Source organism: Aulostomus chinensis, chromosome 7 (genome assembly GCF_037954235.1).
Source record: "Aulostomus chinensis isolate RoL2024-O1b breed Wild chromosome 7, RoL_Achi_v1.0, whole genome shotgun sequence".
NCBI lineage: Eukaryota > Metazoa > Chordata > Actinopteri > Syngnathiformes > Aulostomidae > Aulostomus > Aulostomus chinensis.
In genome coordinates, this window is record NC_141326.1 from 5,560,044 (window position 1) to 5,704,222 (window position 144,179).

A 144,179-nucleotide genomic window follows, 5' to 3' on the forward strand; every position below is an offset into this window, starting at 1 on the left:
CTGATCTCTCAGTTTTTTTTTTTCTTCGTCCTTTTCCGTCCTAAACCCGAGTGGTGGATCGGACTTTTCTACAGGTGCCGATAGAGAAAAAACAAACAAAACAGCCGACTAGCGAGGAGTTAACCCTATAAATGCCAAACACTTTTTAGTGAGTGGGTTACACATCCTTTTTCTTCCGTTTATCCTGTTAAGGGTCGTGGGGGCTGGAGCCTATCCCAGCAGCTTTCGAGCATGAGGCGGGGTTCACCCTGGACAGGTCACCAGTCCATCGCAGGCCCAACACATATAGACAGAGAACCATTCACACTCACAGTCACACCTACGGTCAATTTAGAGTATTCAATTAGGACAGGTGGTGCTACGGGTAGCCGCTTGAGCCTCTTCAGGTCTGTAGCCTCCTCAGCCTTGCAGTTGCAGCTCTCAACAGCTGCCTTGACAATGGCAGAGCGAAACAGCGGTCGAAGCTCTGCTGGAGGTGGGAATTGAAGATCGTCTTGGCAGGTCATTCCACCAGGTGTTTCCAGCAAACCCTCACTACTCTGGGCCTACGAGGTCTTCGCGGAGTCTTTCCCTGCCACCTGATCCAACTCACCACCAGATGATGATCAGTTGACAGATCAGCTCCTCTCTTCACCGGAGTGTCCAGAACCGACAGCCGCAGATCAGATGATATGACTACAAAGTTGATCATAGACCTAAGACCTAGGATGTCCTGGTGCCACGTGCACCGATGGACATCCTTATGTTCGACCATGGTGTTAGTTATGGACAAACTGCGACTCGCACAGAAGTCCAATAACTGAACACCACTTTGAAAAAATGTTTATTAGTTCACAAGCCACTTGCATGCCAAAGTGGATTAACTCATTTTCTCAATAAAAGTCAACTTTTGTTTTTTATGATGAAAAAATAGCTGGACCTATGTACAAACAAAAACAAATAAAGACATAGATGCAGACAGACAGACCGACAGAGAGGGAAAGAAATACAGACAGATACATGAAAAATGATAGAGGAAAGACATAGATAGATACAGACAGGAAGATAGATGCAGGTCGTCATATGGGAAGTTGACCGTAGGTATGAATGTGAGTGTGAATGGTTGTCTGTCTCTATGTGTTGGCCCTGCGATGGACTGCCGACCTGTCCAGGGTGAACCCCATAGCTGCTGGGATAGGCTCCAGGCCCCCCGCAACCCTTAACAGGAATAAGCAGAAGAAAATGGATGGATGGATGGAAATCTGATTTGAATTCCTAAACATTCATTCATTCATCTGTCCATCCATACACTCCATCCTAACCCACATCTGTCCATGCATGCATTCATTCATCCCCCAGCCAACCCAGTCAATCTCACCATCTTAGCCATTAAACCAGTGATTGTATCTTAAAAGTAGAAGCTTTTCAAACAAGGTCAGAGAGCTTGTTCCCAGAGCTTCCCCAGGCTAAACCATGAAGAGAGTCCATCCCTTGTGCTCCTGATTTGAAGTAATCTGTGCCTTGACTTTCTGCAGTAGCAGAAGTGTCCTCCTCGTCATCAAAGGCAAAGAACTCATCCTCTATTGTTGAGTCGGTATGTCTTGGTGTGCTGGTGGTACCTGTTTGCTGGTCTACACCTTTTTTTTAACGGTATTCTGCCCGCAGACTTGCCTTGGCCTTGTCCTTTTTGTCCTGTGCCTGCAGCCAACGCAGAGTCACAGCAGCCAACATAGCGTTCTCGCTTTCCAGCACCTCTGCAAATCTTGAAGACTAGGTTAATCGGATGCAATGGACTGGCGACCCGTCCAAGGTGAACCTTGACTCTCGTCCGAAGGCAGCTGGGATAGCCTCCAGCCCCCCACCCCCTTAACAGGATAAGCGGTAGATGATGGATGGAGGGATGGATTATATTGAAGCTTAGAATTAAGAATGAATGTGTGATTGTGTATGAGTGTACACATGCATGTCTCTAACTCATCCAGGATGACAACAGGCCCTTCTGACTTGAGCAAGGCAATGACTGCAGCTCTCTTCTCATCCCAGAACTCCTTTATAGTGTCCACACAGTAGGAGTCCTGGATTCTGAAGAATGTCGACATCTCTACCATCACCATCTTCATAAACTTGAACAGTAGTGAGATCTTGGCATTGTTGTCTGACAGCAAGATGTTACTGGAATGCATGAAGTCTCAAACTAGCATCCCATATTACAACATGGGCTGGGAAGCCCTCTTTCAAACAGTGTGACCACGGGGACACATTTGGAAAAGAAGCAGGCAGAGAAAGAGAGCACATTACAGTAACTACAGTGATGAATACTACACATTATTTTAACATGAGATAAGGTATTCCTTTATTTGTCCCACAATGGGGAAATTCACATTGTTCCAGCAGTAAGTGGACAGTAAACAGAGTAACAGAAATAAAAGAATATGAACAAGAAAGAATAAATACTTATAGGAGAATGAGAGTTAAGTCACTTTAATCAGAAGTGAGTATGTGACCTGTACCGATGCCCAACATGTTAGCCTCCTGAACAAAAACAGGATATATCGAGGAAATGAGCCAGGAACACCGCATATACACACAGTGCAGAGACATCCTGATACAGATGGCCAAGGTCCATGATAAACATAACAAGGAATGTTCCTTTCCTTTCTGTTACTTGAAGATAGCTTAAAAATCTGATGAACAGGGTGAGGTCATCGCGCCACACAATCACATACACACAAAAGGTATGTCACACACAGTAACGTTGGAAGATATCGCTGACTACGTTGTTAGTAGGGTTGTTGTGAATTCCCCATTCAACACCTGATCCTCTGATTCCTCTTATCCACCTCTTTCTGCCACAGCATAGTTGGTGACCCCGGCATGATAGAGTTTGGATCCTGGGCTGAGAGGGAGGCTGGTGCGTCGAACAAAGCTGCAGCACAAGGTAGGTAGGTTAAAATTGAACATACAATCAGTGCACTCGCTGCAGGGGGTAACAGTTGAGTGATTCATAATTGTATCAACTTGTGTATAATAATCATGTATTGTTTTTTTTTTGTCTTCCAGAACAAGACATAGACGAAGAGGCATTTCTTCTTTTAGATGAAGATTCAATCAAAACCAACAAGTGGTTTATGAGATAGGGACCAGAGCCAAGCCGGTCAAATTTTTCAAAAGTGCATTGCTGAATTGGAGACTTACGTAACTGTGTAAAGCACCACTGTTCAGAAAATGTTTGATATACTGTAAGTCAGATCCTGTTACGGAATCTTCTCTAATGTTTGAGAATGCTTTGTGTTTTTATTTCCAGTAAAGTTACCCAATTTCTGTCAAATGTTTGACAGTTGTGTTTTTTAAATTAAGTACATATTATTGTTTAAAAAAAAAATCATTCTCATTTTTTGCTTTCAGTGATTTTTAAGTATATTTTTAATGGAATAAAAATAATATATAAGTAGTTGGGAAGGAGTAGGATGAACCAGCAGTAAAATGTATTTATTAATCCATCGTCCATCGTCGTCTTCTGCTTATTCCTTACTAGTAAGGGTCGCGGGGGGCTGGAGCCTATCCCAGCATCTACGGGCGAGAGGCAGGGTTCACCCTGGACAGGTCGCCAGTCCATCGCAGGGCCAACATACAGAGACAAACAACCATTCACACCTACGGTCATTTTAGAGAATCCAATCAGCCCAGTCCCCTATAAAACCTGGAACCTTCTTGCTGTGAGGCCACAGTGCTAATCACTGCACCACCGTGCAGCCCTTTATTTATTAATTATTATTATTTTTTTTATTTTTTTATTTTTTAGCCCAACTATTGGGTCAAGGAGTGCTAAACTGCGCAACCCAATAGTTGGGTTAAGAATAACCCAACATTGTAGTTAGCATAACCTATTTTTTGGGTTAAATAATTCAACCCAAAAATTGGGTCGAAAAAAATAACCCAACCTGTTGGGATAAAATAACCCCAAAAAAAGGTGTTTGTCCTTTTCTGAACTAGCAGTTGGGTTAAAACTGGGTTGTTGTTTTTACCCCAACTGTTTTTAGTGTGTATCATCTTTTTGACTTTGAAGATGACCACTATTTTCATAGGCCATTTTCTCACTTCCATCTCTCCTGCACAATGTTTGATTTGATTATTTGCATTTTTTTGGTAGGAGTTTAATTGTAGGTTGTCAAAAAAAATCCTACTAAGATTAAAATAACATCACATCTTTAAAAAAAAAAACAATTATGGGTGAAAATCTCAAACTATTAACATAGAATTTAGTTGACAAAAACTGCCCACATTACCTAACAAAAAAACCACAGTGTTCTTCCTGCTTTCCCTGCGGGACACAAATTCTCTGGCAATTGCCTTCCTGTCTATTACTGTATGTCCAGTTTTTCTTTATGAAACACTGTTCAGCTGTGTTTGTGTCATGGTGCTCCTGAGCCATGTCTTGTCCTGTGAACAGTTTGGAAACACTCTGGGGTTCTTTTTCCTTTCATTTTTAATTTTTTTTTTTTGCAAAGGTGTCTTTCACACAGGCAACAGCAGAAAGCATGCCATATATAGTCTGTGTTCTGTGCTGGAGAGAAACATTTGGGTATCAAGTGTTTGTTATAAAGTAAAGCTGTCCAACCACAGAAGGGATGCATACTGTTGAAATAGGAGTGGGTTTTTTTCTCCCAAAATCCATTTTTAAGCACAGGGTACAGCACAGTTCACTGTCGCAGTGGCCACTGAAGCACCAAGGTCTTCTCTTTGGTCTTGTGACATCCATCGTTCAACTGACGAGTGATGGAATAAACCCCATTTTGGTTTAGAACTGTATCGTCATGCTGATCTCACAACAACGCAAGCTCATCTTGCGGGTTTTTCCAGTGTAATGATGACCTCGCATGTGATTGGAGGAGGCCAATGAGCCTCCTAGCCCTCGTCCAATCACATGCAGGGTCATTGTCAACTTATATGAGAGAACTCACAGGATGAAGATATAAACCAGGGGTCTCAAAGTGATCCAGTAAAGGGCCGTGTGGCTGCAGGTTTTCATTCCAACTGAGGAAAAGCAACACCTGATCCAAACAATGAGATGTGTGGACACAGCTTGATTGATTTAAATAGATTCAGGTGTTGCTTTTCCTCAGTTGGAATGAAAACCTGCAGCCACACGGCCCTTTACTGGATCAGTTTGACACCTGTGATATAAACAGACATGTTTGAATCTTGGTATTTTCCACATTCTTTTGCGCTTTTGGTGCTCTGCAATGCTGGGCGGCATCTCAGTTTAGACTCCCCTTCAACTCATCTGCACGGATGCGACCAACCTCCTTTAGCAAGTTCGCAGACCAACAAGAAGAAACTTCTGAATGCCATGCGGCTCTCGTCAGTTTACCCAAAATAGAGAAGAAGGGTGCACAGTCCCCAAATTGCAGTAAGAATATGTTTGGTGCCTAGATAAACTAAGAAATGTTTGGTGCCTAGCTAAACTATGAAATGTTTGGTGCCTAGCTAAACTAAGAAATGTTTGGTGACTAGCTAAACTAAGAAATGTTTGACTAGCTACGCTAAAAGGTTAGGCTAAAAACTCTTTTCGGTGGCTCGTTCAGCTAAAGTAGCCATAATGTAAGCTAAAGTTAGCCTAGTGGCCATGGAAAGAAAAAGTGTGCAGAACCAGTGTAAGGGACTGTATTAAATTGTGTTTTTTGGTCTTGTAATTTACAGGAAGTAGTATGTCTGCTACACAACTCGGAGAGTCGTAGGCACTACGAATAGGAGCAAAGGTAAGATTTATGCTTTCATTCTGCTGTATAATGACATGAGTATGTTAATAGATGCCAATCTTAACCCTGTGCTTTGTTTTCACGGACTGAGCTCCCTTCATAATGAAGCAGTGACTTTATTTGCTAGGAGCGCTGTCTGCAAGTCCAGATTTACATGATACTGAGACTGACCACATTATGTATTGGTAGCTTTTACTGTTTTCTCATTTCTTGTTTAATTTTATTGTGGCTTTTATGTTTTATTCACGCCACCTCCATTATTTGATTTCCAGCTGCCTGTAAGACCTACTATGAGACTGTCCGTGGGAGTTTCAGGTTCAGTAAGCCAGAAATGGCAGCACAGGTGGAAGCAGTGAGGAGTTCAGCTCAGAGTCGTTCGAGAAAACAGAGGTCAAGACTTATCAGATTAGATTGGTTGTTGGTCGCTGTGACTATTATTCTGGTGAACTGGTATGTGTTGTGTCTACACGCAGTGCATTGTGTAGTACTGATTATCTTTCCAGCTGCTGGAAGCGAGACGGAGTGTGCTGACACATGATGAGGTGGAGCTCTGGAAGTGCATCACCATGGACTTAATGTCGGATGAGGAAAATGGCATTGTTGGCAGTTTGCCTGAATGGATTGTGCAACCTCCATCCTCTTGGATGGAGCAAAGAGCTATCTGAACTCTGGTCAAGGCTGCAGTCCAGATTGGAAGTGAACCCAAAATACAACGCAACACACCGCAAATGACTGAGTGCAGACACAGACGAGTCATTCAAGGCTGCAAGCCAAGAGTTTACAGTGATGTAAAATTGTAGGCTTCTTGAGCAGGAGGTTGTGTGGGTTTTTATGTAAATAGTTGTGCATTTGTGACAAACCTTTTTTTTTTAATGGCTTGCCTCCTCAAACTCCTTCATGGTAATTATAGTGTAGTCCTCAGGATAACAATTCCATGATCATACAACACAATAGCATATAAGAATATGAATAAATATTATCATTCATATTTTATTAGTGAGGGAGGGTTTTACATTTGTAATGACCCCAGGGTAGCTAATAGAGACAGATCTCTCAACCAATCGCTCGTGTTTTTTCTTGTTTAAAATTAGCGGTTTCATCCAATAGTGAGTCATGAGCAGCGCCATGCACCACTAACACTGATGATTTTTTACCCTCTTGTCTATCGTATACACATATTTTAAAAAGAACACTGCAGCAACGCGATAGAAGAAGAAGAAGCAAAACAATCATTTCTAAATGCAGGAAGACGAGGTCAAACAAGTAACAACGCTCATTCATCAAACATCACTTGTGTGGACTTATTTTGGCTTCCCATGTAAAAGAAAAGGCAACGATTGTAGATAAAACAAAATGTGCGCAAACTATGCCGGTACACAACACCGTACACTGCAACGAGCACTTTTCATCTGCTGTTGACAGATTTTGATGTTACATAAAGAAGAATATGCACCGTTGAAGGCTAAATATTTCAGTTCGCTGAGGTCGGACATTTATAGATCTAGATGAGACTGCAGCCCTGAGGATTAGTGAATACCGTAAATTCTGGACTATAAACCGCGACTTTTTTTCGACGCTTCATGCCCTGCGGCTTATACTCCGGTGCGTCTTATACGAGGATTTTACCTTCACCCTGGGGTGTGGCGGGCAGCGGGCAGTAATTCCCTATTGTTCCTGATGGTAGCTCGAAGTACCGTACTTAGGGAAATTCCTGGCCAAATGTTATGGTAATTTCTCTAAGTACTGTACTTGGAGCGTCTAGTCCATGCCGCGGTGCAGTGTAAAAAGAGCATCACACGATATTTTCAGTCATTTGTACTCACCCTCAAGATGGAGAGCAGAAGAAGGAATGCTTATGATGCAGCTTTCAAGTTAAAGGCAATCAATCTGGCGGTGGCAGATGGAAATAGAGCTGCAGCACGTAAGTTTGGCATAAATGAATCGATGGTGAGACGCTGCAGGCGGCAACATGACTAACTGACCAAATGCAAAAAGACGACAAAAGCTTTCAGAGGTCATAATAGCAGATGGCCTGGACTTGAAAACGCTCTGGAAGACTGGAAAAAAAACAACAACAAAAAACCTAAATTGTTGTCTTTGAATGAAACACATTTTTCACATGGAAAAATCTGACCCATTTTCTCAAGTTACAATTCATCATTTCATGGGGAAAAATATTTTGGGTGTTTTTCTGAATTACAGTTTCTCTCACTTTAATAATCCCATTTTAAGTGTAACGTTCAGGTACATGTTCACCGCCTGCATCATTTACAAAACTTGTGCACATTATGCATGTAACTGATCTGAACCCACTACAATTCTTTGACATAGTAATGATTATGCCCAGTTGTCTGACTGTTGAGATGCATCTCATGAACCAATCAACTGGTATGCTGAAACTTTAAAGACAAAGCAATAGAAATTACCTGAAAAGGTGCACGATAGGGGGAATTGGACTCAGTACCTGTCGACGGACTCAGCAGACGGTATACACAGGGGTGAAAGTGAGCTGGAACGCAGTTCCGGTAAAATATTCATGGCCGAAACGGAGTTCCGTCAAAAAAAGGAGGAGAAGGGAGCTGTCAAAATCCCATATTAAATAAAGAAAACGACATCTGAAGGCAGTTTCACTCTGAACGCAGCAGACGCCCCACCCCGCGCAGCACTACCAAGTTCCTGGGCTTGTTTGCGCTCATGTGACGTCACAGCGCGCCCACATACACAATGAATGGACTTCCCCCGCGCAACCTGCGTCTTGTGCGTTCAGTGTGAAACCACCTTGACACAGAGTTGTGCCCAGGAGCGCATCTCCACATGCGAGGCGTTTCTGGTTGGCTGACAGACGGACACGTGGATCACGTTACCAGCATCGTTAGTTTTGATTGGTTAAAACCACACGCGTTCTGCTTTCAAAGAACAAAAAAAAGATGAAGAAAACAAAACAGGACAAAATCAAAGACCTAGGCTGCTGGCTACCTGCTTTGGCACAATGCAACGTAAAATAAGTGACATTTTTAAGCGAAAATGTGACAGAGTTGAAGAAGCAAGAGAAAAAGTTAGCAAAATGAGACCCACAGAAGATTCAGACTCAGAGGCACTCAGAGTTCCAGGGAGTGACTGTCTCTGTGGAGTCTGCCAGTGAGAACCTACAGGAAGATTAAATCATTGAGTGATACTGATGATCTGTTTTTTCATGTATGCATGTCTGCCTGTTCCCTGTTGTTAGCACTGTAGTGGGCAATTACTGTAAAAAGCAGTTTTCAAAGCACTTCCAGGGGTCGCGTGGGAAGGGTGGGGCTATGGGGGCTGCAGTTGTGTGGGGAACAGACACCCGAAAACTGTAATAAAAGTCACCCAAAACCGATTAAAAACCATAAAACTTCGTCGGCGGCGCTTTTTTTTTAAACGCGTGCTGCAAATGGGAGAGGGCAGAGGTGACAAATACAAACCTCTTGCGTTAGGTGATGTGCAATCAATCGTTGATAAAATGCCTCCACCAGCAGAGGGAGGCGGACTCTGGTTGACTAAATTAGATATGTTAACTGCCGGACAGAAACTAGCACTTGGTGATTTCAGAGCTGTAGCATCCCGCTGCATGTCCCGACATGACTTGAAAGACATTGAACTAGATGCTGACACTAGTGAAGACCCTGATGACATGCCACTAACAATAGTCATAGACCCCTTAGGGCAAGCTATTAGGAGCAAATTTCCACTCCCTAACACGACCGTCATTCCTAAACTAACCTGGACCTCGTCCCAGCATCCTCGACAATAAATAACTCAGTCTAAAGATGAGTGGACCACACACACCGGGCGCCACCCGGGAAGACTGGGGTTCAACAGGAATGGTTTCGCAAAGCTGTGTTGGATGGAGTGCCTGAATCGGTAAGAGAAAACATGATGAGTAACCCTGACTTACCAGGAAGTGATTCTAACATATGGGAAAAGCATCTTGTGCACCACCTGCAGAAAGCCAAAGATGAGGTGAACAAAGAAGAAAATTCAGTAAGAGATCTTCAAACACAATTACTGAAGCTGCAGCTGGGAGAGGCGAGACAAAAGGTAAATGACAAAAAGAAAAAAGAAACTATGATGCATAAACAAATGATGTCTAGCAGTTTGCAGAAAATGGCTGGGGAACTGTGTCCTGGCTCCCCCCCTGAACCAGAGACACCAGATCTGTTCCCAGTACCCCTGTGGACCCCCCAACTGAGACAGCATGGTCCACCAAGGGGACCAGCTGCCCAATGGCGAGCTCAGAACTCGTGGGGAGGATACAGGGGAGGAGCTCGAGGTGGAAGGGGCTGGGCGAGAGGTGGAGGAGGCCGTGGGAGACTGCCTCGGGGACAGCAGGCGGGAGGTGAGTGCTACATGTGTGGACAACTTGGACACTGGGCAAGAGAATGTCACATGCAGGGACCCGCACCACGTGGGCATGGCGGACCACCCAGAGGAATGAGGACCCCTGATCCTCAGGCTGCACCGGTCCAGGATGGACAATACCCCCTGATAGGAGGGGACGAGTGGGAGGAGCCCGGCACCTATCAACAACAGTGACAAACCCCACAGAGAAACCCAGATGACATAGGTAAGGCAGATCCTATGTTGTCTCTAAGAGTGTTGGGTAACGACCTGTCATTTTTGGTCGACACGGGAGCCACACTCTCAACTCTAAACTCTGAACCACCACAAGAGACTATCTCCTCGAGAACAGTGAACATCGTGGGCTTCTCTGGGGTTGGACAGAAACTGCCGGTCACAATACCACTGAAAACCCAATTAGGTAAACAGACTCTTTTGCATCCATTCGTTGTCTCTCCGGGTGTACCTGTTAACCTGTTGGGGCGAGATCTTCTCATCAAACGAGGAGCCTCCATCCTGTGCAGTCCGGATGGACTCACTGTGACTCTACCAGATGGAACATGCCTCCGATGTAATTCTAACACCCACGGAGCAGGACAGTACCTTTTTAAGCCACTGGAGGACGAGCTGGTGGACATCTATTGGGGTATGTTACAGCCTGAAACCCCCCTATGTAATAGCCTCCTGTCTGCCTACCTGCAGTGGAAACCCTGGATCTCCCTACTCGAGCCCTACGTCCCTCCGCCCGACCCACCTCATGTTACCCTCTTCTACGACCGAATGAGTAATGAGTGGTATCAGGAAGAATTTGAAGCACACCTGGAAGGTAAACAATGGCAAATCACATCACAAAATATTTATGTTGGTCCAGAGGGTGTAGCCGCGGCCACAGTCCTCTCCAAGGAACAGATGGTATGGTATCGTATGCAGGACGAAGCAGTTCCACATGTTTCCCTCGCACTACATCCTAACCATCAAGCTAAAGATCTTGGCCCGATGGTCAAAAGAGCCACAGCAGCCACCGATTGGATAACGACTCAGATACCTGCTGTCTCGTTCTCACCCACCTGCAAAACCTACTGCATTAACCTAAAAGTAACAGACACAGTTGCACTACAACATGATCATGTTCCCAGAAACCATGGTAGGGAAAAGATGGACCACCCCTCAGTGGAAGAGATGCTAACTACCCTCCCTGAGGAATTATGGTCCCAAGGGCCCACGGATGTCGGGCTCACTGATTGTCAATCTGTTACATTTTCTGTGGTAGACACCACGCCCTTATGGATCAGACAATATCCCCACAAACCAGAAGCAGAAGCAGGTATAGCTGACACGATTGCAGGTCTCATCAAATCCGGGGTATTAGTCATCCACCTCCGCGTGGAACACTCCCATACTCCCGGTCAAAAAACAAGAGTCAGGTAAATATTGCATGGCACATGATCTAAGAGCTATAAATGAAATTCTGACCACAGCCACCATTCCTGTGCCCAACCCCTATGTGGCACTCACTAATTTGGGACCGCACCAACCATGGTTCACATGCATTGATTTGGCTAACGCTTTTTTCTGCTTACCACTAGCAGACGAATGCAGAGACATTTTCTCCTTTACCTACAGAGGACAACAGTGGCGATACACCAGGGTACCACAAGGATTTGCACTGTCACCAGGACTATTCAATCAGGTACTAAAACAAGCCCTGGATGGTTGTCCGCTTCCTCCGGACACCACTCTAATCCAGTATGTAGATGATCTTCTCATTGCAGCACCGACACCAGCAGCGTGCCTGGCCGCAACAAAGGCTGTCCTCACCCGATTGGCTGGACGCGGTTTTAAGGTCAGTAAAAACAAACTCCAAGCGGTCAGGACACAAGTTACCTTTTTGGGCAGAGTACTCTCGCAAAAAGGAGCTGGCATGTCGCCTGCACATAGATCTACCATACTGCATCACCCGAAGCCCATGACTGTAAAGGAAATGTTATCGTTTCTCGGTCTGACTGGGTACAGTCGCAATTACATTCCTGAATATACGGGCACGACACAGGCTCTCCGTAACTTGATTAAAGAGCATGGCATGCGTAACCTCAATACTAAACTAAATTGGACCAAAGACACCGAGTCAGTCTTCATACAACTCAAACAGAAACTAGCACAGGCCGCAGACCTGGCCCGACCCGACTACGTCTCCATATTTTCTCGACGTTTCTGAAACATAAGGAGTGACTAACGGTGTTCTGTTTCAGAAAAAAGGGGGAAAAAGGAGCATACTCATGTACATCAGCATAATGTTAGACTCGATGGAAAAACGACACCCAAAATGCACACAACATGCAGCAGGGGTAGCAAAACTGATTCAAAAAACAGCACACATAGTGATGGGACACCCCCTAAGGGTACTCACGTCACATAGCATTATAGCATATGTCAACTCCCAGACATTCACCCTGATATCACTAAGGCAACAGAGACTCAGTAAAATACTGGAAGCACCAAACATCACATTCACCCATGAAGGAATCAACATGGCGGATTGGATGGGAACCGGACCACCGCATGAGTGTGAACACGAAGCACAAAAGGATGAAAAGGTACGACCAGATCTGAAAGCTCAACCATTAACAGATGCTGAAGAAATGTTCACAGACGGATGTTGCTACAAAGATGAAAAAGGTGGACTGAAAGCAGGCTATGCGGTGGTGAAGAAGGAAGGACCCAACTGGGTGACAATAGAGGCCCAGCAACTAGAAGGACAGCAATCTGCACAAAAAGCAGAGGTAATGGCTCTCATTGCAGCTCTCAAACTAGGAGCAGGAAAACGAATAAACATCTATACAGACTCTGCCTATGCTGCCGGAGCAGCACATGTGGAACTGGGACAATGGATCAGAGCAGGATACCTCACGGCAGGTAACAAACCCATGAAACACGAGCGGGAAATGAGAGAATTAGCAGAAGCTCTGCAACTTCCCCAGGAGGTGGCTATCATAAAGTGCAAAGGTCATGACAATGCCATTACAGAAGTAGCAACAGGGAACCGAGAAGCAGATGCGGCAGCAAAAAGAGCGACAGGTTATCTGCCCCAACTACAAATGGTGAGTATGGAAGAAGAACTACAAATCTCTCCACAGGTCACACTGATTGACATCAGCCGATGTCAAAAGGGGGCCTCACCACATGAAAAGACAACATGGAAACAGAGAGGAGAACTTGAAACGGAAGGGCTCTGGCGAGGGCCCGATGGACGGCTAATACTGCCCCCTGGAATCAGAGAGCGGGCACTGGAAGAAGCACACGGAATCGGTCATGTGGGAGCGGCTCAGATGACTCAAAATCTGAAAGAATGGTGGCATCCGTTTTTATCAGACATAATAAAGAATTGGGTAAAAAGCTGTTCCATATGTTCCCTGTACAACTCTAAGCCAACCATTAAACCCGAGACAGGTATGTTTCCTCTGGAGACCAGGCCAGGCAGGGAGATTGTGATAGACTACACGGACATGGGGACGACGGTCAGAGGGTACAGGTATGTGTTGATGTGTGTGGATGTGTTTTCAGGATGGCCAGAGGCGTGGCCAACAAAGAAGGAGGATAGCAAGTCAGTGGTGAAGTTTTTGATTAATCAATACATTCCTCGGCATGGGTTCCCACAGAAAATTAGATCAGATAATGGGACACATTTCAAAAACCAACATCTACAACAGGTGGAAGCAATGTTGGGGTTGAAGCACTCGTTTGGCACCGTGTATCACCCTCAATCACAAGGTAAGGTGGAAAGAATGAACCAAACCATCAAACAAAGATTGGCTAAAATCTGTGCACAGACAAAATTAAATGGGTTGGATGCTCTACCGTTGGCTCTAATGACAGTTCGATGCTGTGTTAATCAGGGAACAGGTTTCACCCCATTTGAACTCTCCACAGGAAGGCACTTCCCAGGACCAGGAGCAGGCCTGCCACCAGTGGAGCTGGAATTCGAAAGAGGGCACAAAGCATATTTTACTGAACTCCAAGCTCTCATTTCAGATTTCTCCAAACAAGTCCAGGACAAAAGACAGGCGAAGGTCGAGGGCATCCTCCCACTGCTGACTGGGTCCTGCTGGTCATCAAGCGGAAGTTGGCTTAACCCAGGTGGACTGGTCCATTCCAGGTGACTGAGAGGACGTCCCACGCGGTGCGGCTCAGGGGGAAAGGAGACACGTGGTACCATTGGAGCCAGTGCGCAGCGGCAGAGGAACCAGGCAGATCGGTCCAGGAGATCCACACAGACCTTCAAAGACGGTGCACTGACTCGGCTGAGTCAGAATCAAACCCTGACCTCAACAAAAGGGCAAAATAATCCCCGGTCAGTGGCAAGGTCACAGGGTAGTCGACCCCTGTGACTGAAGAAAGAAGAAAGAAGATACCACCCAGAATGGCTGACAACATAGATGATGGACAATTGATTCTGCTCATCATCCTCTGGCTGGTCGTATGTTTTACTTTTCTTGCAGCTATGCTCAAGTTAGCCCTCACAGGCAGCACTGTGTTTTAACTGCTTAAAGCTGAATCAAGTGTATTAAAAGTTGTTTTGCATTCATTTATTCTAGTGAAATAAAGAAGTAAAATGGGGATGTGGGAGAACCGCAGGGTGTTGGTTGGATTAGGAGTTTTAAGTGTCATGATCGCCGCACTAATTGTTATTCTCATAGAACTGCCTGAGAGAAGGGGGAGGCTAATGGTAAAACGGGGAGAACCACCCGTGACCCCAACTGACAAGTGTCTGAGAAGATACGGGGGAGTTGAACTAAAATACATTAGTGGGACTACCACCTCATTCCAGTTTGACCTGTGTGCAGTAATCAACTGCAAGGGAAGAAACAGCTCGTGGAGAGGATCTGACCTATATGTGTGTTTTGACTACTCTGTCCATAAAAAGTGCCTCACCGGGGGCAAGGCAAGGGGGGAGTGGTCTAACACGTGGAACAAAGTGGTGGCCTACAGCGGAGTATGGCAACCCCCCATCGGGGCCTCAGAGCGGGACTTATGGGAGCAGTTCAATTTTCAGCGTGATTATAGTCCCATTCAAAATCCGGTAACCTTGTCCTTGAATTGGCCTCGATTACCTACCTCCAACAGTAACAAGCATTCAAACCCCCCCACCCCTGTATTTGATATTAGGGGTGGAACATCTGGGCACTGACACCATGGGATTGATCAAAATTACTATGCTACCCTCACCTCCCAAGGATAAGACCTCCACACAGCCATCAGCCCCTACACCGCCCCCAGGCCCAAAATCAGATAAAGAAATACTCACGGTAGATTATATCCGACTCAAACCTGTCAACATCATCGCCCGCGCAACTGGCTACAAAGATAGCAATTTATGGTTAAGTTGGATTGCCTCCACCGCTCGTGAACAAGAAGTAGGAGATTGTGTGGCTTGTGCCGCTGCAAGACCTGCACTCTATACCGAGCCGGCTCCCCTATACCCCTCAGACCAATGGGGATACAGTTGTCTATTGGGACTAACTCATGCCGCGACCCCCACTAACTGTACTACCATGGCTGGCCTTTTCCCGCCAATTCCTAATGACACCGCCACGGGACACTTCACACCACACCCGGGTAATAAAACTTACACCTGTTTTAATCTGACATCTCCAGAGCCCACTACAAATTATGGTCAAATCCCCCTCGACTGGTGTAACTTTACTCACAACAATCGCAGCCTGATTGGGACATGGGCTAGAGCTGGCCTCTATTTTTACTGTGGTGAAAACCGATTGTTTGTCCGAGTACCAGACCATACAATAGGTCTATGTGCTATGGCTAGATTGGCTGCCCCTTTAGTAATGATTGGGAACCAGACTGTCCATCCAACTCCATCCTCCACAGCAGCCCTCACCCGCCGTCGCAGACGTCACATCCTCTCTAAACGCTCGACCACTAATTTTGATCCTACCTTCAACTCGCCTACATATATTGATGCCATAGGGGTTCCACGGGGTGTTCCGAGGGAATATAAGTTAGCTGACCAAGTCGCCACAGGTTTCGAAAACATTCCCATTCTGGCTGGTCTGTTTCCAATAACCCCCAACAAGAATGTGGATAGAATAAACTATGTACATTATAACATTTTGCGACTCTCCAACCTCACTCGAGATGCTGTTGAAGGATTGGCAGAGCAATTAGGCCCCACTTCCTTGATGGCTGTGCAAAACCGAATGGCCTTAGAAATGTTATTAGCTGAAAAAGGGGGCGTGTGTTCTATGTTCGGTGAAATGTGTTGCACCTTCATCCCCAACAATACTGCACCTGATGGGTCGGTTACCAGAGCTCTTGAGGGTCTCAGAACCCTGTCAAAAACTATGCATGAACATTCTGGAGTGGGCAATTCCTTAGAAGAGTGGATGACACAGGTTTTTGGGAAATGGAAAGGTTTAATCATGTCTATTCTGATGTCCATGGCCACATTTGCAGGAATCATTGTTACTTGTGGATGTTGTTGCATACCGTGTATTAGAGCCCTGTCAGTCAGGCTGATTACTGCTATCATCGAAAAACAAGATCTGGGACAATACCCTAGACAACAGATGATGCCTCTGCTAATTGATGAGTCCGAAGGTCGTGAGGAGGAAACTGATTTTCAACGGTATTAATTACGGTAGAGTGATCTCCTAAAGGAGATCAAAAGGGGGAATTGTGAGAAAATGAGCTTTTGATCATGTTCTGTTCATATGTCACCATTATATCAGGAGTTGATTATGTATAAGTACATGACATGATTGTTTGTATTAAGTTGTGCAGGCTGCTAGTTGCCCCCGAACTGTCAAGGCTGAATGACGAAAACAACAGGACAAGACGATCTGACTGTGCAGGAGGCTGGAGTACTAATCAAGAAGTGTGATATGCATGAGTGTAAAATTACGTATGCAAAAAAGGTGTGGCTTCAAGCATATATTCACTGTTTGTTAATATCTTATTCAGACTCTCTGCTGCACTCTCAAGGTGCATGTAGTGGGGTCTCCAGATATATCTGTGTCTGCTTTGTTGTGTGAAATAAAGTGTTGATTTGTCAAAAGCAGACAACTCCGGTTGATCTCTTCTCATCAACGGACCCGGTGAAGTCGGCGAACTTCAACAGCGTACAGTTCCTGCAAGACTTTTAAGCCACTTTCACCCCTGGGTATACGTTACAGTGTTCTGCCAAGGACCCAAGCAGGAATGCCTTCAGCTCCTCCTTGTTCCTTACCTGAAGGCTGTCTTTTCCTTCTTGTCATCCTCCATCCCACAGTAGCTATGTAACTATGTTAACTATGTTATGAGCATTTTAATTTGTATATGTTAAATTGTTTGTGTGTGTGTGTGTGAATATATATATATATATATATATATATATACACACACACACACACACAACAATTTAACATATACAAATTAAAATGCTGAAATTCCTGCTTCTCTAATTCCTGAAATGATAAATTGTATCTTCGAAAATGGGTCAGATCTTTCCATGTTAAAATGTGTTTCATTTAAAGGCAACAATTTTGGTTTTGTTTTGGGTTTTTTTTTTGTCAGTTGACTTTCATACTTTCTTTCTGCACCACACAATGGATGACCCACATTCTTTTTTTTTTTAGATAAAATAACAAGCTCCTTAGTAAAAGGAGTTGCATAAACCAAAACATGGGATGTACGTGCTCACGTTTGCACTCTTGCACAACTCACCAACGTGAGTGACACCAGTCATCGTATATGGTCATAGACATATATATGGTCATATATAGATATGGAGGTCACGTTTTTCAAGTGTTACTGGGGCATGCAGAGAAGACTGGTGCCTTCAGCTACTCGACATTTCATGATGGAGGAAGGTTAGGTTGGTGGTGTTGGTGTGCAAATGCTTGACAGGCTAAAAGCACAAGGCTGACCTGCTTTTAAAACATGCCTCATTATTCTTGTCAGTAATCCCAATTATTTATCAACACATTTTTGACTCAACTCATCCAGTGGCAAAGTCGTAGTATCATCTGAGTTCTTTTGAACAAGACTATACTGAAAGAAGCAGCCATGGAACAAGGCTTGTCTAAATATTCCAAAATACAGTGCAGGCCACAGAGCAGGGCAACTTTTTGTTCTTATTTTTGGATCTGGTGATGTACTGCTGATCCCTAAAACCATCAGGGGGCACAGAGTCCAAAAAAAAGAAGGGTGTCCCTTTCTGCTACCAATAGCACCTGCAACATACAATTTCTACATTACCACAGTGCCAACATTCTATAAATGTGAAAATAACAGTTATACAAGGAAAACTACTTACTTCAAAGTGATTATCTTTTGACTTTAAACCAAATGAGTGCAGGGTACAGCAACATGAATATGCTCATGATGGAACCCATGTACAGTGGCGCCTGCAGAGGTTTTCATAGGGATGGCCTGGTGGGGCCGCTTAAAATCTTGGGGGTGCACACCACAGCTAAAAAGCCATAATTTCAGGAATTTTATTAAACTAGTACTATTATCAGTATTATTTTATTATACTGTCGTATATAGGCTGACAGGACCAGGCTCAGACACAGGACACAGATGCAGGGTTCACAGCAAGGGATTTTATTGTATGATGCTGTGAAATCAAAGGGCTTTGAAAATTAAACTCATCTACTCAGAGCTATGAAACAGATACAAAATGAAAATCGCTCCAATCAAGGAGGGAAACACAAAAGCTATCAAATATTATCAACAAATGAAAATCACTCCAACTGTGGAGGAAAAAAAGACAATGAAGGAAACTCAAAAGCACTCCTGAAAACTGGAGGCCCAGGACTATGAAAGTGAACCAACGAAAAATCACGCCAAGCAGAGGAAAGAAAAAGGGCTGTAAACAAAACTACTAACCCTGGACTAAGGTATAAAACTTACAACCAAAAACTCTCTCAGGGGGATGCAAACAGAAAACAACAGGCACGGCTGCGTAACTTGATCAAGGCTGTGGCAGGGCTTTGAATCTCTGGCTGGGGTGAACGCAAGAGGACGAAACACACTGGCAGTGGACAAAGGGAGACAAAGACTATCTAAACACAAGGTAAGGGGACACAGGTGGAAACAATCAGGGCGGGACAGACAATCAGACTGGCACAGGAGGAAGGGCAAGTGACCTGAAACGAGAGGAGAGTCAATATTTCACAATAAGACAGGAAGTGACAAGACAAAGAACCACCACCTCACCGCGGTGTGACATAGGCTAATAGAAAACTATGGGAAAGGCTTGAAGAAGCACCTGCTCATATACTTCCTGTGTTGTTTTACATTTAAAGGTACTAATGATCGAATGTGCATAGACTAACAACAGTTCAGATAACATTTTGAGTCCCACAGCAATACAGCAATCCTATTTTATTGCACTATGTATAAGTTTTTGGTGATTCATTGTTTTTAAAATGGGCTAGTTATCCTTTTCCTTAAAAAGACAAATGTACGGCTTCATTCAAAGGCCTACATTTATTGTAATCAAAGCAGAAAAAGCAGGTACTTGCAGATACAAACAGAAACACTTAATGCTGATAATACATGTTTCAGAAACAGTCACAGCTTTGCTATTTGCAACAGTAAAAATTTCCCAGCAGGGATCAGTCTCCTTTCTGATTACCAGGCTCACATTTCAGAACAACTTTATTCTTTATTCTATACTTTGTTGCTGTGTTTTTTGGCAAACATCCACAAACTCATCAAGATTTATGGCCTTCGCCCTTCTTGATTCCACACTTAGCACCCTCAAGTTGCTTAAGAGCTCATCAGTCATGGTACTTCTCAAGGCAGTTTGGATTAACTTCAGCATAGAAAAGCTGCGCTAACAAGATGCAGTGCTCACAGGCAAGGCAAGTGCGATTTTGCACAGTTTAAACATCTCATGGAAGACCTCTCTATAGGGATCCAGAAAGACAGTGACTTCCATGACACTTTTTGGTGTAACCAAACCAGACCAGACTGCCAGTTCGCTTCCTCTCAAGGATGTGCTTAAGCTGGGGATCTCATATTGTAGATCCTCAGTGCTGCAGTTGTATTGTGAGGCAAACGGAAACACCACATCTTTCTCACAAAATGTGGGACTGCAAAGATTCAGGACTTGTTTCCCTTTCATTATGACACAGTTGTCTTCAGAAAATCTTCTCCTCACCGCAGAGAGAAGCGCATCAATAACTGGAATAAATGAACCTGTCCGAAATGACTCCTCTGTGTTGACTTGTCTTTGAACTATTGGATTGAGCATGCAAGGCCCTTAAGCCTCCAGCTCGGCCTGACCTGAAGGCCGAGAGGACATGTCCCACTGATGTTGCATCGCTCTGTAAGAGTCCGAGTACTGTCCTCAGACAGAGCCCTCTCTGTAACTCTCTAATGTGTCAACAAGAGAGTCAACAAGTGTGACAGTTGTGCCCAAATCGAGTTGCAGGGACTGTAAAATATCTGACAGATATTTTATCTCAGCAAGAACACTGGTCAATGTTACAAGGAGGGCAACAAACTTGCTCTGTCACCATTTTGGTCTTCTGCTTTTTCTTTGAGCAGACGTATGATGGCTGGCAGTCTGTCTTTCACCTTACCTACATGCCCACCATGTGTCCAGCCTTTGTAACTCTCTTGGGGGCCCCTGAAACATCTCCCTCTGTATCTCAAGCCACCTTTGATGCACATATGAGCCTGACACAAAGACATACAGTTTCTGCAAAAGCGAAAAGAAGCAATTAGCTTCAGGGATGCATTTCACTCCGTCAACTAACACTAAATTTATACAATGTGCATTGCAGTGTACATAAAAATCTAATGGGGCCTCTGATTTACGGCAATGCGTGCTTGCACACCTGTGTTCTTTCCAGTCATGACAGAGGCTCGTCATATGCTTGCCCTACAAGGTGGTGTCTGAAGTCAACACTGTGCTTCTGCAAGATGTGCACTATTTTCTGTGAAAGTGCTGCAGCATCCAGGCGCTGTGCTGCCTCAAAGGTGAGAAAGCTTTCACATACTGACCCATTGTCATAGTCTCTAATGACAAAGGACATCTGTTCCTTCTTGCTGTCTGTGTAGGTTCTCATTCATCCAGGTCATCGTAGATCGAAGCGAAGTAAAATCTGGTCAACTGGATGTAAGTTTATCTTGAAGACGTTTCACCTCTCATCCGAGAGGCTTCTTCAGTTCTAGTGAAGAGTGTGGAAACTCCAGCTTATAAACCTATGTGGGAGTGGTCAGTGCTATTGTGGTGGAAACGACCCTCCCGAGACACTTCCTTCTTGCTCAAGTCTTTAGTCTCATCAACCAAAATGCAGAAAGCCTCACTTTGGGCAACTTCATTAGACAGACAGACAGATTACTTTATTAATCCCTTTTGGACGTTCCGCCAGGGAAGGTTATTGAGGTGTGGACCATTTCAGCGAGACAATCAAGTATTCATTTTGTGTATCATGCCCAAGGTACATCACATTTCTTTTGACTTGTCATTTTTTTTGACTATGGGATTGTGTTTGGCCCGTAGTTCTGTAATTGAGAGAAAACTTCCTCTATTCTCACCTTCTGACTCTTTATTTGCAGTGTTCTGTGTGGCTGTGAGGAGCAGGGTTTAGTGATTTTTGTGTATTCTCTGTTTTCCCTCACTTACTTGTTATATTCTGCATTAAAGTGGACTATTCTTACTCTGCCCATGCAAACATCGCATTAGTATGTGCTTCAGATTTGGCATGGTCTAAAAGTCCCCCATCTTCAAAGGTTGCCTTTTTCCAATTTTTGAACCCCACTTTGGATGTAAATACTGAATCACCTGAGTTGGGGAGGCTGAAGCGTCGACAGGCGTAACAGTAGGAGGAGTATTTACTCAGAGAGTATTCCAGCCATTCATGTGTGGTGTACCAGTCTTTAGAGAAGCACCGTCTTCTGTCCCCTTGGTAGGTTTGGGGGAAGTTTCTGAGTTGTGGCTGCTTATCTGATCTTGACTGGAGGTATCTATAATGACACAAGAGGCAAAATCAGTCATTCTGACATAAAAATAATAATAATAATGATAGTAAAAATAATAATTACTATTATCATAAGCCCCTCTCTATAGTTAAACACGCACACACACTCGCACATATATAAAACATAGCAATAGTAGGCATTTCTATTCAGACAAACCAAACTCAACCACCAATAAACATTAATCAAAAGCTCCACGTGATCATATCATGGTTTGTAACTTAATGAACACACACTATAAACACAGTAATATTAGGGCCACACAGTAATAATTTTACCTGTTGGTCCAGGAGCAGGTTGAACACCTGCTTTTGCTGACTCCTGCCTACCTGTGTAACCTGTCATTATCATGCAGCTCTGTCTGCTCCCCCCCCCCCCCCTCCATCCTCCTCCTCATCAATAAGCCTCTGCTGCTCCCCTGTCAGCTCTCTCTCTCCGACTGCGCTAATTTTCTTCTTAAAATAAGAAGAGATGTCTGTGGACTTTCTCTTCATTGTCTACAAATTGACATACCAGTACAAGCAGCGGGCTGCACGGTGGTGCAGTGGTCACCACAGCAGCCTCCCAGCCCGGAACCTTCTTGCTGAGAGGCTCGAACCGAACCGGGTTCGAGTCCCGGCTCGGGCACGGGCTCTTTCTGTGTGGAGTCTCCATGTTCTCCCCGTGCCTGCGTGGGTTCTCTCTGGTACTCCAGCTTCCTCCCACAGTCCAAAGACATGCAATTGGGGACTAGGCTGATTGGATACTCTAAATTGACTGTAGGTATGAATGTGAACCCCGCCTCTCGCCCGTAGCCGCTAGGATAGGCTCCAGCCCCCCCGCGACCCTTAACAGAAACAAGCGGAAGAAAATGGATGGATGGCGTACAAGCAGCAGCTCCCGTTAGCTACGTAACTCAACAACAGCACCTTTGTCACTTAAAAAGCACACGTCACCACGCATTTTACATTTTACTAAAGAATGAGAAATAATGACTTACTTATTCATAGTCTTCTCTTTTGAGATCGATGCGGATCGGATGCGTACAAACTACTCAGTAACAAATAGAGCGAGGTTATCCTCACATCACTGTTGGCCAATAAGCCAATTTGACAAAGCAGAGTATCTTTGGTTAAATCAGGCGGGAGCTCCTGCTTCGCTGCTATGACCGTACTGTGACATCAGCAATAGGTGCACCATCTGCACCTTGCGGTTGTCTTATTCAGTGTGAAAGGGACTTAACCAACTTGCTATAGAAGAATATCATCAATATCAATATCAATGTGTGTGACTGGCAAGTGGGGTGGCCAGTAGGGTGGCCAGCAGATTCATAGGGGTGGCCGTGGCCACCCCCTGGTGGCGCTATTCTCCATGCCCCGACCTAATCCTAAAGACCAGAATTCTTCCCAGGTCAAAGTGACAGCAACTGGTGCCGTTGAAACATCAAGAAAAAGGCGAATGTCTTGTGAATTCCTGTAAACAAAAGTCCTGGATTAAAATATTGAATACCTTTACATGTCCAGCAGGAGAAAAAAAAAATCAGTTGGTTACAAATCTGGATTTTCAAGCTTTTGTAGTTATGTTTTGTAGCAGCTTTTTCCTGCTTATTTTACTTTTCCTCTAATATTTTGACATAATATCTGATGTCGCTATGATAATTAGCAAAGAATTTTATTTATAACATGATCATTTCTGCATATTACAACAAAACTTTTTAGTTGCTGAATTTGTTTTGGGCTGCACGGTGGTGCAGTGGTCAGCACTGTGGCCTCACAGCAAGAAGATTCCAGGTTCAAGTCCCGGCTCTGGCATTAGATCTCTCTGTGTCGAGTCTCCATGTTCTCCCTGTTCCTGCGTGGGTTCTCTCTGGTACTCCGGCTTCCTCCCACAGTCCAAAGACATGCAATTGGGGACAAGGCTGATTGATACTCTAAATTGACTGTGACTGTGAGTGTGAATGTTTTTTTTTCTCTATGTGTTGGCCCTGTGATGGACTGGCGACCTGTCCAGGATGAACCCCGCCTCTCGCCCGTAGATGCTGGGATAGGCTCCAGCCCCCCCAAGACCCTTAACAGGAATAAGCGGAAGACAATGGATGGATGGATGGATGGATGGAATTTGTTTGGACCAAGTTATAGGAGGAACTATCTATACCAATTTACTATTACTTTAACAACAATTTGCTTGCAACACATCATGTTAGAGAAAGCATTATTTGTTTGTCAACAAAACATATATGAAACAGTTCACATTATTAGCTGTAAATATTGTTTACTGTTTCAAGTGTGAAAAATTGAAATAATATGAACGGAATGACGTTAATTATCTAAAAAATGCCATGCTAAGTACTAACATGACAGGTAGTCCATGCAAGGCTGCACAAAATACAAATAAGGTCAATTTTCTGGTAATTGGCTCATAAGATTTCTGTACACACAAAACTGCATAGCTTGTAACACTTTTTTTCCAGTATTGTTGTTATGCATCATTTCTCCACAAGCAAATCACAAAGCTCAAAAGTCAACCGGTCAAAACCTTGCCCACGATGTTCAAGGGTTGCACAGTTACTGTAGAGTCCTTTTGAGGAACTCCACCAGAAGGTGATGGGGGAAACCAAAATCCATCTGAATGATCACATAGCCCTGCAGTATGGACAGGAAGGGAGGTTGAATACAAGGTCATACAGAAAAATTGTCATGTTGCGAAAACACGTAACACTCACATCTTGAGGAAGAACCTCTGGGTTAAATATATCAAATAAATTGGTTCCCTGTTTGTCCAACAGCCTGGTTAGCTCAGTCTCAAGTACTGGAACACAATATTAAAATCACTTCAGAAAATTTGACTTAACTTTTATTCAAGTAAAAAAAAAAAAAAGGGGACATCACAATAACGTTTCCACGCAGGCCATTACAGAGTATTTTCCCATGTGTGCTTCATACCTGACAGAACCTTGGGAATGCCGATCTTATTCACAGATTCTTTTACAAACTCCTGATAGGCCACATCCAGCTCCTAGAGAAAGATGGTTCTTGAAGTGAGTCCAATCAAAAGATTCAAAAACACTGTATGTTTTCAGGATCAGCTTGATATCAGCAAGAGATGGAAAAAAACTTGACGTGAAGGAGGATGACTTTGCAGTGAGGGGCTCGCTCATCTGAGAGGCTGCTCAGCGATCACATTGCTTACAAAGCCAAAAATGCCATCTTGCATCATCAACAAGAAACTGCTGTCCTGTCTGGAGACACTTTGCCCACTGCTGGTACTTCAGTTAACAAAACCCTTCACTAATCTGTTCAGAGTTACACATCGCTCTTTGTTCTCAGAAGACTGACACACATGAAGAATTATCGATCACAAAGGGTCACTTTAGATTCACGTTAACGCCAGGTCATAACTACAAAGCTTTTTTTTTTTGCCACAGTTCAACAGCATTCGTCTTGGTAGCTCTACTATTATATGAATGAAGCACATTGTCTGTGGATTGCGTATAGAAAAGATTCTTACCTGGGGATTTTGGAGGGGCTGCTCAACTCGTTTAATAGTAATCCTGGAGAAAAGGAGTACGATCATCACACAACATGGAGAAAAGGGTTTGTTAAGGTACTGCAGGAAAACAATTGTGAATGTATTTTGTGCAGGACAGTGCCACACCCTTTTAAACACTGGGTAATGGGCTGCGAGCAGCTTCATGGTCAAGCCCCCTAACCTGAACTGATGTAAGCAGTGTAGTTTCTGATGAAAAAAGTTTGTGAAGGACAAGATGTGTCTTCATGTGTAGGTTGTATGCAATAATTAAAACAGAACATTTATTTTATGTAATACTATAAACATGCAAGTCTGCTCTTTAAGCGGCTGTGGCATTGACTGGGAGACTATTTTACAGGCCCAGTGTGAAGAATCTGGTGACATCTAACTGTGCTTTTGCAGATTTCAACCTGTTGCCTCATCCCTCTGTAATGAGAGGCTATGGTGGCCAGTAGGATCCTAAGCTTGCTAGTATTTGGCTGATCAGCTGTTTCCGCACGAATTCCAAATCTCTAGCTCTCTGCATCAAATTTATGTAAAAAACCAGGACTTTGCAACGTGATACCACTCTTGTGCTTCTGGAACTGAAATGGACATTGGATAAATTAGCATGTCTAAAACAGCTGCTTTAAAGGGTTCCTACATCATTGTTTGAAGGATACAACCATTGACTATGGGGGGTGGGGGTTCTGGAGATGGAAGCAATGGATTTCTGGCTGATTATTGCAGACATACTGGGTGCTTTCAAGAGATCAATATTTAGTAAATTTCTCCCATTTAGGTACAGTATGTAAGCTGAATTTACCTGCAACAAAATGTAAACTGGTGTCACCATGACATGTTTCTTGTGAAAATTAAGGAGACAGATCTTACTCTGAGGGTTTGCCCTGCAGAGAGAGGCACTTGTCAGCATAGGAAGCTGTGACATCTATGACAATGTCCTAGAAATAACAACAATTAAACAAACAAACAAACATAGAACATCAGTTAAACACACTCAAATCTTCATAGAAGAACCTACCCTGAGCACTGTCAGAAATGGAGTTATTTTCAACATTGGTCCCAGCCAGTTGACAATAGGCATCCTAAAATTGTATCATGTCTCATAGTTTTATATAAAAGAGAAAATTTGAGGCAGAACAGGAAGGAGAAAAGATAAACGTGTTCCACAATAAGGGTCACATTAATAAATGGTTAATGGCGCTTCAGTTATGCTTCTTCAGCACTCATATATAACAAAGCATTAACCAATAGCTATTAGGATACTTTTTTAGGACGTGTTACAACAATAGGAATCAATAATCTATGCTTGGACAGTCAACTAGTTTGATTGTCCATTTTTCTTCCATATATTTTAGTGTGGGCCAAAATGATTTAGCAATTACTTGAAGTGCTGTCCAGTTAGCATCTTACATTACCTTATCTAGTTACACATATTTGTATATCTAAAGTTCTTATGAATCCCCCTCAAACCCATCATCTCACCGTCTGGAAGAAGAGGGTGGATGTGGCTTGACTCCCACACCAGAGCTGCCCAGAGGCCTGCGCCCAGACAGTGGTTCCCTTGGTTGAGGTGTTAAGGTAGGGAACAGATGAGCTCCACACTTGTAGCTCAGAAGATCCTGATTCAAATAGACACTGGACACGTAAAGGCAAAGCAAGATTATGCAACACATTGTTGTGTTCTTGAACTGTCTGTATACAGAAAGTGTGTACTGGGGAATTTGTGTTGAGACTTTTCACATTACCTTTTTTAAAAGCTCCGGCATGGCAATGGAGACATCTCGCTGGAAAAGTTCCTAGGATCACGTTCATTAGAATAACATGAGAACCAGCAGAAGATATGAAACTTTGTCAATTTCATCATCTTTGTTTCCACATCTTCTACTTAACAAGAAAAGATGCGCAGGCTGAGCATATTTTTGGTACATGCAGAATCAATAGGAATATAAGGCCTGTATGTTTACTGCACAATATTCAGGGAGATGTACGTACAGCGAGTTCTGCTCCAGAGATGTTGAGTTGAAAGCGGCCATCGAGGTGGGCAGCGCTCAGCATGGGGTTAAAAACCTGATCTGGTAAAAAAAACAAACAATTTATAGCCACAACAGAGAGCTGTATGTTAAAAAACAAACCAAAAAAAAAAACCATTTAAATGACAATAAGAGATCCTCATCAGACCAAATGTGGTGTTGTTCAGCCAGGCTGGGAGAGGAAGTGGGATGGGTGGAAGAGGGACATTGCTTCTCTGTAGTCAGGAGTGTGGTGACAGGGATGGCTCACTTTTTCCTGTCCTTAACTGGTGATACAGGTACCAAATCAATAGTACTTTTTCCTCTCCAAGACAAACAAGGAGTTAATAATATGCAATATTTGTACAGCTACACTTTGCTTCACCTGTGATGTAACAACATGCAAATGTGAAACAAATATTCCACTATGTTCCCCACTTTCATAAAGAAAGTCATGCAAACATGCAGCCTGACTCAGCTTTGTAATATTTGACACATACAGCTAATACAGTTCTTTGTTACCTTGACTCCTCCCCCTTTACAGCATGTAGACTGGAGTGCCTATGTCAGGGGTCCCCAAACCTTTTACTGTGAGGGCCACATAACTTTTCCGTTCTCTGATGGGGGGCCGGGGTCAGTTTGTAACAGAAAAAGATCGCAGGGGTGCCTAAACGTAAAAATGTATTGTTTTCCAGAAAGCCACTCTACCAAATAACTCTCTCTGGGTTCTTCAGAGAAAAAAAGTCAGGAAATCTATAATGACACCTCCAAATAACCCTCTCTGGGTTCTTCAGAGAAAAAAAGTCAGAAAATATATAATGACACCACCAAATAACCCTCTCTGGGTTCTTCAGAGAAAAAAAAGTCAGGAAATCTATAATGTCACTACCAAATAACCCTCTCTGGGTTCTTCAGAGAAAAAAAAGTCAGAAAATATATAATGACACCACCAAATAACCCTCTCTGGGTTCTTCAGAGAAAAAAAGTCAGGAAATCTATAATGACTCTACCGAATAACCCTCCCTGGGTTCGGGTCTAGGATTTTTTTCTGGGGGTTCCCAGATAGGGGCACGGACTGCAGAAAGGTGGAATAAAATGTCACGTTCTATGCGTGTATGAAATAATTACTGACTGTGTTCACAACAAATGGCAATGAAAATTTTCACGTTGCTTTATTCGCACGAATAAAGCAACGTGAAAATTCGCGTTGCGTTTGGTGTGAACACACAGTCAGTAACTATTTCTATTCTATTCCTGTGTGTTCACACCAAACGCAACGTGAAAATTCGCGTTGCGTTTGGTGTGAACACACAGTCAGTAACTATGTCTATTCTATTCCTGTGTGTTCACACCAAACGCGAATGCGAGTTTCGCGTCGCATATTCATGCGAATTTGACGCCGGATCATTTTTGTGTCCATTAGTGTCATTCACGCCAATACGCAAATTCGCCCACCTACCCGAGTAGCGAGTATTTCCAGCAATGTTTCATTCTGCCTTTTCACCATGGATATTCAAAGAACTGTTGCGTTGTACGTGCCATGGAAGGCCGAAATACGTCGGAAAACTAAACGCCATCGTATGTGGGTTAACAAAACCATCCAGAGGCGAGCACAGCTCGGTGAATTTCACCGCTCGGTGAACCAAGCTCCTCCAGGGGCTGTATAACTGTCACTTCCAGCGGTATTTTCGGATGACGACTGGCCAGTTTAACGACCTGCTAGCTAGGATCGGTGACATAATTTCACGAATGGACACCAATTTATTCACCCGGTTCTTGTAATTTTGACACGTCGTGTCATATAGAACCGGGTTCCCACACATAGTCACAATCAACTTGTCCTCCATCTTGCAACAGTCAGCCGTGAGGTCGGCATATCCTCAACGCTGATTGGCTGTCTTGACGCAAATTTTTCGGCAAAGCTGAATATTTTCAACTTGCGTGAATGGCGAAACTTCACCTCACAAATTCACAGCGCTAAATTTCGCAGCGTGAATGAGGCGAATGTGCGAATTCGTGTTTGGTGTGAACACAGTAATAGTTCATAATCAAAATAGTTCATAGCTAGCTATCACTTTTATTATCAAGTACAAATACACATATATGGACAAAAAAAAACAAAATGCGTCTCTGGTATTGTTCAGGGGGCCGGGCCAAATGTGGAGGCGGGCCATATCCGGCCCGCGGCCGTAGTTTGGGGACCACTGGCCTATGTGGTAATGTGGTCTAATGAATCATGTTAAATAATATTTGTATATGTATTTTCAATATGCTACGTAGTGATTTGGGCCAGTATCGAGCTGATACAGATCCACATGTATCCTGAGGACTAATGCAAACAAAACTGTTGAGGTTTGTAGATTGAACCCAATAGCACGACACAAGACAACAGGTTAGGTTGCCAACTGGCGAGGCTTTAATAGCAATAATCTCAAAGGAATAAGGCTTCAACTGAAAGCACTGTCACAGGAGCTTCCGTGGGCCAACGGAGGCCTGAATAACTTCACTTCCGGGTAGTGCCTTTAAGGTGACGAAAAACGCAAAGTGTTCCTTTAAGGCAGAGTTGGGGAACCATGTGACATGGAGGGTCGTGTGTATGCAGGTTTTTCTTCCAACCAAATACTTTAACAGGTGATTCCACTGATTAACACACCTTCAGCCACAGAGGAGTGTTAATCAGTGGAATCACCTGTTAAAGTGTTTGGTTCGACGGAAAACCTGCATACACACGACCCTCCTTGGCACATGATTCCCCACCCCTGCTTTAAGGTCCGAAATCCCAGAGGATAATAGGCTCCAGGGAATACACTGAGAATGAGGAACAGGAATTCCAAAAAACGGAAGTGATCAGAAAGTCACGATGGGAACATCCAAAGGAATGCGCAGAGAGAACTCTTCATGGGGCAAACTCTCCAGGAAACCGACGCAAGGGAACAATATTACGAGCAGAGAAGACTGAAAAAAACTTATCTGCACTCTTCAGGACAAACTCGCAACGAGGACTGGGAGGCAAACAAACTTATACTAGCCAGAGGGAGCTGATTAGATGCAGGTGAGTAACGAGCGGATGAGCTGCAGGTGCATCATGACGCGCGCCTCACCCGCCTTCGTTGCAGGTTACGCAACTCCCCAGCAGCGCGCTCAGATGTCTCGGGGAAAGCAGCGCGTTCACGTAGGGAAGGTTGAATGGCAGGCCGAGCCGCAACAAAAACAAAGTATTAGCACTGACTATAGTGACCACTGACCTGAGATCCAAAAGTAGAGCATCCTGTTCTCAGTCAGCTGACTGGGGTGGAAAACAGAGTCATTGATCACTGCAGTCGTATTTTTGTACTTGGTCAGCCCCTGAAAGATTTTTAAGAAGGGTTAGGGTTGCAATGATGATAATTCCTTTGCTTGTGTATGTGACTGTATTTCCTGGTATGGTTTACCTTGTGGTATGACTCTATATAGTTTGTGGCGATGACAGGAGGACCAGTTACTCCAATGTCCATTCTGATGTCTCCATCACTGAGGAACTGCTCTGTGAACACATACAGGAGTTCAGTCTTATGGGGGATGAGATCGTTTAAACAGTGGGATTCTATGGTGGGGGGGGGGGGGGGGGGTGGGTTGACCTGAATGAACTATTGGTTGAAATGCTGTATTTTTATTAGCGTCTAATTACTGGAAACAGAGGATGTATTCCTTAGCTTGGAACAGAGTGGTGCAGGAATACTTGCTTAAACCTGGTTTTTAATTAAATGCCTGCGACAAAAACTGTCACAACTTTGTTAGTCCTTTTAATATTTATGAATATACAAAGCAGGGCTTCTTCCGCAGAGCCAGCTATTGTGCAGCACTATAATCAAAGGCTAACAGTGGCCCAGGCTTTGAGAGTCACAGAACTAAATTGTGGTACAGTACAATGAGTGCCAAGACTGAGAGTAAGAACATACGAGCAGCAGCAGGCTAATTCTGGAGGAGCACAGAGGAGGGTGCTGTTGACTAACAGAATACTGGGGCCAGTGGTTCTAATAACTTTCAGTTTTAGATTTAGATTTATTGCCAGATATACTATGAAGACTTTACATGAAATTAGGAGTCTCTCTCTCTCTCACACACACACACATATGAACCAACCTGCTGTGTCTTGTATAAAGTCAGCCAATATATTTGCCACTTTGTTGATCTCCTTACAAATCTGCATTTAAGAACGGACAAGAATATATCAACATGCTAAATTATCAACATGAAGTCTTGCAGATTGAGACATGAGGGTATTTTTGGGGTAACCTGTCCTTTGATGACTAATTTGACAGTGAAAGTGATGAAGTCGGTGAAGAGCTTCTTCAGCCAATTTGGTCTGAACAACAAAAAAACACACCAACAGGATCAAACAGTGAAACATACAGATGGTCATTCTGTTCTGATAGTCTTTCAGGGTTCACGTGTTACTCACTCTCTGTCTCCCTGCAGGAGCAGACGGAGCTTATCAAAGTTCAGGGAACACTTGGATGTGTCTGCAGCAACTTTCCCCTCACCACAGTCTGATAAATCAGGCAATAGATTTGAGACATACAATGTAGGATGTTATGTCTATATTATTTCAGGTTACTTCGGAACAATCTGGACTGTATGATGATCCATGTAGCACAATGGTACCAAAAAACAAGTATTTGTTGGTTGAAGAATTTCTGACTCAGCAACACCACCCCAAAGAATTATTTCCACAGCAACAAGGAGAACGTAATGGGATAATGTGAATGAGTCAATCAGCAATGCAGGATGAGGCAATCAATGATTAAATGATTTGAACACAATGGTTTTCTTCCGTTCATAATAAAATGAGCAGAATCTATTTCAATAAGCAAATTATTCAGTTTTTTTAAATAGGCGTGCCTATACTCATCAACAGAAAACAGTATGTTGTTTAATCACTCACATCATCAATCAGTCAAGCTCAGTTCATGCACTGTTTTTATAAAGGCAGAACACACACACACACACACACACACACACACACACACACACACACACACACACACACACACACACACACAGATATAGATATAGATATACTCACAAAGTTTGGGGTTGATTCCAAGATCAATCTGTGACTCTATCTCAAAATTTATTGAATTTGAAATATTGGCACTAGATGAAAAAGATGGAAGAAAAAAATTACAGATGATAATAAAAAAGTGAATTTGGTAATTTCCTTAGAAATGATAATAGCAATGCAATAAATCAAACATTTGTTACTAATCCTCATGCTTTTGTAATTGCCAAAGCAATTTTTTTTGCCAAAGCTTTTTTTTTGTTGTTGCTTGAACTCCCTATGATGTTTTGTCTCCAGTTTATTATGTTTACTGAAAAACTTAAGAAAAATTACTTAGGTGATTATTTTAAGAAGGTTATGATCCATCCATCCATTTTCTTCCCCTTATTCCTCCTATTCGTTGGAGCCTATCCCAGCATCTACAGGCGAGAGGCGGGGTTCACCCTGGACAGGTCGCCAGTCCATCGCAGGGCCAAAACATAGAGACAGACAACCATTCACACTCACATTCGTATCTCCGGTCAATTTAGAGTATCAATCAGCCTGGTCCTCAATTGCATGTCTTTGGACAGTGGGAGAAAGCTGGAGTACCAGAGAGAACCCACTCAGGAACATGGAGACTCCACACAGAAAGATCCCACGCCCGAGCCGGGACTCAAAAACCCGGAACCTTCTTGCTATGAGGCAACAGTGCTAACCACTGCACCACTGTGCCGCCCTGAATGTGATGATATGACAAATTATTCATACAAACATTATTTGGTGTCAAAACACTTGGAGTAATTTACAAAAGTAGACTCTTGTTCAATGCGGCGTGGTGGTGCAGTGGTTAGCACTGTCACCTCACAGCAAGAAGGTTACGGCTTCGAGTCCCGGCTCAGGAGTGGGAGTGGAGTCTCCATGTTCTCCCTGTGCCTTCGTGGGTTCTCTCTGGTACTCCAGCTTCCTCCCACTGTCCAAAGACATGCAATTGGGGACTAGGCTGATTGATACTCTAAATTGACAGTAGGTGTGAATGTGAGTGTGAATGGTTGTCTGATGGACTGGCAACCTGTCCAGGGTGAACCCCATCTCTCGCCAGTAGCCGCTGGGATAGGCTCCAGCCCCCCCGCCACTCTTTAACAGGAATAAGCGGACGAAAATGGATGGATGGATGGATGGACTCTTGTTCTTCAGATGGTATTACTTAATTCAAAGAGGTAATGTTACATTGTGTCCATGTGGTGTTCAGTTGGGGATACCACCCCCCCCCCCGAAACTCCCACCTCCCACCCCATCACCATGAGACATTGAAGGCTAGAATGCAGTCTCACAGATCACCACTGCCTAGATAAACACTCGGTAGGTGTAATTTTAAATTTTTTAGGAGGGACAAAAACCAAGGTTCACACCAGAATTTCAAATTCAATTGTGATGAAATCAGTTACATTCAGTTCTTTGGCCCTGACATGTAGACAATGGTCCTGACATGTAGACAATGGCCCTGACATGTAGACAATGGCCCCGACATGTAGACAATGGTACCGACATGTAGACAATGGTCCTGACATGTAGACAATGGTCCTGACATGTAGGCAATGGCCCTGACATGTAGACAATGGCACTGACATGTAGACAATGGCCCGACATGTAGACAATGGTACTGACATGTAGACAATGGCCCTGACATGTAGACAATGGCCCTGACATGTAGACAATGGTACCGACATGTAGACAATGGCCCCGACATGTAGACAATGGTACTGACATGTAGACAATGGCCCCGACATGTAGACAATGGCCCCGTCATGTAGACAATGGCCCCGACATGTAGACATTGGCCCTGACATGCTCCAGTTTACAAATATTCCACCATCCCCAAACAGTTGATGCATACATGAATACAGCCAGAGTCAGATGTCAGTAGAATATTGCACACCCTAATCCCTCTTCACATTATTTATTCTTCTTTCATTCTTCTTTCATTCTTCTTCTTCTTCTTCTTCTTCTTCTTCTTCTCCTGTCATCCATTTTCTAGACCGCTTATCTGTTGGGGGAGGGGGCAGCTGACATAGGGCAAGAGGCGGCATTCACCCTTGACGGGTCGCCAGTCAGTTGCAGGGCCATCAGGAGCAATCAAATGGGGGCTCAGTATCCTCCTCAAGGATACTTCAACATGGTCACCGAGGGAAGTGAGGATTGAACCAGAGACCCTTCGTTTGCTAGAAGGCCACGCTACACTCTAACTCTGACTTATGCCGCCACTTATTATTATTATTATCATTATTATTATCATTATTATTATTATTATTAATGTTGTTGTTGTTGTTATATTTGATCCCACTAAAGGATAAGCTTTGATTAAGGATAAGCACTGATTTGTTTGTCCATTTGTTTGTTTACTTATTTTGTTTTTTACAAACACTATTATGTCTCCTTCATATTTTACAAAGATGTGCAGATGACTTTCAGCTTTGACCCCTGAGTGGCACATTGATACACATGACTAACATTGTAATAAGGAGTAATATTAATGATGTTTTACTGTACACAAATATTACAGAAACATGAATGGTTTTACATAATAGACCTCCAATGTTTATCTACCACTGGTCTTATTCTAAGAATAAGTAAACACACACACACACACACACACACACACTCACAGCCAGCTTCTGTATCCATACTGGATGGTCCCTCTGAAAACTGCAGATACATTGTGTATCTCCATGGCGATGCCTTCACCTGGATGAAGTTCAAATTTACTTTGACCAATCGTCAGGTTGTGAATCTCCAAACTGGGTGGGGCAAAGGAGAAATCCTCCATGACTTGATGACTTTGTAAGCGTACACTACTGATTCTATGTGTGTGTCTACTCACTTGTCAAGACCATATGCGACTGTGCCTATGAAGTTCAGCGACTTCTGTGCCTTCACACTCGGGTATCTGGCATGTTGGAACGCTGCCTCGATCACTTTAGTAGTTTTCTCGTTCACTGCACAAACAAAAACATGGTGGCAAAGACACATGAACACAGAGGCACCTGGCAGTTTGACTGCCGGGAAAGTAATGACGTACAGGGTCAGAATTAATTGTGGAAGGTCTTCCTGACTTACAGCATATATGCAAAATATTTCCTTACCATGTTGCAAAAGAATAGGGCAAAAACAAAAACCTCAAGGTGTGAAGGAGCCCCATTCATCGAATAGAGAACTCAGTTAATTGAGTTAATTGATTCAAACTGGTGTGATCCAGAATGTATTCAAAATTGAACCGACTGTTTAGTAGAAAGGATTGTGTGAACGTTGCCACCTAAGGACCGTTGTTGGTGCAGAAATATAGAAGAAGCCTGATGTTCAGACCCATTGCACACTGTTATTTTTGGTTCTGGCTGGACTGTAGGACCATCCCTATAAACATGAATGTGGGTTGGTGACCACACATATAGTCAATGAGCAATCATTAGAGCAGCCATGGTCACAGTTACACTTACATGTAGTTCATATCTGGATTCTTGTTTAATTAGCCCCGCCTAGTTAGACTGAGAGAGACTGTTGGTTTGCTGGATGCATGCAGCACCATGCAGGCTCAGGGATAAAGAGTATCTAAGGCTAAGATGGAAGTATTAACTGAACCTGAATGCTGTGTTTCATGCAAAAAGAAGAGGCGTTAGAACAATTTCATCATGTCAATACGATTTAAAAACATATTTTCAGAACATTTCAAGATTTTATACAAAGTATTGTTATCAAATTATGAAAAGTTCCACCAGGCTGAGGTTTACATATTGGATTGAAAAGGAATTGCACATCACTTGGATCCATGTCTTGTCCAGTGTAAATAAGGACAGGTGATGGATCCATTCATTATTGATCGCTGGCTACATTTGTTTGTTAACAAGCACTGAATTACACTGGACATGGCTTGAAATCACATAACTGAGCACTCATTCCCATCATCACAAAGGAGGCTACAACAGATGACAAAACCTCAAGGACTGTGTGGGGTTGTCGGAGTTGAGGTGATATTACAATACTTCTAGTGTCTACATACTAGGAATGACACCAAAATTATAATTACACCATCAGAAAATTCCAACCAATTTTAGAACACTCGTGAAAAATAAATAAGTCTAAATTTCCCTCATTCTAGTTTTAAATATGATTGAAAAAATACTTAAGACAAACACCAGTGACATATTCATGGATTATAATCCCTGTGTTTACATATTACCTCTAACAAGACAAAATCCCACTTACACACGACAGCAGCTGGGTATGTGAGGCGGCAGACAGCTCCACTCATTTTGTAAGCAGAGGCAGGGTCCTGCAGGCAGCCCTGAGATGTCCCAAATGTAGACAGCAGGAGGAGTAGCAGGAGCCGTGGTGGGAAACCATGAAGAGGCATTGTGCTGTGGGATAGTTCACGCTGGGACAGTTTATGTCTACGAGTGTTCCCTCCGTTCCTACTGACTCTATACAACAGAGTCCTGTTGCAAAACTTGCATTAGAGTGATATGTGTTTGTCCTGGACTGGGATCGATATCCCAACCGCTCTCTCCTCCACAGAAATGATTGTTTCCACCTTTTTTAAGCTCCCTTTTTTTAACCAATCAACTTGATTTTAACAAGTCTGGCTATTGGTGAGAGAACCCAACAGCCAACACACTCATTCCACCGTCAGGGAAAACAAGCAGCTTTCTAGTAAGAAACCAGAAAACCATTCCATTAATCAGACTGTGAACTTCTAATCAACTTGAAGAAAAACACAACACTGATCAGATTCACCTGTTTAAGGGAACTGACCACAGAGTGATGTACAAAAACCTCAGGTCAAAGTGCAAATTATTATTATTCTAATTCCAAATTATTGATATTACTCCAAATTCTATGTTCTGATACTAGGACCAGTATACAAAATGACCGGAAAAATTAAATCCCCTCACAGAACGACCTGGGCTTCCCACTGGAGAGGAGCACGTCTGGAGTACAAATCTGCTCTCTCCTCAGTGTATTTTAAATTTAGAGCACTTTTGCCTCTTTCAACAGGTTAGCTAAAACTGTGCTCTGATCCAAATTTCTCCGAATAAATTTCAACAACTGTTGGAATAAAGTGCTGCTAGATTATCCAGACTAACTAGATGGAGAGTCTAACTGTAAAATGAACAAGCTGCTACCTGCTAGTCCCTGAGAATCCACCGAGTAAATCTGGTCTGGTCCACTCCTGTCAGAGTGAGTGAGTTTACAATGTAAACAATGCAGGGGGAGGAACACAGAGGGACAGATAACAACGACGGGGATAAGTGACAGATAAGAGATCTAAGAGCAGCTTTTTTGGTTTTGCAGCGTGTATGTGAGTGTGTTTGTGGTATAGCTGAGAGTGCTGCGATACTCCATGAAACTTTATGATACCACATCAAGTTTATACCATAATCTTTTAAATTTACCTTTGCACGTGTAAGAATGAAATTGTAAGTTTTTTTTTTATACTGCAACTCTGGAAGTCAATTTTTGATGCTCTTCAGTCATTTTTTGTGTTCCTTGGGGACAATTTTGCATCGAAAGCATATTTCAAAGTTAAATAAGAGAACGATGATAATTTTGCATGAATGAATTATGTACACAGTATTAATTGTACAACTGTGTAACCACAATTTTGCTCAAACATTGCACACATACATAACTACCATTGCTTTGAATTTTCACTTGCACGTTTCTGCAGTGTTTAAAGCAACCACTGCATCTTGTGTGGGAGCATTTCCTGTGTGTACTGTGTATGTACTGAGAGTGTACTCTCATCAAAAGTGATTCCAGCAGAGGGACCAGCTTTCTGCTTGGACGCTGATTTCATATACTTCAGTATAGCTGTCTGTGCCAGATGTTGGTTGCGATGTGACATATTTAATCTGAGACTTGGACATGAACAGCATGAGACGAGACGATAAACCGCTACGACTGCCAGAAAGCAGTTGTCCTAAAATAGGAGTTTAGGTCAGAGTAAGAAGTGATGAAATAGATACGAAGAATCTGTAAACAAAACTTCAAACTTCATACCACAATTGTTGAGAAAGGTACATTGTGTACTTGCCAACAAAAAAAAAAAGAATCTGATACATGAAGTTTTGAGGCTGAGTTTGGCCATGTTGAAACTCCAACTGCTTACATCCAAATAGACTGTCAAATGAACAAATAGACGCTGGTGAGAACATAACCCTCTTGGAGGCAGTAACAAATACATTCAGCATTCTTCCCAGATGGGCAGGTCAGTGAACTGCTTTGCTACAGCAAACAGAAAACAGAGTGGGTGAGAGTGGGATATCTGAAGGTCATGAGGAGTCTGGACTGGACTGATGATAACAGCAGGACTGCAGTGGGCAGCAGACTAGCAAACAGATACCTGACAAGTATCTTTGACTCGTTTCCACTGGGTCAGCTGTGATTTACCATGGAAACTAGTTCATGGGCTCCACAGCAAAAAGCTTTCCCCAACTAACATGAAAGTTTCTGCACTCTAGTACCAGGACATAAAAACTATTTAATGTTCAGGTACTACTGCCATGAAATGCAAGTTTTGCTTTTGCTTTTTTACAGTGGCCTCTGCTGTCACAAGTGGTAACTACAGGACTCTGGTGACCTCGAGGGGTACCGCTCTACCTACAACAGGAAAGACACAGGAGAGGCAGGGAACCATACTTTGTGTTACTTTGTGTGTTTTATTGTTAATTGTCCAAATTATGCTAATTATTTCAAAAAACACATTTTGACCGTTTGAACTGGGGACAAAAAGAGAAAACCAATCACAAAACCTGTATCACATATTTTAGTAAAATACTCTGTTCAAACACCCGTCCAGGGTGAACCCCACCTCTCGCCTGTAGATGCTGGGATAGGCTCCAGCCCCCCCGCTACCCTTACTAGTAAGGAATAAGCGGAAGATGACGATGACTCTGTTCAAACACATGCTGCAATATTTTATCTAGACTGAATATAAAACATTTGCTCACTTCATCTTTCTGCAGAATCTTACTGACTTGGAGTTCATGAATCCATGCCAGTAGGAACAGTTGTGACACAGCCAGAGAAAGATGGTGTGCACTTTAATTCTGACCTGACAGCGTTCCAAAAGGAACATTTGTGACACCTGCGAATGTCACATTACCATCATCCTCTGCTGTCTTTGTTGACTAAGGCCAACAGATGTGGGACCGAACGCACAGAATCATGTGAAAGCACTATAGTGTATGTAACAAAGGTTATGTGTTTGCAGAGGGGCCACTGAATCCACAGAGTTTACTCTCTGTCAGAGAAGTTCTCGTGCTTGCACTGAAGCGATCAATACTCATCACATCTGCAATCAAGAAGGAGCCAGTTACGTTAAGAATATTTATTGCATTTCATTCTTGCAGATATCCTCAACACACACATTGTGGATCATTCATCAAAAAGCTCTTCTGCCAGGAAGACAACTCAAATAAAGAAAAGTTTGATCATTAAAATGTCCAATGACAATCATACCTCTTAACCATTAACATTCCCCAAGAAAATAAGGGCATCATATTTCCTGGAGGGACACAGAACACATTCAAGGTAGGAAGCACAGAATGATTTTTTTTTCAACTTAAAATGTGAAACAAAAAGTGAGAACGGGTAAATCTTACTGAAGCACAACAAACAGGTGCACACGTATCCACACCCTTGACAGAAAAACCCAACTCGACAGCGTGATGGTGATGAGGGAAATGAACAGAGTTAATCAGCTGTCCTGCTGTTAATGACACGTTGACATCAAGTTTGACATCAATCAGGTTCAATTTTGAATCAAGAAGACGTTAACCTGGTGTGGAGAGAGACTGAACAGAGTAAAGAGGAAGTGATTTGATTCCACCAACACTCCAAAGATAATCACTGACATTTATAATTCAGTGTCTTCATCAAATAGCAATAATTTGACATTAACCCTGCATTGGGGTTTTCGACTTCATCCCATTTCAGAATAAAACAAGGTGTTAAATATGTCTAATAATAAAAACAAATCATAACTCCTTTATACTTTAAAGAAACTTGCATTTGATACATATTGTAAAGTGCTTTGAGTACATGCAATATATTTGCTAAGACCTTTTTATTTCTTTTAGCCAACAACACGATCCAACTGAAGATGTTACCAACAATTTGGCAGAAGGAAGAATTCCCATTTGTGTTTGGTTCTAAATGCCTGAACACAACCCACCCACCAGAGAACATGCAACTGGCCTCAGAGAAACCATCCATGTCAACAGAACCCTGATGAAGTGGCGGTGTTTTGTATGGAGTTCCAGTCAAAGTCAGTGTTTACTGAAACCAAGGCTGGTCAATGTTCTCTGTCCCTCTCACTCCCACTCACGCTCTCTCTCTCTCACACACACACACACACACACACACACGCACACACACACAAACAGAAAACAAAGGCAAGAATTATTAGAATATTATTTCATCCCCACCTTATTACAATCTGTTGATGAACAGCCATAAATTAAGCAACTTCAAAATGAGTGTTAAAATGTGAATACCTATGAACTGATAGCATGGACAGATTGTGTGTTTGAGTGTGCACGTGTTCCCTGCTGTGCTTTAAGGCCATTCTTTTTCAATTTCAAAATTTGTGTTCCCAAGGTTTTCCCTTGTTCATCTGATAATCTGACTGAGAGAATTTCACTAAGATGTAATTGGGTCTATTCAGGCTGAGTCACTTTTCTTCAGACATGAAGATATTCATTTCTTAATATTTCATTAGTTATTTGAATGATTGTATTTTTGTTGTACATTCGACAATTTTCCAGTAAATCTTTTGAAACCTAGAACTGCCACAAGGAGACTTCAAACCACACATATTAACATACATTTATCAAATAAATATCTGTTGTGATCATAATTTGCATTGCTCAAATATTCAAATCTTTACAGTCTTTGCTTCCCGGCCCGTCTATTCAAGAAAACCTAAGGTTGTAAGAGGTGAAAGTAGCCATCTTAATTGGATGAGGTCATAAAGAAAGTATATGATGGTGCAGACACAGCATGACGATGCATCCATCACGTCATCATTCCAGCAGATCGTGGTTCAACTCTTTCCAATATGGGGGCGAGGCCATCAACCTCACTTTGCAGCTACACAGTAAACCACGAGGGGCTTCGTGAACACATTCAGACGTGAAATGGCCACAGACTCTTTCTCTCTTATCTTAGCATTACTTAGTTAAACTATCACAATCCTCATTAGCATGGAGGTTATGCTACACACAGTCACCTTACTGATTGGTTTACATGGTTTCCATACAAAAAGTTGGGCCCAACAACTTCCCAGCCATCCCTGGATTCAGCGTGGCTGCAGCTTCAGAAGGAAGCCTGTTTGGTTGGATGGGTCAAATAAACACAAGTGTGGTGCGGTGTGGTCGACCAGCTCAAGCTCCATTATCGCCTCTGAGGTGGAAGTGAGCCTCAACCAAAGAGTTGAATTGAACCCAAACCATCATCTCTCACACATGTTGAGACATGATACACAAAATAACCAGAATCATGCAACATTATTATTAGTCATCTCTGATTGGGGCAAAATGGAAACAACCTTTTATGTTCTACCAGGGTGTTGAAATTGACAACTTAAATAGTCACTGATCTGTCCGTCACTGACGTTTTGATGCTGAAATTGAACACTAGCGCCATTTCTGTACAGACAGAATGTGCTTATCTCAGGACAAATGCTATTTTGATTCTTAAAACAGAAACATACCTTACTTAGTTAATTCCACCCTCAGTTGTTAAATCCTTGTTGTTGTAGCTGTGCTTGTCTTACAATCCCTTGTTAAATCAAAAACCCCGCAACACCCTTTTCCACTCAACAATTTGATGCTGTCTGATGTTTATGCCATGTCATTTATCCACTCTCCAAATTTTTGGCAATTCAATTATGTACCTCTCTTGAATCTCGCTGGTATTGTTCTGTCTGTTTTCAAGACAGAGCAAAGTTGTACTGATGTAGAAAGACCACTGGTCAATGGGCTCTTCCAGTTTACTGCCTGAATGAACAATATGTCCTTGTTTCTGTTCATTCTTCAACTGGCATATCCATCGCTCCCCCTGGAATAATTAAAAAAAAAGGAGTCTGCTGTTTCTCTCTGTTGTCCGGCTGAGTTGGTCAGTTGGCCAAACCCTGAGGAGCTTCTGGTATCAGGGAGGAGAAGAATGTTTTGAAGAAAACCCAGGTGGACCAAATGACTGACACCCTGTGGGGAGGCACTAAAATTGCTGCCATTGGTCCATGTCCATCTGATCCATCACCTGCAGCAGCAGCTTCCTCCCTTTCAGCCTGAGGATAAAAGATGAAAAGGCAACATTAAAGTAGGATCTGTAAGTGTTTGTGTTTAACAAGTATAAAAACTTCAAGGGATGAACCCTGCCAAGCCTGGTGAGCATACAATTGGATTCTTGAATGTAAAATTTTTCATATTTCATCAACAATCTGTTAGGTAAAGCATTTCTCACAGGATTTGGGTCCCTGTTCTCATTCTCCTGGTTGTTCTGGACCTCTGGGGGCTGCCGGTTGTTGGGTTCCTGGCCCTGCACTCGCCTTCTGAAGGGAAACCAGCCTGCAGTGTGTCTGCACAAAAGAAAACAATCGAGTGTGTTGAGGTAAATGTTTCTTTATTCTGTCAAAACTCAGTAGCAAAGCTCCAGACTGTAAGATTACTCAGCTGACCATGAAGAGTTTAGATTAAAGTCAACTCCCATCAACTCATTCCTAAGCGCTAAAAATTGTATCACTTCTTGTTAGAAAAATATGGTTATAATGAAGTGTGATTTTTCTTCCTTTTTAATAGACTCATAGGTAATTTGAATAAAAAGCTTTTAAGGAAGGAAGTAACTACATCTGACAAACTGCCGTGACTTCCAATAACCAGCTAAGACTGCTGATAGAAAAATAGTATTTCAAGTAAACTAAGTTCGACTACTAAGGAAGCTTGCATAACAACAACAACAATAACAAAAACAATAATACTAATATCATCCAGCACCATATACATTGTTGTTTTTCAATTCATCAAAGTTTGGTTTGTTTGTTGTTTTTTCTTGAGAAACACATGATGGAAAAATAATGAATGAGCATATTCAATTCTATAATGCATAAAATAGCGCCTTTAACTTACATCTGGTAATATCAGTCACATATATATATATATATATATATATATATATATGATATAAATAGGGCAAAAGTCATGTGTAGTGCATTGATTTTATCAGCTCACAGACTAATTATCCAAAGCAGGAATTTGCACATAAAACAAACAACAGTGTCCCCAAGTGACAATGCATCGTTGCAAGGTGCCAGTCTGTTCTGTTAGTTGTCTGTACTTAAGTTTCATACAGATGTCTTGCATTGAACTGAACATTCTGGGTGTGAATTATTCTGATTAAACAACTGTAACCTCAAAGTACACAGTGTCCTTTTTTTAATTAAAAAAGGAAGAAGACATTTCCATTTGCAGAAGTAAATTCTGAGCTGAGAGTGAATTCATCGTGTGAGGACAGAGATGGCCAGTCATATCCAACATCCGTACATAGATGTACTATCATCAGTGCCTGTGGGCTGCATCAGTGAGTAAATGAAACTGACAGATCCCTCAAACAAAGAAAAATGTCTCAGGTGACCAAAATAACTTGGCCAGAGTTGAAGTGAAATCACTTCCTGGATCAAATTCTGACTCAAGTGTAGTGTTGTCTGCATGTTAGCTTCTTTCACAAAGCAAGCCTGCCTGTCCTGGATAGACAAGAATTTCCAAAGACCAAACCAATTAGAATTAAACACTGTAAGATTATAGTTATCACAGCAGAGGGAGAGACTAGACTTACAGGTACATGAGGAGGAGGGTACTCATCACCAGCAGAAATCGACTGAGGCTGGAATTAAAATATACAATCATGAGCAGAACACTGAATCTTGCGGCCGAGTACAACCAGTCCAGCCAGTCTCGCTCCATGTCCTCCTCGTTCTCCATTACAGGACCCCCCTGTGCATTCATCCGCATGTTCTGATTGGCTGCGCCTGGGTCAATGAAAGCACCATCTTCCGCTGGGTTCTGATTAGCCGGGAGGTTGTCAATGGGGTTCTGATTGGGCAAGGCAGCAGGGACAGGTACTTGGTGGGCGGGAACAGGAGGGTACTGGCCAGCAGTCGCAGCAGCTGCTGAGGGAATGGTGCCTGCTGCTGCCAGAGCTGCATGACTGTTGGTAGAACAGAGGCTAGACATCAGGAAAGAATCTCAGATAAAGACATACATGTCCAGACTTACAAAACAATAAGATTTTAAAGAAATAAGACGACAGGAAAATAAAAAAGTGTATAGTTTACGAATTTAAACTCACTATTGCATGTAGTACTGTCTAGCATAGACATGCTGAAGCCACAGCAGTTGTTGGGGGCTGTACAGAGAATAAGTGGGAAAGGCTGGCTGGGTCATCTGTGGTGCTCCAGGCCTGCAGGCAAAGACAAGACATTGCTCTTTTAAAAATGGATAAAATACATTTTGTAATGCAACTTGCAGTTGCTAGGCTTCTCCCCCCGAAAGACACTCTGACCCTCATTTACCGAAGACAAGACCATTACAATGAATGATGTCCTCATACAACCCCACTTGAGGAAATGCAACCTGTCTCTTTATGCATTTCTTAGTCATCTCTTCTTGATATTTGAGTGAAGGCAAGGACAATGAATCCAAACACTATGTATGATTGCTCAAACACTTCAGCAGACTAGATGCTCCTGCATATTGAATCTCTAATTCAGTACCACACATGCACAGCTGAATGCACAGGCTTCACCATTTTTGGGGGTGGTAAATCCTACCAGCATACTTCAATTTCAAAATCCTTGCATGTGATCCAAAATGTGTACAGGCTAGCAGGTACACAATTTGGTTGAATGCCATTAGATCTCATTGCATCAAGCACATTTCATGAAACTGAATAAACTGCAAGTGTACTGTTATCAGTCTTGATTCAAATGACATCATGAAGTAAATTTTAGGCCACACAGCCCATACCTAAGCCTGCAGCCTTGTTTCATTCATTCATTTTCACAACTGATTATGAAAGGGTAACCTAAAATACTATGTGAGACTTCAAATTCTGGAAAAAAAAGTGACGATGGAACCTAACCAAAAAAATTTGGTACATTTGACGTCATGCTCTCTCTGAAGCTTATACACCTCCTCTCTTAGTTGAACAGACAATTCATTTCTTTCAGTTTGGCTCTTGGCTTACATTGTGGTAGGAGGCCATGCAGCAGCACCAGGGGTGGATACTGGGGTCGATGTGTGTCCCGGAGTAGCAGCTGAGGTTGAAGACATCTGCCTCCTCTGCCTCATCACTGGAGTGCTGGAAGTCCCTCCAGTGGAGGAGCTTCTATGATTGGGTGAAGCAGGGGTTGACATGGGCCTGGGACTGGTGGAGTTTGGTTGTTCTGTGTCTACTGTCTGATTAAATAAATAACACAGAAGGGTTTAAATTATTTGAAAATTCAGCAACATTAAAAGCTGTACACGACCACAAAACCATGAGAATTAGTCAAGTATATAGTTATGTGTTTTATTGCTAAGGATGCAAAACCACAAGGAACTGTTGGTTAACATGGTGGAGCAAGTTACATGCAAATTCTGTCTGATATGTGTAACTGAGTTCGGAAAGAGCGAAAAAAGAAAGAAGAAGTGAAAGCTTTCACATGATGATGGACTACTAATGAGGGGGAGGTGAAGAAGTGCACCTGTCAAGCTCGTCACAAAAAAGTAATTCTTGTCCAAATTGCTTTTCTTCAAATGCACTTGTTGACTATTTCAGGAAGAGTACAAGCCCATTTGATCTAATAGCTGAAGCAGATGAGAGTGGGTAAAACACTGCTACGGTAGCCTCGTCGACACCGACGGTGTAATGAATGTATATGGTAAAGTACTTGACTTTCCTTTGGAAACAGATAAACTATGTATGTGTCAGGCACATATGTGTAAACATAACTACTTCTCACCCCTGGTCTGGCTGGATTCCTAGTAGCAAACACCAGGTGCAGTGTGGGAATGGACGCTGTCTGAGAAAGGGGAGATAAAGGTCTGATTAGACAAAGCTCGGTGCTAAAACGCAATGATACAACAAGTCCACATGTCACAGGAGACATCATTAAACACACTGAAATTTCAGTATTCAGTTCAAAAAATTTGGATAAAAACTAAAACTTTGTGACAATAATTCTAAATCAGTCTGACTCCAATTATTTTGGCAACTCTTGATTCTGAAAATAGCAAACAAAAAGAAACTTCATGATCTATCAACATACTGTTTGTGTTATACTCTATAGAATGACTTCAAAAAGGAGCCAGATATATCAGATAGTTTGGTGGACCTCCTTTCTTTGGATTTAGATGTTTTTCAGAGCAGGAATAGTCTTACACATCAGTACTGTATTGCATCTGATCGGATGAAATATGAGCCTCTCCCAGGAATCACAAATAAAAACCATGAAATATTATACTACGCTGGTTTTCTACAGCTTTCTTTCTTTTCATTGGATGCTGGAAAACTTTTGTGGCCATTTATTAACAGACAAATGTTCATGAGAGAAAGCAGTGAGTTCGACACCAGGGTCCAGCTTGAAACATTCACCAATTTAAGGTTTAGTGGTTTAGGGTATAATGCTGATAACAGGAACAAAAACTCACCTGTCTGAAGAGATCTCTAATGTGCAGATGGTCAGGAAGAAGTTTACCACAATAGATGAGCCTTTGGTCACTCTCAGCCTGAAATCAAAAACAAGCAGGAGGAGGACATCTTGATGTCAGGTTCATTAATGTATACACAAATCTAATCTGGACAGTGGCTTGATGACACCTGAGGAAAAGGACCTCAGATGAGGAAGGAGGATGACACAGTGTGGACATTTTCCCACAGGTTAATAGACATGTTACAACACTGGTGTTCCCAGTCAGGACAGATGTATAAGAACACGGATTGATATGTGTCATAAGTGTGATTTGCAATTGCGATGTAGCAAACAAATGTTATCATGAATCTCCTTGATTTGTTGGCCACAAAAATGCACACAAATTACTGATCATTTTGAAATGTCTATTTCTCTACTTAATCCAACATATACATTCCTGCAATGCTGTTTTCAGAAATAATAATACTTCACTAACTTAAATGAATACAAAAATATACATTTTTTGCAACATTTAACTGCACAGGCTGGTACTGTGACTTTGATTTGACAGAAACCTTCAGTCTGGAAGCATTAATAAGTCCTCAGTTGTTGACTCAAACTAATTACCCAAAAGTATGTGATTAACTAAACAGGTTTACTTCTTGGGATGTGGTGGCTACATGATTGTCTATTTTTACTCTGCAAATGCTTAGACATAGTGTAATACCAGGTATATATAGAGGCCGTAGTGTGTGGTGTCTCTTATGTGCAAAAAAAAACAAAACAAAAAACAACAGAATAGGATTTAATGCTGGATGACTTAGCATGCTTTAACTACCTGTTAAGAAGAATATTATGCTCGAAATTTATATTTGATGGATAAGATATATGTTTATACTGCAATATATCAACGTGTATACATAAACCAAGGTTGTTCTCAATTGATCAGATAGTTTTACTCAATAAAATCTTTGCTGACATTGTTATTCTATTATTTAGGCACCCCAATACAATTGGACTGCATTCAGGCATGACTGACCATCTGTTTCCTGTCCACAAAAGTTGCACCTGCAAACCTCTATTTATCTATCAATAGTCTATAATAAGAAATCTATAAACTGTGTCATCTCAGCTGGAGCTGAATGGTGCTTGTAAACGTTGGTCCCAGTGGCTCAGGTGATTCACTTTGACCAAATATAGAACAGAAATTTCAAATATTAATTGAGAGTGTGGCTAAATGTTTCCACAGACGAGACACCAAGATGATATTTTAAGGATTAGGGGGAAGCGTGGATAAAAAGTACATGGACGCATTGTTGTAAGTTTTAAGAAAAGAAATGGGACCTCGTTTCACGCATTTAAACCCATCATTAGTTTAGTGTCAGTGGCCACTCAGACAGACAACAACCGGGACCGTGTTAACAAACAGCTGTTAAATGGCTGCACGCTCAGGTTCTGACATTCCAGGACAAAGCCCAAGGCTGCCCGTCACACCACCAAGTTCCGCTAGCATTAGCTAAACTAAATTAACTCACCGGTTTGCTTGGATAGACAGCGGAGATATGTGTTTTCAGCTCCTTCACAGTCCAGGTCAGTTGGACGCCTTCTACTGTTTGGTCCTCCTGCGCCTGGTTGGGTGTTTTTATGAGAAGAGAGATCGTTTTTGGTTGAAAATTTTCCTCCTCCATTTTCACTCACTTTCTCTCGTTTGGTCTCGCGCTTTCGGTGATACCGCTCACTCGGTACAAATGTATTTAAACAAAACTATAGTATCTTATTTAAACAATGTTCAACTACCAACATCGAAAGCGATGCGAATAGTCCACTCAAAAAAAGAAATTTAGGACACGATTGATGTCTGGAGGCGTCTTTTCTGCCCTGTCTTGCTGTCATATACGAGGAATGTTGTTTCCAAACACACTGTGGCCGCTCCTGATTGGTTACACCCAGCTCGTGCACCGACGTGGAGGCTTGGGGACTAGTTGTCCTGCGCGCATGCGCATAGATCGACAATATTTACAAAGATTGTCTATTTCCAGTTTTATACACGTTCGTGTACTCACTCTGGTGATATTTTGCCTGATATTTACCTGTAAACTTAAGAGTCGATGATGACATTAATTTAGAAAGTAGAGAAAGGTATCTGAGGCGGTTCATTATTAAGCTGAAGCAGAGCTGATAAAAGAAGAATCACTTTTGCTAACATTCGCCGTACGAAACACCGAAACTCCGTTTGCACGGTGCTTGAGAGTGAGCGTTCTTTTTTCAAACCATATCATTGCCCACGCCTTACTGACTGTCCAAACACGTTACATCAGTCGGGTTACATCAACTGGAAGTGAAGTTTAAGTCTGACTAAGGGAAGTCGTCAGCTTCAGTTCAGTGTCCAACATTTGTGACGCAAATGTAAAATAATCCAGGCTCTCAAGGACTGATATGTCGCCACACTGCAATTACTTGGTGAAGCTACTTGGATGAGTAGAAAGAAAGACAGAAAAGAAGCATACGCATTCATATTAGATTTATTATTCATTTCCTGAAAAGATTAGAACAGACATTGAACTGAATCAGCAAAGAGATTGGGAACTGCAAGCTCTTTCTCTCACACTCACACTCACACACACAAAAACAAAACACACACAGTTTCTCTATATAACAGGCAGTACACAGTCTTACAGTTGTCTTTCATGATGTAAAACATCCCCCAGTGATTTTTCATATAAAATGTATACGATAAGGAAATAAAATCCATGCATCATTTTAAATGCATTCATTTTGTGACAAAACATTTAGGATTATGGAAGTGTGGATTCATTATCTGTATATTAAACTAAAGAAGGCACTTCATTGGCAGTAGAAAGTGAGGACATTTTCCTGGTTTCCTCTGACCAATAGGACCGGAGGCCTCAAATCACGTGACAAGAAGTCCAGCCATGCCATGTAGAGGACACTGGGACACACTCCCCTCCTCCCCACCGGCATGGTGCTGCATGTACAAAGTCAGATCAAAGCATATTTAATAAGGGAACTAAATTGTGTTTATCTTCGTACAAACAATCATCTACTCACATGACAATAAGCGCAGCGTCTCTGGAGTAGTCCTGCAGAACCTCGTTGAGACGAATCTGACGGAGGGACTAAATTACACAAAGAAATGAACAATTTTCATGGAGAACAACGCAGAGGAGGAGTTGAGGATCCCCCCCCCCCCCCTCAATTCCAAATGTGCTGTCTATTAATGTATGTGATTCAGGAGGAGCAGTGTGTGTGTCAGACCTTAGCCCTATTCCTCTCCAGATCCTGGTCGGTAATGCTCCAGGGCTCCTCCTGCGCTCTTTGCGGACCTGAATCACATTTGTTCTCTGGGTTTGCCTCCACCCTGTAGCAACCCACCATATTCTCAAACTGATGAACACTGGAAAACACAAAGACATAAAAGTGTTGCAATCCCTATGTTGATTTACATTGTAAGGATGTTTCCTGTATTTTCCAGATAGCATCTGGCAATATTTCAGTCCAACAGCCTTACTTTTCAGGCTGAGGTTTGTGAAGGAGGTCAGGAAGAACTTCAACATCATGGAAACCAAGACGGAACTTCTTAATCAGTGCCAACATCCTGAAATAAGATTTGTAACATGTCACTCAAGATAAATTCACTTACTGTTGTTTATATGCCCTCATCCACGTAACCTCACCACGTTACATGATCCACTCTACTATTTTGACACAGACTGGACACTAGAACACAGGTGAGGCTGGTCAAGTGCCATTTTTGTATGTTGTAATATATTTATTGTCTAACAAAGTAATTTCCCCGCATGCTCAATAAGGTTTATCCAATTCAGGCCAGCATAGGTTCCAACACTTGCTTATAAAAGAGGCGATAAGACAAGAGGTTGCACATTAAATCCTACACAACAGTTCATTCACTGTTATTCCTATTTTACATTTTCATTTCTAACTCGTACCAAAAGAACAGAACACATCACACCAGTTTTGAAGACTTTACGCTGGCTTCCAGTGAGCCAAAGAATAGACTTCAAAGCATTAGTTAGTATACAAATCACTAAAGGGGTTAGTTCCCGATTACCTATGTGACATGTTTAGAACATATAAACCTTGTAGAAATCTTAGACATGTGAACTCAGGAAAACTGGTGCTTAGCAGAGTGACAAATAAACACAGAGAAGCTGCATTTAGTTACGATGCTACCAATGGAGGTAAAACTTTCACCAAGCGTGGGTATCTTCAAAACCAGGCTGAAAGCTTTCCTTTTCTCATGTGCCTATTCACAGTCTGCACTGACTGTCTCTCTTTTCTCTTTTCTTCTTTTCATTTGAGTTTGCACGAATGCTTTTATTTTTCCTTCCTGTATTTTGATCTATTCATGTAAAGCACATTGAATTGCCCTGTGTATGAAATGCGCAATACAAATACGTTTGCCTTGCCTTTTATGCTGTTTATATAAACTTATTCAAGTTAATTGTATATTTCTATACCATTGTAAAGCACACTCTACTCTTTCTGCAATTTAATCTTTTTATTCCACTGTATACAGTTAGCAGCCAGTGGAGACCAAAACAGAGATAACGGAGGGAATATTGCAACTGCTTTATTTTTGTTGCATTGCCTAAAACATGACTCTGAATGAATACTAATATTGTGTTTGTAGTGTTGGGCTTGTTACTCAAAATTATAGATCACCACTGAATGAAACCAGTATTGAGAAACAAGTCATGACTCTTTTCAAAAGTAATATTATTATTTTACTTATTAGTAATGCCCTCCGGTCTTTCTGTCTCATCTATGGTAATGAAATATTGATCATGACCAAACAACTTGATTGCATATACGAGCAACTGAAAATGGTTTCATCAGGAGGGTCACTGACACCCTCCATGAGGGAATAGAGCCACTGCTCCTTTGTACAGGAGCAAGCTGAGGTGGTTCAGATGCCACCAGGAACATCTCTCAGGTCCAGCTAGGAGGAGGCAGATGGAGGACCTGAATGGACAGATGGGTGGATGGGGGATTGCTCCCTAGTACTCTACCTACTCTTCCTGCACGTGTCAGGAAACCTTCTTAATTTTTAATTTAATTTTCAATCAACATATGTTACGATCAATATGAAAACACACCTGGCTCAGCCATCCTTGGCCCCTACATACGGGCTAACTTTGTTGGGGTACATTTATACAAGCTCCACATTTTCATCCCATCGTAGGCATTTCCTTGGAGTGGAATATGGTATGTATGTTGTACAGTATGTTAGTGGTAAACAACTACCTGCACAGTATTGACATTTGACTATAATCTTGTTATTATTCATCCTGACAGAATCAAGGTATTGGGACGATGTTATGAAGACAGACTGAATGTGTTATATCTTCTATGTTAGTTTGATGCCTGGTGCTGTGCATGTTTAATTATTATGAAAGGCAATTCAATGTTATAAGATTGTTGTACTTCAAACAGTTAATAATGCAGACTGGAATCATTATCAGTTCGAACACTGATGCATCACTTGCTATTCCAGATGTGTTCTGCTATATTCTAAGCAGTTGTCGGATGTCTGGAAAACTTTATTGACATCCAGAAACCGTATTTTTTTTATTCTGACATCTTCTTTTGCAAATGTGGAAAATAAAAATAAATGAGCAATACTTTGAATAATCTGAATAATCCAAGATCTTACTCTTCTCTCTGCTCTTCCTTCTTTTCATGCTCTCCTCCCACAAAGACTCGAACTTTACATCTGGCCCAGCGCTTCCTTCGAGTCAGCAGGTAGGGCAGCAGCAAGGTCAGACCTAGTAAAACACACACATTTAAGGAAGGCCACTACTCCTGAGGGGAGTAAATGGTGAGCTGATAGATGGATTCACAGCCAGAGAGATGACCAGACCTCCATCATCAGATAGCCAGTACACATCGATTGTTTTCTTCCCTTGCTTTTTTTGGAACAATCTACTGGGCTGAATCTCTGCTTCAATCGACACAGCAGCTGCAAATAAGAATGTGGATACAGAAAATTTGATCTTTACAGGGCTGTACGTTTGTGCAGTTTTCGGACATGACACAAGAATTCTGGTGATCAGAGTTGTTAATGATGTGACATCACAATTTAGAGTTGAATTTTCAGCAAAAATTCAGATTTTGAAAGAGTGCAATAATCCCGACAATGAACAAAAGAGACACAAGCATACATTTAGTGATGGTTTGAAGTCCAGAGGGAGCAGATATGGTGTTTATACTCTCCGGTCCTCCATCAAAGCCTGGATTGACTGAAACATGAACAGAAGCCTTTATTTGATACGTGGATTTACTTTTAATCAGTAAATTACAGGAAGTGTGTGGAGACCACTTCCCATGATACTTCTTGTTAATTAAGAAAAAAAAACTGCTGTAGGAGTCACTTTATCAGTGCAGAAGTTATGGTACTCTGTGTGTAGCAGAATTCTTTTTCCATCAAAGTTCTTACCATGTGATTGATGTGGATGAGAAACATCCAGCCCCTCCCATGTTCTTAGCACACACACACCGTACTGCAGGTCAAATGCATCACTGAAATGGAAATATGCAGGCATATAAACATATATTTTGAACTAGCCTTTTGAGTTGAATGTGGATGTTGCTGAATTTTAGTTTTCTTTCCTTTTTCTATGATATTTCTCTCATTTCCACCACAAAGAACTCAAATACATGTGAACATGAATAATAATACAGTAATTTAATGCCTCATACTCAAGTGTAGTGACTGTAAGAATGTACATTGAAAACTCTCTACCATTGCTTAACACTATTTGACGTTTTTTTGGGATCATGACGAAAAAATCAATTTATAGTTGATTTTTTTACATATCTTTTATGCGGTGCAGAAAAGGAATAAACTTTCATGAAGATGTTTTCATTTGTGATCTATTTCAACTTCTCTAAAATATTCAAGTATTTTCATGAACTCTTTCCATTACATTGTCATCTTTCACACTTCGTGCAGGATTTTTACATCCCATCTATTTTATCCATTTTCTTCTGCTTATCCTGTTAAGGGTTGTGGGTGGGGTGGTCTGGTGCCTGTCCCAGTGGCTTGGGGGCTAGAGTTCACCCCGCACAGGTTGCCAGTCCATCACAGGGCCAACACAACCATTCACACTCACAGCCACACCTACGGTCAATTTAGAGTATCCAATCAGCCTAGTCCCCATTTGCATGTCTTTGGACGGTGGGAAGAAGCTGGAGTACCAGAGAGAACCCACGCAGGCACAGGGAGAACATGGAGACTCCACACAGAAAGATCCAGAGCCTGAGCCGGGACATGAACCCGGAACCTTCTTGCTGTGAGGCCACAGTGCTAACCACTGCACCACCATGCCGCCTTTTACAATTGCATTTCCAAAAATTAAAAGTACTCCAATTATCTTGAGTCAAACTATTAACCACATAGATTGAAGCAAAGTAAAATCTGGTCAACTGCTTCAATCTACGATCTACGATGACCTGGATGAATGAGAACCTACACAGACATATTAACCACATAGTCATGAATGTATGCAGAAAACACTTTGAAAATATAAGATAACAGCTTACAACCCAGCAGCACTGAAAATTATCCAGCTTTGTTGCAGAAACATGGTCTTTGGTGTTCATAATTTTATTTCAGTTATCACACATGATACTCACTGCAATATTCCAATGTAATTGTGTGTAGCCTGAGGGGAGTCATTGCGCCAGTCCTTCTTGAAGCCCATCAGCAGAACATTAGGTCTGATTCGCCCTAAACCTGCCCCCTGATGGTAACAAGTAGGCATTACAACAAGAAGAGAAAAGAAACTTATTTAGATCCCGATGGAGGAAAATTCTGCTCAAAAGAATTCAACAGCTTTTTTCCATCTATCCATCCATCCATATTCTACTGCTTATCCTGCTAAGGGTCATGGAGGGGGGGCGTGGGTGGTTTTGGAGCCTGTGCCAGCCTTCAGGTGAGAGGTGGGGTTCACCCTGGACAGATCATTGAAACCTCAATGCTAAAATGGTTTGTGTAGATCGCATATACACCAGTCTGCCCCATGTGAAGGAGTAAACAAAAAGTTTCTTCAGTTCACAAGAGACTGGGTTGAAGATGTTCCCCTCACAAGTCTGTCCCTGTCCCATTACCTCGAAAAAAATGTGCTGGTGCTCGTGTTGTTCTGACCTGTAGCAGCATGTTGACCCCTGACCGTAGGTCTGTAGCCACCACATCTTGGTAGAAAGACTTCACCCCTCGGTGGTTCAACCATGTAACGTGACTGTTGCTTCTAGGCTCCACGACTGATGGGGATGACTCAACCTGAAGAATACATGAACATTTCTTGATGCCGCACCCAGATAGTTGCAAAAAATCCTATTCTTTAATGCTGAGTGTGAACTCACAGTGACCACATGGCCACACATCATGAGACTCAGACTCTTGGTAAAACAGTAGCTGAGATCCACAAGAGCTGGACGATTGCTGGGAGGACCTGTTAGCACCAAACACTGAGGTCTAAAGGGGAAGCAAAACCACATAATTTTAGGTATCAGAAATACATAATTTCATATATTCAATTTCACTACCTGAAAAACTTTTTGTGTGACACACCCATAGTTTCCTTCTCTGGATTGGAATTGATCTTGACTCTGACATTGACATGCTGTTAATGCTTTCATGTGCATGTTCATGGAAGCTCATTCTTGTGAGATAAAAGGTCTGCAACAAAATATCTGATGTTGAGAAAAATTGGTTTATTATTTTTCCTGTTTCTTCCTTACCCTTAGCTCAACCCTCACAACTAAATACCTGACCACAACTCTGACCTTAAAACAAAGTTCACACCTACAAACAGCCCTAGACGTTATGAGGACAAGAATGTCCTCACTTTCCAAAAATGTCCAGGTTGTTGGTTACACACACACACACACACACACACACACACACACACACACACACACACACACACACACACACACACACACACACACACACACACGTCTAAGTCCATTTCAAGTCAGCACAAACTCCAAAGTAAACATTAGCAGGGTAAGAGTGCAGCACTTGACCACTTCCTAAAACTGACCTGTAGTTCTTGATGTGGTCCTCCACCTGGTTTAGGGCAACACACTGGTTCAGAGCAATGTTGTAGGAGCTGGCCTGCACTGATGATCCCCAGTTCACCGCTGAACATTAAGTTTGGTGCATTAAGAATTATGCAGCAGAGAATTTTGTATGTGTGTGTGTGTATGTGTGTGTGTGTGTGAGATACATTACCGGGCCTTTTGGAGAGTGTGTATCCCAAAAGGAATAAGATGATACCAAAGGCTATGAGAGCTGCCCACCAGTTGAGCAGGAACATGATTACCAGACAACACACAGCACACAGCAATGACAGCCACTTACTGTAGAACCTGAAGGACGGACGCCAACCTTTACATACACACATACAACACACGTATTTAGACACCATACACAATCCAATTCACAAACTTTAAATTAGGAAATTTGCTTTCTCAGAATAATGTCTGTCAATATCAATTTGCTAAATATTTGGAATGGTTATCTCCTCTCACCTACCTGGTGAGTTGGTGATTGAGGCATGGAAACAGCTGAAGTTGATCAGACAGTAGGAGCAGAGAAAGAAATTAGAAATGATTGGAGCGATGGTGTTCAACTCAGCTGCAGGGGAAAAAGAACAAAAAAAATTAGCCGTTCAAAAACCAAAGTGTGTCTTTGTTGGCATAACAGTAACTGTGCTATGTGGAAACCAGATGTTTACATTGACTGTACAGAATAAGATTTTAATTTGCCTTTTTATGGAGAATAATCTAGAATATGAACATTAATACATATACAGTATATACAGTCTGCTGTGAACATCAATTTTATATTCATCAACTTTGTTTTTGAGAAACCCTGGTTTGTGTGCACTTCCACGCTTATGAGCCTCAGCCACAACCTTCTAGTTTGGAAAGAGTCGTCAGTCAGAGTTGCAGCAAATTAAAAGACTCCTGTATTCAGTGGCAGCTGTTGCTTAAAATAAAATCTGAAGCAGAAAGTTGTGGACCCAAGACATGTAGACGGGTCCAGGCCATTTTGATGAACAAAGTAATTGAACTGACTTTCAAAAGACTCATTGGAAAGATTCCAAATATCATGTTCCTACTGAGAATAATCAAATGACTATAAGAAAATGGGATTTATGTAAGTCAGTCACCTTTGAACAGCATGGAAGTTTATTTTGATCTCTCACACTGTGTGAATGCATGAAGAAGCCTAATATAACTGAGGCACTGACAGAGCTCCGGATGTTGTGATGCTATTGAGATTTCTCATTAATGTAGCTCAGAGGTTATAAGTAACTTTTGCTTTTCAATTATGCAGGAGAATATTTTCTTATTCCAGCCAGATGCCAAAGGATGAGGGACATACTGTAGCACTGTCAATAAGACACCAAAATCCCACTTTAAATCTGTAAGGGTTAGAGAATCCTCGCCACGACCCACCAATGAGGATAAAGCAGGCAGCAATGATGTAGGTCAGAAGGTAGCCTCGTAGCGGCTCATCATTCTTGCCGTAACCTTTTCCAAAGAAGCCAATAAGAGGGTACAGTTTGTCCTTACAGAGACACTACAAAAAGAAAATGAAAAGAGAGGGGAAAATTGTCACCAACAGAAACACAGAAAAGAATGTGTGATTTGTGTGTGTGTGTGTGTGTGTGTGTGTGTGTGTGTGTGTGTGTGTGTGTGTGTGTGTGTGTGTGTGTGTGTGTGTGTGTGTGTGTTTACCTGGAATACTTTGGGGGCAGACACCAGGCAGGCCAATGCAGAGGAGAGGGTTGCACCAAATATGCCAGCAGTGATCAGAGGGGCAAATGCTGACACCATGCTCATTGACTGCAGACATAAATGTTCTGTTTACTCTTAAGGCTGACATCTCTTTTTGTGTATCTTTACAGGCCCTTGATAAAATACATAAAACATTCACAAATCTGACCAATCCATATCTTAATTACAACTGAAGACAGACAACATATCCTATGTTCAAATTAAGAATTTTTACAGATTCATGAAATATATTAGCTCCTTTTGGATTTGATAGGGGCAACAGCTCTCAAAAAATTAGGACAGGCACTGCAAAAGAATGGAAAAAGTAGTGATAACAAAAATAAACATCTGTAGCAGCATTTTACAACTTATCAGATGAACCTTGAGGGACCCAAGCTGATTTTGGGGTAATTTTACATCCTTGGCTTTTGAGCTATTATCTTGGTCATTATAAGGTCAATCTCTACATGCTATATCTTGTTTTTTTTTTTTTTATTTCAAGACAGCCTATGCTATCCAGATATGCCATCAGTTGACTTGGTACTACTTACATATATTTAATAAAAAATGTTAAAAAAAATTGTATTAAGGGTTAAACAGAAACATGTTAATAATATGATTGGTTATAAAAGAGCATTTTTGAGAGACAGTCTTTCAGAGGTAGAAATGGGCAGAAATTTACCAATCTGTGAAAGACTGGATCAAAAAGTTGTGGAAAAATTTTAGTAAGATGTTTTTCACTGTGAAATTGCATAGACTTGGAATGTTCCATCATCTACAATTCATGATATCGTCAAGATATTCAGAGAATCTGGAGACATCTCTGTTCTTAAAGGACAAGGGCAAAAAAACAGCGTTGGATGCTCAGGATCTTCCTCTGGAGGCACTGTATTCAAATTAAGCATGATCCTCTACAGACAGTAACAGCATGGGCTCAGGGACACACTTCCAGTCTGTGAATACACGCCATCCACAAACAGGTTAAAGCTCTATCATGCAAAAAAGAAGCAATAGGTGAATATGATTTGGGACTGAGGCAAAAACGAATTTCAAACTTTGAATCCTCAGTCCATTTTAAAAGGACTTTGGCCAATAGGAGATGCCAAAATTTCTTCTTCACCATTTCTGATTAATACAGTTTTTAATGAGGATCCAATATTTTCAAGACAATGCCAACATCCATCCATGCAGCCAGCCATCCATTATCTATACCACTGTGGCCGGCATGGCTCAGGGGTAGAGTGGCTGTCTAGCAACCAAAGGGTCGCTGGTTCGATCCCCGACCCCGGCGACTATGTCAAAGTGTCCTTGAGCAAGATACTGAACCCATAATTGCTCTTGATCAGTAGGTTGGTGCCTTGCATGGTAGCCTCCACCATTTGTGTGTGTGTGAATGAGATGACACTGTAAAGCACTTTGAGTACTGCTAAGGTAGAAAAGTGCTATATAAAAATGAGTCCCAGCTGACATTGGGTGAGAGGCAAGAAACACCCAAGATGGGTCAATAGTCCATCGCAGGGCCAACCAATTAGGGGTTCAGTATCTTGCTCAAAGATACTTTGACATGTTCACCAGGGGAACCACCTTTGGTTGTTAGATGGCCATGCTAGACAATTCTAACATCACTTTAAAAATGTCCGCATCCACATCCTGTCCTCTATCTCTATCTCTATCATCCTCTATCTCTATGTGTTGGTCTTAATTTCCCTCATATTCAAAAGTTCAGAAGCCTTCTTTCACATTTCACAGCATTCCATTAAATATATCTTTCCTAATGAAATTTGAATAATTCATTTATTTGAAATCTTGTCTAGGCAATGTTGAGATGATGTCTTCTGTTTTCTTATTTCTTTTTCAATTACTTTTGTTCCAGACTTTCAAATGATTCCTCTAGTTTTCTGATGAATATTATTGTCTTGTGTGTGTTAATTTTCAGTTAAGCACACAGTTGTTCAAACAAATATTCAGTTCCTTCTCCACAAAGATTACTGACAGGATAATAATGTCCAGATAAAAATCAAAATAAACCCCAATTCCCCCCAAAAGTTGGGACATTATATAAAAGGTAAAGAATGGGAAATGTGTATGTGTATACCTGATAGTAGTTGCTAATGCCGAAGGTGCATGTTTTATTGCTGATACACTGACTGAAGTCCCATCCATACTGACAGGCTAAACCAACACAAGCTTCACTGGACGGGGAGGACAGGGTGTCGTTCAACAGGCCAGATGCATCGCGCACTACGCAAGATCCTGGAGGGAAAAACACATACACACACGCACGCACGAGCAAATATCAATGCATCAAGAAAAATGAATAAATAATAGATAAAATATGTGAGGCCTATATTCGATCCCCCAAAATATGGCATTCATTAATCGTTCACTCCTGACCTTATATTATATAAGTATCTGCCGGTTTGTTTGGTGAGACATCTTTATCTTGTAAACTCACAAGTTGAGCTCTGCAGTTATGTGTCTGGATGCAACCAATCAGAACTGCATTCTAACTGCCCCGGATCAGCCTGAAAAGTTTATATGGACTCATCCCCCTGTGGACCCAATCTCTGGGGCTGAAGTTGGTGAGGCAGTTAAACAACTCCATGGTGGCAGAGCTCTGGGAGTATCTCAAGGCTCTGGATGTTGTCGGGCTGTCTTGGTTGTCACATCTCTGCAACATTGCGTGGATATCAGGGGCAGTGCCTTTGGAATGGCAGACCAGGGTGGTGGTCCCCATCTTTAAGAAAGGGGACCAGAGGGTGTATTTCAACTATCGAGGGATCACACTCCTCAGCCTCCCTAGACAGGTCTATGCCAGGGTATTGGAGAGGAAGGTCAGGGCGAAAGTCAAACCTCAGATCGAGGAAGAGCAAGGTGGTTTTCGTCCAAGCCATGGAACCGTGGATCAGTTCTTTACTCTTGCTAGGGTGCTGGAAGTGGTATGGAAGTTTACCCAACCAGTCCATGACCATGTTCCCTGGAGCACCCTGTGGGGGGTACTCCGGGAGTACGGGGTGGATGGCCTCTTACAGAGGGCCATTAAGTCTTTCTACTGGAGGAGTGAAGTTCTGGTTCGTGTTGCCAGCAGTAAATTGGCCTTGCTGGACTCTGCCAAGGCTGCCCTTTGTCACCAGTTCTGCTCATAACTTTTATGGACAGAATTTCTAAGTGCAGCTCGGTGGTGGAGGGGGTTGAGTTTGGTGGCTGGAGGATGTTGTCTCTCCTTTTTGTGGATGACATGGTCCTCTTAGCTCTGTCACACCACGACCTCCAGCAGTTCTCAGCCGAATGTGAAGTGGCAGGGATGAGAATCAGCACCTCCAAGTCTGAGGCCATGGTCCTCAGCCGGAAAAGGGTGGCCTGATCACTCCAGGTTGGGGGAAGGAGGTCCTGCCCCAGGTGGAGGAGTTTAAGTATCTCGGGATGTTGTTCATGAGTGAGGGTAGACTGGAGCGGGAGGTTGACAGGCAGATTGGGGTGGTGTCCGCAGTGATGCGGGCATTAAATCGGTCCATTGTGGTAAAGAAGGGGCTTAGCCAAAAAGAATGCTCTTGATTTACCAGTCAGTCTACGTTCCAACCCTCACCTATGGTCATGAGCTTTGGGTAATGACCGAAAGAACAAGATCGTGGATACAAGCGGCTGAAATGAGTTTCCTTCGCATGCTGGCTGGGCGCTCCCTTAGAGACAGGGTGAGAAGCTTGGTTATTCAGGAGGGACTCCATGTCGAGAGGAGTCAGTTGAGGTAGTTCAGGCATCTGGTGAGGATACCTCTTGGACGCCTCCCTCGGGAGGTTTTCCAGGCATGTCCTACCGGGAGGAGGCCTCGGGACACACCCTGCACGCACTGGAGGGATTATATCTCTCGGCTGGCCTGAGAACACCTCGTGATTACCCTGGAAGAGCTGGTGGAAGTGGCTGCGGAGAGGACAGTCTGGGCTTCCTTGCTGAGGCTGCTGCCACCGCGACCCATACCCGGATAAGCGGAGGACAGACGGATGTACGGACATGTAAACTTCACTTAGTTAGGGTTGTAATCAAATTTGGATGATCTTTACTACCTTTACACCTACATTCAGCTATTTCTTAACTCATATAGACATAACTTGATCACCAGCAGACATATCAAACATTAACATCCTTATTTTTTGTAATTCTGAAAGTATACAGTGCAAAAGCGGTACTATGGTGTAGTGGTTAGCACTGTTGCCTCCGAGCAAGAGTGTTCCACGTTAGAGCCCCAGCTCAGACGGGGTCTTTCTGTGTGGAGTTTGAATGTTCATCCAATGCCTCCATGGGTTCTCTCCAGGTACTCCGGCTTCCTCCCACAGTCCGAAAACATGCAATCAGGGACTAGGTTAATCGGATAATCTAAAATTGACCATGGGTGTGTCTGTGAGAGATAAGATAAGATAAACCTTTCTTCGTCCCTCAGTGGGGAAATTGGCAAGCAAGCAAATGTTGTCTTTCTATATGTGTTGGCCCTGTGATGGACTGGCAACCCAGTTTGCCCGAAGGCAGCTGGGATAGGCTCCAGCCCCCCCCCCCCCCGCGACCCTTAACAGGATAAAAAAAATGCATGGATGGATAGATATACAGTGCAATTTTGCGTCAAAAGGGTCTGAGGCCTCACATTACATTCAGGTATGATATGTTATGTATAGTAGATAAGGAGCAGTACCAATGGTAGCAGAAATGATGAGGTAAGACACGGTGGTCCAGAATATTGCCATCAGTGTTCCTCTGGGGATGGCAACTGTTGGGTTCTGGGTAAGGAGAACACAAATGGCAACATAGTAGGAGGTCAATAGGTCAAAAAGGTTTCTGCTGCAGACAAAAACGTGATATTTCTGCAACAGGATTAATTGAGAAAAAGCATGAATGAGAAAGAGACAGAAAGAGAGACACAGAGCATACCCTCAGATCTCCTGAGATGTTAGCACCTGCCAAGATGCCTGTGGCTGAGGGAAAGAAAATGGAGAACATGCCAAAGAAGCTGCCCTCATTCCCCCGCCAGCTGGGCACAAAATTGGTGGCAAAAATCATTGCTGTTGAGGTCAGATGAGAGAATCATACCAAAATGGTTTACCTCTGTCATTTGACATGAAGACTGAGGATTTCTGAGTCATATAAAAGGGGAAAACTTGTATGAGCAAGTGTCACCTTTATAATTGAAGAAACCCTTTGCTTGTTTCTGTGGGGAAGCAGGAATGATGGTTCCAACAATGTAACTGGCAAACGACACCATAATGACCAGGAAGAACAGGACCTGAGCCTGTGGAAGACCAAATATACAGAAAAAATCTGGCTGGAGACATTAAGGTTTGTCACTTATTTGCTTCGTCCTTTTAGACGAATAAGATAATAAAGCGAAAGCGGCACCCCTTCAGTATGTGATAGGGTGTGCATCGCCAAATACATGGGTTAGGTTTTGTTTTTTTGTCGGCTTGAATAAGTTACAGTTCCAATCCTTTATATTTACCAATTCCTTCATATACCCTTCATATACCACAATGTAAAAATACTTCATTCATGCACAGCTCTATCAACAAAATGAATTAAAAATCTGAAAGGTAGAGGACCTAATTATACAGCTTAATTATGCCTTTCAGGTTAGGCTTAGGGCAGGGTTTTGAGACATATTAGCCTTATATCTCTGAATTCATATTTACTCAGTATTTTAAAGGCATACTCCCACAATTCATTCTTCAACTTTCAAAACTCCATGAAGTCTCAGACACAGGATGTCCCTAGAGACTGTGTCATGACAATATTAATTTAAAGGGTCATTGTCAACTCAATCAACCAATTTGTACAATTGTATGAACATCTGGGTAACTTGAAATGGATAATGCGAGTTTTATGTCAAATGTTATTTTTCTTTTTAAATTGAAAGCTTTTGCTGTTAGATACAGGCAGTAGAGTAAAATTTACTAGAGCGATGACCAAAATATATAATTGAAACATTCTAAATTCAGAATGGTTCTAGCAAGTCCATTAAAATCTCTTTGCTTTCCCTTAAAATATTTGCAAAGTTTATCCTTGAAAATATTTTAAAGTGTATCCAGGCCTGATAATTCTTCTTCTTCATTATCGTTGACATACTGTTGACTGTTGTACTGGTTGCATGAAACTGCTGCTGCATGACACAAAAAACCTGAAGACCTATTCATAGAAACATTGGCTAAGTTGGAGGTTATAAATTCCACAAGGCACCCTTACAATACTTGAATGAATGTACCTTCACATATAAACTAATCCTTGTGGGTACAATTCATCTCCTACCCTTGAAGACTGCATCAGATATGTTTTTATCCCTCAAAACAAAAGCATTTGTCATCACATCAAACCCTAACCTAACCCTAACTCTAACCCATAGTGCCATAGTCTTATATGACAGGTTGAACTAACCTTTGACTCCCACGCCATGCCAGCCATTGAGATACCAAGTAGACATGTGACAGTGATGACACCAATGATGCGGATGTCATTAATTTGGTTCACCATGATGGCTCCATGCTCCTGAGGAAGAACGTTTTATTATTGAAAGATTTAAAAGAATAAAGGGCGCTATTTACTGTATTGTATCACCGCAAAAGCAGATACACATTAAGAATTAACACACTGCATTTAACGTACATGCATGAGGTCTGTAACAGTCTCAGCAAAGCCCACAGTGTGCATGGCCACAGCTACAGCATTGGCAAAGGCAAAGATCAGACCGATGGAGCCACCCAGCTCGGGTCCAAGGCTACGACTAATTAGGAAGTACGTCCCACCTGAGGGAAATGGCATTGAAGAATTTGTCATCAAAAGATAAACAACTGCAGGCCTTAAAATGTACCAATAAATATTACACATTACACACTGGTCAGTCTCATACACTGTTTTTGACCTTTGGTGCTGCAGGCCTTAAAAATTCTTTCAAATATGGCTGTGAGTTAACGGACCTCCTTTGACTTTGCCGTTGGTTGCGATGGCTGAAGTAGAGAGGCCAGTGATCCCAGTGATAGAGGAGGATAAGAGGATAATAACCCAGGTCAGACCTGAGGAGACACACAGAGATCAAAATTGTTGGAATGAGAAAGAGCAGGATGGAAGCTTTCATTGGGCATACTCCTCAAGGATATCAAAAGATTATCAGGAGGGTTTGTTGGACGTACCTATACCGGCTTGAGCAGTGATCCAAGGTAACCTCAGGTACAAGATCACGCCCCAAATGTTTAACATGCAACGGATCTAGAAAAAGACAGTCACCGAATGAATTCCCCAAATACACCAATTCTGTTTAACCCCAAATATCTCCTGAGTTTGAGTTTTAGTTTAACAGCTGAATGGGCCTCTGCCATTGCTGAGACTTTCTGACAACTGTTACATATGATATGGGTTTATTAGAACATTTTCCAAGAATGGGGTTAAACCTGGATTAAAACAAGATGCATCTGTCAGTTTATTGTTAATTGAAGAGGTTTTTCTGTATTTGTCATTCACAAAAAATATTTCCAACTAGAAGCTGAACAGAAGTAACTAGAAATTATATTTATTACATTTTTATAATATTGTTTATATATTTGTGCTATTAAATAAATATTGTTTGATCCCATAAAATTAAAGCAAAAGTAAAACCACTGCAATGACAGGTTGTTGGAATAACCTACAATTACTTATCAAAAATAAATAACAAATACATTTCTTATAGCAGACATTTTTTAGTACAAACACATAGATGGTTATAGCAAGTAAGCAGCTAATTTAGCTAAAACCACAAGGAAGACACTGCAAAACCTATTGTACTTGTGTTTCTGTTAGTGTTCTGTTGTGCTTTTGTTCTAGTTCCCTGCAAAATGTGCTTTTGTTTTGATTCTGCTTCATGTGTGCTTTGTTTTACAGGCCCACATGTGCTGCTGTGTTGTGGCTGTGCCCCGCCCCGCCCAGCCCTTTGTTCAGTTTCCCGCCATTTTTGAAAGCACACCTGTTTTGCTTTAATAATTATTTCTTGTGGGTATTTAAGCCCAGGGCTCTGTTTAGTCCTGGCCAGATCGTGCCAGTATTTGCCCTGACTGCCTGCGACGCTTGAATCTTGCCTGTCCCTGTTTTTGACTTTGCCTGCGGTTCTTGTACCTTTTTGGCTGTTCATTAAACTTCTTGGATTATGAACTGTAGCCTGCAAGTGGGTCCTACACTCCCTAACAGTTTCTATGATCTGTGTAAAAACACTTTTTCGCCAATTGGACTGAAAACCATGTTCTTACTAGAAAAATGTTACATGCTGCATGAATATTTTCCTATCATTGCCAGCGAAAGAGAAGTCAAGAAGCCTGTTATACCAGACTAACTACATAGTATTGTATAATTGTATAACAAACGCATAATCTTTATGTGGCTAATCAGTCATGTGTACTGAATTCTGCACAAGACGTGATGGGTCAAGAAATTCACTGTAAGAAGTCACATTACAAACCACCACATCCAATTTTAATGAACCAGGGCTTATAGTCTTTCATTCGCACGGGACGATCACTTGCATACGTTTGCACACGCGCACACATACACACGCACTCTCTTGCTGGATGAATGTCTTCCTATAGTACAATGTAGCTATCTAAACAAAAGTGATGTGCTCTGCGACCCCCCAAGAACCTCCAACTGTCTAACAGACTGATAATAATGATGATAATAGATCATATCTCTGCATTCAGAATCTCTCCTCATGAAGTGAGGAAGGTATCAACTGTTAGTCTGGGGGAAATATGCAGGTCAGTTTTCTTTTAATAGCAGCTAATCTCAACAAACGTTATCTCATGAAGCTTTACAAATAGAGCAGTTGCAGAACCATACTCTCCTTCAATTTAAGGAGACCCAACAATTCCCCATAAGGCAGCATATCTGTAACAGTGGACTGGTTGGAATGAAGAGTGCACAAAAAGAAAGAGAGAGAGATTGATGGGTCTAATGAACCCAGCTGATTCAGATCAACTGATTTAGCCGAACAACTAACATATCTTCTATTTTGAGAAATAAACCAAGTCCAATATATTCTGTAGATTTAGAAGATGGTGTGAATAGAATGGACTTCTACTCCTGAGAGGAATTTTGGCCATTCAATTTATATCTACTTTGCATGAGTGCAAAATATAATTTTGATCCGAAGGACAAAACCACAATCCATTAAAACGTCAGATATAGATATATAGTGAAATTATCTTCTGACAGTTGCATTGATCAATCATCAGTTCAGTGGCACATACCATGACTCCCTGCACCCAGCCAAATCGGGTGGGTTCAGGTGGAGGCTCCTTCTGCTCCTCTTCATCTGAACTTTCTCCACTTTCCATGTGTGCACCTGCAGTCTCCTCATACAAGGGAGGTTGGGAGTCATCCTAATCAAATAATCAAGAAATCACAAGATAAAATACATTTGAACCTATAAAGCTTCATATAGGTGGGAAAGAAAGTAGCCTCATTAAGAGCAACTGCATCAAATTGAATGAAAATGCAATCATATTGAGTCTCTTTCAAAATGTCTTGTGAAATGTATTTCATAATGCAGAGATCATAGACTGAATTATTTCATGAGGACCCCTCACCTCACTGTTGGCATACAGTTGGTACAAAGATGGCCTGAAGCGCCTCCGTCGGCCCAACACTTCTGTGTTGGAATAGAAGTCATAACTTGGCGGGGTGTCCATAGTGTCATACCTGCTTAAAACATTTGATCCGTGCAATGCTATGCTGTTGCTGTCCCCATTGCCCTGATAACAACCAGATTCAATCAGTCCTGCAGCTGTTGCTTTCCCATTACCAACTGATAGTGGAGGTCTGATTCTGTAATCAGTCAGGTGAACATTGCTGCCGCCTGGTAACTCCATTCAGAACAACTAACTCGTCTTTTTGTATTTAGTTATAAATGCAAAGACAGCTGAGGGTGTATTTCCTTGTAGTTTTTGTCCAAAATCTTTCTCTACAAGAAGTCTAGAAAAGGCGAGTCAGTCAGCCAGTTCGAGGGGAGCCATTCTCCAGAGTGTATGAAGGAGGCTTCATGGTGAGGATGATTTTATACTTGACCTTAGCCAAGCAGGAAGAGCTTGAGGCCATGAATGAAGGCTGGTTCACTGAACAGGTCAAACAAGACTCATTACAAGAACTGTTATGCCTACCGTGGACCATTATATATGGTCAACTAGATATTGTGTGCTGAGTAAGGACATCAAGGATTTTTTTCTCAACTTCATTGACATGTTAATTGATTCATGTCCTGAGGGGAACCTGGGCAGAAATGAAAGCTGAAAACAGCATCATTACACAAAGCAACCAAATGTCAGATAACCTTGACGGGGACAGGGAAGGTCAACAGTCTCTGAGTGCGAGAGCTACAATTTGTCACTTTGCTAAAAAGTCCTTGAAAACATAGCACTGTCCTGTCAGTGGCAAATTTATTTAAATATATTTAAATGTGTGTGTATATATATATATATATATATATATATATATATATATATATATATATATATATATATATAAATACATTTTTTTGTTTTGTTTTTTGGATGAAATAAGGCACAGTCTGACTCACAATCTGCAAGATAAGTACATGCACTATGCTACTGTTTATGCAGCTGTCCTGGCCAGAAGTTCAGGTGTTACATTTATTTATTAACTTCAACCAAATATGCTAGCAGAGCTTTGCTGGTACATTTTCAAAGTATCGAATACATACATATTACATATTGAGTACAATAAAAGCCACAACTTCCAAGTGGTTCCATTACTATGACCTTTTTCACTCTTCATACATTGTCAAATGATTAAACAGGCCACGTGCAATCTCCTACAGCCTTTCTAATGGCTGATGTAAGCTATTACTGCATCACTTATGCATATCCATGTTCTGTCCTGGACTTTTCATGTTGAGCTAAAATGTAATGATGGCTTATGCCTTCCTTGAAGAAATACGAGCTGCTTAATAGTCTGAGATATATATTTATACAATCATTTCCACCACACAAGTATGCAGAATGCACAGTTTCCTGGTAAGGGTGAGCACACCAAGTCCTTGAAAATGTATGAAATTGGAACAACAAGTTGATCCCTGATCATTTTTCTTGTCTTTAGGTTCTTTTCATTATAAACAGAGTCCGTCATCTCGTCTTCAGTTTTGGATGGAACCTGAACTATGGAAATAATTGCTGCCCTTTCTTTGAGTTGTGTGATATTCAGATTTCCTGGTTCTATTCCCTGAGCCAAGAGAAGATGTGGATTGTCAAGCTAGTTACTGTACAACTAGTAGACTCTTTTTGGTTTAATAGTACTACTGGTAGACCTAAAAATGTTCACTAGTACTACTAGTTAGTCTTATATTTTAATAAGGGGGCAGGAAAAAGCAAATTAAGATTTCTCATTGGCTTTTGAAAATATTACCACCAATCAGAGGGCTGGATTTGGTTGTAATCCTTCCTAATTAATTTACATTAGGTCTAACAGTACTACTAGTGACTCTTTTGGCTTAACTAGTACTACTAGTGGACTAAAAACAGTCTACTAGTACTACTAGCAAGATATTTTGGGTTTACTCGTAGTAAAAGTAGACTGTCCTTAGTCTACTAGTACTTACTTTCAGACTAGCAGTAGTTGATAATAGTTGTCAATTTCAGCTGGTCTTCTGTTAAATCCTGGGTGTATAAACCTACATATTATTTCCCATGCTCTGTAAGTGAAGTGTTTCATTAAAAGTCAAACTGAACTTCATTTGCGGAACCAACTTGTGGAGTCAGTTTTTCCCTTTATTTTCCCTTCAAGGGCAATTTGGCTCTGTAGCTCCATCAGTACTGAGTTCTTGTGTCAGACACATCTTCATGGCAACAACCCCATCTTTGAGATGTTGACGCTAATTTTGAAGAGCATGAGTTTTTCTTTCTTCTGTTCCACCGTAAGCGTCTGCTGCTCTGCCCTGGGCCTAATTCATCTCCGATGGCATGGATCTCTTATTATTTTTCAAAGCAGACTGCTGAGCAGAGTTTTCCAGCTCTATCTTTGTGTTGTGCAGCTCAGTTTCAAGAGCAACAACCTCAGATATGAGATGTTGAAGCTGATTATTTTGCAGATCATAATTTCTTTCTTTCTCCAGTTCCAGCTCTGGGTGGACCTTCTGCTGCTGTGCCCTGACCTTCTCTAATTCGTTCTCCCTTAAAGCATCAATCTCCCTGTTCTTCTTAGGAGCTGCATTTTGCTGCTGCTACAGCTCTGTAAACAGATTCTGTATCTCCTGAGAAGAATTTACCAGCTTTACTTTTTATGTCCTGCAGCTCCATCCTGGGTGCTTTTATTGTCTTTGCTGCAGTGGCCAGTTTGGCATCAGTCATGCACTGCTTGTGTCGAGCGCAGCGCAGCACAGCACAGCACAGCACAGCACAGCATGTTGTTTACCAGGACACTCAGCTTGGCCAGAGCATTGGGGGACAAGTGATCACTTACATCACTTTTCCCCTTTGTCTATTAAGATTTTCGGTCTGCAATCGTGAAGAATATTGGGCATCGCAAAAGAATGAGTTTGGCTTGGCTGCCAAAACCACTTAGACTCCCTTTTAGCTCTCTCTCTTCCCTGGCGCTCAAATAAAAAAAAAGGTACATGGAACTTAGGCATATAAATAGAAATATACTTGCCCCTCAAAATTGACTGAACAGAATGAATTTTCTTACATAATACTTATCGAAATTCAAGTACAATCATTTAATACTGATGTTTATTACTGAACAGATTGGTTTAAGCAGACATGATGATCTTCAGCATTCACTAATTCTAATTCCCAAGGAAGGCCACTGGCCACTGGCCACTAGCCAAGGCAGGGTAAGAAATAAATTAGCATTTAAAATCAGCATGTTTGTATTTAAAGAGGAAAAGACTGTTGTCTGAAAAATAAAACTATGGAACTACCAATCGACTAGTACACTCCGTGGACACAAGTACAAACTATAAAATGACAAATACATCTGTATGCAAGATAAGGTGAACCTACAAGCACATCAACAAAAGCAATGTCTTATACAAGCTGTGAAAGGGAGAATAAAAACATTACAAACCTTTTGGGAATGTGCAACAATACAGCAATAATCCAGCTAGAGACTGATTACCTCTGATGATCTTGTAAGTGTATCAATCAGCTGATAATGCTTTGGTTTTATAATTGCTCATTTACTTAATTTTATTGCTCATGCACTCTTGCCATAATACCTTTTACTGAGGTATAAAGCAAACAAAGTAGATCTAAATGTAGATTACAATCCATGAGCTCAGGCTGATTCAGCAGGAATGAGCAGCAGCCAATTGAGACCTCCATCACTCAACTGCAAATCGAGCACCTTCATGACTCAGCTAATCAGTGACAAAACTGCTTTGTGCAAAAGTGCTTGACAAGAAGTAGAGGTATATAAAAATAATAAATGATGATGCATTGATGACTTAGCACAGTCGTGCTGAAAAATGAAATGCTAGGAAAAATGGAAAATGTCACCAAAATAAGCATGTTTGTTAAGTGTTGGGTACATGAAATTTATAGAGGTGGGAAAGCTCAGTCATGTACTTCTCCGATTAAGAATGCTCTTCATCTGTAGTTTCATAAAGTTTGATTTACAAAAAAACAAAAACTTGAATGGTCTTTGCTGGATTGCCCATTTAAAATGGTGCGATATGGAATAGCCATGGTAGGTTTAGACCATTGCACCATGGAGGTTCAACCTTGGCCTCATGGGAGAAGTGATGTTTGATGTTTCATTAGTTGCGACAAAACTTTTTGTAATTTTCTTTTTGTAATTTTAGTTTGAAACTCATGATGAAGATCAAAGAGTGATTTACAGTCTCTGACAGATGTGCATCCATCAATAACAACAGGAAACACAATGTACAGTATTGACAGATGCACTGCACGCCGTTATTTCTTCACACCGCTCTCGTGAGATTGCCTCCAACAGCAGAAACAACTTTGATCAGTGATTCTTTTGAACATCCGCGCCCCCCCCCCCCATGTTTAAGACAACCTGCCAAGTTGTGCTTCGCTCTGTAATGTGACTGAAATCCTTTGCTTAGGGTTATGAAATGATACACTTATTGCATCATCATAATAAGCTACATCAATGCAAGTGATCTCACCCTGACACACACTTACACATGTGGATACATTCAGAGTGAACAAAAGCGTTAAATGCTGCTCAGTGTCTCTCTGCTTGCATGTAAATCCAGGGGATTGATGAGATTTCAAATTGCTGGTTTTCCTTGTACTCTGTCTACTCCATTTTTCAGTGTGAGCATCATACTCAAGTGTATAAAGTTGTAAATTAGTTGCTATGTATCAGAGAGCCACCTATTTCACCATCCATATCGATAAAAAGTTTTGTGTAACTGGGTTTTTTATTCAGTTGGAATCTGTCAGAATTTTCTCCAGACTGTCCTTAGGTGTGATACTCAGCTTGACCAGGAAACACAGGTTGCCCACTCTGATTCTGCTGTAGTTATAAGGAGGGGTAGAAGAAAAATCTTGCTCCCCCATCTGCACTGGATTGCCTCTTTCATAATAATTGGCGGTGGTGAAGGTAACATCCATGTCATGATAACCAAATAATGGGAGTTCATGTTGTGATTGAAGACTCATAGAATGTGTTGGAAGTAAAACAGCCACTTCATTTTGTTCGTAAGCAGAAGGTGGTTTAAACCATAGTTATTGTGTTCTGAGGCAAAAGCTTGTTGGGAACCAACTGACTGCACAGGTCGAACTTGCCCAAAGTTATTTCCACGAAGTGTAGGTTCACCATCTCTGTAGTATTGTTAGACTGGTCGAACGGTTCTGGGAGGCAAAATGAGGAGGAGTCCAGGGGTCCGTTCTAGAAAGTGGGTTTTGTGAAAACCCTGAGTTTGTTATGCCTGAAATGAGGGAGTTTTCAGTTCCAGAAAGACAGGTAACTGAAACTCTGGGTCTGTTGCTGCGGGAACATACTCTGTGAGCCTTACCTGCTTGCTGGCAGGTTTTATTAAAGAAACTCTTGAGTTTAACCTGACTCTTCTCCTCTTTGGGGTAGAATAAGTCAGAGAGGGTCCAAGACCCAGCACTTAGTGATTATGTAGCACTAACTGTGTTGTGTCATGTTGTATGTCTGTTATATTAAAAAAAAAAAAAAAAAAAGTGGGGGGGTCGACACTTCTTCTGCCACTAGATGGCAGTACCTGTGACCAAATCACAACTGAAGCACTTTTGCGCTTCCTATGGACTTTTCCTTAATTAGGTCTAAATTCTTGCTTGTGTTGTACGTCGCTTTGGACAAAAGCGTCTGCTAAATGGAATTGTAGAATTGTAGAATTATGCGTGTCTCCCCCCTCCTGCTGAGTTATTAGATGTGGCGCTCTGCCTGTTTTGTGGGCCTCTCCCTTCTTTCTGTTGGCTGAGTAGAACTCACCTGTTAGTCTAGGAAATTGGATACAAGTACTGCACATACAAATGGCCTCTGAATGATACGTATGTAACTTTGTTTGATATGTCAAATAAGATTGTAACTGAAGTGAGTTACCATCAAAGGTCTATGGGTGTTCGCAAATCATGCCTCAGCTACTTGGGATGATCTGTACCTGGTTGTTGTCCTTTGACTGTAGTATTGCGTGGGGCTGCCTCAGAGCTTGGATTTACTGGAGGGGGTGATGGTTCCCATTAAAACATCCCTCTTGTGGCATTTCCCTTCCATCCAGCCATGCCTCAGTAAACATTGTTCCTAAAGGAAATAAAGATATACCTTCAGAATATAAAGAGTAAAATTAGCTGAATTTTTCTTGCATTTATTTGTGCTATAAACTTTATTTGCAAATGGAATATTGAGATCTCTCACAACAGCATGAGTGATGGGGAGTAAGCAGGTAACACACCATATAATCTAGCCATCTGATGCTGTTGGATAATGTGCCAAATAGTGATCACATGAAACAATGCACAAGTCACCCTTTAGCAACTGAATTAGATGCAGCGTGCTTTCACTGAAGAGGAACCCAACAGCATCCATGCCAGATTTGACTCATTTTGCTGTTTTGCCTTCTCAGAGGCTGCTGGCTTATCTAGTCAGTGACAGCAAGACTGTCTTCTATTTTCAAAGTTATTAAAAAAAGATGTGAATTGGGGAAGGTTGAATTAATTTAATCTGTGTTAGCCCCACCTTCTTCCACTCCTCTATCAACAAATTTCTTGTTTAATAAGAAACAGATAATTACATCCTTTTCAGGTGTATAAGTATCACTGGCACATCATTGAGATCCTAACATAGCTATGGAGTAAATATTTAGGGTTTCCTGCATTCTGTTAGCTCACTTAAACATACAACATCAGCATCAGCTACATTAGGGAATAGGCAACCCAACCTTTGGACTGCCTTGGTCCCATTTTCATTGAAGAAAGTAAATAAAACCTTGCACAGAGGGCCCAGATGAATGGATTAAGACTTCATGGTACCCCTCAAATATCCACCACGCTGCACACAAACTACCCATTTGCAGAGGTGTAGCCTACTCGTCCTGGCAAAATATTTTACCGGTAAAAATATGATTTTGATCTCTGTCGCCTGGTTGATCATTAAATCGTCAGTTTCAAATTAGAAAACCTGTCATTGCAGCACATGAAATTGCCTGAATGAAACTCAATATGTAGTAAATTACTGATCACAACACAGTTTATATTTTCACTCTGGTTACTTCTTAAGCATATTGGCTTCAATCTGCTACAGAGGAGAGTATGAGTGAATGCATGAAGGTGCACAAATGCAAGAGTCATAAAATCTTAGGGTGGTGCCCAATTTCTTGCATAGGCCAAACAGGTAAATGCACAGCCTACAATGGACTCACTGCAGTCTGTTTGCATTTGTATTTCAAATGCCTCATACAGACTATGAGATTTTAGTAATATAAGTTTAGTGTGAGCCACACTGGGCAACATGGATCTAGAAACTAGGGTGAGGCATCATTGCAGAGTGTATGATGATAGTGCAGGCTGTGAAACCAGGAGACCAAACATAATGTACATGATCATGCTTACAGATGTGGTAGGAGACGATGGACTGTCATATGTTTACAGACTGGTTTCTGTGCAGTTTCATCAAAGAGATGTGCCTGAAAAATGGGGCAGGGGGCAACAGTCTCTATCATGTCAGCCTTGTCCGCACAGTAGCCTCGAAGCAGTGATGGAAATGAGATTGAGTAACCATGCCAACCACCAAATTTGGATAGAAAGTTATTCAATTTTCCTAGATTATCACATGCCTTTTCAAAGAACTGAAGAGTATGATCCAAGCGCAGCTTGGGTGTCCAGGCAAGTGTCTGAGTCTGCCCTCATCATGCAAAATTCTAATGTCATGGGATAATATTTAATCTACTTGGTCATGAACAAATAGATAATTACAAAGATCTAACGATGATTCAATAAACACAGGGCTTCTTCTTCAGATAGCTGTATATCTGGCTACTTCAACCAATCTACAATCCACGAGTGGTCTGAAATAAGCATCTGGATGTCTCATTTATTAAACTGAGAAATTAAGACTTTCACTGTGACCTTTGCAGGCATGTCCTAACTGATCTAACTTTGACTGCCCAAGTTCATGTAGCAAACTTTATTTCATCAGCAAACTTAGAATGGTTTCACTCAGTAATTACTGTGTTAGGTAACAGATTTTACACATAGATATGTACTGGAGGGTATGTATAGGGGAGGCAAAAATCTTCAGTTTACTCTCAGTTGCTCACAGTAAGACATGAGTCAAACAAACCTCTTGGAGAACATTATATAACACATTTGCCTCAAGGAAAGGTCATGGGCCATTAAATGTTGATGTTAAATATTAACATGCTACCCTATAATGGGTAAACCAAAAGCCATGCCTGCCTCTGCAGCACTGTCTCAACCATTCCAGCTTCAGCAGTTAAGCTGGACTGATCATGTGGCCGTGTCAGACCTGCTCTGAGAAGAATCACACTGTCTGAGGGGCAGATGGTCTCGAAATTAACTCCACATCAAATACATCTGCCGGTCTTCCAAAATGAGTTCAAGCCGCAGAAACACATGTAAGCCTGCAGGGCACACTTTAGAAGGAAACTACCGATCAAAAATTGTCTTCAGTTTGTCTTTTCTGACTCCCGGAAAGCTGTAGGTGTTATCATTGTTGCTTTTGTGTCAGTCACAAAGCTCTGAATTGCAGACATACACAGTCATGGGTGTGATCACTTGATGTGATTGCTCTGGTTGAGAGAACCAGTGTTCTATTGGAATGAATGTAATATCCACTCTTGGGTTTGTCCTGCCTAAGGCTTAATCTGTAACACGGTATCATGTTAATATATTGAGTAATTTTCAAATAAAACAACAACAATAATAACAACAGTTTAATTTTTTTGTCTGCTGTTTTATCGGAACACTGTTACTTTTGCACTTTTGACAGTCAGACGCAGACAAAGGATTTCATTAAAATTCAGTAGAAACAGAAATGCAACATGACTTTCCAATGCATTTCATTTCTATTCTTTTTTAGGCTGCATTCCTATGCTGTACCAGTTTATGTCAAAAGATTTTTGTCACAAGTCTTCATTGACATCCCTATGCATCAAACTATTTAAAAATACCTGTTTCTTAGCAATGTTTACACTACAATAAACTGTATAAGAATAATATGGAGCAGCTGCAGTCTCATTTTAGGCAATATATATCACACTCATTTCAATAAGGATAGATCAAATGGCATGGCTTAAAAATACTGAAAGTGAATGAATAAATTATTTGGTGATTCAACCTCATTACTGAGATTGATATCTTTAATAAGTTATAAGCTCATGATAAAAGGAGGTGGACTTCTCTCATGTTCTGGGAATTGGAGGTGGTCTACAGGGTTATTCAGAATAATAGATGTTCGGAGGGAGAAGCATTTATCAAGAAATGATGCTGCCTCACTTTCTCTGAGACTCTGCTGACTGCATAGCCAATAGGTCGAGTTGGCAGAACTTGACCCATTCCAGCTCTGTCTGTAGCTCCAATCACACCTGAGTCCCCAAGCCCAGCAGATGGTGCGTTGTTGTCAACCACCACTAGATGGCAATATGGGAGCACTGCCACTAGATTGGACTGGGATTGCAGTGGGACCAGAACAATCAAAGCAAAATGCCATCAATAGTACAAATAAGTGAGTATTAAAGTGGATTATAAAAATCTCATCAATAAAAATTCCAAATAAATGTGAACCCATATAATTTAAAAAATGACTGGGTTTAATCATACTTGGCAAAATATTTTACTTCTATCATAAATCCTGTTATATTTTAAAAGAGAAGTTGTCCTGGTGTTTTGTCTGTGTATTGTGACAAAAGCTGGTTGACAGAGTCCACGCTGACCTCCACTCCTGTTCATCCTACATATCACAGCATTTGTTCACATTTCTGGATGAACACTCTTTTTGAGACTGTCTTTATTTTTTTTCGGTTATTGGTCCAGATTTTCTGGTGGTGACCCATTTTTATTATCAATTTTGATCAATAAGATTTGTTTTTTGGAATAATTAACATTATCTTTGATTATTATTACTTGTGGTGCAGTGGTTAGCACTGTGGCCTCACAGCAAGGAGGTTCCGGGTTTGAGTCCCAGGCGTGGGATCTTTCTGTGTGAGTCTGCATGTTCTCCCTGTGCCTGTGTGGGTTCTCTCTGGTACTCCAGCTTCCTCCCACTGTCCAAAGACATGCAAATGGGGACTAGGCTGATTGAATACTCTAAATTGACCGTAGGTATGAATGTGAGTGTGAATGGTTGTCTCTCTATGTGTTGGCCCTGCGATGGACTGGCGACCTGTCCAGGGTGAACCCCGCCTCTCGTCCGTAGATGCTGGGATAGGCTCCAGCCCCCCTGCGACCCTTACTAGTAAGGAATAAGTGGAAGACGACAATGGATGGATTATTACTTATAGCTATGAACTAAATTTTGCTCCTGCACTGCACAACAATGATTTCATTTTTTTTCTTTCTATTTAGATTTTTAGCTTTCCGTGTCAGTTGTTAAGATCGTGCTGATCTTATGCCAGTAATTCTGACCAGCACATCTGTCACCATGCAGCAACATCGACTCATTGTTCAGATGGAGGTGGAAATAGAGTTTGTCTGTGAAATTCTGCTATTGCCATATCTGATGTGCTGACTTCTGACCTGTTACATCCCCACTGCCACTGCACTGCTCCTACCATTCATCAGTAGTGCAAAATGGCATGTATGTGGCAGGATGATTCATTTTCAAATCACATGTTTCCATCTCCCTCTCTTCTTCTCTTGATCTCTTGAATGAACGATGATGATCTCCTGTCTGACAACCAGCTAATACCACATTTTGTTTCAGGTGGCTCATTCTGTGTATTCAATTTACACATTCCTGCCATTTGCCTTTTTCTGAGAATGTCACCCTTGACCTGCTAGCTAATTTGCCCACTTATTAAGACTTATTCCTGGTTTTAACAATCATGCTTTACTGCATAACAGCTTCTATGTGCTTACATGTGCAGGAGTACTCAAACCTTTATGTACTTGCGAAGTTGTAATGAACAGCAGCAGCTGGTGAGCAGGACCGAGTGGGTGTTACCTCCCAGATAATGATGACAAAGAACCACCTGTCAAGAGCTCAGGCTCTTTCAGAATTTGTTTTCACACTGAATGGCTAGTTGGGTCAGTAGTGTGTGAATTGGAAGACTGAAGAACGAGGCACTTCTCAAACCTTTTAAAGTTAGATACCCTCCTGCAGAGGCGTGGACGGGAGGAAAACTCTGCTAGGGAAAACACATGTTCAAATTTAAGCAAGAACAAACTGCTGTGTGTTGCAGAATTATGAGGCAGAGATTAGAAACCATAATGCTGCTGTCTGTGAAATCAAACTTGCAATCTTCTCCACCAGTATGGACCACACTGACCAAATGGCAACACAAGAAGGGTGACTGGAGGAAGAAATGTCTTTTAAAAATAATAATATTCATGTTGTTACATTGCTGCTAAAATGCTAACACAGAGCAACACGGATGCACTATGGCAGTTGCAACCACTCCTTCAGGTCTCTTTTTAGTCAAGAAGAATTCAACACTTTACAAGCCCAAAGCGCCACCGACTGGTGACTATTCACATGGCACAACATTAGTCTCATACATAACATTTCCTCCCCGCTAAGATACATTGTCAATAAACACAAAATATATTTTCTTTAACACAACATAAGGTATGCTCTTTTTTATTTAGTTATTTTTTTGTTCCAAATAACATTGGAGTTGTTATTAAACTGTATGTTGAAAACAATATTCCTTAGAGCTCAACATGACATCTTTATTTGAACGATGCAGTGTGTTGACTCAGCACTATAACAAACAGGTGGCTTGGTGATCCTCACAGGATAGCACTGAACTGTCGGTGTTACCTCTGTATGTCTAGCTTGCGGTGGTTCACTACCTGATAAACTGCTTGATTTTTGGTGATTCAGTGACCTCAGATCCTAGAGCATCATTCTTTTCAGAGTGAGTTGTTTTAGTGTGAAGTTGAGGGTAACTACCACTCTGGGGCATTAACGCAGGGGTGCTTACACGTGGGGTCACTGTGGTGTGCTGAGGCTCTAGATCAGGATCAGGGTGTGACAACATTTAATCCAAATATGGTTTCCTTTCCTGCGTCCGAGGATCAACATAGCTGGCGTTTCCTTCGTAGTGGCGTGGGGGGTGTTGTGGTAGGTCAACAGAAATGTATCCAGGCGTTGCTGCGCTGGCGCTGTGCCTCTGGAGGATTTTCAAGCACGTTTGAATATTTGCACAAAACGCTCAGCCAAGCCATTGGTGGCAGGGTGGTATGGTGCTGAGCGGATGTGTCGGATTCCATTTAACTTCAGAAATGTACTGAATTCTTCCAAACAAAACTGAGGTCCACTATCACTCACAAGAATGAGGGGAGTTCCATAGCAACCAAAAAGGCCCCTAAGCACTTGAATGGTCTTATTAGTTGTGGTATTGTCCATGACATGCATTTCAGGCCACTTGGAATTTCCTCATCCCCCTGATTCTGCTTGTGGAACCGTAATCTTTCCACTATCGCTTGTTAGCAGCAACTAAACTGCGAGAAGTCCATATATTTTAGGCCCAGTTGTCACAGAGTGTTGTGTGTTTTGTGTGTGTGGCCTGAAGGGGGTACTGTTTGGCGCACAGCGCTTCCAAACACCACGCCAACCCCGTTTAGCATGTGATTTAAGGGGATGCAAGACAGGTGTGTGGAGGCACGCGGGTAGGAGAGACAGACGCTGCGGTGATGACAAGGGGAGGGGAAAAAAGACAGATCAGACGAGCAGAAGAGTGACGCCAGCCAACGGCCAGAACACCAGCATGGAGCAGCCAAACCAGAGGGGACAGGGAGAGCCTCTACATCTCGGAGCGCGCTGGGAAGGGGCAGCAGCGGAGAGAAGCTGACTCAGCCGGCTGCCACAGAGAGAGACACACTCCACGTGGGATAATGGAGGGGTGAATGCACGCTTCACCCCTGCTTCAGTTGAGTCTCTCTTGTGCCTAACCCTAACCCTAACCCTAACCCTAACCCTTTGTTGTTTTTAGTGCTTGTGGGAATGATTGAACCTAATAGCTGATGGTTAATTTACCTCAAATTCAACTTCAGGGAGCACCATTACATTTCGTGTTGTTGGTTTCGGTGTTTGCTCTTTATTCGCCTTAATTTATTTGATTACAGAATTTAGTTAGATTTTCTTTGGTTGATTTTAAAAATTAAAATCTCAGCAGTAGAAATTGTTGGTTGCATTTTAAGAAAATTAATCTTCTAGCCAGGTGGCACGGTGGTGCAGTGGTTAGCACTGTGGCCTCACAGCAAAAAAGTTACGGGTTTGAGTCCCGGCTCTGGCACAGGATCTTTCTGTGTGAGTCTGCATGTTCTCCCTGTTCCTGCGTGGGTTCTGTCTGGGTACCCCAGATTCTTCCCACAGTCCAAAGACATCAAGAGGGGACGAGGCTGATTGATACTCTAAACTGACCGTAGGTGTGAATGTGACTGTGAATGGTTGTCTCTATGTGTTGGCGCTGTGATGGACTGGCGACCTGTCCAGGGTGTACCCCACCTCTCGCCCGTAGCCACTGGGATAGGCCCCCGCTACCTTTAATAGGAACAAGTGGAAGACGATGGATGGATGGATAATCTTCTAGCCGCCCTCACAGGCGTGACACCATCACACTAAACAGTATGGGTACTTTCTTTGCAGACCAGATCTCATTAGTCAAAACGTGTAACATACGTTGTGCATTGTTCTCTGGTCTCATCAAAAGGATCCAAAGTCCAACTATTCCAGCCATGATGTGTCTTTTGGCAGACTTCACCGAATCGCCGAGGAAGAGTGGCTCATTACCTGATAACAGCTCACACTAGCCCACTAGCTAGCTGCCATGCAGCACATGGTTGATCTTTTTACATCCATACTTGACCCACACTGGTGATTCATGTGCGGATAATGAGAAAAGTCTTCTAGACTATACAACTCATCGCCAGATTACATTACGTTGCTGCTAAAATGTGTATATGTAAACAGTTTAACATTAGCTAACTCAGAGCAGCACGGACATTGCGATATGGTCTAAAAGTACTTCTTGTTCACTGGCTTCTTCCTTTAACACCTAACACATTGTCTACAATTTTAAGCATCGACTGCAATCTGTCTGTCCAAGGCTTTTATTTCCCCCTGCAGCAGATAGAAACATTATATAAAAAAACATAAAAGCTTTGGATTCATGTGAAATGACTTAGTCCTCTCTTCCATATGATCCCTGTACTTCTTTTCCTCTGTTCTTCAGTTTTTTTTCAAAACATTTATTTCACATCTCAGTTACTCGTATCACCTTCATTTTTTGTTCATGTTCTCTGCCTCTCTTTCCTCCTCACCCCTCAAATCCAGCTTTCTACTTCTTCACATGCATCATCATCAGTTCTCTTCTTCTCTCCTTCTTGCTCCTCATGAGACAATTTTCCTCTCTCGCCCTCATTTTGCACTGCCCTCATCATCTCTCCTCTTATCCCACATGCTTTCCAGCTCCACACGGTTTCTCCTGTCGTTCCCCCCTCTTTCTACTATCATCATTGGCACACTTGTTCTATTTGTTTTCCAACATGATTTGTGCTAAGCTCACAGCGTGCAGTGGTCAAAGTTTAGCTCAACATGCATGCAGTTTGCTCTTCAAAATGGAAACATAGAAATAGAAATAAAACTTTGTCTGCTGCCAATACAGTAACAGAGTCAGTTGCTCCACAGAGCCACTGGGTTAAAGCATGTAGATCCAGTTTTTTCTCAGACGGAGCAGAGGGCACCACCTCAGAAAACTGCAGTGTGCCAGGCTCTTTTTTTTTTCTCCTCATTTTTACATGTGATGCAATCAGCCAACTTTGGTTGAAACAGAGACAGTTTGCTAAACAGAAGACAATCAAGGCTGTTTTTCATGATCATATGGTACTGCTCTCAAATGAAATTCATAAAGTCCATCAAAGCCCTGGTATTTTATGCCAGTACTGCAGTACAAGGGCTTCATTCTGAGTCTGCCATTTGGGTACAACATACTGCACACGAACTTTGAAGAACAGAGAGCTACATCTAACTGCATCCAATGGTATATTGTATAAAGTGTTTTGATCATTATGTATTGTTCCTGTATCATCCTCCGTGTTAATATGTTACTGTCGGTTGTGTTCAAGGCTTAAAAATACACCGAATATACATGCATCTCAGAGGAATTGCATGTTTCACACTTGAGGTGAAATGCTGCAAGGCTCTCCTGGTGGAGCAGGAATCAATAACAATACATACTTCAGTCATTTAAAGGGCTAACATTAAACAATTTGAAACCATTCTTGTCATCCTAAGTGTCTTCATTTTCTTTAGTTGATTGAAAAAACTGGTCAAATTTGAGATTTTGTATGTGGTTGAAGTCTTGGCTCCTGCTTTTATCACTTGCATTGAAACCCTTCGTCTTAATTTGTACTGACAAGCGATGTCACCCCCGGCATTTTAATGTGGTCATGATTTTTAAAGCTTTACGTGAGAATATCATTTATTTTTATTGAAGCAGATATGAGGATTTATTGTCTATTGCTTAGTTACAGCACTTATCCTACCATGTTATTACCCAAAACTGCCACTGGGAGGCAGAGGCTCAACACAGCTGGTTCTCTCAGCTCTGGAAAAAAGTCACTATGCACTTTGTTTGAAATTACAAAAGCAATACCGTTTGGTAGGCATTTCAATAGATTTGAAATGCAAGTTTTTCAGTCAAAAAGTATATGTGCATCAAAAAGATCATCACAAAGAATGGGAAATTAAGTTGTTTTATTTAAATTGCTAATTCTCTTGCTCTGGGAGGACCAAGATCTATCGGTAAGTGCCTTCAACAATTAATAACCGTCATCATCAAAATACCTTAAAAATGCTTGTTTGCTGGGTGAAAAATGTACATTTAAATCCATTTACTTGCAGGTGATGTTATTCTAACATGGCATTGTGTTTCACTTTAAAGGTCAAAGTTTTCTCTTGAGAGAGATGTCTTTCACAGGAGCCGGTTTACATTCTTGAAGAGGCATTTCTGAAAAGCGAATTCATTTTTGTTCAAAGATGGTTCCACACAAATGTAACACTCTGGACCTATTTGAAGATGTAAAAAAAAATGTTCCGCTTTATACAAATGTCTCATTGTGTTTTTCCCCATTTTCCTCATTACATTCTCTAAAATGATAAAGTCAACACAACACTGTTTTGATTCATTGCAAGTTTCCAAGTTTTAAACCTCTTATGTGTCTTCTCTTTGAACTCTCGTGATTCAGTGCCTGTATCTATATCTGCTCTTTGTGAACAAGTTCTTCAATTCTTACACAATCACTCTTTTTCAATCTTCTTTAATCCCACCTGTTGACCCAGACCCCTCTTTATCTCCTTTGTGCCAAGCTGTTCACGACCAGCGAAAGCCCATATCAATCACGTCTCCATCAAATGTAGTTCATCTTCCAAGTCTCACAGTTTGCCCCTCAGATAGTGTTTCCACTCATCTGCTCAAGAAGTTTTTGACACTATTGGATCATGTGTACCCTTCCTTTCGAACTTCCAAGCCATCTCTAAATTACAATTTTGTCAGGGAAGGTATTTCTCACTCGGCTACAAACACTTCTAGCTAACCATGAAATTTATGAAAGCTTTCAGGGTGGTTAAGCCTTATCGTAGCACTGAGACTGCTCTTAGACGGATCATGTTTTAACTGCCAGTATTCTATTAAGAGTCTTTGTGTATACTTTTACAGTGTACTCAAGTCTGACAAGCACACCACTTAAGTCATCCAGACTCAGTTGAGACTTGTTGCTAAGTTCAAGGATTGTCTCTCTCCTGAAGATGTAGGGAGGATGATTCATGCATTTCTAATGTCAAGACTCAAATGGTCTCATACAGGAGGGGGGAAAAATGACTCGCTTTAAATTAGTACAGTTCTGTATCTGAAGATCCATTCAATACTTCTTTGAAACAACTTTAGACTTTTTGGTTGAAGACTAGCATAAATCATTCTGAACACTGATGTACAGTGTAAACACAAGATACATGTTGGATTTGGAAACTACACGTGTGACATTCGTGGTGGAACAGTTTGCAAGCCCTGGCAGGAGAGCAAAGATTGCCAACCCTACACCTGCTATAGCACCTGCATCTGCAGCCCTTGGTTGTTGCATAGAAAATCAGTTGCAGAGCAAGTCTATGGGCAAATACATGGCCTGAAAATGTCCATTCCCCTTTCCACATTATGGATGGCAGCCTCTCTGATCTGTCGGAAGCCAACTAATCAGAGTCTGTGATGTTAAATATTGTTTCTGGCAAGTAAAATTACCATCCAATTTATTTCATTAGGCTGTCTGGCAGGCTAGTGTAGATCAAGAAGCCCTTCTGGGAGTGAGCGTCACCTGAGACACATCAGAGGAATTCTGTTCTTGTGTCTTGAGGCATTTCCTGACAGTACACACTGTTTACCATTGCAAGAAAGGGTTCATTCTAGATGATGGTAGAACATGGAAGCAGTCAAAAACCTATGAAGAGCTGCAGGATGCTGGTTCAGACAGCAAGGCAAGGCAAGGCAATTTTATTTGTACAGTATAGCCCGTTTTCACAAACAGTTTGTCTCAAAGGGCTTCACATGGCATCATAACAACATCCTCTGCCCTCAGACCCTCACATCGACTGAGGAAAAACTCCATAGAAAACCCTCTTAACAGGGAAAAATCTGAGAAACCTCAGGGTGAGCAACAGAGGAGGATCCCTCACCCAGGACGGACAGACGTGCAGTAGATGTTGTTACAGACAAGAAAACAGTTTACAATGCAGAATGTGGGAAACATGGAAATGTTAATAACAGTTGAAGGAAGCTTCTGGAAGGGGAGGCAGGGAGCGCAAGCCAGCTTGATGGGGGACTGGATGGCAGACTGGTTCATGGGAGGGGAGCGCAAGCTGGTGTAACAGCAGGGGATAAAAAAAGGGGGGGTGTATAAGCGGACTGATGTATATAGGTATTGTGAGGGACATGTCCTATACAATTCATTGGGATGGAAAATGTACGGCTGTGTCCTTATTAGCCCTCCCCATTACTATTGTAAAAGCGAGTTCTACAGACCTGATGGGGGCCCACGGGGGGCTGACACAAAAGGAAAGTCCAGTTTGATTTATATGCAAATTCCCCAGCCTACATTGACACCATCGGGATACCCCAAGGGGTTCCTGATGAATCAAAATTAGTTGACCAAATAGCAGCAGGTTGGAAGTCATCCCTATTCTGGTAGCTAACTGTCAACAAGAATGTATGTTCTCTCATTACCTGGGTATATAAGCCTGCTCCCACACTCACTCGTTGCCAGATTGTCCTCTGATTTTGTTCATGACCTTCCAGCGTACCTTTTCCTGCCTGCCTTCCCAATCCCGATCCCAATCCCGATCTGTTTTGTCCTTGACCTGCGTCCTGTTTGACTGCCCTGGTAGACCAGGTCTGGTCCACTCCCAGCACCGCAGCAGCCAACCTGCTACCACTAGTGCACGCTAATAAACTCCTTGTCATTACTCACCTTGTGTTGCACGTTGATCCTTTTCAGACACGTTACACTAACAATGCTCATTCCCAGTTCAACCCTTTTATTTTTCAAAAGCTGCCATCATGCATTTGTGCTTTTAGAAAACAAAACACAAAAATAACAAAAGAGAAAAAAAGGACTTGAGCTAAGACTGATCAAACTAGAGAAAAGAAAAACAAACTGAAGAAAACCCAAAAGACCATAATGCCTCTGCTATGGAGTTCTAGAGCACCCTGCTCTCTCTACCAGGGGTCTCAAACTGATCCAGTAAAGGGCCGCTGTGGCTGCAGGTTTTCATTCCAACCCAGCAAAAGCAACACCTGATCCAACAAATGAGCTGTGTGGACACAGCTTAATTGATTTAAGTAGAATCAGGTGTTGCTTTTGCTGGGTTGGAATGAAAACCAGCAGCCACAGCGGCCCTTTACTGGACCAGTTTGAGACCCCTGCGGGGAAACCTAAAAAAACCATCCTCCAGATGAGCTCCTTTTCCTGAATTTATCCCGGAACCTCCTACAAGACAAACCAAAAGTTAGTTATTAATCAGTTAATTGGCAAATGGTACAGCCATTGTTTTTCCAATTCTGTAAACGTCAGCCCCACATAACATGCACCCAGACACTTCTGGAACCAAGCTATACATTTTATAAAACCTTTAACAACATCTCTACTTCATCTAAAAACACCCCTGCTACCAGTTTACAACATGGAACACCCTGTCTCCCCCCTTCCTATTTGTGTGATGGTGCCCTCCCACATTCGGTTTGTCCATCAATGCCAGGGAAACCACCATGACAGGTAATAGAGAGAAGTTAAATGTATAATTAACTTGCCAAATACTAAAAATAAAGATGTCAAGGTACGCAAAGTATTTCTTTGCCATTATTGTGTGTAGTAGAGTGGATTAGGTGAAACACTGATATATCTGTAAGTCCAATTACTGTATTCAAGAACTCGCTAGCTTAGCAGGCTAACACTACATTGCTCATGCTATGCACCAATTACACACACCCACAGGTGAGTATACCCCGCACACACATTCACATTTAAACCCACCCCATCAGCAACCATGGCAACACAGCCCTAACATAATAGCCAAAGGACACAATTATATCTGCCGGCCATGATGTTTTAATAATAAATAATGTCTTTTGGTTGTGAAAGGAAACTGTGTGCAGCATACGTCACTCTAGGCATGGTGCTACCCTGGCAACCCCTGCTAATCCTCGACATTTATGGTGAGCGTGTTGCGTCATTTCCTGCCTGTAATCCTGTCGCTGTGTTGTTCGACTCTCTCAATCCTCCCTCAGGTATACTGCTAATTTAATCGCTTTAAGCACCACTGTGTACTACGTTTTGGTGTAATACATAGGTTTTTGTCACTTAAGTCTTTAGCAGGACTTTTCTCCGAAATTCCTCGTTCTATTTGTTATATTTGCCACAGGTCCACTCGTTCACCTTAGCATACTAGCTATGGCTGCTCTCTCTCTTTCCGCCTCTCCCACCACCGCTCTGTTGCTCGCAGCCCCGCTGTGAAGCCAACATCAGTCATTGGCAGCTCTGTTCTCCGCAACGTGAAGGTGGAGACTCCAGCGAGCATAAAAAGCATCCCAGGGGCCAGAGCGGGCGACGTTGAGGCTTATCTAAAGCTGCTGGCAAAACGTAAGGTTAAATACAGTAAGATTGTAATACATGTGGGCTTCGCCAGTTGGAATTAACTAAAGTTAACATGACTTCGGTGTGCAACTACTCTAAAACAATGTCGGACTCCGTTGTTTTCTCTGCCCAATTTAGCGAGTGACGACATGTTTAGCCGCATGCGTTCATTCCATCGCTGGATGTCAAGGTGGTGCTTAGATAACAACGTGGCTTATAGACAATTGGAGCTCCTTCTGGGGAAAGCCTGGTCTGATTGGGAGAGATGGCATCCATCCTACTTTGGATGGTGCATCTCTCTTATCTAGGAACATAGCGCAGTTTATTAGCCATACTAATCCCTGACAAGCACCCAGAGTTCATACCAGCAGGCAGAGCTGCAGTTTAACACACACCTCTGCTGGTTCCTTCGTGTTGTCACCCACCCAGCCTATAGAAACTGTGTCTGCCTCGAGGCTGTATAAGCCTGCACCCAAATCTGGGGGAGTAATTTATAGCAATTTAGTTAAAATTAAAACCACTGCTCCAGCAAATCAACCCAATACAACAATTAAATGTGGTTTGCAAAATATTCGATCTCTCCCATCCAAGTCTCTCTGAGTGAATGATTTAATTACTAATTATCAGATTGGCGTATTAGCACTCACTGAAACCTGGGTGCAGCAAGATGAGTATGTTAGTTTAAATGAATCTTCCCCTCCTGGTTACAATAACTACCATGTACCTCGCACCACTGGCAGAGGAGGAGGAGTAGCTGCAATTCATCAGTCAAATTTGCTTATTAACCCTCAACCTAATTGTTCATGTAAGTCATTTGAGAGCCTGACTGTCAGCTTCTCCCTCCCAGACTGGAAAGCAGAGAAACCACTCTTACTTGCTTTGGTGTACCGTCCTCCTGCACCTTATTCTGAGTTCTTAGAAGAATTCCCAGACTTTCTGTCAAACTTAGCATTGAACTCAGACAAAGTCATTATAGTGGGTGACTTTAACATCCATATGGACGTCGATGATGATCGTCTTGCCGCTGCGTTTAAGTCGCTTCTTGATTCTGTTGGCTTCTGTCAGAGGGTAAACAAACCCACTCACACTTTTAATCACATCCTTGATTTAGTACTCACTTATGGAATAGAAGCTGACCGCATCACAGTTCTTCCTCAGAACCCCGTCTTGTCTGATCACTTCTTAATTACATTTGAATTTACCCTAACAAATTACAGTATATCCTACCTGGGAAAAAAAATCCCACTTTAGTAGATGTCTATCTGACACTGCTGTTTCTAGATTTAAGGAGCTTATTCCAGCAGAACTTGCTGCCACATCTTGTTGTGATATAATGGGCAGTTATGCTGATTTCACCCCCTCGCAGGTAGACTATCTTGTGGATAGCACTGCAGCAGCACTCCTTGGGACACTTGATGCCGTAGCTCCCCTGAAAAAGAAGGTTATCAACCAAAAAAGAATAGTTCCCTGGTACAGCCCAAAGCTGCGTGCCTTAAAACAAAAGACCAGACAACAAAAGACCAGACAACTGGAAAGGAAGACACATTCCAGCCAGCATGAGGAAGTCCGCCAAGCCTGGAAGGAGAGTTTATTAATATATAAAAAAGAACTCCGTAATGCTAGAAGTGCTTACTACTCGCCCCTTATAGAAAAGAATAAGAACCACCCCAGGTTCCTCTTCAGCACCGTGGGCAGGCTCACCAAGAACCATAGTGCTGTTGAGCCATGCATCCCCCCATCGACCTGTCAGAATTAACTTCTGCAGTCACTTCCTCCAAGTCAGCCACTTGTCTGCTGGATCCCATCCTGACAGGCCTACTTAAGGATGCCTTCCCCTTAGTCAACACTTCCATATTAAACAAAATTAATCTTTCCTTAGTCACAGGTTATGTGCCACAGGCCTTTAAGGTGGCTGTCATCAACCCTTTACTTAAAAAACCTTCTCTTGATCCAGATGTGTTAGCCAACTATAGGCTGATATCCAACCTCCCCTACATCTCCAAGATCCTTGAGAAGGTTGTCCTGGAGCAGCTACATGAACATCTGCACAGCAACGAGCTCTTTGAAGCCTTCCAGTCTGGGTTCAGGGAACACCATAGCACTGAAACAGCACTGGTCAGAGTCTCTACTGATCTTCTTATAGCTTCAGACAGAGGTCTCGTCTCAGTCCTTTTGGACCTCAGTGCTGCATTTGACACCATCGACCACAGCATCCTACTTCAGAGACTAGACCATGAAATTGGGATGAAAGGACCTGCCCTAAAATGGTTTAAGTCCTACTTATCTGATAGGTTTCAGTTTGTTAATGTTAATAATGACTATTCAGAGTACAGCAGAGTTACATATGGTGTACCACAGGGTTCAGTTTTAGGACCGATTCTCTTCACTCTTTACATGCTCCCATTAGGTGACATAATATGGAAGCACTCGATCAACTTCCACTGTTATGCGGACGACACACAACTCTACTGGTTGATGGAGCCAGACGACACAAGCCAGTTTACTAATCTGCAAGACTGCCTAAAAGACATTAAATCCTGGATGTCTTCTAACTTCTTAATGCTAAATTCAGATAAAACTGAGGTCATCGTGTTTGGACCTAAACACCTCAGGGACACCTCTCTAATCAGATCACTACTCTAGATGGCATCACCCTGACTCCGAGTACAACTGCAAGGAACCTTGGAGTCATATTCCTTCAGCTCCCACATAAAGCATGTGACTAGGACCGCCTTCTTCCATCTGCGAAGTATCGCTAAGATTAGGAACATCCTTTCCCAGAGTGATGCTGAGAAACTGGTGCATGCATTTATCACTTCTAGGCTGGACTACTGCAACTCTCTCGTGTCAGGATGTCCTAAATACTCTCTAAAGAGTCTCCAGCTGGTCCAGAACACTGCAGCGAGGGTTTTGACTGGAGTTAAGAAGAGAGAACACATCTCTCCCACTTTAGCTTCTCTCCACTGGCTTTCTGTAGGATCTAGAATCGACTTCAAAATCCTTCTGCTGACTTATAAGGCTCTCAATGATAAAGCTCCATCCTATTTGAAAGAACTCATTAGTCCCTACCGTCCGACCAGAGCACTCTGCTCCCAGAATGCAGGTCTTTTAGTGACTCCCAGTATCTCTAAAAACAGACCGGGAGGTAGAGCCTTTAGTTCCCAGGCTCCTCTACTATGGAACCAGCTCTCTCCATGAGTCAGAGAGGCAGACACTCTGACTACTTTTAAGTCCAGGCTTAAGACTTTCCTTTACGACAGAGCCTTCAGTTAGGACTGGTTCAGGTAGCTCTGAACCATTGATAGCTATGCTGCTATAGGCTTAGACTGCTGGGGGACACATCAGGTTACATGGAGCCCTCTCCTCCTCTCCCCTCCTCCCCACACATTTTGGAACTGTCATTACCATTAGTTGTTGCACCTTGTAGTTTGGCCTTGGTGTCTCACAGTCTCTCTGTTTCCACAGATCCACCAAAGCTCCATCTCTCTCCTCCAACCGCCGCATGCATCGCCCCCCCACCCCCCCTTTTTTAATCCCCTACTGTTGCACCGGCCCGCGCTCCCCTTCCATGAACCAGACTGCCATCCAGTCCCCCATCAAGCTGGCTTGCTCTCCCTGCCTCCCCTTCCAGAAGCTTCCTTCTTCAACTGTTATTAACATTTCCATGTTTTCCACATTTTGTATTGTAAACTGTTTTCTTGTCTGTAACAACATCTACTGCACGTCTGTCCGTCCTGAGTGAGGGATCCCTCCTCTGTTGCTCACCCTGAGGTTTCTCAGATTTTTCCCTGTCAAAAGGGTTTTCTATGGAGTTTTTCCTCAGTCGATGTGAGGGTCTGAGGGCAGAGGATGTTGTTATGATGCCATGTGAAGCCTTTGAGACAAACTGTTTGTGAAAACGGGCTCTACAAATAAAATTGCCTTGCCTTGCCTTGCCCAACCCCATGACAGGACCAATTAGGGGCAAGTGCCAGAGCATCAGGGCCATTTCTAAAAGAATGTAATATAATTTTGTTTCCTGGCAGGAGGGAGTCAGTTCTCACAAGGTTACCACAGAAGCTAGGTCTTAGCTCTTCGAGCGCTGGGCTTGTCTGCACCTGTCATTCTGCCGTTAAGAGTGAATAAACCACGCATATATTTAAAGAATAGCTTCTTGGTCTTTTTTCTCCTGAAGCCATGTTAAGACAAAAGGTCCAGGTGAGTCCACCCTGGAGGGTGGGCTTGAACACATGGTAGGTCAAGAAGACTGACTTGTAGCTCAAGAGATTTGAGAAGTGGACGATCTGCAATGAGGTAGAAGACGAGAAAAAGGTCAAAGTTTTCCTGTATCTTATGGGCGCAGAAGCCTATGGGCTATTAAAGAACCTTTCCAAACCAGATAAGCCAAGTAGCCTTTTGGTATGCAGTACTGAGCAGGAAACTAGTGTCCCATTATAAGCCCAAGCCACTAGTCATAGCTTAATGGTTTAGATTCCAGAAAATAAACCAGCTGGAAAACGAGACAGTGTTGGATTATGTGGTTGCTTTAAAGCACCTGTCCACACATTGTCTGAATAGCACTCCATCTTCAAACCACTAACGAATCCTTCCCTCAGTGTGTCATCTAAATGGGCACAAATTTCACAAAGTTGCTTGCTGAACAAGATCTGACATTTGCAAAAGAACTGGCTTTATCAATGAAATGGCATTAAAGAATACTCTGGAATTCACCAGCAAAATGAAAGGAGCTGTAACTGTGAATAAGATAGACAAGATTAGAGCAAGCAAGGGTGGATGGAAAAGCAAGCCTTCCAGTCACAATTTCACACCACAGAGAACAGAAACGCACCAGCCCTGTTACCAATATGGAGGTAACAACCATGCAGCACAAGTATGTGGATGTAAAACAGAGACATGCCAAAATTCATGTGTTCATTGGTTGGACACTTACCAAGGATATGTAAAACCAAAAATAGACAGAGCCATACTCAGTATGTAGCTAAAGACAACTGTCCAAATGATACAGGAGAGGGAAATGATGATGATCTGTTTGTGTGTACACAGTTGATAATAAAAAAAAGGACAATAAGGTAAGGTTAAGTGAGAAGGAACTCCTGTAGACATGCATCTTGACTCTGGAGCTGTCTCTTGTCTCTGAGATGGCGTACAAGAAACTTCTCTCTCATCTGCCACTAAAGGAAAGCACATTCCTTTGATGGGCCAAGTGACTGTCAATGTTAAATATGAGAACCAAAGTGAAGATTTACCTCTTGTGATAGTGAAAGGTGACAAGACCACCCCTCCTTGGCCAAAACTGACTGACAAACTTCAAATTAGACTGGGCAAGTATATTCTCAGTTACACCAGCAGGGGACAGTAATAATGCAGATGTAGAGGCAGTGTTGAAGAGACACAAAGCAATGTATGATGAAGGGCCTGGCACTATTTGTGAGTTGAAGGCCAATATCACAGCAAAGCTAGATACCAAACCTATCTTCAAGAAGGCAAAATGTCATAGAGAAAGAATGAGACTGGCTGGACAAAGCAGGTATTATCTCAAAGATAGAACATAGTCAGTGGGCTGACCTGATAGTAATTTTACCCAAATCAGACTCGTCAGTTCATATCGTTGGGACTGTAAAATCACTGTTAATCAGAGTGTGAAGGGGGAGAACTATCCACTACCAAACACCGAAGATCTCTTTGCCACCCTGGCCGATGGCACTCTCTTTCGCAAGCTAGATCTGTCATATCCTACCAACAACTTGAGTTAGAGAAAGACAGAAGTATTTAACAATAAATACTCACAAAGGACTGTATGTCTATCACAGACTTTCATATAGAGTGTCCAGAGCTCCTTCTATGTTTCAGAATGATGGACCAAATTCTAAAAGGCTTTGAGCATGTGACCTGCTTTCTCGATGACATACTCATCATGGGCAGAACAAGAGTGGAGGGTTTGAGGAACCTAGAGGAGGTACTGTGCTGACTGGAGAGCTATGGGGTAAGAGTGACATAATTTGTCATGGGCAGAACAAGACAGGAGAGTTTGAGGAACCTAGAGGAGGTACTGAGCTGACTGGAGAGCTACGGGGTAATAGTCAAAAGAGCAAAATGTGACTTCATGCAGGAGAAAGTGGAGTACCTAGGGCACCTGATAGAGAGGGGCTCCACCCCACTGAGACAAAGTTTGCCGACATCATAAACGCACCCCAGCCAACAAACGTCACAGAGCTATGGTCATTTCTAGGACTCTCAAACTATTATGGCTATTTCATGAACGACCAGCAGTTGGTGTAGTGGCTGCAGTATGGTCGACTGAAGACAGAACTCAACTGGAAATAAACACTAGAGTGCGCAGAATCATTCAAGGCTGTAAAAGAACAGTTAGTGAAGAGTGCAGAGGTAGTACACTATGACATCCAGAAACCCCTGAGATTAGCTTGTGATGCAGCCCCTTCTGGGAAAGGTGAGGTCATGTCACACATAATGGAAGGTGGGGACGAGAAACCAATTGCCTCTGTTAACGCGAGTGACGCAAAGGTGGAGAGCAAATACAGTCAGATAGAGAAGGAGGCTTTGGCCATAATATTTGGCATGGCCAAATTTCACAAGTACTTGTATGGCCGCAAGTTCAGTTTAATAACTGACCACAAACCACTCCTTGCCATCTTAGGACCCAAGTCTTGATTAACCACACTAGCCACCTTGTATATGCAGAGATGAGTGCTGAGGCTGATGGCATATGACTACAGTATAGAGTACAGAACATGAGCGGAAAATGCAAATGCTGATGCTTTATCTAGACTGCAGAGAAAGGGGAAGGATAATATTATTTCTCATTCGTGGATGAGCTACCCTTGCAGGCTAGAGCGATTAAACAGAGCACTCTCAAGGACCCAGTCCTATGGAAGGTACTGGAGCTGACCAGATGGTCAAGTTACATGAAGAATGACTCATTGAAACCGTACTTCAACCGAAGGAATGAACTGTCTGTTAAACAAGGGTGTATTCTGTGGGGGGATTCGAGTTATCATCCCACCAGCACATTAAGAACAACTAATGCAAGACTGACATCTAGGGCAGCCCAGAGGGTGCAGGATGAAGAACTTGGCGAGGAGCTACTTGTGGTGGACCCAACTGGACAGTGATATAGAATGTGCAGTACAGGAATGTGATGCTTTTCAGAGTGTGAGGAAACTACCAGCAGCAGCAGCACTACACTGATGGCAGTGACCAACTGGAGTGTGTCAGAGGCTACATATTGACTTTGCAGAGAAGGATCAACAACACTTCCGAGTGTTAGTGGACCGTCATTCAATATAGCTGGAGGTAATCCCTGTGGCAACAACCACCACTGACAAGACAATCGAGGTGCTCTGGAACATCTTTGCTCTCGAGGTTTCCCGAAGTAGATTGTCTTGTCTGTCACAAGACATTTCTGCAAAGAAACAGCATTAAGCAGACCTTTGAGCAGACCAGACATTTGAGTTTCAGGATAAACACATAGACATCACCCACTCCTACCCTGCAGTGGATCATATGGACTTGGAGGGGAAAGGCACACTTGAAGCAATAGGTGCTAAAGAGTACTTACCTGAAGATAAGATACAATGTTGCCAAGGATGAAGGCAAAGGGGAAGCTTGCAACAACCTCACCAGGTTTGGTGGACTGGAATAGAGTAGTGTCATCTGGTAACCGAGCATCCATTTCCCCTGAGCTGGTTAAGCACAGGTACCCACTGACAGAGAGAGGCTGCCTCCAAACGACTGACTTTTTGATCAGTTGGTTTCTGAACAAAAGAGTTCCTGTAAACAAAACAGTTCCAAATAGCAAACCACATTTCTGAGGTGGAGAATTCCCACCTGGACGCCATTGTGATACTGGATTTTAACCACATCTCCCTCACTAAGGCCCTACCCAGATATAAGCACCAGACGCTTATAATGCTGTGAGCTGAGTTCCAGTTGGAGGCTCAGACTACAACACCATCCTTCTTGTTCCCAAGTATTGTCAGAGTCTCAGATCAATAAAACCAATGATCAAGGCTGTGAATGCATGGTCCTCACAGGCTATTGAAATGTTGCAGGACTTCTTTGACTGCACTGACTGGTCTGTTTTCAGGTTTGATGGGCGGGGCAACATTCATGAAATCCACACATATACATTCATTGTAACATCCTACCTCCAGTACTGTGTTAGTGTGTGTATTGTGAGCAAGAATGTGACCATCTTTGGTAACAACAAACCCTGGTTTAATAGAGAATAAAGATTGCTTTTTTGGAAGGAAGTATGCTGCCTTCAAATGTGGTGATACAGCACAATACAAAGTGCTAAAATAAGAATTTTGGCATGCTTTGTCCAAGGCTAAAGCTGCTTATAAAGCAAAGTTTGAGAGCAGGCTACACACAAATGACATCCGGGGGGGTGTTGCAGGGTCTTCAGGCCATCACGGAGTATAAAACAAAACACCATGCTTTAGATAGCGATTCTTTGCTGCCCAGTAGGCTGAATGATTTTTTTTTATTTCTGAAGATTTGATTCTAGCTAAGTAAATCAGGGCTGTCCCTTCTTTAAGCAGCAAAATGATGCTCTACCCATTATCTCAGAGCATAAGGTTAGAATCATGTTACACCAGCAAAACATCAGGAAAGTGGCACAGTCTGATGGGGTAGCGCTTGCTGTACTGAAACACTGCGCTAACCAACTTACACCTGTCCTTACCTACATCTTCATTTGATTGCTACAACTTTCAATTGTGCCTGATTTTATGTCTGCTGTGGTCATGCCTGTCCCAAAGAAAAGTAAAAACACCTGTCTTAGTGATTACAGGCCTGTTCCCTTCATATCTGTCATTATGAAGGTCTTTGAAAATATCTGTAAATATCTGTCCTGTATGTCTGTTCACCCCCACCAGTTTGCTTATTGAGCAAGCAGGAGCGTAGAAGATGCTGTGTCCTTGTGTTTGCATTCCATCCTTCTACATCTGGAGACCAGCTCCACATATGCCCGTGTTCTCTTCATCGATTTCAGTTCTGCATTTAATACCATCATTCCAGTTAAAATTGTAAACTCCCTTCAAGAACTGGATGGGAATCTTAGTCTGTGTCAATGGGTTTACAACTTCTTATGTGACAGGAAACAAGTCGTCAATATTTGCAACCATGTCTCACCACCTAGAGTTTTGAACATCGCCGTTCCCAAGAGGTGTGTGTTATTGTACAATACTGTACTCCCTATACACTAACAACTATAGATCCCATTCTGAGTCAGTACTGCTGTGTAAGTTGTATCAAACTGCCCACATTCTATCAAACTACCTACAGTCTGTCAAACTTTATAGATATAGATAGATAGATAAACATACATATATAAATAAACATTTTCTTCCCTTTATCCTGTTAAGGGTCACGGGGGGCTGGAGCCTATCCCAGCAGCTTTCGGGTATGAGGCGGGGTTCACTCTAGTAGGGTCGCCAGTCCATCGCATGGCCAACACATATAGACAGACAACCATTCACACTCACAGCCACGCCTACGGTCAAGTTAGAGTATCCAAGAGTATCCAATTAGTCTAGTCCCCATTTGCATGTCTTTGGACTGTGGGAGGAAGCCAGAGTACCCCGAGATAAAAATTTGCAAAAAAAAATTGCACCAAAGAGAGTTGCACTCCAGTTTTGTTGTAAGCTATGCAATGGCATTAAAGGCTTTCGATTTTGATTTGATTTGAAATTTGCTGATGATACCTCACTAGTGGGCCTCTTTGCCAATGGTGATAAATTTGACAACCGCAGGGAAGTGAAGGAGTTGGTTAAGTGGTGTGAGGCTAACAACTTGTCTCTTAACATCTCTAGACTATAGAGTTGGTTGTTGATTTTAGGAGGGAAGCTGGTCCACATCTGCCCCTCTCTATCAATAGACAGGTGGTAGAGAAAGTCTTCCCCTTCACATTCCTTGGGACCACTATTCATTAGTCCCTCACATGGGAGCTCAATGTCAATCTCGAATTCTCGAAGGCCCATCAATGATTTCACTTCCTGCTGCAACTAAAAAAATTCAGGATCAGCCAAGCTGGCATGATCCACTTCTACAGATCAGCTGTCAAGAGTTTAGTAACCTTTTCCATTCTTGTTTGGTATGGCACTACTTCTGAGACTGACAAATCTCGACTGGAGAGTGTGATATGCAAGGCATCAAGAATCATCAGATGCAGCCTCCCCATGCTCTCTTCCATCTACACCAACAGGATAGTTTGGAATGCTAGGAAAGTCATAGCTGACCCCTCTCATCCAGCCCACACTTTGTTCAGACTTCTCCAATCAGGCAGATTCAGAATGTTTGGAGGCCACATGACCCGCTTCTTGAACAGTATGTACTCACAAGCGGACAGACAACTGAACTGGCCCAAATGCACACGTAGTTGGAGCACTGGGTTTGCACTGTAATTTAATTCTACAGCACTGTATGCACTAGGTTTTGTTTGTTGAATGTTTAATGTTGTCTGTATGTGAAGAGAAAAACTGGCCACATTCTAGCCACATAGTTAGCAAATAAATGACTTGAATCTTGAATCATGAATCTGTACTGTTTGTTTGTTTGTTGTATTTGGTACCCAGATTTAGTTGTAACTTTGTACACCAGAAAAAAACAAATAAACAAACAGTGTCATCAAAAAAGTTGAAGGACAAAAAGCAACATGGAGGGCAGAGACTGTTTCTCTTTACCATTTCATATTGTTTTGCTCCTGTTTGCTTTTTAAACTCTAGGCCAACATCATGATGTCAGAGCTGTACTGCTTCAACAGGTGGATTGATTTTGTGGCTGAGATGAAAAATGTTGCAGAAAGTACCAGCAGAGGAAACAAGCTTTCATTGCCTCCATACTATAGTTAATGTGCATAGTAGTGTTTAAATCAATGCTGAACTGAGCCAGTACATCGTCATGTCTCCTGCAGGGTCATTTGAGCAAGGAGTCAATACCTTTAAACCTTTTGTTTTTGCAGAGAAAAGTCTTATGTTAGTGGACGTTAGCAGGTTTGGGGGTCAATAGGGATTTAAAGGGGACCTATTATGCTTCTCCAGCTTTTCAGATGCATAAATATGTTAAAAATGTCGGACCTCTGATTCCTCTCATCCACCTCTCTCCACCACAACATAGGCAACTGCTGTCCGGTCTTTACATGGTAATGAGGAGGACACCGAACCACAGGCTGTAAGTATCATTCTGGGTCTTGTCTCTTTTTAGCTCTGAACTGTGGTGAAAGAATTGCTCTCAGCATAAATACAAGCAGCAGGTACACACTGTACAGAGTTTGAGACTTTGCTGAAGTTCTGTGTCAGGCCACAGTGACTAAAAAAAAGTAACAATGCAAAGTTAAAACAGAAGATAATATGAGATGTGGTGGAATTTAGCATTTACCATTCAGAGACATCTTGCAAAAGTCGTTGCTGCAACGGAGTTTCAGGTTGTGTATTGTTGTTGTCTGGGTCATATTCTGGGTCCAAGACATATGGTTGTATTGCTGAAGTCAACATTTTTAAATTGCTAAAATTGTAAACAAGCTGGTTACTGGGTGAGACAACTTCCTTACATGTGAAAGGATCATGTTACCTTGCAGCGGGGGGGGGGGGGGGGCAGGGGGGGGGGCAGGCCCCTTGATAGGTTGACCAATCTCAGCAGAGTGGGCACGGTAGGGGCGAAGAAGGTTTGTGTGTGTGTGTGTGTGTGTGTCTGTGTGAGTGATGGAGGGGTGCTGAATCCGAGTGTTTCAGAGAGAAGCAGGTAAGAGGCAGAATAGAGGACTACACAGACTGTACACAGTACACAGATATGCGATAATTATGGGATTTTTTTTAATTGATCGACTTTTTCAATAGTGCCCAACTGGGGTCCAACACTGCATTAAAAGCCCCTGAAATGAGCATAATAGGGTCTCTTTAAGAACACTTCATAATGTGCAGCCTGCAATCCCATTGTCAAACACTATCATTTCCTGTTCTATTTTGTAATTTTCTTACCTCCCCTCTCATTCCAATTCACTCCCTAATCTTGACTGTTTCTTGTGTGCTGTGCCTGATAGTTGAGCTTTTTGTTTTGTTCAAATACTTTGGATTTCAACATTTATTCTCATGTGCTCCATCTACCGTATTTCTTACACGTGATTTTAGAATTTCAAATTTTTTGCTTATGTGAATTCATGTGGTATTTTTGCATTATTCCCCTACTAAAGTCAGAATTTCAGTGTTAAAAAAGTGAGATTTATGTAAAAAACAAAAACAAAAAAACAAATGTTTGTAAAAATATATATATGGTAAGGATAAGTCAATACACTGATATATCATAACTTTTCCAATTTGCTAAAATCTAACATCAAGATAAACCTTTGACTGGTCAAGGTGAATATAACATTTTGCTATTCTGCATAAAAGATAGAATGGGGGACAGAATGACCTGCCACTTACTTGGTAGTCCATCACTGAAAATCCTCTGAACGGTGGATCCAGTCCAAGATGCTGGACATTGGACCAGTGGCCGACCTCAACTGGGTCCGATGACATAGCATTGGGTAAAAACAGCCTTCTCAGAATGCTTCCATGGCCCTGACATCACTGTTTATTACCTTAGTAACCTTAGGATGCATCACTCTCTTCCTGCTTGAAGGATGCAGCCCTCAAGTTTTCTTTGTTTGGCATTTCATTGTGTTTATTTTCATTTTAGCTACAACGACTGGGGTAGTATCTATGACCCTACAGCTTCATGGCATCCTTCAACACTTGTCCTAGACACAAAAAGGAAACATTTCTTTGACCTTAAGATTCTCCCCTTCAGGCTTTTTTAGTTATTTTGTTTTTAGATGTAGCTGTCCTTGCACTTATTTAATTTATCCTAACATTTGCACTGATCATGTTTTTTCTCACCTCATACCATTCCTTCTGTGTTATTCTCATAGCTTTAAAGTCCCCCAGACTTTAATGGCATTTCGTTCAATGTTGCTGTTTGAAAGAAGCATTTCATCATTTGTACAAAATCTATTTGAACTTTTTAATTGGGAAATGGTTAGCAACATCACTATTATATTTATTTTTAATCTTGTGTGGGGTATTCCATTGGTATCGCTTTGATCTGTTTTATGTTGCTTGAAATTAAGTCAAAGATGACAAAAAATAAATTGATTGAGATTGAAAACAAAAGAGCATGAATTTGAAGTGTGTAGGCATGACCTTGCCATGTTTTGATTGTTTTTGAAACTTAAAAGGGTTTGTGGTTGTAGAACGGTACTTGACCTAAGGAAGAGTTGGCTCGTGACGGTCGAGCTCAGATAATTTGTAATTTGATCAATTGTTTTCTAATTTGTTCATGATGTTGAATATAAAAATGACAAAATAACCTCCATTTCTACACGTTTTCCTGGATGTGTCAATGTTACCAATAGATCCCAAAAATTACTTGCTAAAGCATGCAGATGCAAATTCAGGACTTTTTCTGTGTGAGCCAACTGGGACTGTATGGGTTTCTCAGTGAAATCATACATCCAATGGGGCCTATTATTTTACACACATAATGATATTGTCAGTGTAATACGTAGTTGAGGTCAAGACAAACTTAAAGAACTACTGAGACAGGCCACTTTTGTCTATTTGTCTGTGTAGAGGTAAGATGATGGCTTTGAAGTTACATGTTATTCCATGTAACTTATTTTTTCCATCTGTTTATATTTTATGCATCTATAGAAAAAAAAACTCATTGAATGACCGAATGCTGTCTATTGAATCAGAATACTGTGCTCATGTTAATCAAAAACAATACCTTTAGTTATAAAGTAGAAGATGCAGTGATGATGAGGTAACCAGACATGGATCTGAGCATAAGTAAAGTATATTCCGGATGAATGAGGGCCTGTTGGAGACTAATCCTGTCAACCATCAAATGCTAACTATCAATTACACAGAAATGTTGCCTGAAAGAAAACAAAATTGTTGTGCAAAACAAAGCAATGTAACCTTTGTTCAATCCATCCCTCACTCAAAAAAAAAAATGAAATGTCCCTATTTTTGGCAATAAAACATAGTATTATATTTTAACAATTCACAAATCACGAGTTTTTTGTGTCAACTTAAGTTAGTTGTAGTGTTTTAAAATAAAAATATGGGATGTCAGGTTTCCTTGGCTTTGTTAAGTTTCCCCAACTTGACTCTGTAAAGTCAAAATTCAGTAAAAATTCTGTAAAATGAAAAGCACTCAGTTAATAGAGTAGTTTGTCCCTTTTGGGACACAGTACATCCTCTGCGATCTCATTCATATCCATGGGTCATCGACATCTATGTGGTTAAACAACCAGGTGCAGAAGTAGATCAGTCTCCAGAAGATGTTTGCATCATAGTTGAAGGTGTGCAGATGCTTCATGAACTCAAAGATGTCGCCACTGCTTGTGCCTTACTGTTTGGGATCATCTACGACCTGAATTCGTTCAAAAGATCTTGCTGGAACTTGATACAGGCCGGCTTTCAAACAACATCCAGGTGCTCAAAAGCAAACTGCTGGAATGAATGCATGAAACCTGGTATTGAGACCTGGGAGCTATTCAGTGCGCTGAAATGTTTTTGTCATCTTAAAAGGTAGGACTTTCAGACTGAACTCTAAAGCAGGAGTATCAATCTACTGACCTGGGACCAAATTCGGCCAGTTGACACATTTATGAAGTCCTCTGTTAAGAGTTTGTTCATTTGGCCCACAGACATAGGATTGTTTGAGTTTTCTTCTTGCCATGATTTTTCTCATTGTGTGTCAAATTGTGTATGAAACAATTTCAGTTGCTACAAGCTGCCTGTCATTGCAGTTGCTGTCAGCCCTACTAGATAGATAGATAGAGCTTCTCTCAGCTCACGTTCCGCTCCCACAAAGTTGGTTCCATTATCTGATGTGATGTGTGATACTTGGCCTCTTCTGGAAATGAACCTGTTCAGTGCATGGATGCAAGAACTGATGTCTAATGAGAATGCCATTTCCAAATGCACCACCCTGCTGGCCATACAGGTGAAGATAACCCCATAACATTTGATGAGGCTATGGCCTGCCTTCACTTCAAAAGGGCCAAAGTAGTTAACGCCCACATTTGTGAGTGGTGGGAGGTTGAATTGAAGCCGTTCTTTGGGCAAATCTGCCATCTTTTGCTCACCCAGCTTTCCCCTGTAGCGTGGCACAGGATGGCACAGAATGAGAGGATCTTTCTGGCAGCTGCATTTGCACTGGTGATCCAATACTGCTGACGAAGTCTGGAAAACAGATGATTTTTTCCACAGTGTCCCAATTGTTTATGAATGTGGCGCAAAATGAGAGTTGAAATGTGCTGAACTTTAGCAAGAATGACTGGGCGTTTCGTGCATTTAGGCATTTCCGCATTGCTAAGCTGTCCTCCCACTCTCAAGAATCCCTTCTCCAGCACTGGGTCAAGTTTGTAAATGTGACTGCTTTCTTCACTCCAGATGTTCCAGCTTTCAAAGCAGTTATTTTATCACTTTCCAGTTGACAGTATTGAATGATAGCACTTTCAGCTATTTCAATATCTTCCAGTGACAAAGCGTGAACACCCAGTGTGGCTCTGAACCTTTGTATCTCCTTTTCCACTTTGTTCTTTTGTGGAGTTATGTCAAGTCCACTGCTGGACACAAAAGCTTGTCTTTCCTTTCTCATCTTACTCAACATCTGCAACATCTTTCTCAGCTGAAAAAACCAAGCAACTGAGGTCTTAAAAGCCTCTTCCAGGAAGAGAAGTTGGCTATAAGTTGAGTTTTTGCACTCTGTGCCTCTTTGTTGGTAGAAGTTGTTGCATTTAGTGCATCGTCTTTGATGACTATAGTGTTCACTGTAGCCTCTCCTTTGACCTCTGGGTCATTGCTGCTGATGGCCTCCACAATGTTAACAGGCCAATCTCTGTCTGGGCCATGGATCCATCTGCTGTGTGTGAGAAGGTACTTAGCTTTCACCCCGTGAGAGGCCTCATTAGTTGCGTTCTGTCGTGTGTCAACATACCTCCATTGTGAGACAGCAGTGGCTTCTCTAATGGTGGAGACCCTATTGGCCACAGAGGTGTGAAAGCGCTTTGTATCATTTCTGACATACTTTGGCAAAGTTGTGCTGTCTGTCCAGAAGATTGAACTGTCCAGCTCTAATTGCAGCTCTGCTTTAAGCATCCTGTCAACTCTTAATGCAAGCACAGCAGCTGTTAGCTCCATCCTTGGAATTCTCTTTACTGGAGCAACTCATGCCTTTCCTAGAATAAAGGCCAGATGAGTCTGGATCTTGTCATTCTGCAGCCTCAGATACGAAACTGCAGTCACCATCCTCGCTAGCATCAGAGTAGTGATGTAATTGGACACCTATGAGCTGTCCAAAGTCTTTGGGTTTGATGCATCTCAGCACGCTGAATGTGTTGAGCCTTTTTAGGTCTTCTAGCCATCCAACCCACTGCTGCTGGAAGCTTTGAGGAATGTGATCATCCCAGCTGTAGCTCAACCTGCAGAGGTTCTGCAGCATCAACCTAGCAGGTAAGGTAAAGGGCTCCAGAAATCCAATGGGGTCATAAACTGAGTTTACAACAGACAGGATGCCCCATCTTGTGAGTGGTCTGTCTTGAGCTGCCATCTTAAACATGAAGGTGTCAGTTTCTACACACCTCTGTAGTCCCAGTGTTCTTTCGACAGGGAGATTGTCTGTGTCAAAATCCAAATCTTTCACTTCCTTGGATCTTTTTTCCACATCAATAGACTCCAACACCAACCTGCTGTTACTTATCCATTTCACCAGCTGAAATCCTCCCATCTGACATACAGTGGTTAGGTCTTTCACCAAGGCTATGGCTTCTGCCTCTGATGGCAAGGACTTCAAACAGTCATCCACATAAAAGTTGTGCTTGATGGTGTTAATCACATGTGCTGGAAATGCTGCTCTGTTGTCTTCAGCTGTTTTTCTTAGGGCGAAGCTGGCACAGCTGGGTGACGATATCGCAGCAAACAGTTGAACAGTCATTCTTTATTCAGTGAGATGTTGAGTCAGTTCACCATTTGGCCACCACAGGAAGCGAAGAAAGTCCACATCCTGTTTTGCCACTTTGACTTGGTGATACATTGCATTGATACAACTCAGAGCAAAGAATTTGTCAGGTTAGGTCCCTGAAGTAGCTAACAGTTGAGTGAGATTCCCTTGAAGCTTGCACTGCAGTCAAAAATCACTCTCAAAGTTCCCTTTTTAGGATGGTGCATGCCATGATGTGGAATGTACCAGACTTTTCCTGCCTTTCCCTCCAATTGGTGTTCCTGGCACCCTCTCTGCATAGCCTTTGTTTATGAAATCACCAAGAAAATGAGCTTATTCTTCTTCCAATGTAGCACTTTTCTCAAGTTTCCTCTTCAGGCAGAGGGCTCTTTTCTCAGCAACCTGGCGGTTATTGGGCATGGCAACATTATCTTCTCTGAATGGTCGTCTCAAACAGTAATGTCCATTGTCAAGTTCTGCTGAGCTGTTCATGATTTCCATGAATTTAAGATATTCTCTGGACCTTTCTAGCCTCTCTTTCTCGTTGAAGTCATGGCTGTATTGTTTCGTCAGCAGTTCCTCTATGTGAGCAATGGATATTCGATTGACTGTGACGGTAGGACAGCTGCTCTCAATCTCATTGCCTCCTCTGAGTGGTCCTTTGATAACCCAGCCCAGTAGAGTTTTGACAGCATACGATCCTTCACTACTGCTGTTTACCACTTGCCATGGTTCCATTAGTTTCAGAGCATTAGTCCCAATTAACAATTAAACATCATCATCAACAACAGGAATCTCTACAGAGTTGAATTGTGGCTAAGCACTTAACTCTTCTTGCTGTGGAATGTTGTCACGGGTCACAGGCATCTTATACTGTGTGTACACATCAGGCAATTCAAAGTAGTTGTTACTACTGAGTGCAGCTATCTCCAGACATGAGATGACATGACTACCCACAAATTCTTCTTGGTTCATTGTTTTCAACAGAATTTTGGCATTCCTTCCTCTGACCTTTAGCGTCCTCATGAGTCACTCAGAGCAGAAAGTAGCTGTGCTGCCAGGATCTAAGAATGAAGACAGAAGACAGACGCCTTCGACAGTCTTTGCTCATGTGTCCAACTGATAAACACCTAAAGCACAAACCTTTCCCTCTTAAGAAGTCAATTTTCCCTCGATGCAACTTCTTTTTCATTTTGGGACAAGCAAACAAAACATCTTTGTTAATTTATCAGGTAAGTTTTTCTCCTTTTGCATTCATTCAGTCATTGCATGTGAGTCACAGTTTCAGAATTGAAGGCTGCCACAGTGGTAGCAAAACTGCTTCCCCTTCCCTTAGTGTGAACCTGTGAGACCTTGTTTCCACCTTTATGCCTTGGTGGTTTGATAGCTGTGTCCTGAATGTTTCCAAACAGTGGATTCAAAGCAATAGACACTTGTCTCTCAATGAAGTTGACAATATCACTGAAATCTGCTTGACGATGCTTCTCCCACAGCTCATAAGCAGTGTTCCTCCATTTTCCCCTCTGTTTGTATGGTAATTTCAGGATTAAAGCACACGTTTGATGGCATATTCATCTCTGACATGGTGCTTATAGCCTCCATAGCATTACAGCAAACACGTAGAAATAAGGCATAAGCTTGCAAAGCCTTGATGTCCTCTGATTTCATCAGTGGCCATCCAAGAGCTTTCTCCATTTATGTAGTGGCTATTTTTTGCTCATTTGCATAGTGTTCTTGTAAAAGGGTCTTTGCTCTTTGATATCCCCTGTTAGGTGGCATGTGTTGATAGCTTCTGAGCAGCTCCATAGGTTGTCCTTTGGTGTACTGCTCCAAAATGTATAAGAAGTCGATGCTGCTAGCAGCCTTTCCCTCCACTCCATGCTCAAATGAAAATGTGTTGTACTCAAGAGGGTCTCCATCAAAGATTGGTATATCTCTTGGAGGTAAGGATAATGAAGACAGTTGTTGCACTAATAGAGCTGTTATATCATTTTGCTGTTGCATGATTTTAAAAAGATCTCCTTGGTCCACATTAGTTTGCATTAAGCCAGCGCATTGCATGGGTTCTTGAGTGAAATGCATGCCATGATAAGTTTCCTGAAATCCTTGAAGCATGCCTGGTTTGGGATTCAGAGCATTAGCCTTGGGTCCAACATGTTGTGAAGAGGTTTCCTTGGGTCGTGCACCCAGTGTAATGGCAGTTTTGTTGCCATCTATAGGTGGATGATTGAGCTGATTGTTTGAGACTTTCGGCTGTGTCTTCATTTGCACTGCAGTGTTACTGCCTCCTGTTGGTGGATGATTGAACAGATGCTTTGTACTACGTGGAACGAATTTCACAGCAGAGGGTCTGAGACAAGATTTACGTTTTGAACTTTCCAGATATATTTTCATTCCATCTGAATATGCTCTGGAGCTCTGTACATCAGAACCTCTGTACTTCAAAACAGTAACCTTTGCAGTCTGAGCAGCAATTTGACTTTGCAATTCAAGCAGTTCCTTTTTCTGTCTGATTTGCTCCTCCTGTGCCTCCAGCTCATGTTTGTCTTTGAGGGCAGCTGCCGTAGCAAAGAGAGCAGCTCTCTCAGCTTCAGCTTGTAAGCATGCAGAGGAGGTTGAAGACCTTGAAGACCTGTGGCTGGAGCGGCCAACTGATTTGCATGTTTTACCACCAACATTAGAAATGCTGTTATTCAGACCAATATCATTAGTGACCACAGAGCTTTTTGGTACAGCGTCATTATTGACCACAGTTAAGCTTTGTACAGCATCATCACCTCCATTGTCATCACCATCAGCATCATCACATTGTTCTTTTTTATCAAGCACCCAATCTTCCATTTTTTTTGTACCATTTCTTTATTGCTGTGTTGCACACATGAATGGACGACACCTCACGCATGCATATTTTGTTGAGTGTTGATCTTTACTCTGAAAACGTCATAAACAATACACAGTAGACTTAGTTACAACGGCAGTCATATTCACTCTTCTCTGACCCCGGCAACACTGACTCGTCTGTAATACACATGCTCAAATCAATAAAATGAATCAAATCTTCAACTAAACTCACGATCACAGTAGATATCGCCTCTATGCTCTAAACCCTTAATTATACTGCAGTTATCCCCAAATGTAGGCTACACAAAATAATAACATCCTACATATCACTATTATGTTACTGACGAAACAAAATAACAAGCTAAATACACTCACACTGGAAATATCCCATACATTCATCCCTGAGACAAGTTGGCTAACATCACCATGAGGTAGACATCACTACGGTTAATTGTTGCTAGGTCACATTATCATCATTCCCTCACATCAAAACTACAGTCGACAACAGTAGGCTAAAACAGATATTTACACTACAGTTTCCCCACACAGTTTATTCAAATATCTATCCTAATAACATTTTCATCACTTTCATTACTTTATCTCACCTGAAAACGTCATAAACAATACACAGTAGACTCAGTTACAACGGCAGTCATAGTCACTCTTCGCTGCCCCCCGCAACACTGACAAGTCTGGGCACAAGACCTTCTCTTACCTTCCTGAGGCGCACTGCTGCCCACTACGGGTGTATTGGAGTACTACATACTCAAGCTGCCGTAATAACACTACAGAATGAACTGACAGTATGGATACTGACAGTAAAATCACAATGACACATTCGAAGTAAGACAATATGAAATAAAGAAAATATGATAGGGGGGCCCTTGTCATAATTCTATAGTCCCACACTCTCCCCTCCAAAATAAATGTCATCCCGACATTCGCTATAGAGCAATGAACAGTCCTCAACTGCAGAATCATGGTGGCAGGTTCACGGGAGTCAGTCTCTTGAGAATATTCTGTCCAATAACAGTCTTTGACTTGACGTTCATCTCCCTTTTCATGCCAAGTGCCCGCGGTAGACACCACTGGCCAAGTGATATCTAAGTGCGACTAGCTCTTAAGGTGGTCATATCTCAGACTGAAAAGGTTTGAACCCTAAAACTACCACATAACCATTTTCTCAGACCCCTTCTCCTATGCCTTGTAAACTAAAATGTTAGTCTATCAAAATGTTTTTTTTATGAACTGTCACTACAGAACGGTCTGACTATGAACTGATTGCTAATCTGGTAACATAAACATTATGAATGTATGTGTAGTGTGGGTGTGGCGATACTGAAGGTGTTGCATATGAGTGTGTGCGTGTGACTGATGGTTGACCTAATGAATTGTAAGTAAGTGTTTTGGGTGGATTTCTCTTTCGAAAAGGATACATTCTGGGAGCAGGTGGCTGCAGCTCAGCGTCCCTCTCGTCTGTTTCATCAGAAGACAACCCTCCGGCAGCATTCGGCTCGTCTGCTTCATCAGATGCCGACCCTGGCTCGACCTTGGGCTCGTCTGCTCCCTCCTCTCCATGTCCAGCTTCCTCCGGGTTCTCCTCTTCCTCACCGTCGTCTTCCGCTGGCCGTGGCTGGAACTCCTCCGCTTCCACTCTGAGCTGGCTTCCCCGTTGCTTGAGTGACTGTCTTGGCTGTGACGAGATTATGGCTCTCCACTCATTTTCGTCCTCTGAGCTACCATCCTTTTCACACTCTTTCTGCATGGTTTGCCTGGTTACTTTCTCTTTTTGTGGCTTCTTCTTTCCAGTCTTCACTATTTTATTCTCTTCTGGGGGCAGGAAGTCGCAAGGGAGTAAAAGGTTCCGGTGCAGGACTCTAATCCTTCCTGGGCCTCTCTCAGGTTTCACTTCGTAGACAGGATTGTCTTCGTGCTTCCTCTCTGTGACGACATGAACTTGATCTTCCCAGTACAACCTGAGCTTCGCAGGCCCTCCTCGTTCTCCAAAATTCTGTACTAGCACTCTACATCCTGGCAGTAGCTCTAAGCCTCTGCCATCCTCTTCCTCCACTTGGCAGCATAGTCAACTGTGAGAGGAGCTCTGGTCACTTGGTGTCAGACCAAAGAGTATGTCCACAGGTAAGTGGTGGGTTCTACCATATAGCAAGTAGAATAGTGTGCACCCTGTGGCCTCACTGCGCGTACAGTTGTATGCATGCACCATATTTAGTCTTCCAATCCGACTTGGCTTCATCAGTCAGGTTTCTGAGCATCAAGAGAAGGGTCTGGTTAAACCTCTCTACTTGGCCGTTTCCAGATGGGTGATACGGTGTCGTGCGTGATCCCCTGATGTTACAGTATCCTTGCTGCGTGGAGAACAGCTGGTTCTCAAACTCCTTGCCTTGATTGGAGCTTGGTAGGGAATCCGAACCTTAACACAAAATCTCCAAAGATCTTTTCAGCTGCTGTCTTTGCTGACTTGTTGGTGCAGGTGTACGCCTGAGCAAAGCGAGTAAAATGGTCCATGATCACGAGGATGTATTCATTTCCTCCCTTGCAGCTTTTCAGGTGTAGGTAGTCTGTTGATACCATCTCGAACGGATATGTGGTCACGATGTTCACCAGAGGCACTCGAGTAGGCTTGTTCAGACGTTTCCGTTTCAGGCAGCTACAGACCTTGGTTATATAGTGCTCCACCTCTCGTTGCATATGGGGCCAGTAAAAGCGGTCGCAGATCAGGCTTAGGGTCCGCTCCACTCCGTGGTGTCCCATGTCCTCGTGCAGCTCCTTGAAGATCAGAGGATGGAATTCTGCAGGTAGTACCAGCTGAGTCCGTGCTGCTGACCTTCTGTACAGAACTCTGTCTTCGCGCGAGAGAGAAGCAAGCTGTACATCGAAGACAGAGGTGGCGCTCTGTCGATCTTTTAACTGAGGCCACTGACATGTCCGTACGTACTCTCTCACCTTCCTGATGACGGGGTTATCCTCCTGTGCTTTCTTGATATCCTCTGTGGAGAGTTGTTTCACTGGGGAGGTGACTCGATCATTCTGTAGTTCACTGAAAGCTGACATGATTGTGACTGGGCACATCCAAGGCTCCCGTTCATCTGAGTCTAAATGGAGGGTCTGCGTCACAGCTGTGATTACCTCCGGCTGCATCTTCTGTGAGCAGGTTTGGATGTAGCGCTCCATGTCTAAGGGCATCCTGGACAATCCGTCTGCGTCTCCGTTCACCTTTCCTGGTCGGTATCTTATGGAAAAGCTGAAGGCCGCCAGCTCAGCAAGCCACTGATGCGTAGTGGCGTTCAGCTTTGCGGTGGTCAAAACGTAAGTTAAAGGATTGTTGTCGGTGTAGACGACAAGTGTAGCATAGTAGAGATAATCCCTGAACCTCTTGCAGATTGCCCACTTCATTGCCAAGAATTCTAACTTTCCAGAGTGCAGATGGTAGTTTGTTTCTGGAGCAGTCAGCGTTCTGGATCCATAACCGATGACCGTTAACTTGCCTTGTTGCTGCTGGTATAGCACGGCTCCGAGGCCCTCCTGAGAAGTGTCACAGTGCAGTACGAATGGCTTCTCAAAGTTGGGGTAGCCAAGGACAGGGGGACACAGCAGGTACTCAATGAGTTTGCAGAGCACGCCTTGGTGTTGTTCAGTCCAGATGATCGGCTGGCTCGAAGGTAGCTGGTCTGACTTTTTCTTCCCCTTGCCCTTACTTGCACTTGGACCCTTGACCTTGACCTCGGGGGACCTCTCAGCTGACAGCAGGCTGTAGAGCGTCTTGGCTATACGTGAGAAGTTGGGGATGTATGGGCGAGAGTACGATACGAACCCCAGCAGCTTCCTCAGTTCTCCTACAGTCTTGGGTCTGTGCTCTTTGAGGGCTTGGACAGGTGCGAGTTCAGCAGGATCCATACTGTAGCCGTCTTTGGATACTACTTTTCCTAGGAATTTCATTTTATCCTTAAACACCTCGCACTTCCTTGCTGTTAGTTTCACTCCATGTGCTTGGTAACGATGCAGCACCTCTCTGATGTCACGTAGATTGTCCTCGAACGTCTTGCTGTGGACAAGATTGTCGTCCAGATGTGTGCATTTGAGTTTCAACCCATTTATCTTGTTTTAACGTTTCATCCTCAAGTAACAATGGTTTCAATGATTCATGCAGCTGTTTGGTTTCCAAACAAAGTTAAAAACATTTCACATTTGGTCTTAGCCTCAGACACATTTTGCCTTGAAAGCATCAATTGCTCAACTTCCTTTGTTAGTTTGCAGAGTTTCTTTAACCTGGAATTCCTTTCCTTTTGGTATGATATAATTTTTGTTTCCAACACTTTAACTGTGAGTTTGACAGATTGATACACTTTGATTAACAGCTGCACCCACGTTACTCATTTTGCTTTGATTTAACAGAACTGCCAAAGATTTTATTTAGAATTGTAGCAGGATTTACCTGTATCCTTTTTGTGAGGAGGCCAATCTCTTCCACACAGCTTTTAACAATTCAGATTTTGTCCTACCATGACTCTTTGGAAGAGGGCAGTGGTGATAGATGTGGCAATACCAGCTGATTGCAACATCAGGAAGAAGGAAAACGTGATGTATGAGAAGCATCAGGAGTTAAAAGAACAGCTAGATATGGAAGGTCAAGGCTGGCATGGTCCTCATGGTAGTAGGAGCACTGGGGGCAGTGACACCCAAACTGGGAGAGTTGCTCCAGCAGATTTCAGGAACAACATCTGAAACCTCAGTCCAGAACGCAGCCCGAGGAACAGCTTAAGATACTGCATAAAACCCTCAAGCTCCTGGGCCTCTGGTAGAGGACCCAAGCTAAAGGATGACGCAGAACCACCCTACAAGGTTGAGGGACATTAATGTATATAAATATATTTATAATCTGTGTATCATTTCTTCAGTCATTTTTCAAAATAAAACAGAAACTAAAAAAAATTAAGTAATGACTTGTTTTCTCAATATTTGTTTCTCAATATTCGTTCCTAAAATCAAAATAAAAAAAGCAAAAAAATGGCTCGTTTTTCTGATTTTGTGTACAAAACGAAAATGGAAAAAACAGGTAACGGGCATTTCATCCCATGTGGATATTTTCATTTGCCTGCAAGTTGCGTGGACTAGAAGGGGGGATTTTCGCTAGACTTGTGGGAAGACAAAGAAGATCATAGACAAGATGAAAAAAAATGGATGCGTAACTGCTGGGGACATGCATTTTTCCTTCCTCAAACATCTGCACTATTATTTCTGTATTGTTCTTCAGTGCCGCCATTTTTTCCCTTATAGGCTATTCCTCTCCTTTGCACCTTCATCCCGCCAGTGTTGTAAAAGTCTGGTCCAGTCCATGTACACTCCATTCATTCTGTTTTCAATTTTGAAAGGTATATTGAAAAACAAAAAATGGGGCATTGTTCTTTTTTTATAAATGTAGCAGGTTAAAAAAAAGGAACATGAGCCATTTTCCATTCGAATACAGGCATAAAATTGGATTGTGTTGTTTTCTGATTCCGGATTTTTTTCCCCCAGATAAACACAAAGAATTCAATCTATGTTAAAAATGGATAAAAATCCTTTTTTTTTTTTTTTTTTAGGTATTTTTACAAGTTGAACCTGAAGCAGAATACCAGGCAGCAGTGTTTCAGCCTTTTTTCCGCGATTAGCATGTTTTAGTGGTTTTAGCAAAACTCTCTGCGATGGACTAGTGACCTATCCAGTGTGAACCCTACCTCTCACCCGAAGTCTGCTTGGATAGGCTGCAGCCACCCCATGAGCCTGAACAGGATAAGTGGTGGAAAATGGATGGAAAGATGGATGGATGGAGAGCAGAGCATGATTTGCGATCTGTGAATTGGTGACTTAATGAAAGTTATTGATCCATCATCCATCCATTTTCTTCTGCTTATCCTAGGGTCACAGGGGGCTGCTCCTATCCTAGCGGCTTTCAGGCGAGAGGCAGGGTACATCCTGGACAGGTCGCCAGTCCATCACAGGGCCAACAACCATTTACACCTATGGTCAATTTAGAGTATCCGACAGTGCTAACTGCTGCACCACCGTGCTGCCCAGAAAGTTATTGATGTTACCTGTTTAATATATTTGTCGCACATAAATCAGACAAAACATTGTTTACTAAGAAATGCTGCTAATTCTATTTTTTTCCATTGTATTCTTTTTTTTTTCATTTACAGGGCAATATGATGAATATTTTTCTGTGTTTGCTTTATCCAGCGGAGTACTGCTGCATTTTCTGTATTTGTTCTGTAACTGATGCATTTTTTAATGTGTTTGGGGAGTTCTTAATGCATTTATGACACTGACCATTTTTTTGTCAGTAAGTGATGAATTGTACTGGGAGGTAGGGGATTTGTTTTTAATTTCTGTTTCGAAATTTTTTAGTATGGAAGCCAAGGTACTTCTCCACAAATTTAGAGAAATCTTTCAAAAAAATATCGAGCAGCTTTTCCATATGACTTTCACAGTGGAGATTACTACAGGACTGAATGTCTGCACCTGAACCCCAGGAGTCAGGGACGCATTTGGGTTTGGATTCACATGTTATATAGTCACTTGGTTCTGGTCCTGTTCAGTAACCCCAGGCCTGTGATCTTATCAACTTTATATGCGATACCAGAGTGTATCTGAAAAGGCCATAATCAGACAGAGCCAGTGTCCATGCTGAGGAAGGTCAGACTGTCTCTGCAGAGGATGCAACATCATTGGAATTCTATATATCTTTGAAAGTAGATACAAGACAAGCTCTGTTTTTTAAACTGCAGTTACATAGTCGAAGTCAAAAAAGACAAAAGACAAAAAAGGTGAAGGATAACATGAACGCTAGCCCTATCAAAGACATTACTGGGAGCCCTGGAGCTAATGGATAGTTTCTCCTGCTCCCTTTGGTGTGAGGCAGTATTTTTTATAACTATTTATCCATATTTGCACTACTTATGCAACATATCGTTGCCCTCTTAAAATAATCGCCTAAGTTATTTTGCCAACTTTTTCAGAAAGCACAAAAAAATGGAGACAAACATCATATGGAGTTGATTCAGGCAACAAAAAAAAATTGTCAAAAAATTACTCAGGCAATTATTTGAAGGAGGTGTCAAAGGTGTAGAATTGGGTACTAAAAGACTTTATCTTTTCCAGTGCACAAGAAAGTGGACAGAGGCCTGCTGGGTGCACACAGTGTTGCCAACTCCTCTGAGGGAAGGTAACTATTGGCAAGTCACTAGAGTTCGCTAGGTAATGTCATAAACTAATTTGTATCCTAAGTAATTTGCATATAATGGACATTATATGGTTGACAAAGGATTATTATGATTGGAGAGAGATAAAAAGTGAGTGTTAATGTTTAGGGTTAATCAGACTTTGACTTCATTAAAACCTTGTGACTTAAAAAACAAAGATCGCTCATTTTGGAACATTTAATGCTTGCCCGTGAATTATTGTGTGAATAATATGTGTGGAGATGAAAATGACATACAGTACTATTATGACCTTTTCACACCTTTTCAATTATGCAAGTATACAATGAATTTTACATGTTATTCTTAAGTCCCATTTTCATTGTGAGCTGCATCTCTGTACTTGATGCTGATTGGTTTGTGCGTCTGACAGTGTATTGGCAAATCAGCAGGAAATTAGTGTGGATGATAGTGAGCTGTGAGGTTCATGTTCTTGCCCCTACAACATTATTGTTTTGGCATTAAACCATCAGCAACAAGTGCTTCAGGTGCAATACTATATGGTTGTTCTGATTTGCCAAATGAATTCTCGTTAAAAGTTTGAGAGTGTTCTGTTTCGTTCAGTTAAAGACCACAAGAGTTCATTTTCAAAAATAAATAAGAGCCATTCTGAAAATCCATCCATTGTCATCTTCCGCTTATTCCTACATATTAAGGGTCGCGGGGGGGCTGGAGCCTATCCCAGCGTCAACGGGCGAGAGGCGGGGTTCACCTTGGACAGGTCGCCAGTCCATCGCAGGGCCAACATAGAGAGACGAACAACCATTAACACTCACATTCATGCCTACGGTCAATTTAGAGTATTCAATCAGCCTAGTCCCCCTGCATGTTTTTGGATGGTGGGAAGAAGCCGGAGTACCAGAGAGAACTCCCACGCAGACACGGGGAGAACATGGAGACTCCACACAGAAAGATCCCGTGCCTGAGCCAGGACTCGAACCCGGAACATTCTTGCTGTGAGGCCACAGTGCCTTCCACTGCACCACCATGCAGCCTCATTCTGAAAATAAAGAAACAAATATAAATCACATCAAGAAACTATGAATTAAGATGACATTATGATACATGATGCAGGAACGAATAAACCCATTGTATTTTAGCATATTTTCATTGTCTTCACTGGTGTGTCGAGGGTGTGTGTGCCCAGAGGAGAGTTGGGTATCATTTGGATTTTACCGATTCAGATTCTCAATATCAATTCCTGTTCTAAATGATTCCCGATTCAGATTCATTGAGATGAAAGTCAACAGGTCACAGCCTCTTCATCAGGAGAATTTTTTTTGTTTGAAAAAGCCTGAACACAGGCCAAATTATTTATTCACATTGCCAGTTTTAGTCAAAAAACAAAGATCTGCAGCCCAGATAGACGTATATAAAACAAACTCAATCCCTGGAGCAGTCATGAAGATTCAAAAACAGTTTTTGTTCAAGAAGATAATCATGTCTGCCTACTTAGGCAATAAGTGTGACCTTTCCTCAGAGATTGTGTTTCCTGCCGTAGAGAAAACACGTTCACGAGGAGTTGAGGAGGCCTGGACACATAAATGAGAGAAGGCAAGGCGTAACAGCAGAGGATAGATGTCTTTGTGTGTCCAGAACCAGGCAGCAGGGTCAGAAGATGTGATTGTTGGTGGCGTTTCCCTGTACATTTGGATTTGTTTTGCAGCATGCTCTTCCATTGACATCAACCTCTCTTTGGATATCCACTTCACTGGATCCTCCTCCACAAAAAGCTCCTCCAGTGAAGACTTTTTGGGTTTTTGTTTGGAAGGAGGAGGCTGCAAAACAAGCATAGAAAAAAATAACAGTAAAAACACGTTAAAAACATTTTTTGAGTCATTATGTTGATGACTGACAAGAAGATGCCAAAAATAATTTCACTAATACTTGCATTCTCCTCTTCCTGCTCACTCTCAGTCTCCACACCTTCCTGGTTTCTCTCATCCCACATCGCACATATGTCCTCTGCACGGTCATGGACTGGTGCTGACTACAGCAAAGAACACAATGTGGAGAGGAACAGCTTGATGTGGATAGGTGGATGGAGTATGGGGGTGAAAATGGACAGCAGTGAACTGTCTTAGCCACAGTGGTGCAGAACTTGTCACAGTCTGTGGTGGAGTGCATCCTAATGAAGGCATGCACTTCCATGACTAACAGTAGAGTCGTTGTAGTAACTGGTACTCAAAAAGTGTAGACAGTACAATGTTGATGCTTGCTATCTGGATCACGTAAAATACAAAATAAACATAAAATGTTAAGGACTGAGGGAGACTGTATATGTATATGTGTGTATATATATATATATATATATATATATATATATATATATATATATATATATATATATACACACACATGAAAAAGAAAATGGCAAATACTTAAAAAAATTGACATCAATATGACATACACTTTCATATTGTGTAATTATTAGACAGATTTATGTCATGTTGTACTAATGTTTACACCTGGAAAATGTACATAGTGTGCAGTGCATTACTAAAAGAGAGGAACTGCTTCAATTTCATCCTTATGGTATCAAATTTAACAGATATTGATTCTTACCTAGGACGTCCTGCTTCTCCCATAGAACCACCTTTGCCATTGACAACCTCTTCATCCAGATGATGGCAGCCTGAATCTTTGCACTCCACTGAGCCACTGAGCTGATGGAGTACAGAATTTGTGCTGCTAGGTTAAGTGAATGAGCAAAGCAGCCAAGCTTCACAAACTGCAGCCGTTTGATAGCTACATCCATATTGGCCGGGTTATCCACAGTAACAGCTACCACTTTATCAAACAACCCAAATTCTTTCAAGATGTCGCCAATTTCCTCTTCCACGACAATTCCTGTCTGGGCTGTGTACACAGGTATTGTTGGGAGTACCTTCTGTTTAATACTGCCTTCCACTAAATAGTGCACCGTTAGGGTTAGGTAGTGGTCTTGCATTTCAGCCTGATACCAAGACGGGATCAAAGTATTAGTTAAAGAGTCCCTTATAGGTAGGGTATACTTTGGGTTGATATCTTTGCAAACACAAACAGACATAAGATAGCTTCAGTAATTATTGTAACTGAGCATAAGAGCTGTGTGCAACGAATACATAAAAATACTCAAACATGTTTTCTTACATAGGGATGCTTTCAAAATGAGCACTTTGCCAAAGACAAATCTGTCAACAGTTAAATCTGAACTGTTACTATGTACATAACAAGTAGCTACCAGCTAAATTAGTTAGCTTAACATTATTTTCTGTTGATTACCTGAATGCGGCGTTTCTACTTGTGAAAGGGGGTGCAGCCGTTTCACCTCATAAGCTGTCACTTTTTTGTGGCACTCCTCAACCTGCTCCGCGGAGAGCTTCCCCTCGCTGCTATAATGAATGGGGTGTCACGTTGTTTCTTCGCTGGATGAAGAAGCAGCAGGTTGTGACTAGCTAATGTTGCCGTCACTTTGTGAGCACTCAACAACTATAAACAGATATACATAGTTTTAAGAATTGGTAGTCTATCACTTAAGCAGGTTTGTTAAGAATGACAAACTATAATTTTCACCTTCATTCTGTTTGCAACGAGGAGTTGCTGGCTGATGATGAAGGTTGACTGTCCGAAGTGGAGGAAGCAACGGGAGCAGGAGAGCGACACAACAAGCTGAACACAGTACACTTGCTAATTGTTACACCATGCAGGTGAAGGTGTTTCGTCATGTTTGTGCTGCATCCTCCTTTGGTAGAAATTGTTTTTTTGCAGGTGTTGCACTGTGCTAATCCGTCCTCTTTCAAATTAAATTGAAGCCAGATTTTCACGCATGTTTTCCTGTCCATGTTCAGACGACTGATATTTTTGCTAGTGGATGCACAGAGAATGCTGAGCGGAATAATACACACCCCAAAACAAAATAGTGCGGGCACTCAGAACCAAAAAAATGAATCGAAATTCAAAAAGCTGCTTAACGGTTCCAGAATCGGACGTACCGGAACCCAACCCTAGTCCAGAGTGTGACACTGTTGGAATCACACATGATCCACACATCCAAAGAATGACTGAATTCTTACAGTTTCTTGATCCAAATCATCACTGGACAAAAAAACAAAAACCTGTAAAAAGTCCAAGTAATGGCAGCGACTGCAGGCAAATCAAAAACCATAAAAAGACAAAAAATTATCCCAATTCAAATATTATGTGAATATAAATAATACATTTATAGATTGTTTTTAATGAAAGCTCAAATGCCAAACACTTTTATTTTACAGATTTTCCTTATAATTATATGATCAAGTACTCTAAAAAAAAATGATATGGGCAACCCATTTTCAAGAGAAAGCTTTTCATTTTAGTGATTTTTCCTCTATTATCTTCATCTTTATATATATATTTTTTAGACACCTTATCAGTGACGTAACCTGAGATCATCGGGTCTTTCGGGTCTTCAACATCAGACACCCTCGCCCAGGTGACCCGGCCGAGGGTGATCAGTCCCTGGCTTGTGTCTAGGTATGGCCCACAGATCACCCCTCTTGATCCACAGCCATCTTGATGCCTTCTCAGCAGCATCAGTGATGTTCCTGATGGCTTTCTTACTGTGCAGTCCCCTTATTCCCAACATACTGAGACCCCAACATAGTGACTGGCCTGCAAACCCACGGCATCCAACCTCGATGGGGTTACACCAGGTCTTCCATCCACTGCATTGGCATTCACTCTCAAATGCCTCCTCCTTCCGGTCTTTCCAAGGCACAGTTAGTTCCAGCAGTATCAACTACCTTGTTGATTCAGTGTGGTGACTGCGATGGTCTCTGGGAACTTGAGCTATTTACCCAGGTCCACCTTCAGCTGCTAGTCCCTAGCTGTGGCCAGGAGCCCCCCTGCTTGGCTTGAGCATTGTTGTGGCTTCTCTCCAGCTGTAGCAAAGCTGATGGAATACCTAGCTGGCTGTTGTTGCTTGCTGAAAGAGATCCTTGAGCAAATGGTGTCTGCTATTACCCTCAGCACATGGTCATGGCGCCACCGGTAGCGTCACTCCCCCAGGGCTTTCAGAGGGTAGGCTGGTGTTTCTGCCAGTCTCCAACAGAAGAGGTTGGATGGGCCAGGGAGGACACCGTTGACTGACTGGATCAAAAGCTTTATCGGGAGTGGCTCCGCCTTCCAAAGCTCAGACCATGAAATTTTCCGGTCCAGAGCCTGCTCCCATCTAGTCCACGCCCCCTGTTGTCTCATCCCGACCATCCTGCTCGAGCGGGTCTCCTCCACTCCTGCTCGAACCTCTTCCTGGATGATCTGACTCGTCTCTTTCCCCTGGGCCTTGTTGTACTGAGGTTTTGGGTTGCTCCCTAGCCCTGCCTGGCCTGATGCAACTGGTCCCAACAGAACACTGTGGTGCAGCCGAGCTTCAGCTCGCTCCACTGTATCCTGGGCTTTCCATTTCAGCCAAAAACCTGTAAAAAGTCCAAGTAAACCTTGGACAGGTCGAAAGTCCATCACAGGGCCACATATAGAAACAGCCACTCACAGGTATTTGGCACATTCAAGTCTCAAACTACCCTGACATAACTCAATCCATCATCCATCCATTTTCTTCCGCTTATCCTGGTAAGGGTTGTGGGTGGACTGGAGCGTACCCCAGTGGCTTTTGGACGAGAGGCAGGGTACACCTTGGACAGGTCACCAGTCCATCACAGGGCCAACATATAGAGACAGCCAATCATTCACACTCACAGCCACGCCTACGGTCAATTTAGAATATTCAAATCACCCCCCGCGACTCTTAAGAGAATAAGCGGAAGACAGTGGATGGATGGACTGTGGGAGGAAGCCAGACTACCCAGAGAGAACCCACGCAGGCAAGCACAGGGAGAACATGCAAACTCCACACAGAAAGATCCTGTGCCCAAGCCGTGACTTGAACCCACTAAGCACTGCACTACCCTGGCGCCCAACATAACTTAACAGACAAATTTTTTGGGTGTGAGAGGAAGCTAAATAGAACCCACACAAACACATGTAGAACAAACTAAGCCCTGGCTAGCTGGTGGATTCAAACCCAGAACCTTCTTGCTGTGAGGCAACATCACTGCACCCCCATGCCAGTATTATTGTTATCAAATATCCCACAGTAAGTGGGCACCGTAGAATTTACAAAGAAATTTTATTTTATGATCTTTGTGAATTTCCACAGCAAGAAGTGTTAGGACAACAAGAAAACACAAATTTCTAGATAACAAAGCCAACATTGTGTATTGTGCTGCCTCATATATTCAGAAAGTCCCAACTAGGTTGCCTTTTTTTTCAGCAGTGTGTTCGAGATGCTATCTTGATCCCTGTTTCCCTGTGCAGGTAATCCTTTTTACTTCATAGAAATCTGTGGACCATCTCTTTTAATCTTGTTCTGCTGTCTAGCTGTTTGTAGGAAGGGCTTTTCTCAAGTGCCCCACTGCAGATAAGTCCAAAGAGAAAATATGGTATTATGGAAATCAATCCTCAAGGTTTAAAGGTCAGCATTTCTCAAGACATTGCATGCAAGGAACTTCAAAGCAACAGCTGGAAAGATTGGAGAGCTCTGACTGGGGAAGATTGCCTCTGACAAGGTGCAGTCAGTGCAGAGAGAGTAGAAGCCGACTGTGTATACCCCTGCCAAGGTTGCACTATTCTCTGAATTTATTTTAATAAATGGAAACAAGGTGATACCATTTAAATTATTCATTCTGCTACTGTAGAGCCACCTTTTGTCATTGGCGTGGATGACAACATTTGGAGAATGGACCCAAATGCAGACTTTAAGATAGGCGGGCACAATCAGAAGTATTAATTGAAAAAAAAAACCTTGAAAAACAAAGGGCTAGCAACAGAACCGTGTCGCAAGAGTTCTACATCCACAAGAGGGAAGAACCAAACCTGGATGGCAGAGAGGTTGGAGACGTCAGCTGGATGGCCTCAGGTGAGGCTACACTGTAGAGGCAGCAGTCGGTGACTGGTTCCTGTGAGGCTGAGGCGTAATTAGTTTCAATTTTCTATTTTCAGGTTTTTTTTAATGTTTCTCTCTCTACACTACCCTGAAGCTATATTTAGGACCCCAAACCATATCCAGAATACAGAGTGCGGTATCTAATGTCAATGTATTATTATTATTATTATCAGTACCATTATCATTTTGCCCCTGCACCTTACCTACCTACTTATCTTTCATTTATCTTGTGTTTTTTAAGTATTTTTGTCCTATTCTTATTTTGGTTTCTACTCTTCTTCTACATTAGTATTTTATTCCACAGCAAGGTGGGCCAAAGCTGTTGCCCTTGGTAAACAGGGTCAGTGGACACGTTGGGAGAATGTTGAGAAGAAGAGGATCAGCTGGAGGGATTTGTGGAATATGGAAGTAAAGCAAATCAGTTTTATCATCAGGGCGACTTACGATGTCCTTCCATCACCAAGCAATCTCCATCAGTGGTTTGGGGAGGATCCAGGATGTGCCTTCTGCGCCAGGCCAGCTTCTCTCAAGCACATACTGACTGGGTGTAGAGTCAGCCTCACGCAGGGACGATACACCTGGCGACATAACCAAGCCTTAAGAGTCTTGCAGCCACCTTGGAAAATAAGCGGACTGCTTCCAATTCCTTACCATCAACAGACCAGAATCTATCATCGATCAGCTTCGTTCGTGCGGGGGAAAAGGTAGCTGGAGGCAGCTCCACTTCTCTGAAGCATGATCAGCTCCGAGGGGCCTGTGACTGGAAGATGCTGGTGGATGTTGGCAGACAGCTAATTTTTCCCCCAGAGATTGCAACCACCACTCTTAGGCCCAACATAGTTCTCTGGTCCCCCTCTCTGAAGAAGGTCTTCATTATTGAACTCACTGTACCTTGGGAGGACTTAGTAGATGAGGCGTATGAGCGAAAGCATCTACGTTATGCCGAGCTCGCAACTGAGGCATAACATCTTGGATGGAAAGCTGAAGTCCGTCCCATGGAGGTGGGGTGCAGAGGGTTTGTGGCACAGTCTACCATCAGACTGCTTAGAGACCTGGGAGTTAGAGGCCAGAACCTACATAGAGCCATCAAAGCAATGTCTGATACAGCTGAGAGAAGCAGCCAGTGGCTCTGGATTAAGAGACAAGACTTCTGCTGGGCTCAGACTTGACTGAGTGATTGAGGGGATACACTGCGGGGATCTGATTGCCCCCGTAGGGCCTTCCCCAGCCAAGGGTGTCCAGTTATAAATGGCCTTAACACCTAATGAAGGCTGAAGTATACTGCTGAGGATGTGTCCCTTGGATCGCTCATCAAGGTGGAGTACCTGTAGCATCTCCTTCGGCCCTAAGTCTGTATTAGATAGATTTGGGGCCATTTGGGGTATGCAGCCAGCCTAGTGGCTGGCTCAGGGATATGGACGCCCCTGCCCTGCAGAGTCTCTTCCCCAAAGCTAGCAGTAACCAACAGGATGGATTTTAACGGACTCTATAACTCCACGGTGTCAACTGCCAAGATCAGGTGCATTCTCTCTTGGTATGCGCTCACACTTGAAGGATTCAATTACATCTCGTCCTGTGTTCCTAAAACACATTTATTTTATTCCATTGTATTTTTTATTGTATTGTGCTATGACGACAAAATTTTCCTTTGGGGATGAATAAAGTATTCTAGCTATCTATCAATCTATAATCTTGGGCTTTATGGTACAGGACATGACTGAAGAAGATTGTATGGCAAACAGAATTCATGTATCAATTACATTGACCTCTATCCTAAAAATTAAAAGCTATTCAGTACAATATCAAAGGAATTTTATGAAACAAGGCTGAAACTTTTCCATCACATTCAGAGAGAAATGTATAATCCATATAATCAATCTAAATTAAACCTCATACAACCAGTATTTTTCTTTTCCTACCTCACTGAGAATCCTCAGTACAGATAGCTCTGTGTTTGGTTCACATCACCACCTACACACTGCTGTTAAACTGTGGGCAGATATTACAAGTGTACAAGCTCACAGCCAACTGGGCACTCTACTGTACATACAACTGAACACTAAAGGATTAAGGAAAACAAAGTAATGCATGAGGCGAATAGAAGCAGATATTTGTCTCCATAGTTGTTGGATCAAACTAGATAAAAGAGCTTTAACACAAGATAAAATGAGTGTTGTACTTTTGTCAGAACATGACCCAGGTTTTCTTTCTTGGCTTGAAGGACACATGTAAAGGACTCCACTGTGATTTCCCCCCCCCCCAAAAAAAATGTCACTATTAAATTAAAAAAGAAACAGCTGCTCCAGGCCAGGTTTTGACGGTGCTTCTTTGGTTGTGAGCTGTCAGGAGGACCTGCATGAGAACTTGTTAGTCCTGTCACGGTAGCTACATTACACATACATTAGTTATTCCAAGTTAGCCAGCTTCAGCTGACGAGCCATTTATCTCTCAATTCAGTCATCACTTGATTTCCTCTCCACATACTATTGGTAAATAGCGTTCAAGGCTCCTTATTTCAGCTGCTGCAGTCTCTATCACCCACCCACATCAACTCCCAAATCTTCTGAATATTATTTAGTGTTTATGTGTGTGCTAGATATGTGTGACTTTGGCTTTATATGTGCGCTCATGGAGGAAAAGGGAGGACCCAGAACAGAGCCATACTGGCAAATTAAAATGCAATGGAAATTAAGTTTTACTTTTTGATGAAAGGGATCATGAAACTGTGTGGTTTCATCAAATCCTCTTCTATCACTGGTGTACCAGGTAACCCAGTTTTGGCCCTGTGATAAAGTTTGACCAAAAAAATGATGGATAAATAAAATTGTATGAGAGTGTGTGTGTGTGTGTGTGTGTGTGTGTGTGAGTAGAGAGCAAATCTGACTGAAACTGTCACCAGATCACAATGTTTTCTCAGCAGGGAAATCTCTGTTAAAAGATGACAGATGACAGAATCTCTTATACTTTGCATTTCAGACCCAATATCCTGCGTTATATTATTAAGCTTGGTAGTGATCGCTTCCAGTCATGGCACACAGCTAGTGATATTTTGTCAATCCATGATTTAGGCAATATGGAAACTGACAGCCTAACTGTCAGTGTAATCTTTAGTCTGATAATGATAAAAAGTAAAAACCACCAGTGTGATGAGACCGTATGAGCCAGCCCTCGCTCACAAGACCTGGAGCGGCAAAGTCATAAAATAACATCCAATAACCCTTGTCAACTCTAAGTAACTTGCTCTGAGTAACAACATGGGTTAACAATGTTGTTATGCTTGATCTCATTAACATTAAAAAAATATAGATAAAGTGTTGTTTATTCAAATATACATTTTCTGGGCAGCACAGTGGTGCAGTGGTCAGCACTGTCGCCTCACAGCAAGAAAGTTACAGGTCCCGGCTCGGGCACGGATCTTTCTGTGTGGAGTCTGCATGTTCTCCCTGTGCCTGCATGGGTTCTCTCCGGATACTCCTGCTTCTTCCCACCGTTCAAAGACAAGTGATTGGGGACTAGGCTAATTGAATACTCTAAATTGTCCATAGGTATGACTGTGAGTGTGAATGGTTGTCTGTCTATATGTGTTGGCCCTGCGATGGACTGGCGACCCATCCACTGGGAGAGGCTCCAGCCCCCCATGACTCTTAATAGGAATAAGCGGAGGATGGATGGATGGATGGATAAATTTTCTGGAAACATAGAAATAGATATATAGATGGCTCAGTTTTTTTAGATTTCATTCCAGCACTGTTCAAGGACGAACACCACTCTGTGAAACAGTAAATTACACACGAGAAAATATTTAGTAGTTAAGAAGATTTCAAGTAAAAAGTTTAAGTCTTCAGACAATAAGCTCGTAGATGTGTTAAACTCCTTAAGCACACATGACACTTCAGATGCCACAAATATTAAGCAAGCATGCAGTTGTCATGCTGATTGCAGAAATGTCCACTGTAACTGTTGTTAATTGGAAGCAATGCTGGACAAGTTATAATTAGCACGCAATGCTGTGGATGAACCGACTTCATTATTTTAGTGCTCAGATGAATCCTAGTGTTTTGATACTTTTTTCTGAACATTGGATAACAATGGATATTAATTTCAACCCAAAAGGGAAGAATCTTATTTTTTCCTACCTGGGAACCACAAACCTCGAGAGCTTCACCTTATCATGTAGCCTGCAAAATAAATGTGAGTTAAAAGTTCCTGCTGCAACGATCTGTTGGTGAGATATCTGATTATCTTTCTCTCATAAGTGGGACTGATTCAACACGGTATGATATGGAGAGGAGCTCGATTCCATCAAGGGAACTGTGATTTTTAATGATGTTGAAAAATATTGTGGTACCAGCAAAACAATCTTTTGTCAGAATGGAAGCTCAGTGTTTCTATATAAACTGAATATGTCACATTTTATGATCTCATAATTCTGGAAACAAAACACAAATGCTAAAACTTGGCTGTAGGCTATGCTTTGAGAAATGTCTGCCACCAGCTGAGGTAAACAGAATGGTTGTCATTTGGCTTTGATATGTTAATTTGGTCCCTAGGAAACCAAGATGGGATCAACACATTTTTAAAACCATGTATATAGGTTTCATGGATTCCTATTTTTTGTATACTTGAGATATACTTCTGTCATTTAGTTCCATGATTTAGTTTTTGTCATTATCAGATCCTCTATTCTTCGTGCATGTCTTGTCTTCTTCCTGCTTTTTCTGTGAACATCCCATTAGTCTTGATTTATTTTTTTCCTGGATATGGTTTGTTCTTTTTCTGGAATAACACCTGACGCTTGCTTGCTTATAACTATACCTGATACACCAGATCACAATGTTTTCTATCAAACATGAAACAGGTGTAATTGGTGCCAGAAAAGGCAGCTTTGAAAATGATCAATACAAATTTAAATTGAATTTTAGAGATGCGGGTCAGTAACAATAACAGAACTAAAGCAGTCTGATATATCCACTGCTGTTAGCATGACCTAAAATCCTACATAAGCAGAATTTAGAGAAGTTGAATGTGTTAGAAGCAGAAACAGAGAACAGTCATGAGATCAAATCCAGACCACCTTCACTCGGTAAGAGAAGAGAGACATTTATTTGGATAGGCTTGTCAGTTGTGTAAATGCACAGGATCCCCTTGACACATCTATCAAATCCTGGAAATCCTGTGTGGTTCAGCAGATAAAATGACTGACACAAGAAAAAAAGATGTGAACCGCTTTTCTTTATCTTGAATTCCTCAGAGTGACATGTCTTAGCCCTCTCACTTCCCTCCTAATGGGTCCCTGTCACATTGTAGTTATCACAGCACGTGTGTGTTAAATGGAGCATTTCTTGTTCAGTGTAGGCTCCATGTGTGTGACAAAACACGCCAGTGTAACTGTAATTTACAAATTACGAGGCAGCCTGAATTGGTTCTTCCTGATGAAATCTTCTTATCAGATCAGGGGCAGTGCCTTTGGAGTGGCAGACTGGGGAGGTGGTCCTTTAAGAAAGGGGACCAGAAGGGTGTGTTCCAACTATCAGGGGATCACACTCCTCAGCCTCCCTTGAAAGGTCAACGCCAGGGTAATGGAGAGGAGGGTTAGGTCGATAGTTGAACCTCAGATTGAGGAGGAATAATGTGGTTTTCGTCCCGGCCGTGGAACCATCAGCTCTTTACCCTCACTACAGTGCTGGAAGGGGCTTGGGAGTTTGCCAAACCATTCCACATGTGCTTTGTGGATTTTGAGAGGGCTTATGGCCGTGTTCCCAGGAGCACCCTGTGGGGGGTACTCTGGGAGTATGGTGTGGATGGCCCTTTACAAAGGGCCATTCAGTCTCTCATACTGAAGGAGTGAGAGTTTGGTTTGCGTTGTCGGCAGGAAGACGGACTTGTTCCCAGTGAGGGTTGGACTCCACCAAAGCTGCCCTTTGTCACCGGTTCTGTAAATAACTTTTATGGACAGAATTTCTAGACACGTTTGGTTGGTGGAGGGGGTCATCTGTGCTTTTTGCAGACAAAGTGGTCTTCTTATATCCATCAAACCACAACCTCCAGCTCTTGCTGGGACAGTTTGCAGCCAAGTTGAAGCGGCTGGGATGAGAATCAGCACCTTCAATTCTGAGGCCGTGGTCCTCAGATGGAAAAGGGTGGCCTGCCCACCTGGGGTCAGGGGGGAGGTCCTGCCTCAGGTGGAGGAGTTTAAGTATCTTGGGATCTTGTTCATGAGTGAAGGTAGGATGGAGCAGGAGACTGACAGGTGGATTAGGGAAGCGTCCGCAGTGATGTTGGCACGAAACCAGTCCGTTGTGGTGAAGAGGGAGCTAAGCCAAAAGGCCGGTCAGTCTACATTTCAACCCTCACCTATGGTCATGAGCTTTGGGTGATGACCGAAAGAAGAAGAATGCAAAATACAAGCGGCCGAAATGAGTTTCCTGCGCAGGGTGGCCGTGCTCTCCCTTAGAGATCGGGTGAGAAGTTCAGTCATTCGGGAGGGACTCAGTGTAGAGCCACTGCTCCTCCACGTTGAGAGGAGTCGGTTGAGGTAGTTCAGGCATCTGGTGAGGACGCCTTCCTTAGGAAGTTTTCCAGGCATGTCCTACTGGGAGGAGGCCTCGGGGCCAACCCAGGACATGTTGGAGGGATTATATCTCTTGGCTGGCCTGGGAACGCTCAGGATTCCCCAGGAAGAGCTGGTGGAAGCGCCTGGTGAGAGGGCGCTCTGCGTTAGCTTGCTGAGGCTGCTCCCCCCGCGATCCGGACCTGTATAAGCAGAGGAGGAGGATGATGACAATGTAGCTATATGCTTCTCAAACCACTTTGTCAGATACTGTTCACCAGATTCATATGTCAGTTCATATTTATGCACATTTTTAGTTGAGGAGACAGTGGACCATAAAATTAGCAATGTAAAATGAGAAAAATGACCCCAGTGAACTTAGCCAGTATATAATTCCTGTCTCCCCACAAAACTTAAGAGTTTCACTGAGAAACTGGACAGTTTTAGATTCAGATTATAAATTATATTCCCATCAAAACCATCTTGTTTGTTTATGATATAACTGAGACCACTGAAGGATCTTAATTCAGTTGATTTGTTCTGCATCCAAGCATGAGTTTGTCCAGCAGTGACAAAGTATCAGGAACATTTCTCTAACATCTCATTTTTTTGGCTTTATTGGAAGTTGTGTTATCACTTGTGCAGCAGTATTAAGAGTGCTTATTTTCTCACAAATGGATAAGTACAGACATTGGCTGCAAAGACATCACAGGAAGTCAACATGGCCCATCATTATTTACAGTTGATTCGAGGAGGGGCTCTTTCTCTTAGTAGTTCTAGTAGCAGTAGTAGTATAAAATGCTGAATAGTGGGTATGTCACTAAGTACAAGCAGAATATTTTGCTTAAAAATCTGGGTAACAAACATAGAACAAAAGGATATGAGTGCTGTGTGAACACTTGCAAACATCTCTTTTGACAGAGACACTGGTAGACAGCGACCATTTTCGCAATTTTCCACCCTTCTGTCAAAGCTCCAAAACCAGTTTTGGCAGAAAATAAATCATTGGTGCACATAACAGAACGAGACTAGGTCAACCCATGTGACTGGACTATGTGTGATGGTGGTTGAATCACATGACTTCTGTGTGTAAACAGTTTTTGATCAATCTTAACGTATAACAAACCAAATGGCAGTGATTAAAACACACGAAAAACATTTGAGAGATTATTTACTCAGTATTGAAGTTAAGTCAGTAAGATTGTACCTTGTGAATCAGTTTGATAAAGCATCGCTGTGGTAAGAATAGTAATACTACGAATGCTAATAAACAATCAGTAGGTAATAGTAGAAAGGATAAGTTGTGGGGCAGAACAAAGAAAAAGAGACAGCAGAAGGACCAAGTCAATGTAATGCATATTTCTCATGAGAATGATATAATATTTAAATAAATAATAGCTGAGGAACGACATGGCTCAGAGGTAGAGTGGCCATTCAGGAATCAAAGGGTCACTCATTTGATCCTCACTTCCCTCAGTGGCCATGTTGAAGTATCCTTGAGCAAGATACTGAGACCCTAAATGATGGCCCAGCGACGGACTGGCGACCTGTCCAGGGAGTACCCCGCCTCTTGCCCAGTGTCTGCTAGGATAGGCTCCACCCCCTCCATGACCCTTAATGGATAAGCAGTGTAGAAAATGGATGGAAGGATGGATGGACAAATAAAATATAATAAGATACATATGTAGTTATTTTTTCTGTCAACTGTGTGTTGAAAAAGTGCAGTGAAGAGTTTTGGTGTGGAAAATATGTTCATGTCATTCTGAGTATTTTATTGGCCATGTGTATGAAAAGATGAAACTGGAGCAAGTTACTTAAGTTCTTCGAGCATCCATCCATCCATCCATCCATTGTCTTCCGCTTACTCCTGTTAAGGATCGCGGGGGGTGGAGCCTATCCCAGCGGCTACGGGCGAGAGGTGGGGTACACCATGGACAGGTTGCCAGTCCATCGCAGAACCAACATACAGAGACGAACAACCATTCACACTCACATTCATACTTATGGTCAATTTAGAGAATAGACAGAAAGATCCCATGCCCGACAGCGCTAACCACTGCACCGCAGTGCCTCCTCGAGCATATATATACAGTAATATATATATATATATATATATATATATATATATATATATATATATATATATATACAGTAAATATATATATATATATATATACAGTAAATATATATATATATATACAGTAAATATATATATATATATATATATATATATACATATACATATATATATATATATATATATATATATATATATATATATATATATATATATATACATATATATAATATATAGTGTACTAGCCACTCACAGTCCTTCCTCGGGATGTCTGGAGTAACACCCTAAGAACACTTAATTCTGAAAGAGGAGCAGAACAATCCCCTCTTGACCTTTCTAATGATAATTCACCAGTTAAATCAACAAGAACATTGCTTTCCTGTTTTCAAGATGTGTACCAGTCTGACAGTCATTGTCCCCTGTTCACCCTGACCAAGGAACTCGTAATTCCAGTCAGGAGGGTTAAGCCTGACGCGCGCCTCCAAAAAATTCCTGACTACACGTCGCGTCGACACGTGGCGACGTGAACGTCAAGGTTTGTGATTGGTACACTCAGAACGTAATTTCCGGTTCAGTCACAGCCCTATGGTCGCAGCACAACAACAACACCACCATTTTCAAAGTTTCTGTGGCGAAAGCTCCAAGAAAAAATGGACCAAGCCGAAGAAAGGATTGTCGAGGAGGTGCGCAAGTCCGACCTCCTCTACAACTCCTCTTCACGTGTGAAATGTTGTCTGTGACTGGAAGAAAACCAAGGAATCCGACAAAACAATACAAAGACAAAGCCACACCAAAGGGGGTTCTCACCTCTCTGTAATTTCCATCCCCCGCAGGATGCCATGAACATAAATCTGTAGGGAAAACCCAGGATCATTAAATTAAAGGAGCACTGCCTGATCATGATAAGACTGTTATCTTCTCTGGGTGTATGTGTGCTTAAACATTCCAATATTCCAACTGTTTACATCAATAAGAATGTTCATGTGATTGAAGGGTTCTGTTTCACTGCTAAATGAACTACAAGAGTATAAATTTATCACCGTCCATGGAGGAAACCTGGAATCTGTGTATTAAGTGATGTCACTTTGTAACTGAAGTCCGTGGCACAGAATTCCTCACTTAAGTTCGTCCACACACACACACACATACATACACTAGCACCCAAATACACTTACACAGTTATACACGTATACACACACCCACACGTATAAACATGATGTTTAGAAAGTTTCACTGCCTGTAGTTGTCAAGCTTTCCTTGCCTCTTCACTGTAATTGTCATAACTCTTCAAACTAATCTTATTCTCTAAGTGATCTATCTGTGTGATGTATGATTGCTATCTGTTCAACCAGCTTATTATGTTGATGTCTGAGACAGGGACATTGGTAGGCCTGCAGCTTTACAGGGGCACAGTCCCACCCACACTCATCATGTGCGCACATTGAACACACATATACTGTACACACACATATACACACACACACACACACACACACACACACACACACATGCACACAGCCTCACTGTAGTACTGCAATGCCATACAGTGATGGTTATCTACAGTATGTAAATATTTATTACATATATTTATTCTTTGTTTTCTGGTCCACAGTTTACCCAACTAGGGAACATACTGTTTAACTTCAAAGAAACATACTTTTGATCGATGTACATTTTAACATTTATATGGTCACATAACACCAAATGTGCCCAGTCCTCATGGGCTTCCAAGATATTTGAAACAAAAATACAGGCGCTTTAAAACAATAACACACACAAAGAGAAAAATATAGCAAGTGATGCTCCTAATTGCTATGGACTGGAATTAATTTTTTACCTCTTTGCCATCAAGCTGTACCTTGTGCCCTGGTAAACAACAGACGACAACAGCAGCAGCAGCAGAGGGAGGTTGGACTGGAAACACAAGGAGGTTTGCATGACTTTCACGGGGCTAAATATTCTCCCGATGTATGCTGGATGTCACTGTTCACGTGCAACTTTGTGCTGCATGTCACGTTACATGCTTATGCCCACACAAGTGGCTGACACTGTGATCTCTTACATTACCAAGTGTATAGATGATGTGACCCACACTAAAAGCATTACCACAAAGGCTAACCGGAAGCCATGGCTGACAGGGGACATCCACAGGCTACTGAGGGCCAGAGACAAGGTCTTCAGAGCTGGGAATGACTGGCCTGACAACAGCGAGAGCTAACCTGTCCTGTGGTATTGGGAAAACAAAACAGGATTAGACACACAAGATAACCTCCCTCTTCAAAGACGGCAGAGATGCACAAAGCCTATAGCAGGGCATTCAGGCCATCACGGACTACAAGCCTGCACCACGGAGCTGCAAGAGCAGTGCCTCTCTGCTCAACAACCTGATCAGCTTTTTGGCACGCTTTGATGCACAAAATAACACATGCCCACAAAAGAACCCATCCCCTCACCACAATCAGACTCTGTGGCTGTCTGCTGACAGCGTGAAGAGAACACTCTTTGCTATCAACCCCCACAAAGCAACAGGTCCAGACAACATCTCTGGTTGTGTGCTGAAGGACTGCCCAGAGGAGCTTAAGGATGTCTTCATGGAACACTTCTCGGAAGCTAGTCATTGTTCCATCTTGTTTCAAGGCCGCCATCATCATACCTGTGCCAAAGAAACCTTCTCCATCCTGCTTTGATGACTACCGCCCTGTGGCACTGGCACTCAACATCATGAATTACTTAGAACGGCTAGTCATGTCACACATCAAATCCATCCTCCCTCAGACTCTGGACCCCTGGCAGTTTGCATACTGAGCCAAATGATCCACAGAAGATGCAATCTGCTCTGCCCTTCACCCAGCCCTCACACAGCTGGAAAAAAAAAGACTCATATGTGAGAACACTGCTCATAGACGTCAGTTCAGCATTCAGTACCATAATACCACAGCAACTCATCTGTAAACTGGACAAACCAGGACTCAACACCCCTCTCTGCAACTGGCTGCTGGACATCCTCAGCCAGAGGCCACGCAAGCAGTTTGTGTTGGCAACAATACCTCGAGCGGCATCACACTGAGCACAGGGGCCCCCCAAGACTGGCGCTCAGTTCCCTGCTCTTCACCCTGTTGACACACGACTGCACAACAACTTACAACACCAATCACATCATAAAGTTTGCAGATGACATAACTCTGGTGGGTGTCATGATCAAGGGCAATGAGACTTACTACAGGAAGGAGGTCAACCTTCTGACAACGTGGTGCAGAGACAATAATCCCCTGCTGAAAATCAGCAAGACCAAGGAGATTGTTGTTGACTTCCAGAGAGGCCACACCCAACACCCCCCACTGACCATTGATGGTGCTGCTGTGGAGAGAGTGAGCAGCACCAAATTCCCTGGGGGTGCACATCAATGAGGACCTCTCCTGGACAACCAGCACTGCATCACTGGCAAAGAAAGCCCAGTGGTGCCTCTACTTTCTGCGTGAACTAAAGCAGGCAAGTCCTCCACCACCTATCATGAGCACATTTTACTGAGGAACCATTGAGAGCATCCTTTCAAGCTGCATCACTGTGTGGGTGTGAGCTGCACTGTCTACAACAGGAAAGCCCAACAGCGCATAGTGAACACAGCTGGAAGGATCATTTATGCCCCACTCCCCTCCCTGCAAGACACGTACACCACTGCTTTACAAAACCTACGGTAATTTTGGCCGATGCAAGCCACCCTCAGGGTTCCTACAGGGTTCTACAAGTTAAATTTAAAACTTTTTAAGACCTTTTTAAGACTACTTAGAACAGAATATAATGCCCATTTCATGGCCATACTGGCAAAAAATGAGTAATTCCTAGAATTTAAGAAAATGAATTTATTAACATCAGAAGATATTGATATTACATAAATGGACACAAAGTATACAATGAACACTAAAACAAGTCAAGAGTCTATTTCTGAGCTCTGCTCCCTTCGCCACAATCTCCTTTTCAATTAGCTCAGTCTCAGCCATTTTCTCCTTGCTGCCTCTCCTCAGGATGTTTGACTTGGAGATGAGCTTAGCCATCTTGCTGCCTGCCTTCCCTTCTACGTCTTCCGCCAACCTGTCTGCCTCTTTTGCCAGACTTTCAGATACCTAGATAGATTAGATAGACAGACAAACAAATATGTTAGATATCAACTTTATTTATCCGCAGAGGACAAATTCTTTGTCAACATGGCTTCAGTGAAAAAATACAACACAAGGACAAGAACAGAGATACAGACACTACAAACCTCTAGACGGGTTTTCTTATTTCCCCTTAGTTGGTCCAGGTAGTCCTCTGCTGCCTTCCTTTGCTTAGCCTGTGCTTCCGCCTCCCTCTTCCTGCTCTCCTCATCCAGGTGGACACGGTACCTGGTCCTTGCTGCTGCTACAGATGCTAGTAGCTCCTTAGTGAGTGGAACCTGGGTATAGGGATGGGAATCGAGAACTGCAATCATTAATACAGAGAATCAACATTGTATGCCACTAATCTTATTCGTACCTATCAATGCCAGCGGCATGTTTGTCGAGTTCAGGGGTCTGTAAGCTTTACTGTAAAATATGTATGTTATATAAAGATTACAAAATGAAATAAAATACAGAGGGGGAGAATAGAATAGAAACTGCCTTTATTTCATTTAAAGTAAATGAAAACAATGAAATAGGAGCGCGATTCCTGCCCAGTGTGTCAAAAGACAGGGAAATGAAACACCCCATGCATCTCTTTATTAATAGCCTACAAAGTAAAATAATGTTTAGACAGACATAAAATCATACAAATGATCAATGAATGAATTCCTCAAACTAACTGATCATACAGCATTGCTAATCCATGGGATGTGAGTCAACAGTCTACTAACAACTACTAAATATGTATAATGATAATTATTATTATTATTGATTACTTACTTTGATATTGGCCAGCAAGTCCTGTGCTGTCGAGTGTCCCATGAACTGGGAACCCAGGTACCTGGACTGAACTTGTCCCTCATCCCAAAAACGGACGTGCACATCCAGCTGCTTGGTTTTGGTGTTCGTGTTCAAGCTTTCATCAAACTTAAGAACAAACAGCTTGTTGTTGTTCACTTTGGAAATGAGCTGTATCTTTATGTACACAGCTAGTCCAAATATGGCAATGTACGCCATTTATTAGCACCACAGCAAGGTTATTATTGTTAACGAAAACTAACGAAAAAATGAAAACTAAAATTGAAAAAAACATTTTTGTTAACGAAACTAAATAAAGACTAGAAAGCAAACAAAAAAACAATAACTAACAAAACTGTATTGTGAGTTTACAAAACTAACTAAAACTAACTGAAATTATAGACAAAATGCCCTTCGTTTTCATTTTTCTGAATATGTTTGTGCATAAGCCTTTTGGGTTTAAAAATGAGTTTAATTCATTTCCCCGTCTAGTTTTACGACAGTCGGCAGTCACATCGTACAGCACCATGTGCGCCGCCTGACATAAACAGCTTGTTTACATGCTGCACAGTGATCTGTCTGCACGCCACAATGGCTATGGATACACAGGCGAAAGTTGGGAGAAAGCGACACAGTCCGATATGGGATGCATTCCAATATGATAGCGAGAAAGTCAGAAGCAAATGCTTAATAGTTGAGACGGGCGACAAAATATGCGGAGCCTTTCTCAAGGGAAAAAACCCAACTAACCTGAAAGCCCACCTGAAAAGCATCCATAAAAAGGCATACAGTGAGTACCTGGAAAGGACAGCCCCTCTGAGCACCGTAGAAGAACAAACAAATGCCACCACCTCGCGAGTTAGCACAGGGACGAACAGAACCATCATGGATTGCTTTAATCGGCCACAGAGCAACTGTTGGCTCGTGAACTCACAGGAACCTCACAAGCGTGAGGACGTATTGGTGAACATGTTTATTGACAGGGGATGTCTCACACACACACACACACACACACACACACACACTGATTCCTTCTTAATGCAAGGACTTCTCTTCTTTTTGTTTACCATGTTGGACAGTTTACGTTTATCATAGAAAAGCTAAGCACATCAGCATCCAGCTGAGTTTGAAAACTGTCAGCTGTCTGACTGTTTACTACGTAATACATGTGCATTTTAAATGTCCAAAAAAGTTCACTGTCTTCACTTTATTCTGTCAAATTCAGCAGATACTGTATTGATGTTACTTAACCGTACTGAATTGCCAAAAAGCTGCACCTGCATCGAGTGCTGGGCTGTCTAGTTAATTCTTTATTGACATTTGCACAGTGTTAATATTGATCAAACCTGCAGAGTTTGTGTTTTTTAGTTTGTTCATGTCTTTATAGTTTGAGCGCCCTGAGACTACTGTCTCATGAAAGGATTTATGTTCTTATGTATGGCTTTTTGATTTGTACCAGGCACAGTTTTGCACTTAAGGCTGCTATCTTTTGGACTGTTATAGTTCTGTGGATCATTGGATGGTTGATTGTCCATCAGTAATTGAATATATATATTTTAAAATGGTATCTTTTGTTGAGTTTTTATTACACAATACTTACCCTGACCTTGTTTTAAATCCTGCACCTGAAAAATATGAAAAAACTAAAACTAAACCTAATCAAAACGAAACTAAAACCAAGTGTTTTCTCAAAAATAAAAACTAATAAAAACTAGCAAACCCGCTTTAAAAACTAACTAAAACTAACTAAATTAGGGGAAAAAAAGTCAAAACTAACTAAAACTAAACTAAAATGAAAAATCCAAAACTATTATAACCATGCACCACAGGTAAACGTGCTAGCTATGTATGATTCTGGGAAGGAACATTCATTTAAACAAATTGTTGATACCATCATTGCCGTTGTAGGAAAAGTGTTTAACGACAGTATTTAGCATCCACAAAACCTCTGTTTTCAGGGTTGGGGTAGAACCAAATGTGGCTCGGAGGGTGACACTTGTTGCTGCTGCTGCACTCATGTTAGGTGCACTAGCTGGTGCTGACTGGGTACCTGATGGTCTCGACGCAGACGCAAATACGGAGAGAGCCGGAGTTTGTCGTCTGGCTTTGACTAGAGACGTGTGATTTGCTGACTTCTCATGCGACTCCAACACCTTGAACCCCATTGTTCCGATTGGAATTTTTTTTTTTGCACAAGGTGGAGCGAGCTTCATATGGATTCCCCTCCACTGGTGTCAACCAGGTCATGAATGATCCCTTATCCAACCAGGCATTGTTAAATTTATATTTCACCATGCTTTCTTTTTGCTGTCCTGTATGCTAATCTTCCAGTCCGCTGAATATTCGATGATCATTTCTCACCGGAGGGAACCAATTATCACTAAATTAGCGATAATTGGTTCCAATACAAATTGTCGGAATGGAGCGGGTGAACACAATACAGCGAACAAGTTTATGACAACATAATTTAAGATATATCATATCAAATTTAATACCTTTATAAGACTTATACCTATTTAGGACCACTTTTTTAAGGTATTATGTGCAGATTTGTAAATTCAAGACTTTTAAGATTTTATGTGTGTGTGTGTGTGTGTGTGTGTGTGTGTGTGTGTATGTGTGTGCGTGTGTGTGTGTGTGTGTGTGTGTAAACAACCACTGTAGTCCAGTATGGATTTGGGACACCGCTGAAGTGGATAGCAGTCAGAACAGGCAGCCAAGGTAATGAGTCACCACAGAGTAGGCAGGAAGAAGAGACAGGCAGGCTGGAACACTGACAGAACACTAAACAATGTGGCTGCTTTGGAGTCAGCACATTTTAATGTACTGAGGAGGAGAGAGCAGGTGTGTGGAGGCCATGATCACATCCAAATATGTCCCAAATTCATTCACTTATTAATCCCAATAAAACTGTCAACAGATTACTCTAGTGAGCAGTAATTTGAAACAAACACTTTGCAGACAATTGTGTTTTTACAATTCTGTCGATGTCGGTGGTTATTTTGTTAGATATCATATGACTGTTTTGTGACAACATGTAGACTGAGAGCTGCAGTCACGCATCGATTATTACATGTTCTATAGTGCACTGTTAATACAAAGTAAATGTTCATCCTGTTGCTTTTTGTTCCAGTGTCATTTTCTTGACTTTTACATGTGCTCCCTTGAGTACTCTACCACAAGGTGAAAGAAGTGCTGCTGATGAGCCTCCGGTATTAGGGTTAATTTGTGTTTTTGTTTGTTATACCTGCACTTCACAATACAGAAATAGCAAAGTTATTAAGCTCATTCACAAGCTTTTACTTTTTTGTAGGCAGAGCTTCACAAACATGTCAGAGATCACAAAGGTTGAACTACTATTCAGAGTTTCTGTTATTCAGAATTATGGACTCCAGCTGTACACAGAAATGAAGCATCACCCTTGAGCAGACGTCCAACTGGGTGACTAGTTTGTGCTTGCAGGACTGAAATTTGTTTTGCTGAAGACCCTTTAAGTACATGAGTTGTACTTCATAGTGAAAGAGACACAAATATGAGTTTCCTCTATAATGGTTGTGTACCTGACTGCTGACTCAGCAGTATAAACATCCCTTCTCATGATGCACGTAAGATAAATGTAATGCTGCGCAGCAAAAATGCCCCATGTCTCAAGGAAGGTGACCCCACTGGAGGACATTTTTTTCTTCTTCCTGAGAAAGGACATCATTTTTGGTTCTAATAGCTCTGAGGTGATGCCTGGTAAAATACATATGAGGCGACAAGTTTCAGAAAGGATGACAATGTGTCAGAAGAATTATCCTGCAGAACAAAACACCATAAACCAGTGTGAAGGATTTTCAGTGGATGCAGCAGCCAACCCCTGGCATTGAGCAGAGTGTTTATTTTTTCGATGTCACATTTAATGACAACACATTCATCCTCAGAGTATTTATGTGACAGGTCTTACATTGGTTTGATGGCTAGACACACGCACACAACAGCACTTAGACCTGCAAGCTTTTCCTTGCGCATTCCCTATCTTTTTTGTTAATTACAGTGCTGTCCTTGACTCAAAGAAGAATTTATAGTTGGGGTGTGATCCTGACTCAGAGTTGTTGAGCAGAAGGAGAGAAAGATGAGAGGATGCAGCACTCCATCTGAATCCATCTAGATCTGGAGCACTTCCAGGTGCTTCAAGTCGGAAATATATTTTGGGTTTAAAAGAAGCTGTAGCGCATGCACTCATACCCGCTCTGGGAAAGGCTGCATTGAGGAATAAATGAAACACGATAACTATCCGGAGTTATAGCACCATTGTCTTCAAAGAGCTAGCATTGAACCTGAGAGGGCTAACAATTTCAGCTCATCAATTAAACAGAACTGAAAAAGTTTTGTCCCCAAAGTTCTGCATAAGTGCTGAAAGTTTCACATTTCCCTTACAAAATGGGAGCCACTTCCTTACCAGGTAAGGATGACATGCTATAAACATGACAAAATCATTAGATTGTCATTTTTATTTGTGTTTCAGTAGCAACCTCCAGGGGTGTCAAGAGTAAAGGGAAGTGAGTCAGTGGCTCCAAAGGTGAGTCAATCAAAGGCTCCTATGGTACTTTGACTCAACAGTAAATGTCCACTGCGACAGTGGAACTGTGTGTGTGTGTGTGTGTGTGTGTGTGTGTGTGTGTGTGTGTGCATCTGTGCAAGATCTGATAGAGGATCTGGAGAGCCAGAATGGAACAGGCAATTTGTTCCCCATAAGACAGTGACATATGCCTCCATCTCTCATCCTTTGACTCTGAAGTAATATTAAATCTACTGGGTAGGACACGTGTTTTTACAAAGCTGCCATATCATATTGCATTCTGAGATATTAAGACTAATTTGTGCTATTGTTAGCAGTTGGTGTTTGTTTACTTGAGGCTAAAAATAATATACTGTACATGTAGGTGATGCTGGTCACATTCCAAATTTAAAATGTAGGAAAGAGCAGGTACCATTTTTGGAAGCTTTGACGGATGCTGAGGAATTGTAAATGTCACTTAAGATAACTCACTCTTTATGAAGTACATTTTAAGTATTTTGTGTTTACATCTTGTAACAAAGGAGCATTTGTGGTACTTTGTTACCTATGATCTTTGCATATTTGTCATCCATCCATCAATCCATCCACCAATCCATCCATTTTCTTTCACTTATCCTGTTAAGGGTTACGGGGGGGCTGGAGCCTATCCCAGCGGCTTTTAGACAAGAGGTGGGGTTCACCCTGGATGGGTCGCCAGTCCATTGCAGGGCCGGGGGGGGGGGGGGGGGGGTAGAATGTGTGTTTGTTTGGGGATGTTTGGATTGTTCATGTGAATTGATGTTATGGTAAAATGCTATGATAATTTTGATGTATTTTAAGGTGTGGATATGTGGGATGTGTGAAGTTAATGTTGAATTGGACTGTTATTTGAGCTTCCCTCTGATATGGTATAGCCCTGGGTCAATAGTTCAGCACTCCTATAAAAGGCTGCCGATCCCATTCAGACAGTGGACCTAGGAGAGTATATTAGCCGCAGACATGTCGCTCATTTTAATAGCCTTTATTTTTTGTCATGTATTTTTTTTTGTAAAATAAATATTACTTTTGCTACACCGGTAGCCTCTTGTCCAGGGAGTTAGGCTGCTAAAGCTGGTCACTCTAACACATCTCAAAGGGATGTTGTTGATGCTATAAATTTTGAATAAACATCTATTAAGTCTACAATTAGTCCAAGGGCGTCTATCAAGCAATTTGCAAGTTATTGAGACAACTCTTTATTCAAAAAAGGATACTCTCATTTTGCAGTATTTTGCAGGTGGGTCATGAGATTAATTGAATGAAATCTCTCTGAAACTTCTAAACAAAGTGACCTGTTAAAGGGGTTAATATGAGTTTCTAATCGAGTATTCCATTCAGGTTCCTGCTTATACTCCAGTAAAGTCAAACTTATAATACACCTTATAAGTGTAGAGATTTCAAATTATATTTAAAAGAAGCAACAGATATGGTCATTCGACCACAGTGCGGAGGCTGGAGGAGCCCAATGAACAACTAGAAGATGGAATGCAACGTGGCCGGGGCAAGTGGACATTCAAAATGGATGACTACTATTCTTCTTTGTTGGTTTTACTGACAGCCTAAAAGCCACATCACCATTTACTGTAGCAAAGCTTATAATATCTTACTATTTGCTCACAAGTGCACTGTTTTGAACGAGAACAGGATGCTCAGCTCCAAAAATAGAGAATCAATAGGTGGCTGGCAATGTTTATATTGTGGTGGCCTGCCACAAATTAATGAATATGGAAACCCTGAAGTGTGTAGGCATGTAGAGGAATGGATGACTAGGGGATTGCCAAGCCAAGCAGAGTTTTACAAACAAGGAGAAGTACTTTGTAACAAATGCAGTATTTGACAGGGAGCCAGTGCCAAAGGGTAGGGGTGATGTGCGCTGAGGATTCATTGTGGCAGAGAATTTTGCAAGCTGAGTTTTGGACATACTGCAGTCTGTTTATGTTCTGAGTCAGTAGGCCAAAGAAAAGTGACTTGCAATATCAAGGCGGAGAGTAACGAAAGTGCAAATGAGTGTCTTAGCAACAGTTTGGGAGAGATGGGGCAGAGCAGAGTCGGGCAATGTTTTTGGGATGGAAGGTGGTATTTTGGTGACAATTACTTAAGATGGCCATCAACATTACATCCCCACATTCCCACCAGTATATTTTGAGTATTCTTTGGGCTAATAATGAAAAAAAAAAGAAAAGAGCTTCGAGCCAAATCTATCACACTCTCTGGACGGACCAGTGTTATAAAGCAGATTAACTGGCATAGAGTTGCAAAAGCTGCCAAAACTTTGCTGAGATTTAATTGAGGAACAAGAAAATCCACATCTTAATTGTTGCTAACTGTGACTATGACCTTAATCAGACCAAGGTAATTAGAAAGTGCTGTGTCCTGTTCAGAGTAGTATTAGTTTAATTGGGTTCATAGCTGTCTGTGTAAATGTAACCAGTGACAGTACATTAAAAAGGCCCCTTGTCATTTTGACATAATACAACAATGAGGGTGAGCTGAAACAGTTGAGCATCTGATGATGCCCTAAAAGGCAAACTGTGGAGACCTGCAAAGTTGCAGAATCAGGAAATCTCACAGTCAGACGTGGCACTTTCCTGGGAGTTTAAAACTGTGGCTTGAAGAAGCTGGTTGATTCCAGTGTGACAGTGGAGTGTTGGGGACCCGAAGGCAGGTGACAGAAACAGAAGCAAAGAATTGGAACAAAGAGGAATTGATTGATAGTAGTTAACAGCAAAGTCCTTATGTCAAAGACAAGTGGGGAACAGCATTGATCCAAATGACAGAGCTGGCAAGAACCAGGTGGAAGCAGTGTCAGGCAAGCAACAGCTGTGGGTGTGTGAGAGAAACTCAAAGGAAAATGACAAGATGGTAGTGAAGTGGAGATAAAGTATTTAAAACTGCAGTGATTCTGGATGGAGATCTGACATCTGCACAGCTTCGTCAACTCCTGGTAACAATACATCTCCACTTCCTCATAATTCATGAAAATGAATCCAAGATATCCCTGCAATAGACATTACTGTTTATGGATGCTGGTGACATCATCTGGAACCATAGTCTACAGGATCAGGGGCACTACAAAATAACCAAAAACTGACTTTTTAAACTTACCTTTGGAATTATAGCTCAGAGGACTGTCAAAACTCATCTGAGACTTAAAAGTGGACATTTTCACTTGCGTTTGCAAAATAACTGATCGATTTTGAAGACTTAGAAAAACTTTGATCAATTTTATTACATTTGTCTCAGGCCTGTTCCGATTGGTGATCAGATTGCTAACTATCGAATGAATGGACAGATCGTGACCTTTTTTTTCCAAAGACAATTGGATTTCCTTTTAACATTTAATTGGAATTCATTATCATTAATTAGAAATTATTTATTGTTTAAAATGGAATCAACTCACCAACAGCTGTTTTGCACTTGACCCATTTCGTGGTTCCATGCTTATATTTTACGCCTTTTACAAAAACTGTCATGAGGACTGGAGAAGTGCATTCGCGGTGAAGTGGTTTAGCATCCTTGGTGGACTGATAAGTGTCTAGCTTTAATGACATGTGATTGTAAGCATCATTAGCTTCATTTCAAACCTGGCAGACGATATCATAAAACCAATTTTAAAATACAGTCCGTAACTACGTTAATGACAGTTATAGTAAAGTGTTGTTTCATCCTCCTGTCCGACAATATTAATAGTCCCAGGTAACCTAAACCTAGAATTGAATGGAACTGCTTCCGTTCTGGCTTTTTTATGTGCATCATGCTATTTTTCTTTCTTTTCTCTGTCCAACATTCATGCTGCCTATCAGTGCTGTATCTCCTCCTACTCTTTGTGTGAGTGAATGTTAAATCAGCATTCTCCATTACACGTGATTGGATAATCTCAAAACAGAGTAGATTGCCCAGCCCTACTATCTTGGCCTTGTGTTGATTTCGATCGTAAATGGAGATCTGTCAGCAACCAATGGGCAGCAATATG

At 42.2% G+C, this 144,179-nt stretch overlaps 3 protein-coding genes across 4 annotated transcripts; all 3 read right to left on the reverse strand.

Moving 5' to 3' along the window:
* Window positions 1–23,119: 23,119 nt before the first annotated feature.
* cetp (cholesteryl ester transfer protein, plasma) lies at window positions 23,120–37,851 on the reverse strand. Of its 2 annotated transcripts, XM_086208250.1 has the most exons (17): window positions 36,891–37,851; window positions 35,512–35,626; window positions 35,297–35,428; window positions 32,676–32,746; window positions 32,052–32,139; window positions 31,886–31,955; window positions 31,733–31,793; window positions 31,042–31,133; window positions 30,856–30,955; window positions 27,594–27,673; window positions 27,347–27,397; window positions 27,084–27,236; window positions 26,472–26,539; window positions 25,578–25,620; window positions 25,013–25,085; window positions 24,793–24,878; window positions 23,120–24,712 (listed from the first exon to the last, which is right to left on the reverse strand). In XM_086208250.1, the coding sequence occupies exons 1-17, from the start codon at window positions 37,036–37,038 to the stop codon at window positions 24,635–24,637; spliced, it is 1,509 nt and encodes a 502-aa protein (XP_086064376.1). In that variant the 5' UTR covers window positions 37,039–37,851; the 3' UTR covers window positions 23,120–24,634. The 2 variants fall into 2 exon arrangements, 1 of the variants encoding a protein (XP_086064376.1); XR_015116938.1 differs by lacking the exons at window positions 23,120–24,712; window positions 24,793–24,878 and having other exon boundaries at window positions 26,404–26,539.
* A 2,154-nt stretch (window positions 37,852–40,005) lies between these two features.
* Window positions 40,006–49,291, reverse strand: herpud1 (homocysteine-inducible, endoplasmic reticulum stress-inducible, ubiquitin-like domain member 1). The gene is made up of 8 exons (XM_086208251.1): window positions 48,891–49,291; window positions 47,375–47,452; window positions 46,687–46,746; window positions 45,930–46,141; window positions 45,033–45,143; window positions 44,520–44,891; window positions 43,152–43,266; window positions 40,006–42,975 (listed from the first exon to the last, which is right to left on the reverse strand). The coding sequence occupies exons 1-8, from the start codon at window positions 49,041–49,043 to the stop codon at window positions 42,805–42,807; spliced, it is 1,272 nt and encodes a 423-aa protein (XP_086064377.1). The 5' UTR covers window positions 49,044–49,291; the 3' UTR covers window positions 40,006–42,804.
* Window positions 49,292–50,094: 803 nt separating this feature from the next.
* slc12a3 (solute carrier family 12 member 3) lies at window positions 50,095–68,057 on the reverse strand. Its single transcript, XM_086207684.1, has 26 exons — window positions 67,776–68,057; window positions 67,437–67,568; window positions 65,352–65,427; window positions 65,139–65,234; window positions 64,828–64,967; window positions 64,600–64,710; window positions 63,352–63,463; window positions 63,106–63,236; window positions 62,870–62,954; window positions 60,284–60,441; window positions 58,150–58,257; window positions 57,868–57,991; window positions 56,939–57,040; window positions 56,636–56,791; window positions 56,445–56,544; window positions 55,762–55,873; window positions 55,544–55,678; window positions 55,033–55,139; window positions 53,834–53,916; window positions 53,559–53,636; window positions 53,258–53,356; window positions 53,051–53,162; window positions 50,885–50,971; window positions 50,632–50,770; window positions 50,425–50,492; window positions 50,095–50,341 (listed from the first exon to the last, which is right to left on the reverse strand). Exons 1-26 carry the CDS (start codon window positions 68,055–68,057, stop codon window positions 50,200–50,202), a joined length of 3,075 nt encoding a protein of 1,024 aa, XP_086063810.1. The 3' UTR covers window positions 50,095–50,199.
* Between the last annotated feature and the right edge of the window lie 76,122 nt (window positions 68,058–144,179).

Excerpts from the sequence above, each read along its gene's own strand:
- cetp (XM_086208250.1), bottom strand. The coding sequence starts at position 37,038 with ATGCCTCTTCATGGTTTCCCACCACGGCTCCTGCTACTCCTCCTGCTG. Across the intron at positions 31,794-31,885 it reads AATTAGTCATCAAAGGACAG|ATTTGTAAGGAGATCAACAA; the intron begins GTTACCCCAAAA and ends TCTTAAATGCAG. Across the intron at positions 27,674-30,855 it reads GCTCTACTTTTGGATCTCAG|ATCAGGTTTTTAACCCCATG; the intron begins GTCAGTGGTCAC and ends TTTTTTTACCAG.
- herpud1 (XM_086208251.1), bottom strand. The coding sequence starts at position 49,043 with ATGGAGGAGGAAAATTTTCAACCAAAAACGATCTCTCTTCTCATAAAA. Across the intron at positions 45,144-45,929 it reads GCATGGCCTCCTACCACAAT|GCCTGGAGCACCACAGATGA; the intron begins GTAAGCCAAGAG and ends CTTTGCCTGCAG. Across the intron at positions 44,892-45,032 it reads AGACAGTACTACATGCAATA|TCATGCAGCTCTGGCAGCAG; the intron begins GTGAGTTTAAAT and ends TTCTACCAACAG.
- slc12a3 (XM_086207684.1), bottom strand. The coding sequence starts at position 68,057 with ATGGAGTTACCAGGCGGCAGCAATGTTCACCTGACTGATTACAGAATC. Across the intron at positions 63,237-63,351 it reads GGGTTTCTTCAATTATAAAG|CAATGATTTTTGCCACCAAT; the intron begins GTGACACTTGCT and ends TGACCTCAACAG. Across the intron at positions 57,041-57,867 it reads TGCCTGCTTTATCCTCATTG|CTGAGTTGAACACCATCGCT; the intron begins GTGGGTCGTGGC and ends TTTCCCCTGCAG.